The sequence below is a fragment of the Bacillus rossius genome, chromosome 18 (assembly GCF_032445375.1).
Source record: "Bacillus rossius redtenbacheri isolate Brsri chromosome 18, Brsri_v3, whole genome shotgun sequence".
In the NCBI taxonomy this organism is placed as follows: Eukaryota; Metazoa; Arthropoda; class Insecta; order Phasmatodea; family Bacillidae; genus Bacillus; species Bacillus rossius.
Window position 1 is genome coordinate 27,422,470 of NC_086345.1, and position 144,179 is coordinate 27,566,648.

General features: G+C 38.3%; 6 protein-coding genes and 2 long non-coding RNA genes across 9 annotated transcripts in view; 3 read left to right on the forward strand and 5 right to left on the reverse strand.

Moving 5' to 3' along the window:
• Positions 1-665: 665 nt before the first annotated feature.
• LOC134541293 (protein yellow-like) lies at positions 666-16,970 on the forward strand. The gene is made up of 3 exons (XM_063384614.1): positions 666-944; positions 14,174-14,654; positions 15,971-16,970. The coding sequence occupies exons 1-3, from the start codon at positions 926-928 to the stop codon at positions 16,770-16,772; spliced, it is 1,302 nt and encodes a 433-aa protein (XP_063240684.1). The 5' UTR covers positions 666-925; the 3' UTR covers positions 16,773-16,970.
• A 1,501-nt stretch (positions 16,971-18,471) lies between these two features.
• Positions 18,472-24,981, reverse strand: LOC134541191 (zinc finger protein OZF-like). Its single transcript, XM_063384435.1, has 4 exons — positions 24,687-24,981; positions 23,263-23,364; positions 21,658-21,733; positions 18,472-20,806 (listed from the first exon to the last, which is right to left on the reverse strand). Exons 1-4 carry the CDS (start codon positions 24,705-24,707, stop codon positions 19,533-19,535), a joined length of 1,473 nt encoding a protein of 490 aa, XP_063240505.1. The 5' UTR covers positions 24,708-24,981; the 3' UTR covers positions 18,472-19,532.
• Positions 24,982-28,239: 3,258 nt separating this feature from the next.
• Positions 28,240-40,820, forward strand: LOC134541104 (esterase FE4-like). The gene is made up of 12 exons (XM_063384270.1): positions 28,240-28,362; positions 30,580-30,694; positions 31,117-31,257; positions 31,829-31,948; positions 32,763-32,925; positions 33,640-33,825; positions 33,983-34,182; positions 35,383-35,554; positions 36,546-36,721; positions 37,416-37,554; positions 38,965-39,094; positions 39,903-40,820. Exons 2-12 carry the CDS (start codon positions 30,632-30,634, stop codon positions 40,063-40,065), a joined length of 1,653 nt encoding a protein of 550 aa, XP_063240340.1. The 5' UTR covers positions 28,240-28,362; positions 30,580-30,631; the 3' UTR covers positions 40,066-40,820.
• Positions 40,821-42,518: 1,698 nt separating this feature from the next.
• LOC134541068 (uncharacterized) lies at positions 42,519-59,988 on the forward strand. Of its 2 annotated transcripts, XM_063384212.1 has the most exons (5): positions 42,519-42,700; positions 45,263-46,432; positions 50,121-50,190; positions 53,457-53,522; positions 59,189-59,988. In XM_063384212.1, exon 2 carries the CDS (start codon positions 45,303-45,305, stop codon positions 46,317-46,319), a length of 1,017 nt encoding a protein of 338 aa, XP_063240282.1. In that variant the 5' UTR covers positions 42,519-42,700; positions 45,263-45,302; the 3' UTR covers positions 46,320-46,432; positions 50,121-50,190; positions 53,457-53,522; positions 59,189-59,988. The 2 variants fall into 2 exon arrangements, with proteins under 2 accessions (XP_063240282.1, XP_063240280.1); XM_063384210.1 differs by lacking the exon at positions 59,189-59,988 and having other exon boundaries at positions 53,457-56,485.
• LOC134541069 (uncharacterized) lies at positions 58,604-68,270 on the reverse strand. Its single transcript, XR_010076545.1, has 5 exons — positions 68,187-68,270; positions 65,646-65,804; positions 63,902-63,981; positions 60,398-60,466; positions 58,604-59,241 (listed from the first exon to the last, which is right to left on the reverse strand). It is a non-coding gene; the product is annotated as an uncharacterized LOC134541069 (long non-coding RNA).
• Positions 68,271-75,420: 7,150 nt separating this feature from the next.
• LOC134541086 (eukaryotic translation initiation factor 3 subunit B) lies at positions 75,421-109,592 on the reverse strand. Its single transcript, XM_063384241.1, has 13 exons — positions 109,353-109,592; positions 104,394-104,589; positions 103,764-103,883; positions 102,188-102,374; positions 96,907-97,064; positions 94,585-94,786; positions 92,424-92,566; positions 90,611-90,752; positions 89,758-89,953; positions 83,870-84,087; positions 78,764-78,967; positions 77,586-77,694; positions 75,421-75,917 (listed from the first exon to the last, which is right to left on the reverse strand). Exons 1-13 carry the CDS (start codon positions 109,486-109,488, stop codon positions 75,823-75,825), a joined length of 2,106 nt encoding a protein of 701 aa, XP_063240311.1. The 5' UTR covers positions 109,489-109,592; the 3' UTR covers positions 75,421-75,822.
• Positions 84,632-89,749, reverse strand: LOC134541087 (zinc finger BED domain-containing protein 4-like). The gene is made up of 2 exons (XM_063384242.1): positions 86,803-89,749; positions 84,632-86,669 (listed from the first exon to the last, which is right to left on the reverse strand). Exons 1-2 carry the CDS (start codon positions 87,787-87,789, stop codon positions 86,316-86,318), a joined length of 1,341 nt encoding a protein of 446 aa, XP_063240312.1. The 5' UTR covers positions 87,790-89,749; the 3' UTR covers positions 84,632-86,315.
• Positions 109,593-143,597: 34,005 nt separating the features above from the next.
• The window catches only part of LOC134541070 (uncharacterized), a 99,976-nt gene continuing 99,394 nt past the window's right edge, over positions 143,598-144,179 (reverse strand). Inside the window, exon 3 of the long non-coding RNA XR_010076546.1 lies at positions 143,598-144,179. This exon is cut by the window's right edge and continues 63 nt beyond it. This is a non-coding gene — a long non-coding RNA (uncharacterized LOC134541070).

Sequence of the window (144,179 nt, forward strand, 5' to 3'; positions counted from 1 at the left end):
GAGTGTGGCGGCTACGAACTCACAGCCGCTTTATATATATATATATATATATATATATATATATATATATACACATACACATACATACATATATACATACATATAAAAGTAAAAATAAAATTTCGCAAAAAATCGTTTTTTTTTCTCGGTTAAGTTTGTTACATTAAAAAAAAACTCTAAAATCACGAAACTGTATTATTACTCGCGAAATAGTGTTCTCTTTTCATTCCAACAATTTTTTTTCCTAACTGAAATTAAAACTAAGTGTATTTGGGAGGGGTCTGGGTAGGGAAGACTCTAAGTGCGTCTCAGGCCGAAGCCTACACGCTCTAAGCATGCAGGTTATGAACCATGCAGGAGAGGAAGCATGCATCATGTGCTAGGAGGGGGATTGGCCAGCCATGGCAACATTTTAGCCATGACTAACTCCCCTCACTGACTATTCTAAGTTAAAACTAGATAAATAAGTTGGGCCCAGGTAAAACCTGCATAGACACAGGGAAAACCCTGGGCACTGACATGCGGGATACAAAATTTCACGCATTAATTACATGCGGGTTGGCTACGGGAATAGAAGGATGGCTCAGGAAGAAGAGTTGGAAGAGTGGGAAATATCTACTAAGCAAGGGCGGGCACTTTTTATCCGCATTGGGGGGTTTTGGGCATGACTGGTTGTTGGGGGGCGACTATCGTCGTTTCCCGCCAGGCTGCCAGCAGGCCAATTCATTCCGGCCGTGAAGTGGCTGGCTGATCGGGGGTCAGTGAGCGCTGAGCGGCGATGCTGCCAACCCATGAAACTCGCCGGGAGAGGTCGGAGTTGCTCAATAGACCGCGGACAGCGGTCCAGCGAGGTTGTAGTGTTGGAGGCAGCTGCGCGCGTGACGTGACGTGACGTGACGTGTGTCCTCGCTGCTGCGTCAACTCCATGGCTCTCTCCAGGACAGGTGAGTCGCGCTTACACTTTCTCTCGCGGACAGCACAGCGAGATCAGTTCAAGGGAAAGTCAGGCATTTCACATACGTATATAAATAAACACGTTCAAAATCTTTGAAATATTGAAACAACGTTGCAATCGAATACACGCGTATTTAAACATATCTACGTCACACCTGTAACAGGTTAAAATATATACATATAAATGAATGATATATGAATAAATGAATGAGAGGGATATATACAGATACATAGAGATAGAGCGAGGGATATAGGGAGATATAGATAAATAGATACGTGCATTGTAAATGAGTACGTAGTTGAGTTTTCGTTATTCATTCTCGTTTTGAAAGTTGTGGGAGTTCGATAACGTTTGTTTATCCTGCAAAGCAAATAGTAAATCCTAGCAAACGAACGTCTGAGCACATTGTTAAAAAAAACTCAGTGTACATTCCTATAAAATTTCAGGATTTCCCTCGATTTCCATGCGATCCACGCATCAGATCATGACTTGGTGACAATGGGACCACCTCGAGAGTATACTCTTTCAAACAAAAAAAAAATTGTGAAAATCGATCCACTATTGACGGAGAAATCGACGAACATACATAAAAAAAGGAGGGGGGGGGGGGGAGTTGTCTGTAAAATCTGTTTACGGACGATAATTTTATGTGATAACTTATTATCAAATATTTTTTTAATTGCTGCTTTTAAAAATCCCGCCTTAACCTGTTTGATATTATAGAAGATTTTCTCGCACGGTTGGTTGGCCGGTTCTTGCACGCTCGCCTCAGGCGAAACGTGACAATGAGTCATGCTTTTTTTCGTGCGTGCAGCCGGCGTTCATCGATTTATAAGACGTTATTCACGTCAAAATAAAAAACATACAGTCGAACGTAGAACTTCCTCATCCTTTTTTGAAGTCGGTTAGAAATGAGTTCGTGTGTTCGACCGCAAACTCTTTCCCCGTTGGCGCCCAGGACATGACACGCAACAATGTCGCCCGTTGCGGCTTTGAGCACCACGTGTGACCACATGCGCGCTGCGCCGAGACGTCCTGTCCCTCTTAGAGCCCGTCTACAATAGTCCGAACCTGTGCGTGGTCCGTGTCCTTATCCGAATGTGAGTGACGTCACATTGTCTCACCGAAAACTGCCCTGTCCACAATAATTGCGATGTCCGATGTACGAATGTATTGATTTATAAAGTTGTCACCAGAGCGCAGTAAATGTGCCAAACCAAATGTTTTTGTTTAATTGTTTTGATGCTTTGTAGTTTGAGATTGAACTTATGAATGTTATGTAAGTTATAAGTGACTTACAACACCTTCCATTTCCTTCAATAACAAAAACAAACACCACGTTTTTAAACGGGAACCGGAAATTCAAATATCGTGAGTGTTCTGTTCTTTTCCTGTGTCCGAAGCGCACACCTTTGAATATATATACTGTATAGAAGTCGCCAGCCCAGGTTAAAATTTCTAATATGGTTTTGAGGTAGTTGGTTAATTCACCGCCGCAATCGCCACCATCTCTAGGGCATCGACTTGTGGTGGTCCCTAGCGGACAAGTGTCGAACTCTTCAAACACCCCTTCCCCCTCCCGTTGAACGACGTTGAGCTGCAGTGAATGATGGATGAGGGGTGCGGGGAATGACAGCGGGCGACAGCGCTGCGCTCTAACGTGTAAATAACAACTAAGACGATACAGGGCGCTACGGCAGCGCACTGCAGCGGTGAAGTTCCCAAGCTGCTCTGCATACGCTTCTGAAAAACGTAGAGTAAATCCTATCCACTCGCGACTTCTATACAGTATATATATATATATATATATATATATATATATATATATATATATATATATATATATATATATATTCAAAGATTATAGTCACAACATATTTGGCGACGAGGATGGCCTTTTTCTTCGTCCTGGATTGTAGACCTCGGCCGGGCTTGCGGTTCTCCTGGAGATTCCAGGAGCGGTCGGAAACTCTCTGGACTCGCGGTTGATGGGTCACGGTGTTAGGTGTCCGCCCGCCTGCGGGCTGATTACGAACACTATCGACGACTAGCGTTATTCTTCACGCGGTAACGAAACACGTATCGCATTTGGTGATTACGACCCACCTTGCGATATGCGTTTCGTTATTTTCCACGGTAACGCTGACCTGCGATACGAATCCATGACGTCAGAGGACAAGCAACAATTGAACAATTAATATGTTCGTCGAACAGACTATTTTGTAAGTGAATCATGAATACTTAGTGTTACTGGGAACAAAATATTCTTTTTTAACGCACTAATTTCTTAAATAAAGTCTTTAAAGCTTTTTTTGCTGCCTTTTTCGTAGAAGTTTAAATCAAAAATGCAGTTAAAGATTTCGCGTCGTCATTGTGGCTAACTGCGTCTTGCCATGTAAACATAAACATCGAACGAGAAGCATGTTTAAACTTCAATAGAATGAAAATGAGGCCACTCTACAGGTTACAAAATTAAAGGAACAACTAATTACCACGAACCCGTGTCTGTTTTTATTTTACCTATTATTGATATGATATGAAGAGTGGAATTAAAAAAAATATTTAGTCAAGTTTTGTGTGCTTGTGTAAAAACATAACCTTATACTTCAAAGTTATACATATATGTGGTTGATGATATATTTAAGTGGTTATTAGCATACCTAATAAAAACTACACTTTTTAACATATTTCCAGCGGTGAGCTTTCTAGTTTATGTAATCTAATCAGTTAAAATTTTATAAATATATTTTAATACTCATGTGCTTTCGTATATTTTATATACAAGTGTTTTGAAACAATGTTTCCAAGATATTAGTACCATTCGTAAATAAAAATAATTTTGCTAATATTTATATTATAGGTCACTCAAACATTTTTTACTCCCTTCGTACACTTGGTAAAGTTTAATTACAGTAAATTATTTAAATTTGTGGTTTTCTTGACTAGAGTGCACATGCCGCTATTAAAGAGGACACTGTGTTGAATATTTGTGTTCTCAGTTAAAATAAGCCTTAGAGTGGCACTGGTAAAGTTACTGCTGCCCAACAGAAATCATGGTGTGGTTTATTAAGAGCCACAGAGAGTTTGCAGCCAATTTTTCTTCAAATAATGAATGTGAAGCTTGCATGTATCTGTGGATTTAACTGACAAAGAGGCTTAACAAACGTTTAGGGACATTAAAAACCATTGACCATTGGCAAAATATTAGTTTTCTTTTTTTTTTCTTTAGTGAATATAGCATTACAATTTTTATGTAAGCAGCAGCCTTCAATTACAATGGAGAAGATATGGGCTACTTTTTGTATTTTCATTTTTTGAAGTCTGTTTTAAACTCAGTGTATTGGGTTGCATATTCTAAGGATAAAATTAGGCCCATAATGTTTCAATTTAAAAAGATTGACATTTTAAACAGTTATTATGGAACAGTTCTTGAAAATTTTCAGTGTAAGAACAGTTTATTTTTATAATCTGAGGATATGAAAGTTCATTGCTATGTTTTTTTTAATTGCTGTTTAATTTAATCTCACCAATGACTTAAACAAGTGAAACTAAGTACTGAGTAATTAGAGTAAGTACTGAGTAAACAACTTTGTTTTCAAGATGGCATTCAAGTTGGTTAATGATCCAACATGTATGTAAATTATTAATATGCTGCAATTATTTTAAAAACTGTCTAGAAATATTCAATAATTTTAATTCTCCCCTCCCCCTTTTTTTTCCATTAAGATAAATTAATAGATTACTTTTTCTCAGCAAGTTTAGAAATTGATGGTTTAATATGTAAAATAATATTCAGTTTGAACAATTTCTCATGTACATGCATTCCAATTATTTAATCCATTTTTTTTAATTTCAGTAATGGATCAACATGATATATGCTGCAATAAAAAGAGCAGCTTAAGCAATAGCTGCTAAGATAACAGCTGGCAATATTATCCAAGTTATATTTCTGAGCAGCCTTGACCAGTGAATTATCCAAATCTTCGGTACAGCATCATTGGGAATGATGTAGATTCTAGAAGGTGGTTTTGTCCCTCAACCTCTGGTAGACATTATATTGTGTTAGTCATGCATTTTGTTTATCCTATACTTTTCCAAATATTTATTTGAAAATTAAATATATATTTTTTTCAATACTGGTATGCTTCCAATTTTGTTTTTTGAGATTGGTGTAGTGGGTTTAAAATAAGAGTGGTGAAAATTAAGTAGTTAAGATACCTGAAAGTTGACAGAGAGAAATTGGAGGTGTGCTACATTTAAAATGAAACACAAAAAAATGACTTGCATAAACATGGAAGTGTTAATAGTTCATATTAAAAAAAATTAAAATTAAAGTTGTTCTACTCAGAAGTGTATGCAGAATTTTGTTATGAGGGAGGAAGGGGGATGGGGAGGAGGAAAGTGGTATAGAAGCACTTAGCCTGTTGGCTTTATTTTTTTTGGGTTGGGGGGGGGGGGGGGGGGAATATAGATTTTTCTTTTAGGATTTTGGGGGAGGCATATATTCCTCTTGCCCCTGCATATACCCCTGGTAGGTTCATTATTAAAACAAGACCTCTTACAATCCTTGTGTTTTCATAAGATAGCCAAGAAACCTAAGAGTTTTTTATGCATATTTGTTATAATGGCCATCAGTCACAATCAGTTACATATTAATTTACTGTATTAGTCTTTTATTTAAGTTAAATTTTACTTAATATAGTTAAATAAGCTGTTCAAATGCTTCATCACATATTTTAAGAAACATATGATTTGATCTCTAAATACTAGCTCAAAAATTGCTTATTTTAATGTTCACACACATCTAAGCACAGATTTAATGGTTATTGGTTATTCTGATGATAAATAGAAAGATAAGAACAGTGAGTGATGATAAAAATTCATAAGATGCAGAGTGTTGACTGGGGAGGTGCAAGGAATGGAGCTGTACCAAACTTTATCGCAAGATGAATCATACTAAGTAAGTCAATATTTGTTCCTGAATTATCTAGCTAAATGCAATGTGTGTCATTTAATTTGTTTGTACTTGTCTCAGTCTCAATAAACATACCTACATTGATTCTAAACTTACAATAATAAAAATTAGTTCAAAATATTTTTTTTTATATTCGTCCACATGAAACAATGTCTATACTGTATACAAATGGGCTCACTGGCAACAACAAGCAGTTGTACCTGCTGGAACTTGCATTGATAGTCAGCTAGTCTAATGAAATTCTTCCATGTTATATCTTGTTTACACAAAAAAAAAAGTAAAGAATGGTTATATACAAGCATTGTGAAATCTTTGACTGGAAAAACCTTGATAATTCTTTTAGTCAGCTTACTTTATAGAATCTGTACTTTGTTATTAGCACCTCCTTTATTATAACTCTGCATCTATGATACCTAGTGTAACCTATACAATTCATACTGATAATGATCAATAGTACAATTTAAAAATAATAAAAAAAGATCAGTTGAGCAGCATTCAAGAAAGATAGCTGGCAGCTGATAAACAACATTCAAGAAAGACAGCTGGCAGCTGATGAGAAGCATTGGGAATATGTGCTTCTGAAATGGCAACCAGCAATTTGATTAAAAAGGCATCAAAGAACTTAAAGAAAAGTTAAAAGGCATGCTGGAGGCATGTGCTAAAATTGCCAATTATGAGAAAATATTGTGTTAAGAAATAATTTTTTGTATACAAACATGGAAATGAGTGAACACTTATTTTCACAATTTCTTTAATAAATGCAACAAACTTGATAACAAAGTATTTATTAAATTGCATAGCTCGTTTCTTCATGTTTCTTCATTTTCTAAGGTTTTCCAACTGCTATGAGGGTGCAATCTGGCAATTCGAAGGGATTTTGATGGTTTCTTAACAATCTTCTCTGCCTTCTCCTCCAGTTCGATATTTAGCAGAAAGGCAGCAAAGGCCATTGTGTAGAACCTGAAATATTTTCAAACATTAACTAAATTAGTGTAATATAGTTTGGTAGGCTACTAATTGTTAACAAGAGGGCCTGATTAATAAAAATAATTTTTAAGATGATATTATTGATCTAATATTCCTCGATGTAACGCATAACTGCATTCATTTTTCTTTAATTTCTAAAAACAATTTTAACTTTTCGACTTCTTTTCCAACAATTCTCCATGAGTGTGTTGTAATTCTTCAAGCAGTTAAACTAGAAATATGCCATTTTAATAGCTTGTTAGGTTAGGTAAATCAAAAAATTTAGACATGAGAATGATTGGTTGGCTTAAGTAAGCTACATTAAAAATACTTACTGTGTGATTTTGTGAACTGTTTCTTAAGTTATGTTACCAACAAAAATAATAGGTATAAACTGTAGTGTGGTTGGTTAGGTTAGAGTTAGCTGTGTTACAATATATAATTCTTAAAAACTGTTAAAATGAGTTCACAGTATATTTAATATAACTACCATAACCTAATAAACTGTCTACACTACTTTCAAGTATTTATAATTAACCTAATCAAACCAGCCATTCCCACCATTAAGTTTGTTAGATGAATTAAAAATAACAAATAAATAGTGTGGATCTGTGTGAATGGTAAGTTAAGTTAGGTTAGTTACATTAATTGTACTACAAAATATGTGTGGATGGTTGGTTAGGTGAGGTAAGCTTAATTTTCTATTAGTAAAACAATGTTACAGTATTGATAGCCTATGTTAATTATTGGAATTAATGTCTGAAAACTAATAAATAATTTTAAAAAAACATATGGACAAGTAGCTTTTCACCATATTTACCTCATTATACAATATTTAAAATGTAGCTAACCTAACCAACTGTAGACATGAATAGGTTTGCAGTATTTGAAGTGTAGCTAACCACACATAACCAACAATTTAAACAGTAAACAACTTGAAATATCTCAACAGAAATAAGTATCAAGGTTAATAATAGGAACTCAAAATTACCGTCTTCATAAACTTATTTTTATAATAAAGCCTCGCCTCCCCTACATAAAAGCTCGAAATGTTATTTAATAGAATCATCCTGTTTAAGGAGGGGAATTCATAAATAAATTATTCATCAAGTTATTTGTTTTATGATCAGCCCCACTTGTTAACAATTACCAATGTTAACACATTTAGGTGATAGAGCCAATATGTAAATGAATGAGCACAAATGAAAAATGTATTGCACAATTGAACACACAAGGAGGCCGGAAATAGCCTTCTGAAACTAAATAAAGAAATATACAATTTACTGTCTGAAGTCTACAAGCGCACAGATTAAACAAAAATGCATGTTGAGCAAATACCCGAACACTAAATATACATAAGTAGCCTATTTGAACTATTTATAGCTATGTTGAGTTCATAATGTGCGTGTAAATAATATCGCTCTTTAGGTTAGGATTAATTTGATAAGCTATGACACAGCATTTATTAATATTATTCTTACCTACTTTGATCGTATTTAAACCACTTCATAATTATTCCACACAAACTATGCATTGAAAACAATGATTTCATGGTACAATTAATAAACAGAAATAGCACTTTAAAAATAATGTTCGCGTTTTAAATATACACACGCTAACCTAAAACAATTGTTTTCGTTTAACTTCATCGCTTTACATCGTACTCGACTATATTTAAAACAATAATGTGCGATTATAATGCCGTTTTTAGGACGGGAGGACATTATTTTTAAGAGTAATTATATCACTTACCTCACAATCGCTTCGTATCACCACTTGAAATGCCCGTGATATATAACGTAGCTCCGGTGCGATAAATATCACTTGAAAAGTGTGCTCGTAATCAAAGTTTGCGATATATACCGCCACAACGTCATCAATATTCGAAGTTTAACGAAACACGATGTGTTCGTAATCACGTTGCTGGTTCCTGCGATATTCTTCGCAAACCTTCGTTATTTATCGCAACTTATAACGCAAAGTGTGTGCTCGTAATCAGCCCGCTGGAGGTCACCGGACCCGACTGTACCCGGGACAATGACCGCGTGGTCGCTGGTGCGTGTCCGTGTCTGCGGCCGGACACTGGACAGTTCCGCCTCGCAGGAAGCCGTGCCCCAGTTACCCCCAGTTACCCCCACTCCCCCCTTCCCCTTCCCCCCCCCGGCTCCCGCACGCTCGTGACAGACACTTCCGCAATGCACCGGCACCACAGGGTGTCTACAAGGAAAAAAAATATTTCGTACCAACTTAGGCGAGAATAAAATTACTAGATTAAAAAAAAAAAACAAGGAACTAAATTATAATTTGTTATGGTTTTAACAATTATTTAGGAAGTTATTATGACATTACAACGCTCTAACTTAAAAATCACACACACACATTCCATAGTTTTTTAAAAAAATAATTACTCTTAATAATAAAACGTATTGGAGTTACTGTAATATTATTATGTTAAAGAAAAAAAAGTACTAGATCTGAGCGTAAATGTACTAGACCACTAAAAAACTTATAAAAGTACTATATCTAGTACGGAAGTACTAACTGTGGACACCCAGACCGGCACATGAAGGCAACTGCCTCCTTCCGTCATACGTACTTCGTGTCACGTGTTCTCCAGCCTGTTGGACGGCCCGGGAAAATCTCTCACCCCCCGTCCATCAAAAATTACGCCTTTTAGGCCATTTCAACTCTTCTACAAAAAAAAAACACAGTTTTAAAAACTTAATCCGAAATCAAAAGTACTTTTCGGCCCTTCAGCGAATTTTTGAAATTGGCTTTTCGTAAGCACTCAAGGGCCTGTACCGGTTGTTTTACGCAAAAAAAAAAAAAAAATAATAATAATAATAACTCGGAAAACACGCCTTAAAAGCCGCAGTTTAAAAACTTAATCCATAATCGAAAATCCTTTTTTTGTCCTCCGCGAATTCTGAAATGCTTTTCGTAGACAGACCCCACTCGGGTATGTTTTGAGTATTCAAGAGTTTTTATTTACATAAAGTACCCTTTACAGTATGTTATACAATCTTTGTTGACGTGCCAGCACTCTGTGCCCTTTTGCCAAAATTTACTCGGGTGTGTTGAGTAGTGTTTGAAATCGTGTTGTTTTCTCCTGAAGCTCTGCGCACCGTGTTGTGTTATCGCGTGGGCGGGTGGCGGGGGGGGGGGGGGGGCAGGGGGGGAGGGGGGCCTTAAGGTGGGTTTACGATTGAAAATTAAAAATTAAGACTTAGACTTAGTCGTGTACTTACCATATGACTCTATGTAAACTAGTGGAATGGTTTATGATTGTCGTTTGTGAATTTTGACGGGTCGTGTACGAACCATATGATGACTTAAGACTTAACAGAAATGGTTATATTTTATATTTTTCATTAAGACTTAAGGGAAGCGACCAATCACAACAAACCGGAACCTTTCAACCGGAAGTTTGTCTTATTATTTGACCGAGCGAGGCAGTATTTTGGGTTAGAATTCGTATATTTGTCATTTGTAATCATCATCCATTTCGAAAAATTATATATCCCATTTGTCAATAACCTATTTCAAACCTGCTTCTCCGTTTCGAACAATGGCCGACCATGTGTTTTGTGCTGTGATTGGTTGGAATTAACGACTTCTATGTCAATCATAAACTGGAAAATGTATTTTTGACATGATCGTGTGCTCGATGTTAAGTTGTAATTCTTAAGGAAATCAATCGTAAACCCAGCTTTAAAGAGGCGTCAGAGATCCGACTGCGACGTGTGGTTTGTTACACCGTCACCGCCTCGCGTCGCCACGGCCTGGGGCGTCTCCTCTGGCGTCGGAGGTCGTGGCCTTGGCGGCGGTGAAAGCACGCGCCTTCAGGGCAACACTCACCCAGCGGTAGAGCTGTAGCAAACCGTATGTATTCGTTACTGAGTAACGGCTGCGCCATCTAGTAACGAGTAACGAAACGTTACACACGGCTGCATTTCGTTACTCGCATTTTTCGTATGTTTTTTACGCATGCGCGCGCTTATTCGTTACAAAGAACGATGTTTGTTTATCGAGTAAAGTATAATTTGGAAATTCGTCGTATCGGTACTGTGTGTGTAGACAAAGTTTGAGATTGGAACAGAAACAACGTAAGAAAGTATTTTTTACATATTATAAATATGTAGGTATGTTTTTGTTTTTTTATTATCTCGTATTTTCACGTTTTTTTGTTCTTATCTTAAAAGAGATATTATAATAAAGCCGCTCTAATGAGATTTAATTGTTTCTTGTTTAACAAAAGCTGTTTATTATCAAATATTATTAATAGTTTATATTCGATTTATTATTATTTACGCGACGGCATACTGTACACGTACGCAATACGACACGCTTCGTTGCTTTAACATAGGATGTTATGCGGTATCAGAAGTAACGAGTAACGTAACGATACGAAAGTAACGAGTACTAATTGTTATAGTAACGAATACATACGGGTACGCTTTTTTTCTTTACTTTTACACCTCTACTCAGCGTTATCCTTCCCAGTGAATAATCACATAGCCCCCACAAGGGCGGGGCTGGGTGGACCCCTGGGTCTCAGCGCCCTCAGAGTCGCGACCACGTAGAGGCGCGCGGTCCATAGACTACTGATGACGTAGACCTAGCTCATGGCCCCCACAAGGGTGGGGCTGGGTGGACCCCTGGGTCTCAGCGCCCTCAGAGTCGCGACCACGTAGAGGCGCGCGGTCCATAGACTACTGATGACGTAGACCTAGCTCATGGCCCCCACAAGGGCGGGGCTGGGTGGACCCCTGGGTCTCAGCGCCCTCAGAGTCGCGACCACGTAGAGGCGCGCGGTCAATAGACTACTGATGACGTAGACCTAGCTCATGGCCCCCACAAGGGCGGGGCTGGGTGGACCCCTGGGTCTCAGCGCCCTCAGAGTCGCGACCACGTAGAGGCGCGCGGTCCATAGACTACTGATGACGTAGACCTAGCTCATGGCCCCCACATGGGCGGGGCTGGGTGGACCCCTGGGTCTTAGCGCCCTCAGAGTCGCGATCACGTAGAGGCGCGCGGTCCATAGACTACTGATGACGTAGACCTAGCTCATGGCCCCCACAAGGGCGGGGCTGGGTGGACCCCTGGGTCTCAGCGCCCTCAGAGTAGCGACCACGTAGAGGCGCGCGGTCCATAGACTACTGATGACGTAGACCTAGCTCATGCCCCCACAAGGGTGGGGCTGGGTGGACCCCTGGGTCTCAGCGCCCTCAGAGTCGTGACCATGTAGAGGCGCGCGGTCCATAGACTACTGATGACGTAGACCTAGCTCATGGCCCCCACAAGGGTGCGGCTGGGTGGACCCCTGGGTCTCAGCGCCCTCAGAGTCGCGACCACGTAGAGGCGCGCGGTCCATAGACTACTGATGACGTAGACCTAGCTCATGGCCCCCACAAGGGCGGGGCTGGGTGGACCCCTGGGTCTCAGCGCCCTCAGAGTCGCAACCACGTAGAGGCGCGCGGTCCATAGACTACTGATGACGTAGACCTAGCTCATGGCCCCCACAAGGGTGTGGCTGGGTGGACCCCTGGGTCTCAGCGCCCTCAGAGTCGCGACCACGTAGAGGCGCGCGGTCCATAGACTACTGATGACGTAGACCTAGCTCATGCCCCCACAAGGGCGGGGCTGGGTGGACCCCTGGGTTTCAGCGCCCTCAGAGTCGTGACCACGTAGAGGTGCGCGGTCCATAGACTACTGATGACGTAGACCTAGCTCATGGCCCCCACAAGGGTGCGGCTGGGTGGACCCCTGGGTCTCAGCGCTCTCAGAGTCGCGACCACGTAGAGCGCGCGGTCCATAGACTACTGATGACGTAGACCTAGCTCATGGCCCCCACAAGGGCGGGGCTGGGTTGACCCCTGGGTCTCAGCGCCCTCAGAGTCGCGACCACGTAGAGGCGCGCGGTCCATAGACTACTGATGACGTAGACCTAGCTCATGGCCCCCACAAGGGTGACTCTGGGTGGAGCCCTGGGTCCAGGACCTGGGCCTGTTAATTTTTAAAAGTTTAACTATTATAATTTTTTCAAACTAAATTTTTTTCTTCCAATGAAATTTTAGAAGATTTTTACACATCTACAGCTTATTTCATTTTTCTGTAACTTTTTTCATTTTAATGTTAGTGTGTGAAATAAATGCAAATGCTTGCTGCGGTTATTTTAAAGTAGGTAAACTAATTTCATAAACAAAGCTTAGTTTTGGACTTATAAAATAGTAACCATAATTATACCCTGTACTTTCAGGTTAAAAACATTCTAAAAATAGTGTAGGTAAGAAATAACCTTAAAGTTATAATGTAGCACGTGACTGTAAAATTTTGGAGGGGGGAGACGGGGGGGGGGGGGGGGGGGGGGGGTCGTCTCCGATTCTGGGACCAGGGCCCGCAATCGAATGTGGGGGCCATGAATAAGCCAAGTGTGCATAGTCGACACAATTTCTAAACTACTCAAGACATCCGAGTGGGGTATGCTTACGAAAAGAATTTAAGAGTTCGCTGAGGGCCGAAAAAGTACTTTTGATTTTGGATTAAGTTTTTAAAATGTATTTTTAGAAGAGATAAAACGCGTGTTTTCAGAGCTATTTTTTTAGGCGTAAAACAACCAGTACAGATTCTTGAAAGCACTCAAGGGACTTGCATTACACCTTTATCTTCATTTCTCCGCCATGTAATGTTATGGTCGCCGCTCATACGCACGACGAGAAGACTGCGCGCCAGTCCAGAGGAGACACCGCGCTAGAAGCACCAGCGAGCGTCGCGCTTATCATCCCGCCTCGCCGACACACATACACCCCTGACGAGGCGGGCCGCCCTTAAGATTAAACAGCAAAACAATCATTGAAATTTACGCTAGATTGTGGGTTAAAAGTGTAGTTTTGGACAGTTCATTGTTCCAAGTCTTCCAGGGGGAAAATTGCGGAGCCCGTGGCAAAGTAACCTCCAGGGCCGCCATAGTAGTGACAGGCCCCCCACATCATTCTGTGGGCCCCGTTGCTAGAAGTCATGATGGGCCCCCATAAATTTATATATATTTTTTTTTTTTTTTTTTTTTTTTTTAATCTTTATCACAATTGTTTTTAAACACATATTAAAACTAATTTTTAGTCGGTGTTTTGATTGTCAACGTAAATTTTGTTTTAATTAATGGCAAATTTAGATACATTCATTGAAGAGTCAATGTGAATTTTTTGGTGTAGGAGAAACTGATGGCACGCGGTGTTGTTGGCAGGCGTGGCGGGTGACGGTGTGCGGTGTGTTGGCAGGCCTGGCGGCGGCCTGCTGGCTGCTGGTCGCGTGGCTGGCGCCCGGCCAGCCGGCGCTGCGCGAGCTGTACCGCTGGAAGCAGGTGGACCTGCTGTACCCCAGCCGGGCGGCGCGCGCCGCCGCCGAGGCCTCGGGCGAGCTGGTGCCCGGGAACAACCTGCCCCTGGGGCTGGAGGTGTGGCGGGACCGCGTGTTCGTGACGCTGCCCCGGTGGAAGCCCGGGGTGCCAGCCACGCTGGCCTACGTGCCCCGCTCCGGGGAGGGCCCCTCGCCCTTGCTGCGCGCCTGGCCCGACTGGGACAGCCAGAACTCCAGCGACTGCCGCGGGCTCACCTCCGTGTTCCGCGTGGCCGCCGACCCGTGCGGGCGCCTCTGGGTGCTGGACTCAGGGCTCGTGGACATAGCCACGGGCAGCCCGGAGCAGCGCTGCCCCCCGCAGCTCCTCGTCTTCGACCTGGACGACGACTCCCTCGTGCACAGGTACCGGCTACAGCAGTCCTCCTCGCTCCCTGGGACCTCTACTGCAGTCCTCCCTCATTCTCACACCATGGCCTAGCCCATTGTTGGCCTGCACTCACGTGTTTCTGTTGATGCAACTATTGTAAGCTAGTGTGAAATGATAAAGCACTTATTTTACTTTAACATCAGCCTTTATTCATTGCCATGTTACATATCACCTACTGCCAACTTCGCACGTGTAGCAGTACCAACCTAGCACTCCTCACAACAGTCATAACCTTTACATAGGTACTTTTTTACAGCTTACAGTCATATGACATCCTCTGAGAGATTTTATCTTGCTGCTAATTTTAATTGGTCATAGCTCACAATGGTCACAGATATTTAAAGATTTTGTATTACATAAATAAATTATTTAAATTTTGTTTACTCAAAATCGTCTGTTCAACGTAAATGGAAAATAGCATTAAAATCATCTATATGATTTGAAACGATATTTTTAAAAGCCAAACTGTCTCACATCTTAAAAGTTTCACGCACTGAACTCTAGTTTTTATCGCATTTTCTGATGGGTACCCTAGTACTGCCCTTGTTGGTAACGTTGGGATATGCAACTGGCTGATCAAAATTTTGTTTTCGAAATGAATCAGATCCATGAAAAGAAACCTATGCCACGGGGTAAATTAGCCTTTATAAAGTGAGTATTTTATGGCAAAGTGTTTATACCGATGGGCATTATACTGGATGATTCTAAATATACTACAAATTGCACACTGAGTTGCAGCTATATTTCTGCAACATTACGAAAATGCGAAGTAGCTTGGCTTCTGGGGTTGTAGCCGTGTCCTTGGCAAATAATTCACCTACGTTCCGGTCGACTTTGCAGTCGGCATCATCAGGGCTACTGCAGGTAGGTCAACTGCTCCCTGATGACGGCGACTGCAACGTCGGCCGAAAACGTCTGTGTCAATTATCAGCCGAGGACGCGGATACAACCCCAGAAGCCAAGCTACTTCAGACAATGGCCGTGAAGGCCTGCAAACATTATTATTGATAATTTGATAATAATTATTTTTATTATTATAGCTGCAATTGGGTACAGAAGTGCCGGGTGGCAAGCATTCTCCTTACTTCCCCTGCACTCTTCTTCTGAACTGATCCACACTCCCAGCCGACACACACTCCTCCTCCAGCCTGTTCCATTCCCCTACCGTCCTCACGACCATCGCGTTCTTTTTTCCCCCTTTCTGTCCTCCTCCTCTGTTTGAAAATGCGACTGTGTGTTCTGTGCTGTGTGGGAGTCGAGCTGTGACGGTGTCGCGGTGCGTGACTCGCAGGTACGAGCTCCCCGCGGACCAGGTCCTCGACGGCTCGCTGTTCGCCACGCTGGCCGTCGACGTGCGAGGCGGTCGCTGCGACGACGCCCATGCGTACCTCGCCGACGTGGCGCGCTACGGGCTGGTGGTGTACCGCCTGCGCGACGACACCTCGTGGCGCGTCAGCCACCCCTTCTTCTACCCCGACCCGGCGTCCTGCCGCTTCGAGCTGCACGGCGTCGTCTTCCGCTGGACGGACGGCGTGTTCGGGCTGAGCCTGTCCCCCGAGAAGGCCCCGGACGGCGACCGGACGCTCTACTTCCACCCCATGTCCGGCGACAAGGAGTACGCCGTGCCGACGTCCGTGCTGAGGAATCGGACGGCGGCGGAGGACGACGCCGGCGCCGACGCCTTCGTGCGGCTCGGGGAGCCGAGGTATCCGAGCAGGGCCCAGGCCTCCGCCTCGGCCATGGACCGGCGCGGGGTCATGTTCTACAACCTGGTGACCCGGGACGCCGTGGGCTGCTGGAACTCGGGCCAGCCCCGGGGCCACGTCCCGGACCTGCAGGGCGTGGCGGCGGCCGACGCAGAGACGCTGCGGTTCCCTAACGACCTCAAGGTGGACCAGGAGGAGCGGCAGTCCGTGTGGGTGCTGAGCGACCGCCTGCCCGGCTACCTGTACGGGCGCCTCGACCCGGGCGACTTCAACTTCCGCGTGCTGACGGGCTTCGCGGACGAGCTGACCCGGGGCACCGTCTGCGACCCGGACCACGTGGACGCGGGGCCGCCCGACGTGGGCAACCGCCTGGGCTGCCCTGCGTGAGGGCTCGGCCCCCCCCGCGCCGCTGCTTTACAACTTCAATAATTGTGTACATAAATGTATTTTGTTTCATTTTTGGAAACTTGTCGCATTTTAAAGTGGGCTTAATTGATTTTTCAATATTAAGATAATAAAAAGTACCTTATACATGTATTTAACTAATATTATGAATATAATAATATTAATAATTATTAACCTCAACTCCAACTTTTTTATATCTAGCAATCAATATATTTTTTTTAATTACATGTTAGTTACCACTACTGACTTGAAATTTAAAATTTGTCTATAAATTAATTTGCATCAAAATAGCTCAAAAAAAAAAGTTGAAATCCACAAATCAAGAAATTCAGCCCCACATATTATGTAATAAATTAAACAAACTATTATTTATTATTTGAAACCCCAAAACAGCAAAAATGAGCACATGAGCATTTAAACTTATTTACTATATGTTTTTTTTAAAAGATTTTCAGTTTAAAAACAAAACAAACCTTATTGGGACAATACATAACTTAACTTCAATCGTATATTATTTATAATATGTACATACATAATTGTGGCAATTAACAATCAGTTAAGGTCACATTGTGCATAAAATAAAAATTTGAAGAAAAAAAAAATTTCTATGTTGTTTGAACTAAAAAAATAAAAAATATTTAAAAATAAGTCATTGTTCAAAAGCGAAAGAATGTACAACAACTCTGCATAAGGTAATTTTTTTTAATAAGCTTAAAACTATGAATCAATAAAAAAAAGCAATTAATTTTAATGAAAAAAAAAAATTGTCTCTTTTTCCATTGCCTTAATGACTATCCTAATGAATAGACATTATTGTCAGAAAATTTAAGATAACTGATAACTAGCACCCCACGCGTCCGGAACGAAAATAGAAAATCTCTCTGATCGGAGAGACCTTTAAAACGTGAATCTCTTTGCATTAACATAAGGGATGGTTGGAATGTGATTTGCTAAGATTTCTTTTTGTTTATTAGCTTTAAATGCGTCAATCATTAAAAAAAAAACCATCTCGCTGCAATACAAAGCTAATTTTGAAGCAAATGTTTCAAATTGCACAAATTTTATAGAACACAATAATTGAAAATAATGTCACAGGCATTTTACAAAAGTTTTCTACCCACAATACGGAAAAATATACAACACCTCATGGCGTTGACATCCTTACATTATCAATACGTCACAACAGGCAACGATAATCATACCGATACTCAGAAATCGTTAATTTGAGAAAATTAATCGCTTAACATCTTTAGGGGTCTATAACAATTAATAAATAAAAATTACTTAAATATTCAACAACAGTTAGCAAAAAGAGCCATCAAAACATGTAAAAAAAAAATACCAATAAATTGTTTTAGGTAATTCCATTATAAAAGTGAACAGATGCATTCTGAAATTAGAGTTGAAAAAATATAGTATAATACCATTACCCAATGGTGGATACGTACTGTTTTCAGCTCAATACCCATGTAATTATATATATATATATATATATATATATATATATATATATATATATATATATATATATATATATATATATATATTTTAATTCGTTATGTATCAAAAATTACCAACTTATGTACCTGATGTATCACTTAGGTAACCAAAATTTTATACATAATTATGTACAGAATATTTTCACGAATACTTTATGTACTTTAAAAAAAAAGCAATGCTATAAGTTTCACAAAGTTTACCAATTTTTACTAAGGAAAAAAAACAACTCCGGACTATTCCAGGATTGAGTCTTCTTGTCATCAAACTGAGAAACAGACGCAAAAGTAGCTGGCGGAACTTTCAGGGAACATCGGGCAAGGAATCAAGGGTACAAACAAGTTTTGAAAGCTTTTGTTGTTGCTTGGTAAAAATTGATTTGTAACGACACTGCAATGTAGTAAAATATATCTCTGTAAACATTTAGTTATCATCTAACACAGCCTATAAAACTTGTACAAGGCAAGAAATCACTAAAATGTTGATGACTGGATCCAGATCTCAAAATCATTTTTTTTTAAATAAATATAAATAATTTTTAGTAATTTAAAAAATTAATTTTGATGTCTTGATCAAATTATCGACATTTTAGTGATTTCATGCTTGTAAAAATATTACAGGCTATGTTACATGATAACTAAATACATAGGTGTGTCTGTGCGTGTGCGCGTGTGTGTATGTGTGTGTGTGTGTGTGTGTGTGTCTGTCTATATGCCCTAAACTTGTTCGGATTAGCCGGATTTTCGGACTAGTAGGACTCCAATGTATTTGCAAGGTATTAAATGATCAATGTATCTGCAAGGTATCTCTAATGTATTTGCAAGGTATTAAATGATCAATGTTTCTGCAAGGTATTAAAGGATCAATGTATCTGCAAGGTATCTGTAAGGTATTAAATGATCAATGTTTCTGCAAGGTATTTGCAAGGTATTAAATGATCAATGTATCTGCAAGGTATTAAATGATCAATGTATCTGCAAGGTATTTTCAAGGTATTAAATGATCAATGTATCTGCAAGGTATTTTCAAGGTATTAAATGATCAATGTATCTGCAAGGTATTTGTAAGGTATTAAATGATCAATGTATCTGCAAGGTATTTGTAAGGTATTAAATGATCAATGTATTGGCAAGGTATTTGTAAGGTATTAAATGATCAATGTATCTGCAAGGTATCTCTAATGTATTTGCAAGGTATTAAATGATCAATGTATCTGCAAGGTATCTGTAAGGTATTTGCAAGGTATTAAATGATGTGGGACCTGATGTGTCGCTTGATGTTCTCCGCGCTGAACGTGGCCGTGGGGCACAGCGGGCAGGAGAAGGTGGACTTGGGCGCGTGCCTGCGCCGCACGTGCCGGTTCAGGCCGCTCCGGGCCATGAAGACGCCGGGGCAGGACGGGCAGCGGTACGGCTTCTCGCCCGTGTGCGACCGCACGTGCAAGGTGAGCGAGGACTTCTGCGCGAAGGCGGCGGGGCACAGCGAGCAGGCGTGCGGCCGCTCGCCCGAGTGCAGCAGCAGGTGCTTGGCCAGGCACTGCTTCTGGGAGAACGCTGAGCCGCACGCCGCGCACTCGAAGGGCCTCCGGCCGTCGTGGGCGCGGCGGTGGGCGTCCAGGTACCCGCGCCGGGCGAACCTCGCGGGGCACCGCTCGCACAGGAAGGGCTTCTGGTCGCTGTGGCGCCTGGCGTGCGCCAGCAGGTTGTTGCGGTGCGGGAACGCGGCCCCGCACTCCGAGCACAGGAACGGCTTCTCCCCCGTGTGCGTGCGCGCGTGCGTGTCCAGGAAGCTCTTGCGGTGGAACCGGGCGGGGCACGCCGTGCACGCGTGCTTCTTCTCGCCGTGCGCCCGCACGTGCGTCCTGAGCGCACCGGCCTGCGTGAACCTCGCGCCGCACAGCGGGCACTGGTAGGGCCTCTCCCCCGTGTGCCGCCTCATGTGCACCATCAGCGACGACTTCAGGGTGAACGTCTCGGGGCACAGCGTGCAGGCGAACGCCTTGGTGCGCCCGTGGCTCGGCGTGTGGGCCCACAGCTGCTCCCGGGTCGAGAACTCGGCCGGGCAGAGGCGGCACGTCAGGGAGAACTGCTTGCCGTGCGCGTCGAGGCCGCTCTGCTTCTCGAGCCTGGCCTGGCGGCTCGCGGCGGAGTGCTTGTTCATGTGGCCGCCGAGCGCCTGGCTGCTTGCGAACTCCGCAGCGCACAGCGGACACGCGAACTTCTCTCGGGCCGAGCCGTTCTCCGCGAGGCCGTCCGGGCTGTGCCCGTTGCCCACGTTCAAGGGCCACAAGATCCCGCCGCTTATCTGGTTTGTCACGCCGCCTATGTCGTTCTCGATCATGAAGGAGAGCAGTTGGTTGTCTATCAACAGCTCTGCCGGCTGGTCTCGTCTCGCCGGCCGGGGAGTCGGCCTCTTCGGGGATGTCGTCGGGCCAGAGCCACCGGACGGCATGTTTCCCACGCTCCCGGGCACTCTGCCCGCGTTTCCGCCCGCAGGCCCGCCACTCTCGCTCGAAGCCACTACAAAGGAATCGAAGTGAATCAACATTTAAACAATTTAACACAGACATTCATCAACTAAAAAAAAACCAACCATTAAGCGTAATCAAGCATCATTGAAAACAAATATTTTTTTTTTGCACAATTATTTATCAGATAGTAGAAGTTCAACTCAAAATATTCCTGAATAATTTTTTTTTCAAGTAAAAATTAACTCTTTACGTTCAATACAATAATACCTTACAGAATAAGATTCTTATACCATACAAATTAATGCCTCGCCCATGTTGAGTTAAAAGCGAAAAACAATAATTCATAAACAAAACTGGTACAGTAGTTGGTTTGTTACAAGCACTGAGCACAAGGTAAAGACGTTGGGCACATGTTTTGTTTTCGTAAAAAAAAAAAAAAGTGCACTCGTCCGAGCATGCAGAGGACTCTTGACGTCGACCTGCAACTTTAGTTAATTTCACTGGGAAACAAGTGAGGCTACCACTGCAAAGAATTAGAAAGTACACACAAGAAACAAACCAACACCGCATGTCTGTATCGAAAGAGCCTCAGCGGCCAGCCCACTTTGGTCGGCTAAACCTAACGTAACATGGGCCATTTCTCAAACACTTAAAAATTTGCCGATGATTAAAACTAGATTATTTTGTTTGAAAAAGTATTCAGAAATGTTTTAGTTTCATAGTTTTGTTGAATAATACCGCATTTTTATGAATAAAAAAAATAACACCAAAATCTCCTGTTTCAAAACTGAAATTGACCCAGAAATGAAACGAAGTGTTGTCCCTAGCAGTGACTCAACAAGGGAAGCGTAACAGTCCGGACGAGAGCGGAGGTGAGTGGCCACGCCTCGACGCACGCACCTGGGGACACCCCTCGGGCCTCGCCGCGCCCCGGGTCGGCCCCCGTGGCCGCAGTCTCAGGAGCGCTGCCCGCCCGCTGCAACGCGACCAATCACCATCCAGTCTGATGCACGGCAACTCACAGAACACTTCTGAAGACAGAGAGGTAATGATTTGCAAGCAGTGGAAAATTACAAAAAAAAAACTCACTGATAAAACTTCTGATAAAACTGCAGAAAATTTGGGGGGGGGGGGGGGGGGGGGGGAACTGAATACAAAAAAATAAAGAATTATAATTATGTAATATTACTGGATACAACAACTAAGAAGTTGTACTAAAAATAAAAAGTATCATACATAACTAAAGTGTAAAGTTGGTAAGGTTTAAATCAGCTACAATTAAAATACTGTAAAATTGTAAAATAATGTATTTTTTTTAAATGTTTAATGTATTCTGGAAACCTCTGTAATTTTTTTGGGCTTTGAAGTTGAGGATAGTAGTATGATTTAATGATCTCAAAAAAAGGTGAACATCGGTGATAAATTATTAAAACTACTGTAATTAAATTCTTACCATTTTTTTTTTATAATGATACCTACTTCACAATTTTCCTGGACAGCCTTGCTCACATTACTTTTGAGTTTTTCATTAGTTAAAAATTTTGTTTTGCGAGATAACCAAGCAATAAAAGTTATATCGAAAAAAAGAAAAAACATTTTTTTAATTTTAGAAAAGCCTCTACTTTACTTTCAACTGTTACCCAAGTATATCTTGATGGGAAAAATATTATAATCACAGCTATTAAATTCACAAAGATAATCAAATAGATTTCAGACATAATTTCTAGCTTTTAATAAATTTCACCCTAAATTTCCCAGAACCGAATTGTTCAATAATCCAAAGGGAATTGAAAAATGTGGTTATGCGGGATGATTGAGCAATATAAGTAGGTAGTCCTGGATAAGAGAACCTTGTTAGATATAAGATGAATTAAGAAACAAAACACTATTTTCAGCTTCTATTAATATACAACTTTGTTATCCTCCTTACAAGTAGTTTTTATACAATTATATTATCTACTTCACTGATGTTTTTGTACCACATCTGCCATATTAAAATTTGTATATTAATTTATGCTCGATTCTGAAAAAAAAAATCTAGTAGTTGTGGACTTTAAAATAAAGAAAATGGCAGGATTTCAAGTGTTAAATCATGCAAGTAGTACTAATTAAAAAATAAACCATTGATATTACAGATATAAATATAAATAAGGATGTATGTGCATATGTGAGAGTGCGTGCGAATTTAAGCCCACACATTCCTTGCACTTAATCGCCCTATCAAGTTTCTTAAAAACCAGTGGAAAATGAGAATTTTTGTTTCATGGGATGACCATGAAAAATTGTCAGTACTCATAAAAACCAGATTAAAAATTATATATATATATTTTTTTTTACCTTATGCTGTTGTGGTCAGCGAATGTAGAGCTTATGCTTGTTGATTATGTACGATTCATATACTTAAAGCACGGCAGTTCTGTGCAAGTGCTTGTGCACGTCAGGTACCGTGATGAAGACTGCTACTGTGCGTGGCCTACCAATCAGAATGCTCTCGACTAAACTTACCAAAAATCCATTCCCGGGCCCGTCTCCGACCACCACGAACACCACTTCGCTCGGCTTGCTGCTCGCAGGAACTTGTATCACACGATACGCTCCATCCGCCACCTGCACAAGATAGCACGAACTGTTTTCAGAGCACAGGAATGATCAACTGTGGAGTCACGGCACGGCCTAATGTTCTGGGCGCTGTTGTGTCGAGGAACTGATACCCGGACATTGGTGCCGAGATCTCGACTGAGCCACGGGAATTTTAAATTCTTTTCCATGGCGATAGTGAGACAATTCGCATACACTGGCTAGGAGTAAGGTGTAATTTTTATAATAAAATTGTTAGTACTCAATTTTAAGGTGTATTTTATTATAATTGCTCTAAGAAAATAACATTCACAGCTGGCTGATACTAGGAAAGTTTTGTAAAAGCATTTCTATGAAGCTACCATCATCAATGGGTGATTATTAACTTGACTTTAACACTTGACACTTGACTGAAAAAAAAAAAATTTAACTTCCAAATTGCTTTTTCATTATTCGTAACATGTTTTCAAATCACTCTCGAAGAGGGTGTTGTGATATTGTAAAAAGTATCAATTTCAAAAAATGAAGTACCGCTATCGAAAACCAAACTAGACCGGGTAGAAGAAAAACACTGAGGATGCAGTACTCTGACAAAAACCCTATTTTTCTCCTGCTCATCCTTTAAGAATGCTTGCTGTTTTAGTTCAGTACGGTGGAAGATCATGCACATAAAAGAAATCTTGACGTACCAAATTAAAACAGCAAGCATCAGGTACCACAGGATCAAGCCCACAGGATCATGCTATAAGGATCAAGCCTTCAGGATCCAGGGATAAACTTAAAGATAATTAAGAACTTCAATATATGAATTAGTGTATTTTTAATTCTCCATAGTTGGCTACAATTGTGGGGTAAACAAAGACTGGTGGCAACAGTGTGAAAATACAGGTATTGTAATGTAAGTTTTTTCACGAACCAGTAGGAATTAAGAAACCATGTTTTCAGGATAAACTTAGGGACGTCTCCTAGTACTTGGAAAACATTTTTTTCCGTTTTTATTTACTTTTCATTCCACGAAGCAGCGACGGTCGATGCTGGTATAGTAATGTCAGCAATAAACTATTATTTTTCACAAACTATTAAGAGTTAAGAAACCATCCCTTCAAGGTAAATTTAGGGACGTTTGTGTGAAAACAATGTTTTCTGATTTTTTTTTCTTTTCGTCCTAAAAAGCCGCGACGTCCAATAATTACTTGTAACAAACTTAACGTAACCAAATGCCCTAATTTTTTCATATTTTTTATTTAGCTAACCTTACCTAATCAACCCTCTGCTTATCTTAAGATTAATAATTTTTTTCTCGAAAAAATCGCGACTCTAGAAAATTATCAACGAAAATCTCCTGTACGTACCGTCAACTGATGTCCAGACATTTTCTGACTATTTAGGTTATGTTAGGACTAACTTTGTCAAGAATCAAAGTAGCTGATGTATACACGGTGTTAGTTATTACGCAAATGGACTGCATAAATGTATTATTTATCCTAGTTGTTTCACTTCTTTATACCCATTTCATTTATTCATAGCTAAAGGCCCTATTGATAACCACAAATGTGGTTATTTTTATTTGTGTCTCTGATAGTGACGTCATTCCTGCTTACTGCGCAATCATTGGCTGTCTGTGTTACGTCTGCCAACCTCACACAATTGCATATATCACACCACAGAATGTTCACCAACCATACAACTTTATATATACCACACATGGCTACCGATACATATCCATCAGCCAGAATCAATTTATCTGCAGCACTCTTTTGGAGACCGTAGTACATTAATATAACGTGACTGCATTCTGCCCATTTTAATGGCCACTGAGTAAATAATTAAATGGAAAGTCACAGTATTACTTTTTTATGTCCTCATCAGCGGTAATGTTAGTTCTAAAAATTCTTAAGTTTATCAATTACAAACACACATTTGAGAAGACCCTTTTATTTTTAAATATATATTACTAACATAGATTTTTATTTTAATTTGTAATAAATTAATTATTCTGAACTTAGTTTCTTAGCAATACTCTAGTACTTCCTTGGCGCGAAATGCGAGATGAGCTTGGACAGTTACTATGAACAAAATTATTTGAGAATTTTAATTAAATGTTATGGTCTATCGCATAATTAAAAACATAACGAGAAGCTAAATAAAAACACCAGTTTGATGTAGAAATGAATGTACTGCCCATTTTTCGAGTTTCAGCATTAAAATCGCTTTGATCAAAATTCCTAGGATTAATGTTCTATTTCGGAAGGGTAGGTCAATGTATATCGATATATAGTAAATATCGATATTGAATGTATAAAATATCGAAATTATGATATCGATGTTTTAATGTCAATAATTTTATATCGAATTTTTTGTTCGAATGTTATCGAATTTAAAAAAACAATATTTTTCGACTCATCTGTAAATATATTTGGGAGAAAAATTGTAAAAGAATAAAAGTTTAGATAACTGAAAAATAAATACTATTATTCATTATTCTCTTTTATTTATTTTTTTTTTTTTGCTTTTTTTCGCTGAATATCATCAGAAGTAAATAAACATAACAATTCATATAAATTATATAAATATTTTTAAAAAAATAAATGTCTGGAGGGAGTAGAACGAGCGAAGTCGATGATGTAACAAATCTTCACAAACTATTAAAAAAAATTTGTTTTAAATAAATTATGTTATCCTTTTTATAATGTATATTATTGTTTGCACAGTTTGAATTCTCTCTCTCTCTCTCTCTCTCTCTCTCTCTCTCCCTTTTTTTTATCTTAAAAAAGAAAGAATTAAGTTGAATTCCAAGAAAAAAATACCCACTGAAGAAAAAGAAAATTTCAAAGTGCTGAAATAAGTAAATATTAATGTTATTATTATTGTTATTATTATTATTATTCCATTTCCAGTTTAATTGTTACAGCCTTTGATTATAACGATTAATTAAACTTCATGACTTGAAGGTGCAAAAATATTGTTATATTTACTTAATTGTGTTATTAAAACAACAATTGAAAATAATTCAGTATATGGTATTTGTTTATTGGTTGCTTGATAAGTTAAAAATTTTATTCTCAGTCATTTTACAATAGATTTTCATGTAGTTTTTTTTTCTTTATTTTTGTCAAAGCAAACTATATTTTCCATAGGTAACTATTTTTATATTGTCATTGCGTGATTATATCAATACTGTGCAAATTGAGTGTTGAGAAGTGTAATTTTCATGATATGGAAATTGGAATGGACATTAAAATTTACTACGCTCGTTTAAGATCCTGGTTGTGATTAGACTTTTCAAAATGGACATGGGAGGAGAACTTACCTTTTGATGTGTAACATCTTAGCTCTCGGTTTACGGTATTTGGTGGGAGTGATGTGAATGCGATAGAAGTCAAGGAACATAAATGTGTAGCAACCACTGTGTGGCCATCTGTAGCAGATGCCAGAACCAAAGTTTAAACAGTCAAAGAGAAAACTTTGCAGTAATAATAACTTTTTAATGATTTTTATCGAGATGGGAAGTATTTCAATAAAATTCCTTATCGAAAATCAAGTCCAAAGCAGAGGTTTCGTATTTTTTTCAAGTCATTTTCCCTTTCATTAGAGCTGTTTCATTATATAGTTTAACGTTTCGCTATGTAAATCGAATGATTTGATAGACGACGTGGCTATTCCGGCAGCGAATTCTAGCGGCAGGTGTGGAAACTACGTGTGATTCGCGTCCAGAAATGCAGTTTAAAACACAATTTGCGTATATTTATCACGCTCGGCATTATTTTTAAGAATTCTACGTTAAATTTCTAGACGGAGTTTCGTATTATAAGGGTCTTTGCAACATGAGATCTCTATCTTTGCTCGTTATCGAGGTTATATGTTACATATCTCTCGTGAGTAGCTACTGAAAGACTAGCTCACATTTTTTTTTCTTCTCAGATATGATAATTATCAGTTTTGCCTAAGATACTTGGTTAAATTCGAGAAATGTAACTTTTCAGAACACATTTAGATCCAAAACATTTTTAATGAAAGTTCACAAATCATCGAATGAAAGTGCTTGCGATATCGCATAACTAGCAAGGGTAAGAGAATCAAATTCGAAGTTAATGATAACAGTATTAAAGGAAGGGAAATTTGTTTCCCCTTGGGTCGGTTAACGTATTATTTGATTTAAACAATGGCCGTGGCACAATGAATAAGTAGGGGGTAGCCCCTTAAGTAAACGTAAGGGTTAAAATATGTCTTCCCCCTACTCTATCAATGCTTACATTTATATGTATGTTAAATATCTAAATAAAAACACCCTTTTACCATTAAAAAAAGACATTGTACGATATTTTTTTGATAAAAAATAATTTCGCTTTTGATCATGATTAATTGTTAAAATTCTTTTTACATCATTGCAAATCTTTGCTGTAGCAGAGTTCATGAGATATAATTCAAAATCTAACCCTGCTGTAAACATTCTTCAAGAATATTTTCTTAGAAAGGCACTCTCCCCCTCCCTCCTCTTTCTAAAAACTCCTTAAACTTTGACGGGATAGTTTGCGTGTTTCCGGTTCAAGAGAGAGGGAGGGAAAAAAAATTCTAGCACAGTTTTAGTACGTTTTGTATTGTAATATTTAGTACGTTTTATTTTGTCCTATTATCTTATAGCACTGCAGTAAAATAATATCTTTGGTAAGTTTGGTGAACTGTGATTAGGGATTAGGAGAAAATACGAAACTTATGCAGGGTTAAATGGGGGCGCCATGCCACCAAGGACTCCCCCATTTGTTTGTTTCCAGCAGTGTCTGCTTTTGTTGCTTCTCGTCTTCACGGAAACAACCAGCACAGGCTGAGAGACAGAGACAGAGAGAGAGTGAGTGTGTGTGTGTGTGTGTGTGAAATGACCTGGTAGAGGTGAAGGACAGAGAGAGAGAGAGAGAGAGAGAGAGCGAGCGAGAGGCAAGGAACACCGTGTTGGCTTCGTAATGTTCTCGGCGGTGGACGGCGGTCCTGTGTTCGTCAAGAACTTTCGCGTGATTATTTCCGAATACTGCAGTGAGTACTTTTATCTTTTTTATTTTATTTTAATCTTCTTTAAATAAACCCTCGATTATGTCGGGAAACTCACTAGCCGCGTGTGGGCAAGTTGCCTAGCAGAGCTGCAGGTTTTTGACGCGCCGTTTACAAACCGCAAAGGATTTATCAAAATTTTCCGACGCCGAATAACAAATAGCATTTGAAGAGTCGCTGCACTTGTCTGCACAGGTTTCGTTCCGTGGTCGCTTCCATGACGTGTGTTTGCTGGACAGTGGAAGAAGCTTTTAAAAAAAGGGGGGGGGGGGGGGGTGTTCCAATACCCGCGCAAAGTCCCACACAGGCGCGTAACCCTGTACGCCGTTAGAGGCGAAGAGATGTGTGATGCGCGAGCCATTAGCGCCCTTAGCGACCACCGCGCTCATAGCCAGGCTTGTTTTGCTATTGGTCACTGAACAACGAAGTCTGAAAAAAACTGTGAAGAAAGAAATCGAGGCTTGCGGAAGTGAGGGAAGGTGAAATATATTACCCCCCTTCCCATTCATTTTTAGTTTATTTCACGATTTTGATTGGCAGATAGTATCCAACGTCCACTATATTTTAGAACCCGTTCTGCATGCAAGATATTTGGTGGTAACTCATGTGATCCATTTTGTCACACAAACAAGGGTATCTATGCGCTAGTGACCTTTTTCGGTGACGTCTGAACCGGCCAACTTTATTTGGCAGAACATATTGGAAGGTGTTGGAAACGGAAATTAGACAGAGTGGCAGGGCCTTTAGTTTCCAACTGCCTCGTCGGTTGGCGGCCCTGAATGACGTGCGTCGCTTTCAAGGTCAGTAGGACTCTCGCTAGCTGCCCGTTCAGGAAGCCGAAGATTCATTGACCCCCGAACAGTCCCGTACATATCCGAAGTTTGTGCGCGCTCGTGCGACTTAGCGGGTTGAATTAAAAAAATAACAATAATAATTGCGGAAAATCACACCTTCTCCAATTTAAGAGTATTTTAAATTACGCTGGCTTCACCAATTTAACATTACATTTTAGTTACAATCACCCAGATGTGCGGAAACATAAACTACCAGAAGAAGAAAAAAAATCAAACTTTTAAAACTACGCGATTTCGAAACCATTCAAGATATCCGAGTGAGGTCTGTTTACGAAAAGCATTTAAGAATTCGCTGAGGGCCGAAAAGTACTGTTGATTTCGGATTAAGTTTTTAAACTGAATTTTTAGAACAGTAAAAATGGCAAAGAGTAATTATTACGTGTGAAAAAAAACGGTACAGATTCTTGGGGGCACTAAAGGGACTTGCATTACACCTTCACCATCATTTCTCCGCCTTATATATAATGTTATGGTCACCGCTCAGATCTATCAGTTTCCCATGCACGACGAGAAGACTGCGCGCCAGTCCAGAGCCTTGCGCTTAGAGGCGACATCGCTTTAGAAATACCAGCGAACGTCGCTCTTATCATCCCGCCTCACAAACAAAGATACACCCCGACCAGACGGCTCCCTTAAGCCATGTCAGAATTCGCCTGAAATAGCTTCTTGTCTCTGGAAACGACATGACAATGACTCAGAAATAGAAGCGAAGTTTGCAAGTAACGCGAGTAAACGAATCTGTGTAGGTACTTCTCGTGTATGTACTTCGAGTTAAAGCTACATCGCCATCTTGAAAAAAAAATAATTTGTAGGTTATATAAGCTTTAAAATTTAAGTAGATAATATAAGAATTGTATTATCATGTTATTTCTAGTCTATGTGTGATTGTTATTATTAAATGTCACTAAAATTTCATATTTCAACAAGTTTATAGGGAAGTTTCAACAAATGGTAAGGAAAACATTTATGCTGTCCCATGGTACTTCCTTTCAAACCATGATTACAAAACACCAGAAACATGAATGAAATCTCGCTTTTATCAACCCATCAAAAATGAGCAATAAACACTCCAATAAATCAGCACTGCACACACTCTCTCTATCTCTCTCTCTCTCTCTCTCTCTCTCTCTCTCTCTATCTCTCTCTCTCTCTCTCTCGCAACGTCGAAGAGAGAGTTGACAGGAGTGATACAGATAAGATGTGTTTATCGACCACTTCAAGGTACCGGGTGGTAAGTTTTGGTTAACCTTGAGTTTCAGCATATGACTAAATTTTCATTGTTATCATTTAGGTTCGTGATAACGGGAGTAAAGTTCAATGATTTTGTTGCATTATAAATGTTCTGTAGGGTTTCAGGTGGTCATGTATTCCTGAGCAGTCACTCTGCTGTTCGAGACGCCATGTTCAGATTCGGAGTTGCAGTGTTTGTGCACCTGCTGGCCTTCGCGTTCCTGCAAGAACAGGTAAAGAAAAAGAGCAATAAATGCGAGCGAGTCTTTTAGTTCTCGCCAAAGATCTATAACATCTAACCTCGGTAACGTGCTCATTCATGTGGTCTCGTGTAACACTAAACTCCGACCCGAAATTTAACGTAGAATTCTTTGAAATAATGCCGACATAATTCAATTTGGTGGCTTATCCGCAGGCACGCCATAAACCCTGTCTTCGGACCTACCAAACTACACTACTGACACTGACTCCTTTATCAGTCGTTTCAGAGTGCTAGGCAGTTATAACTGCCATAACTTTAAACTCGTAAAACCGACACATAATAGAATCACCGTATCTTATAAAAACACAACATAAATGACATAACTTAACAATTTCAACTTTTTTTAAAGTTATGACAGCGCCCCATGAGAAGTGATATGTTTTAATGTTTCAGCCACGGGACACAGCTACAGTCAAGATTGCTCAAGGCACTCTGAAGGGAAAGATTGAAATTTCAACAGTCACCGGACAAAAGCAGTACAGCTTCCTGGGCGTTCCATTCGCCAAACCTCCGTTGGGATCGCTTCGTTTCAAGGTAACTATTCGAGCTCAGCTATTTGGCTCTCTGCAAACTTGTGCATCTTCTTTAACTTGTACAGTTTAGATTTAGCTCTTTGCAGGAACAGCAAATACAATGCACATTCAAATTCAGATAAGTCTGGAAGTATGCTGGAATAACAAAAACAATGTACATTCAACTTCAGGTAAGTCTGTTTAGTTTCATCGTTGGGTCCATCTGTTCGACATCAGCTGATTCAAGCTGTAGGTTCATGTTTTTCTTCTTATTTTACATTCTTGAATTTTTTTTCATTACAAAATGTGCAAAAGTGCAGTGCGTACGTATCAAGAATTGTTTTAAATATACACAGTGTTCTAATATGGAGCAGGTGTAGGCATATATATTTATAAAGTGTATTTTTAAACAAATCTACAGTTTTACTCCGTACTGGCCAGCAGTCCCGACCAATCACAGAAACCCATGTTCTATTGGCGAACTAAAATCAGCCAACCAGGAAGAAAGAAGCCTCTGATTGGCCCACAGTAGCAACCAATCCATGCTCCGCGCCTTATAGAGTGACGGCCCTGGCTATGGTTTTTCCTTGCAGGGACCTCGCGCTCCCGAGTCGTGGAATGGCGTCCGAGACGCGACGAAAGAAGGACCCATGTGTCTCCAGAACGGAGCAGGGGCCGAGGACTGTTTGTACCTGAACGTCATCACTCCCGAGGTAATCCAATTACAACAAATAATTTTTAATTTGTGACAACTTAGCTCTCGGTATACAGCTTTTGGTAAGACAAATTTTGAGAAATGGAACAGAATATTGGTTATGTTATGTAATCGAAATTTAAAATATTTTAAAGTGGTTAAAGTGTATGGTTTTTTTTTAAATTCCTGCCGCAAAGCGAGCGACGAACTTCAGATAATGATTGAGGACTTATTGTGGGACAGTGAACTGTAGGTTTGCCCTCTCTGGTTATGAAAAATGTGAGTCTTTCAGCACTCACCAGTGATGTGTAATATAGAATGTCGGTAATGAGCAAATTCACGTGTTTTCATGTTGCAAATACACTTATAATGCTTACAACTACATTTATTGACGAGAATCACAAGTAGTTTCCGCACCCGCCGCGAGGAATTCGTTGCCGGAACAGCTACGTCGACTTTTGCAGATAGAAATGTTCAACCATATAACGAAACAGCACTGATAAAATCGAAAAAAGACCTGAAAAAAAAAAAAACAACCATTAAACACCTAGCTGTGGACCTGAAGTTATACAAGGAATTATGTTAAAATACAGCCCGCCTTGTTGACATTCACTTTAACTTTGTGAACTTTGGTGCCCGATATCCGCCACAGATGTTGTGACACATTTATGTTCCATGCGACTTACACTCCATTAACGAAATTACCCCTAAGAAATGCCGTAAACCGAGAGTAAAAATGTTACACGTAATATATATATATATTGGTTTCGTTGGTCCATGAGGTTAGTAGAGCCGCAACTAACACCTGTGCCTATCTGCCCCCGCCCCGCCAGTTGCCCGGGGACCCGAGCAACGCCACCCTGCGGCCGGTGCTGGTGTGGGTACACGGAGGAGCCTACCAGACCGGCACCAGCTCGCTGAGCTACAGCAGACCCGACTACTTCCTGCAGAGGGGCCTGGTGTTCGTCAGCATCAGCTACCGGCTCGGGGTGCTGGGTGAGCGGCGGAGGCCACGGGACGCTGGACCACACGTTAGGAGAGGACACATATGGGGCATTAGCCTCCACGCGTGAAGCCGTTTTCCCCTCGTTTTATTTTCTGGCGGACCCTTGTTCATTTGTGTATCAGCTGTCGAACCTTTGTTAATACATGTTTCAGCTGGTGGACTTTTGTTGAGGTGTGTATCAGCTGGCAGACCTTTATATGTGTATCAACTGGCGGACCTTTGTTTAAATGTGTACCAGATTTTTAGCCTGCTTTTATTAACGACTGTAGAAGACCGTTCTGAAGAAAAGTAGATATTAAAAGTCCAAAACGAATCCTCATAAACGAATGTAATGATATGACATTTTTCTCCAATTTAACCTCCAATACAGGTAGGTACAGCTGATACAGTTGTAAACAAACGGTCCTCGTCTTGAATCGGATCTTATGTTCCAAATGTATATTTCCCTGATGTCATAACACAGAAACACACACAACTTAGAAAGTCATAACTTAGAACTGTGAGAACTTAGAATTCTTGAAAACAACACATAACTTAGAACTGTCATGAGTTAGAACTGTCATAACCTAGAAACACATAACTTAGAACTGTCATAACTAGAAACACATAACCTAGAGACACACAACTTATAACTGTGACGACTCTATGTGGTGTGTTTGTAAGTGACGACAGTGCCCAGAGGAAGCCGAGGTTGTGATTCGCAGGGTTCCTGAGCCTGGAGGGGACCGACGCGCCGGGCAACGCCGGGCTGAAGGACCAGGTGGCGGCCCTGCGCTGGGTGAAGGCCAACATCGCCCGCTTCGGCGGTGACCCCGACGTGGTGACTCTGTTCGGAGAGAGTGCCGGCGGGTCGTCGGTGCACCACCACATGCTGTCCCCGCTGTCCGATGGTGAGTGTGCTTGTCGCGGCCTGCTGCCATCAGTGTTTCCACAACTCCTGGTGTTGTATGCCGAGGAGGGTGAGGGGTTTTCCATTCCCCTTCCCCCTCCCCGCATAAACAGGCTTGCACGAGTGAGCGCGGACGGTCTCTCGTCCTGCGGCCGCAGGGTTGTTCCAGCGAGCCATCTCGGACAGCGGTGCTGCCATGAACCCCACAGCCTTCTTCAACTCCACCAGGCAGCGCGCCCTGCGCCTGGGCAAGATCCTCGGCCTGGAGACCGCCGACGGACAGCGGCTCGTCGACTTCCTCAGGAACTGCACCGCGGAGCTGCTGGTGGCGTCGCAGGACGAGACACTATCTCAGGAGGTGTGCCATCAAATCCATGATTGAGTGCGTTCAGTGCGCAGAAGATCGATAGCTTTATTTATTTTATGGAAGGTAATCTACTAAGGTTTTTTCCGGTTTCGTGCTTCACTCAGTTAGACCCACAAGGAGACCTAAGATACGAACATAATAGTCAACCATTACTGGTGTGTACAAATTTCATTTTAAATGGAAAACTATTCTGCATATTTGTTTCCAATTATTATGTTAATTGTTGTTTCAATACAATCATATTTTTGTTATAAATTTTAGTTCGAACACAGTGGATTTCTTAAAAGTAATCGCACTGCTGTTAAAAATTGTAATATATTTACGTGCTAAGCGAATCCATGCCAGGAGGAGCCAATTACCATCTTGGATTGTTTCAACATGGTGGCCATATTTGAGGAGCTTGACCTATGACAATGGCCTCAGTCGCCATTTTGTTTTCAACCATATTGGATTCTAGAATTTTCTGTCATTTTAAAAATTATGTCATCATTGCACTTTTTGTTTCTGGTCACCATCTTGGATTCTAGAAATGTTGCACTTTTCGTCATGGCTGCCATCTTGAAAATCCGCAATTTTCTCGCTAGAAAATCGGGAAAAAATTTAAAATTAAAAAAAAAATCAAATTTTTTAAATAAAACATCATGGAGTCCTCGGTTCGAACTCGGCGAGGTCATTTCATTTAAATTGGCAATGAATCCTTCCTCCATGGAAACCACCTGAAGACTGAACTCCCACCACTAATTCCAAGAAAAATTTTATGTCAGCCAGTATGACATCATGGCGGTCATCTTGTTTTAATCTGCTGGAGGCCTTTAGTTTCTTAAAATAATTGTAATTTATTTACATGCTAACCTTATTCATGATAGTATTCGTAAACTACACAGGAGCGCACTGAAGGATTAACAGATGGTGTGAGCTCGCAAGCGCACCTGGCCGATGCCGGGAGTCCCCGCTGAGGTTCCCCCTTCCACGCCCGGGTCGCACTGTGATGGCTCGCACCGGCATTTGGGCGCGAAATTCAAACTTACACTCTGCTCTTCGTGCTTGTATCCTTGCATGGGTGCTTTTATGAATATATGTTCACCGAAAAAAATTGATTTTTTTTTTTAACTTTCCCTGCAACCTTTCAAAACCCTCTATTCGGATAAATTTAGGTGTTAAAGAGAGCTATGACTTGTTTCCTTTACGCAGGAATTGAAGAGAACAATGACAAAAGCATTCATACCCACCATCGAGTACCCTGTGAAGGGCGAGGAGATTTTCCTGGCGGCCTCGCCGTGGGAGATGACGAAGAAGGGGCAGTTCAAGAGGATTCCTTACATCACCGGCACCAACAAGGACGAAGGCATTTTAGCCTACCTAGGTACTGAATACATTTCCACTGATTACTCCAGTAGTACTAGCAGTGCCCTGACTGTGCATTTCCTAGTTCAATGTGGATTTATCAACAGAGGCATACACCATCCTCACCTATATTATTTTTGTTATGAGTCGAAACTACATGACTCAGTACAATTTCTTGCACATACACCATTGCAGATTTGCACTGTTTGTAATGGGAGAAAATTAATAAATGCAAAATATGAAATAAAAAAACACACTCACATAAAACAAGTATAAATAAGATGATGTTAAACAGATGGACAAAACTGTTTTTGAAAGGAAACCTAAAGTGTTCGTCGGTGTTATCGTTGTCGTGAGTTGCCCATAATATCTATTCATCTTCATTGTAGCTTTCGTATTTTTTAGCATTGTCCAGGTTTGTTATCTGTCTGCAATAAATTGTTCTTTTTGAAACTGTTTCCTTGTTAGCCCACTGGGTTAGTCTGTGGTGTTATAATTTTTTCATGACTAAATTCCTTCCACGGAATTATTGTGCTGTTTGATATTCACATTTGTCTCACGATTTGGCATTTCAGGTAGGGGGATACGGCGATAAAATCGAAAGGAGTCAAGCTTGGTGAGAAAAAAAATTGCCATTTTCCCGATTTCGTAACAATGGATGAACCCTCACTTTTCTTCGATTGAGTTTGCTCTTTTTTTTTTTTGCTTCTCTTCTCGCAGGAGAGCAAAGCACAAGAAGTGCTTCTGCTACCTAGAGTTCTAACATCGCACTGGCCTCCCGTCGGGAAGAGAAGTTTATTCCACAAATTGCCTGGTGTGACACCAGCCCCCCCCCCCCCCCCCCCAACCCAAAAGAGTTTTGACACGGCAGTCAATTATTCGAGAGTCGACCAGGCAACTTGCTTGTATCAGCCAAACCGCCTCATCTGATCAGAGCTGTATGGTATTTTCTTAGTTGACTCTGAACAAGAGAACGGCTAACGCGTCAACATTGTTCCCGATGTTTGCAGTGTGCCACGATCCGACGTGCCTGGCCGAGGTTGACAAAGACTTCGAGAGGGTTCTTCCCCTGAACATGGGACTGAAGAGAGGCAGCGAGCAGTCCAAGAAGATAGCGGCGCAACTGCGCCAGTTCTACTTCCAGAACAGGAACGTATCTACGGAGACCGCGCATAATTATATAGACGTAAGGCGTCCCCGACTTTGTCGTCGCCATGATTGTGATTTTACTCTAAACTTGCATTCAACACAGTGCACCATATTCCAGGGCCCTATTCCACAAATGTACGAGTCTTGTAACTAAAACTGTAAACACTTGAAATCACAAATTGTTACGAACAGGCATTTTCCAGTAAGGACCCTTTCCAAAATGTTACTAAACAAAAGAGGCTAGGACCACCACTGCCAATTGGTCAGCCTGGTCGTCTAAACCTCTATGTGTGACTGTGTGATGTCGACATAATTTTAAGATCGTTCATTCATTCATTTTTTACAAACAAATAATTCTGTGTCGTAAACGACTGTTTGATTCTGTGGTCAGAATTTTTGGCTGGTTTGTCAGAGGTACCGGGTTTGATTCCCAGCTGCGTTGGGGTATATTTTGTTTTCGATTTGCACCGACAGCTAACCAGCTAATGTTGCCTAGCCACTTTGAAGGACATGGAAATATTGACTTGGATAGAAAATTGTAATCATGTTTCATCAATATTTCTAAACATTAGATTAACATTTCTAATTTTGAGTAAAATTTTGGCACAACGTTGTGACAAGGTTTTTGTATTGGATTGTTCTCCACCATGTCAATATGAATCTTGATTTGGCACTGCTGCTTTGGCAGGCCAGGTTGCGGGTACCAATGAGGGTGCTATGTTGTTCCGCAGCTGCAGACAGACGCCATGTACGCTTACGGCTGTCATTATGTGGTGAACCACTCGGTGGCGCACAGAGTAGCCAATGTCTTCAACTACCAGTTCGTGTATGACGGCAAGAACGCGGCTGGACGCCACCCAACTGTGCAAGGTAGCAACCTCACATCCTGTTCAAGGCGGCTCGAGGATTTATTTTTGGGTAGACCCGAACTGTACCACAGGGGCGTATGCATGGTTTTGGGAGTCCGGGCTGTACCAAAGAGTCTGGCCCCCACAGCAGGGGTCCGGAGAATTTTTTAAATTCAAATGCTGAATGGATAGTTTTGTGGCTTTCTGTGGGTTTGTTTTATTTCTCTCCAAAGTTCAATATTTATAATAAATTTATCATTACAAATATTAAAAAAAACTAATAAATGACATGTCAACAAAATACACTTTAATACCTATAAAGTTCACAAAATTAATTGTTATGATTAAACTTGTGTTAATAGAAGATTAATGTTACTATAAATATCAAATATCGTACATTAATGTCAAAAGTTACAAATCTGCAGGCGAATATAATAGTTTAATTTCATTGAAAACTACCCTTCTCAGAAGGGTAGACGATTTACTTTTCTTATAGTTTTCAAAATAAACCTAATGTTAAAATGAATAGTGTATTTTCATTAAATGTCTTGTTTCCAATTTTCAGTTTTGAAAATGTGGCGTAGGCCTGGGCCTACCGCTGGAGCAGTCTCTGCAGCTAACATTTACACATTTTTTTAAAAGCATTATATCTTGAAGTAGTTAGATAAACAAACATATGTTTATTTAGTTTCAGACAATCAGTCTTACGTCAATATTTTTGTTAATGGGGGGTTATAGGGGAAATGGGCCCAAGGGCATATCCAGGGTCTGGCTGAAGCCGAGGGTAGCTGCCTTCCTTCCCTTTACTAAATTGAAGAAAAAATAAATCAATGAGGAAGAGCTGTGGTGTAACTGGGAAGTTGATCTCATCTTTCTTTCTCTTCCTGCAGTGTCTGGTCCGTTCGACACCAGTGAGTGACAGTTTTTTTTTTTTTTTTGGAATCATCACAACCTGTCACTTCTTATCGTCGTTTATTGCGATTCCGATTTTATGAATTCGCCATAGGTGCGACATTTTTATTTTTGCCCGTACTCTCTTCCTTGTAATTTCGTCTCAATGTTGTTATATTTGTTGCAAAAATTTTGAAAACCTTTCAAAAGTGGTTTAAATAATCCACATTGCTCTGCATAAAATATTTTTTATTTGATTCTAATTCGTTAACATGTGGATCCACCATCTGCTCTCAGAATAGATGAGTCACCCGGAAGCGAACGTTCGACAAACGTGCATATCGCTCGCATTGACCTTTACACGGTTTATAAACCTTTACCCTACCTATTTATGTACGCAACTCGAATATACTAAGCCCGGATTATACTTCGTCGCTTTTCAAAATCTGCCCTATTTTCGTTTCACACGCTCCAATTTCAAACAGGCACTCAGACTTTTAAGATGTGTTTGTTTTAAAAAAAAAAATTCTCTGTGTTCCAGGAGTAGCTCATGGTGACGAACTGTTTTACCTGTTCTACCGACCAGAACACAGCAGCCTGCAAGCCAACTCTACGGACTTGGCAGTTATAAACACGATGGTCACAATGTATGCGAACTTCGCCAAAACGGGGTGAGCATATCAGCAAACATTTAAAAAATTTATCAGAAGTCCAGCGTTGATTTGTAACAGTGAGGATGACTGTGAGGTTGGTGTACATTATTTTACAAAACCTTCATGATTCACTAAAGTGAACCTTTTGTTCTTTATGTTACGACTCTAAAAATTGATGCATGGAAGTGTGGATCCAAAATTTTCAAGTTTTACGTCAAATCATTGCTCTCAAAATGTTGAAAGCTCTAATGTTTGCAGTTTAAAAATAACTCTAATGTTGTTAGAATTTATACAACTCTAGAGGAATATTTTGAAGCTTACAAAATATGATAAATTTGTAGCAGTAAACCATGACATATTCTGAATGAGTTTTCTGTTTTAGTTTTCACTATGTTCTGCCTCCGTATACATGAGTTAATCAGACCTAATTGTTTGTGTTGGTAGACTATTGAAATGATGAGAAATATATCAGAATGACAGTATACATATCTATTACTGTGTTAGAAGCCGCATCACTTATGGCTTATAGGTACTGCTATGCTAGTGTGTTTGTGTCAATTGTGTCAATAATAATGTAAGTTTTTTTTTAAAATGTATGTTCAAAATATAGCTCTTTCCTATTTCTTTCTTCAAAATCCCTTTTCTCCCAGAAAAATAATTCCTGTATCTGCCACTGTTCATTATCACAACAACATAGGTACCTTACCAGGTGGGTCCCGTAGCAAGGCCGAAAATTGCACACATCGACTCCTTTAAGTATTCGTCCATCCGTGGTTTGGCCGTCTTTCAAATATTAGGTACTTCTTTTTTTTTTTTATCTTTGCAGTAATCCGAGCATCGACAACGAAGTGACTTGGAAATATTCAACTCCAGAGCACCGATACTACCTCAGTATAAATGACACACCATCTCTCGAAGAAGATTTCAGCAAAGAAAGAATGGCACTTTGGGATGGCATCTACACATACCTGGGCTTCGAGAGCACGTAGTACCGCTTCCTTTCAGATGGTTGGGGAGGGGGTCGGTGTAGCTTCTGCAGAGGTTGGGATTGTAAGGCCTGGTTCACAATTTAAAAAATAATAATAAGCAAGTGCATAACGGACCATTCACACATCTATACACACCACCTGTATAAAATCAGTTCACATTTTAAATCTGTTTATTTAAACCAATGAAATTTTGCGATGTATCTGACACCGATAGATAGTGTTGGTAAATAACTATTTTAACTACATAATGATTGCCTCTTGGCATCTATCTGTCCAGTAGTTACACAGTATTTCAACATATATTTTATTTGGGTTATGTAATATGGTTAGCTAATACTTCTTGGCACAAAATCTTTTTTAAATTATTCTTTTCTTTACATTTACAGCTAGTGACCTCTTTTTAAGTCCCTAATTGTAGTAATTTAATTTCAATAGTCGAAAATGTTTTCCTACCACAGTATGATTGATCAAGTTAAACATTTCTCAAGTTATGTTTAAAAAAAAAAAAATGTCAAAATGCATCTAACTCTCGAATCATTTGCTGTTGCGCAATATATTAATTTCCCTCCTATGCACACAGCCTCTCTCCCAAGAACACTACCAACATACCATTACTGTTATTTTTTTTTAAATTGTGAATCCAGTTCTCTGAGAAAATGACTTCCCATTCACCTCATGTGCTCACGATGTGTTAGGTGTTTGCAAAGTGTAAAAATAAGAAAATAAAAAAAATTAATAAAATCAATACAAATAAAGAATCCCGAAGTGTTTGTCTGTAATCCCAGAATAATTTCCTATTTTTTCCTGTTATAGATACCTAAACTAAATCTATTGTAAAAGTTTCCTTTTATCTGTTTGTACGAAATTATTTAACTAAAAAACTATTGATGCTATTTACTTGAAAGTGAAAAAGTGGTTGATATATAGTAACCCCAGGATTAATTAATTCTTTACTTTATTTTCAAACTTCAACTGTTCCAATAATGTGATAACTATACACATTTAATCAAGAAAATGACAAGGTAAGTTAAAAAAAAACATCCATACTGAAACCATAATGGAGAAGAAATCGACCCCTACTGGCGAGTATTTCGAAGGGGTAAAGTCAGTCGAGTCTAAAAGTTCACTGGGGGTAGACGGATGATGTTCAGCGGATCCCATCACCATTATCTCGCAGCAACCATCACAACAATAGTAATTCCTTGTAAAACTGCTTCTTTCTCTGCACATCTGCTAGCCCCTCGGTGGTGTTCAGATGACTTCCACTTAACCTATTATTCGTAATTGCGACAGTTTTGTCACCCAACTATGTATCATCCTTCGTCCTGACTTCGGAGATTTGCCAGAGCTCAAGTTTACTGGTTTCCCGCCTTAGAGCTCTTTCACTGCATATCCCTCACGAGGTTGTCGTCACAGTGCACCCCTGTGCTGAACTTTAACCGAAATGTGAGGTCTTTAGACTCCAGCCTTGGTGTTGGACAATTTTATTGCACCATGGCAGGAGCAGCATCACACAGGTCGCTCAGACAGGACAGTAGGTTAACATAATAGCGTCATTCGTGGCAATGTTCAGGTTTCATTCACCAGCACAACAGGAAAAATATCACGACGAGCCCCGGTTCCATGGAGGTAGACCAGATCCATTTAAGAAAAGTGTAGTTTATTAAATAAATTAACTCTAACATAAACATCTCTTATTTTTAAATAGGTAGTTTACTTTTTTTGGGGGGTTGGGGCGGGGGAATTAACATCCCGAGGTATGTTTGTCTGACCCCATGTATTATTTCTTTTACTACTATGTGTTTACTTTATGACCCTGCAATCGCCAAGAGACCCAGCACTCTGTGAGTTTATGCATGAACCAATAGCACATCATCTGGCGCCTGGAATTTCCCACCCAAAATTTACCATCAGACAATATTTATTAGATCTCCTTATGTATAATTTCTGCCTTCACTAAGATAAGTTTTTCCTTATCAAACGATAAAAAAAAAAAAATTGTTTCACCCAAAACTCTATTGAAACCAATATGGTGTTTATCATTTTTGTTTTTTTCAAAAACTTTTTTTGCCATTTTCCTGAAAAAAAGTTATACTTCTCACAATTTATTCTGTGTTATCCCGCCTAGAAAATATAACAGAACTTGAGAATCGGTGTTAAGGTTGTTCTTTAAGAGAAATAAAATTCCTTTAATAATTCTGTCTCAGATCAAATATATTGAGTACAATGTTTGTCACTTTTCTTAAATACTGAAAAATCTTTAAATATTTTAATATGAATATGATATATTTTTAAAATGTGTCTGCTACGTAATTCGTTGAATGAAATGCCAATAATATTGTAAAAAACCATCCTAACATTGATATAAGTAAATGTTTAGTTGTTAAAGTTACTTAACATGTTTAATCAACTACGTGCCCCTTTCCTTTTCCGACTGTAATGCAGCAGCAAGTTCGTACTTTATTTACTCTATGCGTTCCGGTTCACGAGGTTTCCAAGATGGCCAAAAAGAAAGATGCCGAAAAGGCATCCCACGGTACTGAAAATAACAAGTCGACGAAGAATGAAGGCAACGAAGATGATGAGCCATACTTCAGCGATCCAGAATGATATACGGACCCAATTTCATATGAAGGCGAGTTTGTATTTCTAATTTATTGTCTCACTTGTGCATATGTGGAGTACATTTTAACGAAAAACTCTAATTTTTGTGATAATACAGTATTTTCTATACATGTAATTTTTTGATTGAGTGGTCTTTGAAGCGTTTATACAGTTCGCTTGTAGTTAATGTTAAGTGTTTTTGCTTTAAAATTTTTGGACGATGTAATAGACATATTGTACAAAGTGACGTTTGATGCAAAACGATTTGGAACTGCGTGTTTGTCAACTCGTGCAGTTTTTCCCTGAATACACAGTAGTTTACGATGTGAGCTTTGCTTTTACCGTGGAATTAGTGCACGTAGCTAAAATTGGGGGTAAATATGTAGTTGAGCGGTATTTGCGAAAAAAAAAATGTTAAAAATCCGAAAATACCTTTATTATATGCTCTTCAACTTCCTCTTTTCATTATAAGTGGCGGCGATAAGAAATTCCCAATACTTTAGGAGATATCGACGTTCTTATTTCGCTATACAAGACCGGTGTAATCATTCGACCGGTACAATTTTTTTTATTGCCTTGTGTTTGTGAATGCCTAATTAATGAAAATGGTTGATTAGGTCAGGTCAGTTACATTATAAATATTTGAAACTAAGCGTACATTAAAAATAATATGAATTAATTTCAATGGTTTTTTAGTTTTAAAGTATTTATAATGTAACTGACCTGACCTAATTAACCGGCACAAAGGATGAACAGTAACAACTCACGTAAAAAATTTTTGTTACTTATTACTTACGCAACAATATTGAAATAACAAATAAGACTTTAAAATTAGGAACATTAAAAACTCACCTAAGTTGGAGGCAGTAATTAAACACAGTTTTAAACAATAAATGATCTAAATAATCATGTATTGGTTCATTTGAATTCTGGCCACGTGACATCATTATCCAATAAAAAAAATAGATACTCATAAACAAGAAACAATTGTGAATGCCACATGAATGCACTTGTATTGTGATGAAATTTAAAAATTCGATATCTCCTAATGTATTTGGAATTTCTCTTATCTCCGCCGCTTTTAATGAAAAGAGGAAGTTCAAGAGCATATAATAATGGTATTTTCGGATTTTTAACATTTTTTTTTCGCAAATACTGATGAACAACATATGATGAAATTTAAAAATTCAATATCTCCTAAAGTATTAAGAATTTCTTACCTCCGCTTCTTTTAATGAAAAGAGGAAGTTTAAGAGCATACAATAAAGGTATTTTCGAATTTTTAACATTTTTTTTTTTTGCAAATACATACCGCTCAACTACATATCTACCGTCGGTGCTTCGCACCTCCATACTGATAAAAATTAAATCTGTCAAGGGTTGATGCTTGGGTTTGGATGAACAGTAGGAACTCACTTTTTTTTTTTTTTTAATTTATTTACCTTTTGCTGCCGCATAATATCAAAATACAAAATATGCACATTCTTAATTGTGGAAAACCACATGATCAGCAACATAAAGTAAAACATAGTGGCGGTCATGTACAAGGTACTGTAATGTAAACTATAAACTGAAATTTCTTGAAACCAATAGGAATTTATAAATTACGGAACATCTAGTGTTTGAAAAAAAAAAAGTATTTTCTTATATATTATTGTTACTTCAAGGTAAAGCCACACTAAGAATATTACGTATTTCCATTAATGTTGCTTGATTATCCTGCCAAGATGCTTTTTAAATTTTTATTTCTTTTGGTGCAAACATCTATGAAGACCAGAGAATTTGCTTAACAAAACATTATTGAAAACTTATACAAATTGAAATAACTTATGGTAATGGAGAAAAAAAACTGAAAATGTTAACATATCATCTGCATTGTTAATGGTGATGTAGGTAGGCAGTTTTAGTCCCCATTATTGTTCGCGTGTGCTCTGGAGGCACCTTTCTGAGAGAATATATACATCCTTAAAGTTACTTTTATTTGTTTTTTCTCTTAAGAGGTCTACCTAGTCTGGGGGTGTATTTGTATCGGTGAAGCGGGATGATAGAGCGACTTTCGCTAATGCTTCTGTCACTGTATACCATTTGTGAGTGGAGACTATAATACTAGGTATGTATATGGCTAAGAAATAAAAATAAAGGTGTGATGGAGGTCCCTTGAGTAGATTCAAGCATTTGTACCGAGGGTTTCCATTTCTATAAATGATTCTGAAAATGCTTGTTTTAGTCATTTATCTTGTAAAAATACATTGTGAAAACAAAATGTGGAACAGATTTGTTAACCTATCTGTGCCACTTGGGTAGACCGTACGCTGCCCCCCTCAGGGACGTAGGCAGGGGGAAGTCCTCCAAGTAAGGAAGATGAGGAGTGGCAACTCAATACCTAAACTAACACATATATTTTCTTTGGAAATCTGAGAACTGTGTGGGATTGAGGGGCAGCCTGATAATCTGTACGTCATTAATTTTTCAAAACAAATGTTGGCAATCTTGAATATTTTTTTTTGTGGTCATCCGTTGCAGGGAATATTAACCGCCAATACGGTAACAACCAGAACACTATATACTAAAACGCTTTTATGTTTTGTTTCAGATATAAAAAACTGCATAGCCGCACCGGTGACTATTGCAAAATGCAGCAGCATCTTGGGCGTGCTGCAGCTGCATCTTGGGCGAGATGCACCGGCGACCTGGGCGAGATGCACCGGCGACCTGGGCGAGATGCACCGGCAACCTGGGCGAGATGCACCGACTACCTGGGCGAGATGCGCCGGCGACCTGGGCGAGATGCGCCGGCGACCTGGGCGAGATGCACCGGCGACCTGGGTGAGATGCGTCGGCGACCTGGGCGAGATGCGTCGGCGACCTGGGCGAGATGCACCGGCGACCTGGGCGAGATGCACCGGCGACCTGGGCGAGATGCACCGGCGACCTGGGCGAGATGCGCCCACGACCTGGGCGAGATGCACCGGCGACCTGGGCGAGATGCACCGGCGACCTGGGCGAGATGCACCGGCGACCTGGGCGAGATGCACCGGCAACCTGGGCGAGATGCGCCGACTACCTGGGCGAGATGCGCCGGCGACCTGGGCGAGATGCACCGGCGACCTGGGCGAGATGCACCGGCAACCTGGGCGAGATGCACCGGCGACCTGGGCGAGATGCACCGGCGACCTGGGCGAGATGCACCGGCGACCTGGGCGAGATGCACCGGCAACCTGGGCGAGATGCGCCGACTACCTGGGCGAGATGCGCCGGCGACCTGGGCGAGATGCGCCGGCGACCTGGGCGAGATGCGCCGGCGACCTGGGCGAGATGCACCGACGACCTGGGCGAGATGCGCCGGCGACCTGGGCGAGATGCACCGGCGACCTGGGCGAGATGCACCGGCGACCTGGGCGAGATGCACCGGCGACCTGGGCGAGATGCACCGGCGACCTGGGCGAGATGCGCCGGCGACCTGGGCGAGATGCGCCGACTACCTGGGCGAGGTGCGCCGGCGACCTGGGCGAGATGCGCCGGCGACCTGGCCGAGATGCGCCCGCGACCTGGGCGAGATGCACCGGCATCTTGGGCGAGATGCACCGGCGACCTGGGAGAGCTGCAGCAGCAGTGGCATCTTGGGTGAGCTGCAGCTGCATCTCGGGTGAGCTGGACCGGTGACTCATGCGAGCTGCTGCGGCTTGGGGCCAACTGCAAGACCTAGAAACTACACGATCCCATTCTGCTCTGCTCGCATTCACTTGCCCTCGGTCACAATAAGGTAACTAAATTTAGTATGTCTCAGTTAAGAAAAAAAACTAAAATCAAATCATTTACTAGGAAATATTTCCTTAAGGGGCCCGCCTCGTCAGGGGTGTATGTATGATAGTGAGGCGGGATGATAAGTGCGACGCTCGCTGGTGCTTCTAGCGCGGTGTCTCCTCTGGACTGGCGCGCAGTCTTCTCGTCGTCACAGGATAACTGTGGAATCTGAGCGGTGACCGTAACATTACATGGCGGAGAAATGAAGATAAAGGTGTTATGCAAGCCCCTTAAGTGCTTTCAAGAATCTGTACTGATTGTTTTATGCCTAAAAATTCCTCTGAAAACACGCGTTTTAGGCATTTTAACGCTTCTAAAAATACAGTTTAAAAGCTTAATCCGAAATTAAAAGTACTTTTCGGTCCTCAGCGAACTCTTAAATGCTATTCGTAAATAGGCCCCACTCGGATATCTTGAGTAGTTTTGAAATCGCGTTGTTTTTCCTGAAGCTCTGCACACCGTATGTGTGCCCAGGTAGGCGGGCCTCTTAATATTTATAACCAAAAACTAGAAGATCTTGTTTTCTTTAATAACCATTATAGCTCTAAAAACAACTGTAAATTAATTATTGATAACACAGTATTAGTGCCATAGTTTCAGTCCTTCAAAAATTACCTTGTGCACACTTCGCAAATATAATGATTTTGTCTTAAGATTGATTCCTGATTTTTTACGAACTGATTCATCTAACCTTACAGTACTAGATTTATAGCATTTTTGGTAAATATTTACTTGGGCGGTATTTCCGAAAAAAAATGATAAAAATCCGAAAATACCTTTATTTTATGCTCTTCAACTTCCTCTTTTCATTAAAATCGGCGGAGATTAGAATTTCCAAATACTTTAGGAGATATCGAATTTTTAAATTTCTTCATATGTAGTTGAGCGGTATTTGCGAAAAAAATGTTAAAAATCCGAAAATACCTTTATTATATGCTCTTCAAATTCCTCTTTTCATTAAAAGCGGCAGAGATTAGAAATTCCAAATACTTTAGGAGATATCGAATTTTTAAATTTCAGCACAAAACCAGCGCATTCCTGTGGCGTGCGTGCACCATTGTTTCTTGTTTACGTACGAGTATCTATTTTTTTATTGGATAATGATTTCACGTGATTGTTCGTGATAGGCCAGAATTCAAATGAACTAATACGTGATTATTTAGTTCAATTATTGTTTAAAACGGTGTTTAATTACCGCCTCCAACTTAGGTGAGTTTTTAACGTTTCTAATTTTAAAGTCTTATTTGTTATTTTGATATTGTTGCGCAAGTAATAAGTAACAAAAAAATTTACGTGAGTTGTTCATCCTTTGTTACGGGTTTGTTAGGTAAGGTCAGTTACATTATAAATAATTTAAAACTAAAGAATTATTAAAATTAATTCACATTATTTTTAATATCACCTTAGTTTGAAAGTATTTATAATGTAACTGATCTGACCTAATCGACCATTTTAGTTTACTGTTCACCGTCTGTCCGGGTTTGTTTGGTCAGGTCAGTTACATTATAAATATTTTAAAACTAAACAGCCATTAAAATTAATTCACAAAATAATTTTTAATGTCGGCTTAGTTTGAAAGTATTAATAATGTAACTGACCTGACCTAATCAACCATTTTATTAATTACGCATTCACGATTCACGTATTCACGAACACACGGCAAAATAACAAAAATGGCGCCGCTCGAATGTTTCCACAGGTCTTGTATTGCAAAATTAAAAAATTCTATATCTCCTAAAGTATTTGGAATTTCTTATCTCCGCCGCTTTTAATGAAAAGAGGAAGTTGAAGAGCATATGATAAAGGTATTTTCGGATTTTTAACATTTATTTTCGAAAATACCGCTCAACTACATATGATGAAATTTAAAAATTCGATATCTCCTAAAGTATTTGGAATTTCTTACCTCCGCCAATTTTAATGAAAAGAGGAAGTTGAAGAGCATAAAATAAAGGTATTTTTGGATTTTTAACATTTTTTTTCGGAAATACCGCCCAAGTAAATATTTACCGCATTTTTTTTAACTTGGTATTTATTTTGCTTTATTAATAATCATGTGTATATACTCTTATTTTTTTCAATAGTTTTTATTTCCTTTGATTGGCATTAATATTATAGATATAACTGTTTTTATGTATAATTTTAATTTTATCATTGTAGTATTGATCTCGTAGTTGTGCTTTCTTTGTTTCTCCTTCGTCCTGTGTTGTTTATTGTTAGTATATGGTGTTCGTTTATTGTGCTTACCAAATAAGGTTTTCTTCATCTGTGATTGGCATGTTACAATTTAATTAATAAATAAATAAAATAGAAGTACTGTTCTTGAAAGTCATGAAACTTGAATTTCTGCCAGCCTTTTACTTACTTGCATTTTGTTTTTTGACGCCTCACAATATTTTGTAGTCATTATTTAGTTATAAATAGTTTTTGAGACATTCCACTTTAAATCATGCGGAAATAATTTTCGAAAAATGTTTTAGCTTTCTAACTTAAAAATTGCCACATTCCTGCCTAAAATTTGATTTTTTTTTTATGTTTAGTTTTGCTAATATACATAAATATATACCCTTTATTATAAAGAATTTGTATGAAAGTTTTATAAAGGTTCTGAAAGAATCCTGAAATTCATCCACCAGGTGTATTTAGATATTATCATGTGCAGTCTCTCATGAAGGTTCCACCCAACTTGTAGCTGTGGTGTTTTACTGTGGTAATATTTTAAACTTCGCTTGAATTTTCTTTAGAAATTAAACCTCCTTATTACAAACTGCCAAAACTTTGGTCCGTTTAGGCTTGTATAAATGAGGTTGTGACTGGACATAAAAAACATGGAAGACCATGTCACTCAACGCTGGCTGGTTTAGTGGTAGTCTAAACCTAAACCCCCGTCTACAGTTGCGATGTCCCAAATTGCATCAGACGTCCGATGGACGCTGATCGCTGATTGGTCCTCGTGACCCTCTGAATAGCATGGAATGATGTGGACAGTGAACGTAAAAAAAAACTAATTTGGTATATTTACTGCACTTTGGTGATTACTTTAGAAATGAATAGATTCGGACATCGGTAATTGTAGACAGAGCAGTTATGTGACATCATTCACATTAGGATAAGAGCACGAACCGCCCACATGTTAGGACTGTTGCAAACAGGCTGTGTTACATTGTGGTACATTCTTATTTTAATTTTACTCCCTCATTGATAGTTTTAATAGTTGCATTCAGTTTTTGTACTCTATGGTCTTACAGGGTCTTAACATTGCAGGGTGAATGAGCAGTGAGTTGGCCAACATGACTGAAATATTAAATGAAATATCTAAATATGTGTATTAACACCATTCTCATACAAATAATTAATCCTCAAAATTTGAAGAAAAAAAATTAAGATATATTTATTAATGAATATTGTTTCAATAATTAACAGATTTAAATAAAAAGTGTCACTATTATTTTATATTTTTTAAGTTTTTAATTTGTAATCAGATTATGGCTCATTACATTGGCTATTACACTGTTACAGAAGATTTCGGGGGAAACTGTCAGTGTTAGAATCCTTTAAAATTGTGCATACCGTCAGCCTGTCTGCCATAATATGTAGTCTCGTGTCCTAGTGATGTTGCAAATAAAATTCTATGTTTATTCCCACAGATATTAAGCAGAGACTGTATAGCTGGGCTACTGGTAGATGAATCCTTTCAAGATGTCGAGAATGTTGAAGGTGAGTATAGTCTGTAATTGCAACACTTTTTCATTTTCCAGCATTTCTGTTGACTAAACTGATTTAATAATGGTTGACTAAATAGTGCTTTGGTTCTTTTAACTAAATTTTGTCAGTTTTTAAGTTGCCAGAGATATTACGCTTGTGTGGTAAGGGTCAATTTTTTTTTTATTGTGCTGATTTAAATTTAAATTTTTTCATGATAACTGATGCTTGTTGAGTACGTATAAACAGATGGTGTCTTCAACTTGTTTTTTCACTGTGTTCAGGTCTGGGTGTGTTTAAAATTGCAATGAAAGACACGAAACTAATTAAATTCATTTTTAAAAAAAGTCTCATTCATGGTATAAGTTACTGTAGAGGGTTTATTTTGATTGAACTGGTTGGAAGTTCAAACTCCCAATCCTTTTTTGCTTGCGAGTACGTCAGCCCTCTGACCACATGCATTAACTTTGGTGATATCAACAGCAGTGCGATAACATTGGATAGTTGCCTGTTGAAAGAGTGAAGTGTGGTATACCTATATGCCGCAATTTTTAATTTTGATAGTTATTGGAAACTAACTAATATCAGTAGTTAGGGAAAAATTTTTTTTTCAAAATCTGGGAGAGTCAGAATTTTTTTTAACAGGTTTGCTAGCCACTCTGTATTACCCCCTTCTCTTTTCTTATAACCTATTGTAGGGAAGAAATTAGGGATGGGAAAACCGATTCCCAATTTCATAGATACCTACCGATTCTACTTAAATAATCGATAATCGATAATCGATGATAAAAGTCGATTCCCGCATGTAGAAAAAAAACCATTTCACAACATTGCAAATCTGTCAGATACAATTATTTAACGACTCTTTGAGTGGGGTTATGACTGACTAGACGCATATATAACAGTCATATTTCCACAAATAAACAATATCTAAAACTTGGGTCGATGTTATACACAAGTCAAAGTACAAAAATTATTTATAAAAAAATTATCACTGCGTATTAGAAGGGGACTGTTCTTTTCGCGATCGCGATTAAACGACGATAAACGCAAAATCACCATAAAATACAGTTTTTACCCGAAATCGCCACAACACTGCGTTTCTCCACGAAATTTAGTATTAAAATGCGAAATCGCAATGTTTTTACGGGAAATTTAAATACTGGCTAAAAGATTTGTCTCTTCACTGGTAAACAAACACCGCAACATGGCCGCCACTGAACATTAATCATAAATGCACTAAAGCAAACAAAAGCTTACACACGCTCACGTTATAATGTTAAACCCAAAAATATACTGTAAAAATACGCAAAACTACGGCGTTTATTTTCCTTTCCGGCATAATGTTTGGATAGATAAGACAAACAGGCGAAGTTTTAAAGTCCACGCACACCACTCGGGGCACTGGCGTCAGCTTGGAACAGCGACACCAAATAAATACAAAAGCAAGCAGATGATTGGGCGAACGGTGTTTGGAACAGCCTTACGTGAGTGGCCATATCACGTCAGCCGGGGGCGCTGGCATATAGTTGGAACAGCGTCGTAGTATCAAGCAGATTATCGGGCGAACCAGGCTACTTCGTCACCCAGCCGTACGGGGCAGCACAAGCATTTTAAATCGCGCCAAAAAGCGGAAAAATGTAAACAAACATTCATTTTCGAATGGTGTGACGATGATGATTAGTTGGTCAGTGTTTTATAGATTTTGTTGGGTTGTTACCACAACGCCGAAGTAACAACGAATGAATTTGTGTTTCTTAAATGTAAATTAACGCCGAAATACCACAATCAAGTACAACACTTTCATTTGCTAGTTCTCTAGTTGTTGCTTAATTTTGTTACTGTTTCATTTTACAAATTTTTTAGTTAATTTGTACCCTTCTCTAAGTTAGGCAAGTTGTATGAACGAAAATAATTTATACTGCTCAAGGTAAGCTTAAATTTTTTTTTTTTTATAGTTTATTCCGTATTACAAAACAAATTTTAGATTAGTTTGACCCCTTTGACATATGAGCCATTAACTTCTAATGATGTAAACATTTATATGAGTTAATGTTAGTACCTTAGTTGTGTACTCAAATTTGATAAATATGAATTTATGATGTATGCTACATCATATATGTATTGAAAGCTGAAAAAAAAAAAATGTTGCTAATAGAATTTGAATTATTTAATATTGAGTTAACTAGGTGAGTATCGAGAATCGAAGGATTTTTTAATGAATCGATAATCGGGTATCGGAATCGAAAATTTTGGAATCGTCCCATCCCTAGAAGAAATTAATAATTACTAGTGGCTCAAAAAAAATATTATTGGATATATATATTTCTGAAATAGGTGTTCCCATTGGGCCATTGGTATATAATGCACAAGATAAGAATCAACTGGAAAAAGAGTTCCTTTGCCAAACTTGATTGTACATGTGTGCATTTTGAGAGGTCTAGCCGAGATAATTAGTGTGTGTCTACATGCTTTAATAGATGTTGCTTTGATAATATGCTTTGTAGGATGTGCGAATCCTTGATTTTCAGTTCGGTTTGAATCCGATTCGAATCCCTGGAAATATTTGAGATATGAATCCGATTCCGAATATTAAGCACAGAATAATTAATAATAACTGATTAATTTAAAAATTATTTGTGTTCTTTTTTTCTAACTGTAACTACTGGCAATTATTTATTACACTGAGATTGAAATGTTTATAATTATTAAAAATCAATCAATAATAATCACTTTAAAATATTAAAACCAAAACATATTCGATTCTCCAACTCAAACGTAATAAACTGGACGCCACAGGGAAATCTCAGTTTTATAAACGTTTCAGCAAATGAAACCATTTTTTCTCCAATAATTAGCCAAGACGTTTTTTTCTTGTAGGTATGTAATTGTTTTTAGTTTATAGTTTACTATATGACGAAATTCGTAATTATAGCTTAAGCTCTCGAAATTCTTTGAATGTCACTGTGTTAATTATTTAATTTACATATCTTTCTTTGATACATCATATTATTAATACATACTTACGTAATAGTAGCCTAATTTTATTTTTCACTGCTAGTATTTTTGAGCAGTATTAAAATAATTTATAACTTTTGTGAATATTCGTAATACTGTTTGAATCCATGTACGTACAATGATTCCGGGTTCGGGTAATTGTGTATTCGAACCGTACCCGAAAATATCGGGTACTCGCACATCCCTAATGATTTGGGTTAATTATTTTAATGCTGTGTTACTATGATAAATAATAAAATCCCCTTTTTACCTGTGTTTTCCAGATGCTGAGAGAACACCATGCGGGATCAGACCCTCGGAACAGTCTCGAAGAGGAAAGAAAATAAATTGTATGTTATAAATAATGAGGTTTTTATGGAAAATACGCTTGTTGGATTTACAAATTATGTCTCACGTATCAGAAGCACCAAGTATTGTGTTACTGATTGTAAAAACTTTTTATTTTATTTTAACTTTCAGAAAAATTTCAAATATCCAGAATGTATAATGTGTGTAATGTCCTCTATTTTACTTTCACTGAAGGTCATCTTAAAGCATGTACATTAGGCCTGTGCAAATTATAGTTTTTTTTAGTTTGAATCGCATATGAATACAAAAATTATTTGTGAATATGAATGAAAATTAGAATCCCACATCTTGTTGCAATTCATGAAAAATTAGACAAATAATACCAAAGTATAAGATTGGTTAAAATAAGTCAGCTACAGTAATTTTAAGGAAAATTTTTAAATTATGAAATAACAGTTTTTTTTAATTTTGCAGCTAACCTAACCAACCTTTAATTTCAGTTTCTATTGGCCTTATTTTCCACAACTTGAACTCTACATATTGATCCAGAAAATTTTAGCTTACCATAAAATACTTTGGAATCCATCGCAATCAATTTTACGAAAAATGTGAACCTTTTTTCAAAATGCTGTATTCACAAATGAAGTGATTGAATGAGCTTATAGTAACATATTTATACCGTAGTTATTCACGAGTGTTTGTTGTTAAAGAGTGCCAGATAAATTATATTTTATTTCAGCAATATATTAAAAATCAGCATTTGCTGATTTCATCTGGAATCTTAAACCATTATAATTTATTTATATATATTTTTGATTCACAATGTCTGTTTCATCATAGGTACATATAGTAAGCTTCTACTGTATCATATGGTGTTGGATCATTTGTGACTATCAGTTTGTACGTCATTGAAACTATGAGAGTTAATTAATTCTTGTAACACCCGTCTGAATGGAGTGTGTGTGTTTTGTGGTGGTGCAGTCCATGGTGTGAATGTTTATTTTTTCCCACTTCTGGTGCACGTGACAAAAGAAATAAAAATATTATTTTGTTTTCAAAATTGAAATGATAAATTTGCAGTGTTTGGAATTGTTTATGCAATTTTTTCTGTTAATGTTTAGCAAGGCGGTAGCAAAAAAAAAAAAAAAACTTTGAATACTTGTTGTATATTTAAAACGTCACTTATTGATCATGTCTTTGATTATGGAGTCCCATTAAACATAAAAAAAAGGGTATTATCATCACATAAATGACTTAATCTCAGCAGTGAATTTTGGTGTGTGACAATTCATGAGATATGCTAAATTAAGTATTCATAAGCAAACGAATCTTTAGTATTTCGAAGTTTTAGAAATAGAGGTTGAATCAAATCATTTAATTGTATTAAAAAATTCAAAATTCCGTATTGTATCGCATAAAAAAAATATATTTCTTTGTTAGGTAAAGTTATTCATAAAAACAAAACCCATTTATGGAAAGTATGTTTATTTAAAAAGCACGCCGAACAATTTAAATTAATAAGTCATGCAACAAAAACCTTTCATCAACTTCAAATATAAAAACAAAATGTGAATGCGAGCCTGAACTATGCATAACTATTGTCGTCGTACGCCACGAAAGAGTGCAGGCCAACAAATGTAGTTAACTCAGAACTCCACAGAGAGCGTGCGTTGCATGCAATCGGTGAGAGATCAGCATCAATATTCGACTGTGTGCGCACTCTATACGAGAAGCAACATGAGTGATGCCAACTAGCGCTGGCTACCTTTTTTTTATAAGCGGTACACAGCAGCGACGTAAAGGTTGTAACGTTTAAAAACGTCTTTAAAAGATAATTTACTTTACACATCAGACAACTTCACATTTCCGTTAATTAAATAAGTAAGTGGTAATGTCCAAATAAATATTATATTTCTACTTTAAAACAAACTGTTTTATATAGAAAAGATACCTACACAAAGTGCCCGGAATCTAATAGCAGGACCAAAAACATCATACAACGTTTACGCGATGTTTTTTTAATCAAAATTTTGATGCCCTAAAATATAGTTGTGGCAATTATGCGATAAAACAGGGTATTACTCTGAAATAACAAATATTTGACACTGCATACCTCATGAATTTGTCATATACCAACGTTCGCTGTTAAGGTTAAGTCATTGTGCGACTTTAAGATGTTTTAATGGGACTCGTAACAAAAAATATGAACAATAATAAGTGGTTTTTTAAACATGCAACAAGTATTCAATTTTTTTCCCACTACTGTCTCACTAAACATTAACAATTCAAAACACGACATACTTGTCATTTCAAACTTAAAAGTAAAATATTATTTGCTAATATCAACACATGCACAAGAAGTTTGAAAAAATAAATAAATGTCGACAACCATGGACTACAAGACCAGAAAAAACGCACTCCATTGCGATGGCCAGTGAAAGAAGTAAATTCCATACATAGTTACAATGGCATATAAATTGATAGTCACAATTGATCCAATACCCTGCGACACAGTAGAATTGTTATTCTTGTATGTACCTATGACAAAACAGACAATTCGACTCCAAAAATATATTTGAAATAAGTAATGCTTTTGTATTCCATGTAAAATTAGCAGAAACTGTGATTAACATACCGCCAATTTAAAATATAACGAATCTGACTGCAGTTAACTAAGATTTAAATACAAACTCATTTAATCACCAATTTAGGAATACTGTTTTGAAAAAAAAAAATAATAATCCAGTTTGTTGATAAATAAATTGTATGGTACCTATTTTGTTTTCTTGATCAAAATGTAAGAGTATCAGGTTCTGGTAAATAGGAATTAAATAATTGTAGCCCACGTTACACATTTAACTAGTATATCTTGGAAGAAACAGCATTTGTACTTTTTTTCTAGTTGGATACTAAACTATAAAACTTAATTGCACAAGCCTATCCATCAATGATGTATTCTTATTCTGTGAAAAAATAAATAAATTTTTATTGAACCTTACCAAAATTTTGTGTTATTCTACTTATTTTCACATATTTTTTTTTAAACTAAAACTAGGAACCAATTTTTTTGATGTTGGACTTAGGGCAATAATTTTAGCGAAATTTAGAGGTAATTTTCAATATTTCTGACTTCCAAACTCAATTTAGCAAATATATTTACAAATAGTTGATGAAATTATGCATTAAATAACTAACAATGGCTAAACTTAGTTTAGAAAGTACCAAAAAATATTGAAATTTATGACAATTTCCTCTAAATTTTGCAAATATTATTACCCTGTCATAAATTTCAATATTTTTTGGTACTTTCTAAACTAAGTTTAGCCATTGTTAGTTATTTAATGCATAATTTCATCAACTATTTGTAAATATATTTGCTAAATTGAGTTTGGAAGTCAGAAATATTGAAAATTACCTCTAAATTTCGCTAAAATTATTGTTCTAAGTCCAACACAAAAAAATTTCATTTCTCGTTTAATAATGAAAAAGATTGTTAGTCAGGTGAGCAATAAGAGAAAATGAGTTTTCTGTCCCAACACATTTTATTTTTGATTCTGGTACACATAGCATTTTACAATAATTACAGTACCAATGGTTCCATTAAAAAATTTTGTCTTTACATAAAATTAACATTTAATTGAACCTTATTTACATATTATAGTTTGCACCTACAATACATTTGTTATCACAGATATTTGGTCGAGACATGTTGCCATCTGCGACTTGCTGTCCAATGATTCTAGGGATAGCAGATCTAGACTCAAGGTGTTAGAACAGAAAATATAAGATGGTTAACTTGCCCATTATTTTTGAAAGTTTGATTATTATTTACTAGTTACATAATGGACTTGACAAGTTATAAATTTTACATTTTTATACTTTTGAGTCTGGGTCTCCTATCTAGAATCATCGGAGAGCGAAACTGCGCATAGGGCCGAAAACAGCAAGTTAAAGATGGCAGGCTACCTGTGTTTATCTCCTGCAAGAATCACATACATCTGCTTTTCCTGTTCATTTTTTAAATGGCAGTGCAATGGTCATTATTATCAGCAGTCATGGCTGTAGTTGTATGGTCATTTATTTTTATGGTTTTCCTTCCTGTGTTTTAAGCCCAACCACAATGCACTACAGTAAATACTGCTATGGTTGAATAAACATTTTCCAAACATTCCTGCTTAGCATCATTACATACATGCCAACAACATATATGTATTTAAATAGAATTACATTAAAAAAATTTCAGGTAATGCAATACCAGACACAGAACAGTTTTGGTACACTTCATTCAGGTGTCTGCAATTTTACAAAATTTATTAAATTTAATAGTTAAATATTCAACTAGACGAATCTAATAATTTTTCACATTATCTGTTGCATATTAATACAGCAAATGCGAACACAAAAAATCTAAATGACAAATTTGTAGCATGTATTTAAGATATTCTGAAATGGGGATGTGATTTCTGCCAGCATAATATATACAAACACACTTTTTATATGTAATAATTATTTTTAAATTTAACAGGTTTTTTGCAAAAAAAAATTTCTTGGACTCGGTGGAGACATAGTTACATTGTACATTTTGATTAGAAAAATTTTTCATATTTGATATTGTAAATTTCTATTTGTGAATTTAAAAAAAATCGTTTATGAATCAATGTAAACATGTGTTACTAGGCTGTCAGAAATTCTAACCAAACTGCTTACTGAAATTTAAACGATATTCAATTTCCATTGACAACATTTAAATATACATGTCAAGCGAATGAACCAGTCCAGTTACTGACCTGTTAATTAGTCATTAGAAGACTGGTATGTTATCATCTACCATTTTGTGATACTTTTTCAATGCAAATTTATTGATAAAAAGTTGGCACACCAAACACTATACACAAGTTATGTTAGCAAATGGTGGGGGGACCCGGGAGTGTCCGTGACCGTGGGAGAATCCATCACAGGCAGTGCAAGGGCTTAGCTTCAAGTTTATACCAGCTTATCACTAGATTTCACAACTCTGCTATTAAACAAAACTTCAAGCATTTTAACATAACAAAACACAATTTCATGTTTAAATAATAATATACTTTTAAAATTGTGCCAACATAAATGTCCCCCCCCCCCCCCCCCCCTCACTAATGACTGCAATTTTGAATACACTGTCAGGCACTTTCATGGAAAACACAATTGGCTGTATCAATCATTAAGTTTAACAATATGTCATAGTAATAACTCAAAGTAAGATTAGCAAGGTTTCCCTATACATCATACATAAATCTACTTCACACACACATATATGTAATTCTCTGAATTTGTGTACATACTGTTTATCAAAGTTTTCACAACTATGCAGCATGTGTCTTAAAAAGTTAGTAACTCTGTTGTTTAGAAGTCACAAAATGTGACGAATTTAACACATGGTTGACACAAAAATCCCATAAATAACATCTTGCAAAAATAATTTTAACAGATCCATTTTCAACTGCATTGCTTCACCACAAATTTTAAAAAAAAAATATCATACTGTAATTTACAACTAAAAAAAACTAATCTAAAGGCGGAAGAGAAAATTAATTTGTTTAGGAAACATTTCCAAGAATAAAGAGGAAAATAAAAAAAAAAACCTTCCTGGAACGAAGAGTGACTGCCTTACTCCTCGTCTCTGGGAGACTGCGAACGTGCTTCACATCAACTTGTTTTTATTTTCCAGGAGCTCGTGGCAATAGTACGCGTCCTCCGCTTGCTCCGACGACCAACTCTCATCTGAGAACACCAACGCGCCATGCAATGCATACTGTGTCTACCCGCATATGGATATATGGAGATTTTTTTGTTTAGTAACATTTACTGCAATTTAATGCAAAAATTTTCACTGTGGGTAAAAAAAAAAAAAAAAATTAACATTGCATTGAATTATGAGCATAAATAACTAGCCTGTGCTGGTTATTAATAAATATGTTACAATAATGTATAAATTGTTTAATTAAAATAGCTCGGCCAAACATCATGCACTCTGCCGTCTGCAGGGCGGCTACGGTGACACGACTAGCTGTGAGAGGGGGGAGCAAGTGTGTTGGCCAATCAGCATGCGAACTGGCACCGTACATAATCATCACGTCTATTCCGACTGGTTTCTGTGATGCAACTGTATCAAAACATTATTTTTGACACGAGATTTATTACACTTTCTAATGCAACATTCTATGACAAAACTGCTGGCAAATGTGTTCTTTTTTATAGAAAAAAAAAACCCTCGTGGCAGAACGGACAAACCTGCAACTCCGGTCCCTACAGTTTGGCTGGGTCAGTTGCGATAAGCCGAAATCAGGCTGTGTTAAGTAATTCTGTGTGTACCGTATTTATTTGTGTATGGGGTCACACATTTTATGCCGACTTTTAGTTTAAAAAAATGTAATGCGAATCTGTCAAATAATTGACAAAAGAACAAAGTATTAAAAACAATTAAATAAAAATCAGTTTTCATTTCTTCACGCGAAACACTACTTATATTTCTACTTGTAAAGGTTGAAGATCTAAAAGCATATACAATTTCCCTGAGATTTGATTTAACTGTGACAATCAATTATCTTTTAAAATTAAATTATAAAGAAAACTAGTTAAATAGAATTCGGACATTCAAATTAATTGTTTGTTTTCGAATTAAAACCAGTAATAATATTAATAATAGAATTAAGAAAATACAAATATGATTTGAAATAATAAATGCTAACTTTGTAAAATATAATTGCATAACATAAGAAAAATAATTTTTTGGTAAAAATCAGAGATTTTTTTTTTTGCAATTTTTACGAAAAAAATATTATCGCACAACAAATTTGTTTTATCACGTTAGTAAAATAACTCCTACGCATTGCGTAGTAATTGTAATGTAAGTATTAAAAAGGACCGGAGCCCTCACCTCGCCGGGGCTCGGGCGGAGCTGCACCCATCGCCACCACCAGGGTCCGCTGCAACCCGGCCCCTTTTCCTGTAAAAACAAAACCCCACTCATTCTGGTGTTCTCAATGAAACAATTTTTTTTGAAGTGAAAACTTCTATCGGAAGGTTTGGATAGGGAGTAAATTCATGTAAGTCGTCATCGACATGGTCATGTGACGTGTTAACGATAACACTATATCTGTTCCTATTAGTATAACTTATTGCGCTTTAAATCTTGAGAATACGACTACTGTACAGTAAATATGCGAGTATAAATATATATATATATATATATAAATATATATATATATATAAATATATATATATATATATATATATATATATATATATATATATACACACAGTGAAATTCCGTTACAACGTACTTCAGAATAACGTATCTTTCAGTTCAACGTATGATTTTAAATTCCCGCTCAAAACACCAATGTAAACAATGTAAAAATATTTCACTTTAACGTTAAAAACGTATCCTACCTTTCAATACAACGACCATTCTTTTCCAGTTATCAGGAAAATTTTAAATAATAGTTACTGATTTTGCGCAGGGGTTCTTTAATATAAATGTACATTACGATTAATTTTTATCACTTTCAAGAATCGTTAACAAGTATAAAACGTAAACAAACATTGTATCAACGATTCATAGAATCATAGTACAGTATAACGCGCCATTCGTCCTCCATGGATCACACACTTTAGTGCACGAGACGATCTAAACAATCGATTGCTGTCTCGCCACTCTTCAAGACTTGTTTTTAGCTGCGCCAGCTTTTGGTTATTTGTAGAGCACGCTTTAAAAGTTTTTATTAACGCAGATACAAACGTTAAATAAAAATTGTACAGTAAACTCTCGATTATCCGTGTTAATTGGGACCTTCCGATGCCCGGATAATTGAATGCCCATTAAAAAACCCGGATAATCCATTTCACCACTTAAAAATGGTGTATTTACTGGAAAAAGAGTGTCTCTTCAGTAGAATTCTATGAGTACAAGCAAAGGCTTTGTATACCGTGTCCCAGCTTATTGGACGGTAAACAATACTGGCACTGTGTTGCCACCATCCTTCTCCTGTCCCCTTTATTGCTACCGGAGGGAGAGCGGCGGCAGTCCCAACTCAGCATCTCCCTCCACCCTTCTAACGTCCTATTATCCGGGGTCACTACAAAATAAGTGTCTGAACCACAGCACAATATTATACACCTTTTTTTCCCCTTCCAGCTATTGCATTTTATTTATCTACCTCACGCGGCAAGATATTGTTTCTTGTTAATTCCGCCTATTAAAATTAGGATGCACTTTACAGTCATAACTACGAGTATGGGATACTACGAGAACCTTCTAAGTTACGAGAGTTTTGAAATGCACCGTCAGTTTTGACTACGTAAATAGTAATCCTAAACTAATCTGGTTATTACGAGTGCTTCCTTGTTGGATCTTTCGTAAGAAAGAGTGATTTAAATGGCATCTTTCAAACAAGTAGAAAAATACCATTAGTTGGATGGAAAAAAAAGGTTCACGACCAGTAAACAAAGGCTGCAAAGCGAGAGAGGGCCGTGGCTATGCTGGCGCCAGGTCCTGTGGACAAAGAATGAAGGCTTTTGTTGGGGTGGGGGTGTGGGGGGAGGAAGGGGTGTCTGGTGGCGAACAACATGCTCCCTTTCTCTCTCTCGCTCGGCGGTTTCAAGAAGCCCTCCCCCCTCCCCATTGAGTTACTGGCTGCTTTATTATGTCTTGCACGGTTTGGATTCCAATTTCATATTCCTGTGCTAATTTCGCGGCAATTTCTCCTTTTTTAACCTGTCCACAACTTCTAACTCTCAGCACTTTACGTTTCCTTTTACCAGACATGATTACAAAAAACAAAATGTGCTTGGGAGAACTGATGTAAATAACTGCGTGGAAAAATGCCTCTTCCAGCTGTCAGGAGTGTGGGAAGGTAAAAGAGGTGTGGCGAGGTGCTGTGTAAAAAAAAACGCTTTAAAAGAAAATGGAAAAGGGAGTGGGGGGGTGGGGGGGGGGGGGGGGGGGGGGGGGGGGAGTTGAGCCGGAAGCAGCAGTCAAGGCATTATTTTTGGTTTAAAGTGTGACAAACTGACGGGTGAAGGTGGCGGGGAACGAGATCTGAAGGGTCATGTAAATAGCTTTCTGACACAGTAGTAAAAAAAAAAAACCCCAGCGCAGTCACGGCGTTGCTACAACCCCCGTCAATTTTTTTTACAACTTCATAAAAAAAATCAAGCACGGATAACCTGAAAACCGGATAATCCAGTCCCCGGATAATGGAGAGTTTACCGTATTTCAACTTATATACCTAATAGAAAATCCAATGTTAATTGATGAAGGTTAAGTTTCAACTGTTTTGTGTCACAACATGGCCGACACGCTTTAATTGTGTTGCCAAGAAGATTTGGAATGTTTGCCTGGCACAGCCATGCTCGCAACGTGCGCTACTAGTGCGGCGCTATGGTTATCTATGGATGCGAGGTTTGTTTACGTTTGACGTGGCGCGAGGCTAACAATATTGTTGATTGAATATTTTAATCAGGATGGATGGCCATAAAGATAAAAAGAAAAACAAGCAGTTTACTTTAAAAGGAAAATGTGGAAATTTTAAAAGAAGTTTACAAAGGCAGGAAAAATGCAGATGTGGCACGGTCATTTGGTTTGGTGCCCACTGCACTGTCAACAATAATAAAAGATCACGAAAAATTATTAAACTGTATGAACAGTCATCTTTGGTCTGCTGGTCGCAAGAGACTTCGCCTAGGAGATGACGAGGGAATTCTATCCCAATAAATGTACATATCTGCAAAATAGTTTAAACGATTTTGTCATTTTGTGTTCGACAGATATAAATTTTGTATATGTAGGCCTAGAATTTAGGCTACTATATTACGTTCAGTAATTTTTTTTAAAACTCTTGTTGTTTTTACAAAAATTTGCTTTCAAGCTATTGTAACATTTGATCCCCTACTACTTTATTTTTAAAAATCAAAAATACTACGTTTTAAAGGTAACTTTCAGAATAAAGTACTTTCATTACTAAGTAATAAAAGTTGAGGCTTTATTGATGTACTTTATAAGGAGATTCTACTGTATTCTCATATAGATAATATAGTTTGAATAACAAAGAAAACTGAGTCTTTGTAGAAATATACTTAACTTAAAAATTATTATTTTTTTAATACTTACATTACAATTACTACTCAATGCGTATTTTATAGCATTCACGGGTTCCTTACAAGATGTCCTATCACAAAAAAAAAAAAAAAATTCAAGGCTAGTTCAAGGTTTCCTGATGTCCCCCGTCGGTTGGCCAACCTGATCAATCTTTCATAACTTTTGGTGGATGTTAACAACACACTGAAAATCTATTGAGCTTGAAAAATATAAAACTTTATAATTTTTAATTACCAGAAAATTAGCGAATTCATACTGCTAAAGTACAATAAAACTACCCACGTTATATTTGCATCCTTCAGACTTGATTGTGCTCAGGACCACGGACAAGTGCAGTGCCAGCTCTCCGCTGTCGCGACAGTCTGCAACATCAACATTCCTTCTTTACTGGACCCAATGCCAAAACTTAACTGACACAAAATAATAATGAAAATTGAGAAAATAATCTAAAGGCTATGAGAAAAAAAAGGTGGAAACAACACACAAAATCCAACAAGAAAACACAAAAACTGTAAATATGTAGTTGAGCGGTATTTGCGAAAAAAAAATGTTAAAAATCCGAAAATACCTTTATTATATGCTATTCAACTTCCTCCTTTCATTAAAAGCGGCGGAGATAAGAAATTCCAAATACTTTAGGAGATATTGAATTTTTAAATTTCATCACAATACCAGTGCATTCATGTGGCTTTCACCATTATTTCTTGTTTACGAGTATCTATTTTTTTATTGGATAATGATGTCACGTGATTGTTCGTGATAGGCCAGAATTCAAATGAACCAATACGTGATTATTTAGTTCATTTATTGTTTAAAACAGTGTTTAATTACCGCCTCCAACTTAGGTGAGTTTTTAACGTTTCTAATTTTAAAGTCTTATTTGTTATTTCGATATTGTTGCGCAAGTAATAAATAACAAAAAAACTTTACGTGAGTTCCTACTGTTCATCCTTTGTCCCTGTTTGTTAGGTCAGGTCAGTTACATTATAAATACTTTAAAACTAAAGAACCATTGAAATTAATTCATATTATTTTTTAATCTACGCTTAGTTTCGAAGTATTTATAATGTAACTGACCTCACCTAATCGACCATTTTCATTAATTAGGCATTCACAAACACATGGCAATAAACAAATGGCAGCGGTCGAATGATTACACAGGTCTTGTATAGCAAAATAAGAACGGCGATATCTCCTAAAGTATTTGGAATTTATCTCTGCCGCTTTTAATGAAAATAGGAAGTTGAAGAGCATACAATAAAAATATTTTCACATTTTTAAATTTTTTTTCCGCTAATATCGCTCAACTACATATTTACCACAAAAACATTTCAAGAATCTCATCAGTAGGGACAAGACTATATGATGAATTGCGATACAACCGAGATAATAGCGAAATTCAACAAGTTATATCATGTAATTAGGTAGCATTTAATCAAAACTTGATTACAAATCTTAAAATAAAATTATCTTTTTAATGTTTGAAATTCAAGGAAATTTGTTTTCCAGGCAAAAAAAATTATACCAAAATGCATGGACCAGAAAAATTAATTTAAAATGTTTAGTTGAGCATCTCCTATTGAATCAATTTTAAACCACAAATGCTCGCTAATTTATTTTTATTGTTCCGAATGTATTTGTTTTAGAACAATTTATTACTAATTATTTTATTGTAAAATTGCAGCATATATATTTTACCACTATTTTGGTGGAGAAAGTACAACAATCGAACTTTATAATAATAACAAACCCTGAGTACTAACGCAACATTATTTGCCACAAGTCCCGTAAAAGTAAATATAATATTGCGATAGTCTTGCAGTGCCTAGATAATGATATTTTCCTGCTTATGGTAAAAAAATATCTCATAAACTCAATTTTTTGAGTTACGATAGTCTTGTACTCAGGGTGCGATAAAAACAATAACGCCAGTATTTGGATTTTTGAAAATTTAAACTGGACTATAGAATAGAACGGTGAACTCTCGTCCTCGCCCGTCAGGTATCCGCTTGCAGAGATGACCCACCGCAGAGCAGCAGCCACAGGGCGTCCCCGCCAGCTGCTCCGGTCCCGGGGCCTTGCCCCCCGCCGGCCTGGCACGAGCCGTCACGGTGATGTCACGTCGCATGATGGCGGGCACAAACACACTAGATGGCCACACACGGCACGCAGGGGCGGGCACCGCCTGCGAGAAGAGCAATCCATGCAGGCAGGCACCACGTGACAACGCGAAACAGACAGATGCAAATACAATAATACCAGTGGCGTAGCCAGGATTTGTGTATGGGGGGGTGTTAAGAAGCATAATCCCCCCCCCCCCGTATTAAAGTGGGGGCCGGGGGCCCTCCCCCGGGAAAATTTGGATTTTAAGGTGTAAAATAGTGCTATTTTAGCAGTTTTCGGTACTTCAATTTAAATATTGTAATTGTAATTTTTTTTTATTAATTTTAATATGAAATTTGTTTGAGTGATGAATATGAAATTAATTAAAGATTTGGTGCTGGGGGGGGGGGGTGTTTGAACCCCTAACTCCCCCCCCCCCCTGGCTCCGCCCCTGAAAAATACAATAAGCGAACACCAATATGTCACACGAGATAAACAACCAGCCGTAACCGTTACTGTATGGAATAATTAACAAAAGATTAAATGAAATGAGAAATAAAAAATATTATATATATACAAAAAAATTATATAAAAACTAGGCATGTGCGAAGGTCTCTTTTTGAATGTGAGGCGAAGTCGAAGCGAAGCTTATATTGTGCGAAGGAATGTCGAAGGAAAATCTAAGTCGAAGGATTTGAAACAACATAATTGTTAAACTGCGGCCGGCAGTTTGTAGCCGACAGACGTGTGTGCGCACGCTAATCATACATCGTAGGTTATCTTAATCTATTTTTGTATACCATCGTCTGTTGGTGTATCAAATACTAATTCTTCTGTCTTAGATCAATCTGATTCCCGGGGTTTTCTGCCCCATAATGAACCTCTCTCTTTAAAGTCAGTGCAGGTCGTCCGCACGGAAATGTTTCGATCGCCGACCAAGAAATCAGGATCCAGTACTAGTGCGACTCATGAACAGCCCACGTTTGAGATTACCAAGATGGAAATTACGAAGCCTGATGCTCATAAACTTGAAGTTTTAATTAAAAAGGTTGAACTGCTTTGCAACAATGTTGATGATCTTCAAGATGAAAACGTGCTACTCTTGTTGTTTGCTTAGCGACTCGCGTTCTGGAACGGCCGAGATAAAACAAGAACTCGTTTTAATCAGAGAAAGTTTGAAAGTCAATAATAAAAGTGAGCTATCTTATAGCCATGCATTAAAGAAGTCTTCGAGCGGGAAAAAAAAAAAAAAACTGAATGCGCAGCAACACAGAGCGTCTCTGGTAACGGGAGTCCGTCCAGTGGCCTACGTCTGACGCAGCGTGAAAAAAGTTATGTCACCACCAATAACTAACAATGTGTCGACAGCGACGGTTTCATCACAGTGCAACACGGGCGCAAGTTTCAAATCAAAGATTCCCGTGAAACCAAACGTGAAAATGATAAAAAGAAAACTCCCATGAAAGTGGGAATACGTAATGTATCCAGAGCTGGGCAAAATACTTTGAAAATGTATTTGAAATACAAATTACAAAATACCTGAGTACATTTATTAAAAATACAGTTACAAAATACTCAAAATAAAATGTAGTTTAGATACAAAATACAAAATAGTATTTTAAAATACAGATGAAATTACAAAATACATGCAACATTTTTGTGAGCAATGAAGGACGAATTCCCTTTAAGACAAACCAGTCTCTCAAACATTGTCACTCAAGCTGTGGCGTTTATGGTTGTGTAATATACCTGCAAATGAAAACAACCTTTCAACAGGACCACTAGAGGTTAAACTTGTATTATATCGTAAGAAAAGCTTTCGCACCACTGGATAACCATCTAGCATACTCGAGTGGGTAGCCTTATCGTGTAAGTATTGTAATAACTAAAGTTCAATTTTGTTTGTTTGTGCAACACTTGATTCATTATTTGTATTGACATTGAATGCAAACCAATCATTTTCTGCTGGTGTGTACCCTTTTCTGATTCACAATCGCTTGCCATGTTTATTTACATTTTCAATCATATTCCATAAATATGTATGAACATACGTGATAAGACAGCAATTTGTAAAATCTGTGATACCGTTTCTGTTCAAATAATATGTACCTGTACAATGATATCACTCACTAGTGCCAGATTGCTAATAAATAGCCAATCCTAATTTCCAAAATTAAAATATCCAGAAAATAAATTAGATATTTTATAAATACAATTACGCAATGTATTTTATAAAATACAAAATACAGTAAATACACTTCAAATGTATTTTCAATACAAAATATAAAATACTGAGACATTTCTTTCTACTGATACAAATTACCCAAAAGTATTGAAAATACGTATCTCAAATACTTGTATTTTCGATACTGCCCAGCTCTGAATTTATCCACTCCCAAAATGCTACCGAAACCTATGTTTAAAAGAACAAAAGCTCTCTTCGTAACTAGAACTATCTTCATACGATCATAATTGGTGTCTTCCACTAGTACTTCATTTGACGACGTCCGTTACCACTCGCTCTCGCAGTCAAAACCGAACTCCCCATAGAGCAAATCAACGAGGAGCAAATAACCCCATGAAGAAGGCAGAGAGAGCAAATTGCTGGGAATTTAGAGGTGACCAAAGAGTCACCACTGTATAGAACAGTGCAAAACAAAGGTTCTGTTCCAATATACCTATGGCATAATGCCTTACAAATACATTAAATAATAACTTTTGATATTTCGTTACAATATTGAAAAATCAGAAATACATCACAAATTTCATATATATGATAAAGCAAAATATTACAAACAATCCACCATAATTATATTTTATTTTTTTGTTATATTATTTTGTCTACAGTAACAAATATATTAGCAAATATTAATGATAAAAAAATTAAGCAACTCTTCAGTTTGCCTTAAAAAAATATATATATGATATTGAGCATATACTCAGCAAATGCTGAATAGTGGCACAGTACCTAATGAATATTCAACCACCCTGCTTACTATTTAACTTCCCTGCACAATCATTGCACCATGGCAGGCGCAGCATCACACAGTTCGCTCAGGCAGGACAGTAAACATAACAGCTTGATTCGTGGCAATGTATTCGTCAGGCTTTATTCATCAGCACAACAGGAAAAATATCCAACGAGTCCCGGTTCCATGTAGAGGTAGACCAGATCCATGTAAGAGAAGTGTAGTTTATTAAATAAATTTAACTCTTACCTAAAAATGTCTTATTTTTAAATAGGTAGCTTCCTTTGTCCGTCACCGAGATGAACAGACAGATCTATGAATCTAGCCCCTTTGTTAGTCACCAGTTCAATAGGCGCAGACCTACAAATTAACTACAATTATTACCTGCAGTTGATACACCGAATCTATGGAAACCAATATCTAGAGATGAAGATATCCAAGTATACGTGTACCTACTTTAGTTTATTTCACTCTTTTAAGGGCTGAATCCACGAATAAGATCTTTTTGCAAAACAATATCATCTCTTTAACATTATTCATTAATCAGTCAAGTAGAGTAGTGCATAATATCTGTAAGCTATTAAATGGTCATGAATATTAGTGTAACAGAGACAGGTACCGAAAATGAAAGGTGTTGACGACAGTCGTCGTGCCTCCCGGGTTCAGAGGCCGTACCTGGCCACCGACGTGGGCCTGAGGTAGCGTGTTTCCCCTGTGAAGTGCGATGGCCAGGGACGCACCCGCGTGCGCCCTAGCATGCCAGTGAGGGTTTTCTCTGTGTGACTTTATCACTATATGTCTGTGTGTATATATTTGCAAACGATCAAGGGTCTTAAAAGTATGTAAATAACTTAATTTATTTATTAATTCTTGTGTAAATTCGCTGTTTAATTAATGTCTCGTTTAAGTCTTTATAAATAATTCTGTAACATTTCTGAAGGGTTTCGCCGTGTTAATATGTAACCACAGCCTGGCGTGCCGCGGGACGGGACCTCTCCCACGCCGGCCGATTTCCCCTCCCCTCCCCGCAACCCACGGGCTAGCGGGGAGAGTCAGTCGTGTCCTGGTCTCGAGCGGAGACAGACGTGTTCGCCGCTCCGCGAGCCGCGTACCTTGCGCTCGTGGCTAGTCGTTCGTTCAGTTCACAGATTGCCGCGGCAGCTGAGCTGCCACCGCGAACCAGCAACGTGCTTAATTTACGAGTTTTCGAGAGACGGGTCCAGCTGAGAGTTTCTGGAACGCGAACGTGTTGTTACAGGTTTCTGAACATTCGCCGCCTTAAGGGACATTACGTAACGGGCCGCGTACGCACAGCGCATTGTCACCGAGTCATCTCTAACGGAGTCAGTTTTGCATTGAGAACCTTACGATTCGTGTTGAAACGTATTCGCGAACAGTACGGTCTTCAGGGAGTCCGGGTCGCCGCGGTAGGACACTTGTTCCGCGACGGTTCCGCCAGGCTGCGGCAGGTCTTTAAACGTTAATAAAACTAGGCTCGTGAATTCGTTAATGCCGTGTTATTCTTGCGACAGCCTACCAACATTCCTCATCACTTCACTCTCCCTCCAGGTCCCGCATTTCCCGGTCCCGGCCACGTTGGCCTGGACCCACACCTCTCCGACGAGAGCAGTACGGGCAAAGCAGGACAATTACATCAACGGGAAAACGGGGACCTGAAGCCGAGGGACGTCAGTGTATTGAAAATTTGAATTTTTACTACCAACGTAATTAATTGTGACGCTGGTGACAGTACACATTTACACAGCCATGCTCATTTACACTGCATATGAAAATAATGAAAACATGACACGTGATTATCATTCACAAATATTCCAGATCAATATAGCTCATCATTATTTCATTGATGATCAGGGGCGTAGCCAGGGGGGGGTTTTAGGGGTTCAAACCCCCCCCCCCCCCTAGCCCCTAATATTTAATTAAATTTCTTATTCATCACTCAAACAAATTTCATATTAAAAATTAGTAAAAATTTTACCATTACAATATTTAAATTTAAGTACCGAAAACAGCTAAAATACCACTATTTTACACCTTAAAATCCAAATTTTCCCGGGGGAGGACCCCCCGACCCCCCGCTTTAATACGGGGTGGGGGCACGCTTCTTAACACCCCCCATACACAAATCCTGGCTACGCCACTGTTGATGATATTTGTAGTATTTAAGTTTGGTAGTTTGTTTATGTTAGATTTCAAACCAACGATGATTATAACTTCCTTTAATTATTTGGTAATCAACCAACTAAAAGCATAAGTTGCTCTTGAAATGCATCATTTTCCTTCAATAACAAAAAAAAAAAACTTTAAACTTTCAGTACTCAGTCGAAGAGCAAGAGTTATAGGAACCACTGGTCTTAGAACTGATAGTAGCATCTTTGAATATATATACTGTATAGAAGTCGCGAGCCCAGGTTAAAATTTCTAATACGGATTTGAGGTAGTTGGTTAATTCACCGCCGCAATCGCCACCATCTCTAGGGCATCGACTTGTGGTGGTCCCTAGCGGACAAGTGTCGAACTCTTCAAACACCCCTTCCCTCTCCTCTTTAACGACCTTGAGCTGCAGTGAATGATTGATGGGGGGTGCGGGGAATGACAACGGGCGACAGCGCTGCGCTCTAACGTGTAAATAACAACTAAGACGATACAGGGAAATACGGCAGCGCACTGCAGCGGTGAAGTTCCCAAGCTGCTCATCATACGCTTCTGAAAAATGTAGAGTAAATCCTATCCACTCGCGACTTCTATACAGTACATATATTCAAAGGTAGCATACAAACTCAGTTTACAATTGGAGTGTGTCCATTTATATTATTACATTTATGAATAGAATTTGACGTCCCTCGGCTTCAGGTCCCCGTTTTCCCGTTGAAATGAATGTCCTGTTATGCCCGTACTGCCCTCGTCGGAGAGGTGTGGGTCCAGGCCAACGTGGCCAGGACCGGGAAAGGCGGGACCTGGAGGGAGAGTGAAGTGATTGCGAGGAATGTTGGTAGGTTGTCGCAAGCAGAACACGGCATTAACGAATTTCACGAGCCGTCTTTTATTAACGCTTATAAAGTCCTGCCGCAGCCTGGCGGAACCGTCGCGGAACAAGTGCCCTACCACGGCGACACGGACTCCCTGATGACGGGGCGGTTCTCAAATACGTTTCGGCGCGAATCGTAAAGTTTATTAATGCTAGGCTGACCCAGTGAGAGAGGGCCCGAAGACGGAGCGCTGTACATACGCGGCCCGTTACGTAATGTTCCGTGGACGGCGAAAAGTTCAGAGACTCGTAGCACCACGTTCGCGTTGTAGAAACTGCCCGCTAGACACGTCTCCCGATGACTCGTAAGTTAACAATGCTAAGCTGACTCGCGGTGGCAGCTCAGCTGCCGTGACCGACTGCGGACTGAGCGAACGTTCAATCCCGAGCGCAACGTGCGCGGCTCGCGGAGCAACGAACACGTCTGTCTCCGCTCGAGACCAGGACGCGACTGCCTCTCCCCGCTCGCCCGCGGGCCGGCGCCCGCGGGTGGCGGGGAGGGAGGGGAAAATCGGCCGGCGTGGGAGAGAGCTCCGTCCCGCGGCGCGCCAGGCTGCAATTACATACTACTGCGAAACACTTCAGAAAAAGTTATTGAATTATTTACAAAGACATACACGAGACATTAATTACACAGCGAACTTGCACAATGAATAATAAATAAAATAAGTTAATTACACACATTCAAATCCCTTAATCGTTTACAAATATATACACACTGAAATAAAAGATAAAGTCACATAGAAAAAACACTCGTTGGCATGCTAGGGCGCACGCGGGTGCGTCCCTGGCCGTCGCACACACTGGGGTTCACTGGGGGGGAAAACAGGCCCCCTCAGGCCCGCGTCGGTGGCCAGGTACGGCCTCTGTATCTGGGAGGGTACGACTGTCGTCAAATTATTGGATTGAACTTATGACATTTCAAATCTGTGAGATAACACTTAACTCACCATTGTTTCTTTTGAACAAATTTGACTCTAATTATTTGTGGGTCAAAATATGTAATAAAACAATTATAAATCTTGTGACTGTTCAGTATCAAGGGGTTAACACGAACTTTACGCAGTTTGGGGTACCTTTGGGTGGGGAAACAAACCTCGTCGAACCGCTACACGATTTGGACTGCTCTAGAAAACCTTTCAAACTCCGTGGCTTCCTTCCTGTGCTGCTGGCTCTGCAGCTGCCGAAGTCGAATGTTAGGTTACTCCTCCGGTCCTCCCCCTCTGAACCTGACGTTGTTAAAATTGGAGTCGCCGTAGTGGATGCTGCCTCGGATCCCGACGTCCGCGATGTCTCCTCTAGTAGATCGACATCCTTCCTTCGCGGCGTGGGTCGGCATCTCTTCTTTCTTGCTTCACTGACATATTTGATTCCCTGGTATCGAGCTAATTAACGTTGCCTGTACCAATCGACGGTCTTGATGTCATGCTCCATAATCGGTCACTACCTCTTCTAATACTTAGTAGTACCGGTTTTCTTGAAATATATCAATGTTATTCCTGGTTTTCGTCGTTCATTAATTACTACTAAAACTTTACACGTTGATTCTTTGATTCTATAATCTCAAATTACATGGAACTTATTAACGATGTACCTAACTCCCTTTGCCGTCGAACGAACAATCCAAACTAAGCTTCCAAATTAAAAAAAAAAAAAGTTTCCTTGTTCCGAGCTCGATGTATCGCTCGAAATCGCAAATATAGTTTAAACGGAATATTAATCGTGCCCTAGCCTCTAATCAATAATAATCTCTTAAGTGTATACTTAAATATAGTAACACCAAATTTCATTAAACAATATCAAATAAAGCATTAATAATTATTTTAATCAAGAAACATACTTATAGAAAGTAATAAAATTAACGTTTAAGCTAGAGTGAAATATTCATAGAGCACAAAAATTGCAAATAACTTTCAATATAAGGAAAAGATAAAATTACACAGAGAATAAAATTAAAGACATTTAAAAACAAATGTTATACTTCTATGAGTGCTTCACCAAGTACCGTACCTCTACAGTTTTAACGCTAAAATTAACTTTTATCTCCTGGAAACCACTGGGTTAAAAATACCACAATTTAATTCTCACTTATACCAAACATTTTGTACTCTACATAACTTTAATGACATCATATACCGATTAATTAGGAATCACAATAATAATCAATTGTCTAAACTTAGAAATTTATCCTCTTAACTTGTCCTCTAGTCACATGCTATATTTTATATTATCCATTTTTCTGTATATTTTGTGTATAGTAAATGTATTCACTGAGGTTATATAATTATGTAATTAATAGTTAGCTAAGTAATGCACCATGTTATCTTGTCCTTTAGATATATTAATGTCTTCTGTTTTCATGATTTGTGAATATCCTGTGCTGTCTATTTATAGTGATAGTGTTTGTTTTGTGTTGTGCCCACCTCTAAAGTCTCAAGACTGTCGGTGTGCATGTAACAAATTTAAATAAATAAAAGTCTTATAAATCAATGAATGCTGGCTGCACGCACGAAAAAGCATGACTCATTGTCACGTTCCGCTTGAGCCGAACATGCAAGAACCGGCCAACCACCGTGCGAGAAAATCTAGAATGTCAAACAGGTTAAGAAGGCAGACTTTTTAAAAAATTTCAAATGACGTTATCCTGTAAAATTATTGTCCGTAAACAGACTTTACAGACGCCCCCCCCCCCCCCCCCCCTTTTTTTTTAAAATAATTTAATGGTAAACAGCTTCTTCACATTATTGATGTTTGTTGAGAAACACATTTGCAAGGTTGGAGTGATTTTATTTTCTCTTGGTTTCAGTGTCAAAACTAATTATGTTAGTAAAAAAAAAAATATTCATCCTATTGCTTTACAATTCTTAACAAGTAAAATGAACTTCAGATAATGAATGCTGGTATCTCTTAATCGAAGCAAAAATCTGTAGGATTCCCATAATATTTATCATTCCCATTTCAAAGTTATGGTTTCGCAGGCGCTTTAATTGAGGGTCTTTACGATTTCATGGGAGGTCCAGCCCTACCCCACCCCCCTAAACATCCATGCCTCTAATGTGTACTTGTTTATTAACTTACCAATAAAAAGGCAAGACTTTTCTAATTGTTCTTGCAATTGCAACAGCTCCCTAGTAAGTACTTAGCTACCATTGTTTGTAATAATCTTTGTTGAATAGATATAAAGGGTCATTTTAATACTGATAAAGTATTGACAAATTATTTCCACAATTAGTTTACATTACAGTGATTGCAACAAGTAAATACAGTAATAAATCTATAATAGTTCTGGTTAGTTGTAAAATTATGGTACCCAAATTTATATTTTCACCTATTCTATGAGACACACATACTTTTTGCCAATTTGAGAATCAGAAATTATTAGTAGAATCAGTAGTCTGGAGTTTGTAATTTTTTTTTTCTTTTATGAATTTTAGTGATACTTTTCTCGAAAATCAAACCTTTCCAAAAGTATATATTACTGAAGTGTTCAAGGTGTTTCATCGAACAAAACAAAACTGAAAAATTATGAAGGTCAATCAACCCTAAAGTTTTGGCAGGCACCACAAGAAATTATTTTTCCAACGCTAAAGGAGAGAAAAGGTAAAGTAGATATTCTCACCTGTGTTAACACAGTGTATCGGAGAAAGCACGGTACGTACTAGAGGAAAACATGGGAAAACCAATGCAGGAAATAAAGTTTTATTGATTTTTGTACATATTCTATACGGCACATGATAGAACTTTCCCAGATAAAAGGTGAAGCGTGTTCTACCGTTGGGAACGGCACAGCAGGTAAAGGCAGAAAGCAAGTGTAAAAACCAAGCACGAACTGCAACACTCTCTCTCGACAAATCAAAAATCATTTTCCACCACGGGAACCCGCTCTAGAGAGCAGGCTGGTTAGTTAACTATTTAAAGAAAGCAATTAGCAGTCAGTCATCCATACAAAGATACAGGACACTCCACCGATAATAGTGATAATTACAATGTCAATGCACCAGTCCACGTTCGTCGCGTTACAAGAGGTTTCCAAGAATGGCAAGTCGTTCTCTCTTTTGCAACAATCACAAGTATCGATTCACAAATTACTCGAGAACGGTTATCTCTTCCTTGATGAAAAACTCTACCACCTCCTCTTCGACGTTCTTCGTGTCTGAGTCAAGTTCGTCGGTGTCGATGTCTACAACAGAAAAAAAACTTAGGATTAGGAATTGATACTAACATCAAAACATGCTGGGTTAGTGCATATGATTATAGTACAGTAGTGTCTCAACTAACAGATGATCTATATTATCCTAGCAGACCTAAAGTGCCATTCGCGGCCAAAAACTGTCGAAACATTTGCTTGAGGACCCACACTGAAGAAAGCCTGAAAAATGACGCTACTGGTCAACTGAAAAAAACAAGATGATTTTGAAATGTTATCCCCGTTATCAAAGATTTTGCTTAATCGTGGGGTGAGCGGTCCACACTAACTTCGTAAATCAAAACACTATAGTTTATACTTTCACATTTATAATTTGAAAATGATTCAGAATATCTAGTTGAATTTTTCAGAGAAGTACCTTACAAGATAAATAACTGGTTCAGCACTACAAACTAAATTAACAATAAAAGCATTTATTGACACAGACACAGCTCATGAACTTAGCTTGTGAACAGTGTTGCAGTGTGTTTGAAATGCACGTTTTTTGCGGAAAACTACAGAATATTTTGGAAATCCGTTTTTGTGGGAAAAGAACACACAATTCAAAATGAATTGCAAACAAATACCCTACGGAAGTTTAGTTTTTATTAGCTGTCACAACTGTCCATAACATCACATCATAAATCCTGGCCTTTTGAGTAGTAAAAAGTATAGTAGAACCACATTTTTACGCACCCGGGATTTACAAATTCCCGTGATTAACTTATTTTTATCTTGCACCGTCATTTTCCCTATGATATTAATGCATCAATTCACGTATGGAACAAGTTGAAAACTTTTTTGAAGTTTATTTATCACGTATGTTACTGTGTTTGGCATAAATTCGTCTTGGACTCCTGAGAAGAGTAAAAAGAAATTTAACAGAATTTTTGAATTCAATTTGAAAATAATTTGTTATATGTGAACAACATGACATTTGATTTTGGGGGGAGGGGGAGGGGGAGGGGGGGAGAGTATTCACAGTAGCCTAATGGTTAAGTTAGGAAAAAATATAACAACGCAATACTGTAAAACGGGTTGGTTGATATAGGTTTGCGACATTTAAAATACTGAAAAATCCTTAGGAATAACCAATTTAAAATGTCGCTAACAATCTCAGCACCAAACAAGTGCTATTAAGAAGCATTTTAATATTCGTTAAAAATTTTATTTCTTGTACATCATTTCATTCTTTTGAGATTCAGATTCGAGAAAAATGGGATTCTACCCATCACTAATATATATATATAAAAAAGAATGAATACTGTCGATGAAAAACTAAGAAGAGGGACAAAAACAAGATTGATAACAAACAAACCTGGAATAAAGGAAAAGTTAGATATTTTGATGGCACACGGCATCATTTTACATTATTACTACGATTTTCATTCAAACTTAGAATCATCACGACTACATATATGTTAAAGACAGAGGGGCGCAACAGGGGGGGGGGGGGGCAAGGGGTGATCGATGATTCTTTATAAAACGGTATACTGATCCCCCCCCCCCCCCCCCCCCGGAAATTAAGTTGTTGCGCTCCTGCAAAGACAGTTTCCAATGGCGTAGCCGGAACCAGGGAGATAGAGGAAACTGCCGCGCGAGCCGGCAGGAACAAGACTTATCACCGCCCGCTCCGTCGACGCGGGGAACGACGGGACTCACTGTTCCTGAGCTCGAGCCGCCGGCCCTTCTGGGACTTCCACTGCTCCACCCGCTTGGCCTTGTACTCCACGAAGTCCTCCAGCAGCTTGGCTCGCTTCTCAATCAGCTCCTGCACAGGAGAGACACACCCGCACCATTCGGCCGCGTCCACTCCCGCACACGCACCTACCGCCCCGACTCTCTTCCGTTACCAACTTCCCGACAAGTTTCCCGAAAGAAACGCTACAGGTTCGCGACAGGCTCGGAATTCTGATGCCCAAACCTTTCCCCCACGTTTTCCCGGGCCTGGACCGACGACAAGAGAAAAATGAAAACATGATATTTGGTCGCAGGTGACAACCAACCTACGAAGCAACGAATAACGTGACTGAATCAAGAGTGTGTGTTTCATCACTTCTTACAACTGCCACAAGTCCGAAAAAAATAAATAGCTAAATGAACATACCCCCATGAATATTTAATTTTTACTTCTCATGCTGGTGTGGTTTTTTTTACGCTTCAAATTTTCTTAGTGGCAGTTTCATAAAAGGGTTATACTGTATTAAGGTAGCAAGCAAACCCTGACAAAGCAATTCCATAACCAGACGTCTTAATCAGTGCTAATTTTGGTTCCACAACCAACCGCATGTCTAAATCAGTGATAATTTTGGTTTCACAACCAGACGTCTAAACCAGTGATAATTTTGGTTCCACAACCAGACGTCTAAACCAGTGATAATTTTGGTTCCACAACCAGACGTCTAAACCAGTGATAATTTTGGTTCCACAACCAGACGTCTAAACCAGTGATAATTTGGTTCCACAACCAGACGTCTAAACTAGTGATAATTTTGGTTCCACAACCAGACGTCTGAACCAGTGATAATTTTGGTTCCACAACCAGACGTCTAAACCAGTGATAATTTTGGTTCCACAACCAGACGTCTAAACCAGTGATAATTTTGGTTCCACAACCAGACGTCTAAACCAGTGATAATTTTGGTTCCACGAGACGTCTAAACCAGTGATAATTTTGGTTTCACAAACAGACGTCTAAACCAGTGATAATTTTGGTTCCACAACCGGATGTCTGAATCACTGATAATTTTGGTTCCACAACCGGACCTCTAAACCAACGATAATTTTGGTTCCACAACCGGACGTCGGATCGGCAGTCAGCAGGGGGGCAGAGCACCGACCTTGGAGGCCTTGGACATCCGGAGGCGGTCCTTGCTCTCGAACTGGGCGCTGTACTTCTTCAGGTTCTTCTTGATCTCGCCGACCTGCTTGGCCGGGAGCAGCGACTTGGGGCGCGGCCGCCACAGCAGCTTGCAGAACGTCTCCACGCTCGCGCGCTTCAGGATCTTGCCTTGGAACGACCAGATCCAGTAGCCCGTGTCCACCTGCCGGGGGGCAAGGCACGTCCTCCGGTCAGCACGCCACACACGGCCGGGGACACCATTCTCTCACTCACACACACAGGGGCGTAGCCAGGGGGAAGGTTTTAGGGGCTCAAAGCCCCCCCCCCCCCCCCCCCCTTTAGCGCCAAATCTTTAATTAAATTTCTTATTCATCACTGAAAACAAATTTCATATTAAAAATTAATAAAATTTTTACCATTACAGTATTTAAATTCAAGTACCGAAAACTGCTAAAATAGCACTATTTTACACCTTAAAAGTCCAAATTTCCCCGGGGGAGGACCCCCGGACCTCCCGCTTTAATTCAGGTGGGGGGGGGGCATGATTCTTGACACCCCCAGTACACAAATCCTCGCTACGCCACTGCACACACTCACTCACTCTCTCGTGTTTTATTCTCAGGCCAATTTCTGCGGGTCTACACAAAAAAAAAAAAAAAAGGAAAGGGTTGTCTGTGAAGTCAGTTTACGGACGATAATTTCATGTGATAACGTCATAAGAAAACATCGATGAAAAATTGCTTTCTTTTTTTAACTGTCAAATATTATTAACATTTTTTTTTTTTTTGCAAATTCAACATTTTGTTTAAAATATTAATCACGAACAATTGGTCAAAAAAAAAAAGCCAGCCTTAACCCGTTTGATATCATGGAAGATTTTCTCACACAGTGGTTGGGCCGATTCTCGCACGCTCGGCTCAGGCGGAACGTGACGATGAGTCATGCCTTTTTCGTGCGTGCAGCCGGCGTTCATCGATTCATAAGACGTTATCACGTCAAAAGTATCCTACATAACTGAATAATCTGATTTTCTTTTTAAAAATTCTAAATAAAAATAATTTTTGTTTTGAATATTCATTGCCAATAGATATAGCAAGTGGGACTCATTCACAAAAAAAATTTTAATGAAAAAAAAAAAAAAATGATAAAATGATAAACCCAAGTAGATTCATTGAGAAATTTTGATTTGTTTTCAACAAATAGTACATAAATACTTTTTTGTATTGCACAAATCTGTAATTTTGATTAAATATTTTTAAAAAAAATACTGCTATTTTTATGTACACAATCAGTTTGATCAAAAACTATTTTTAAAACAAAATTACCCTGGTTTGAGAAAATGCATTGGCCCGCAGTTATTTGTTTCGACACACCCCTCTAAAACCATTAGCCAGTGAAGCCCAACTTGGAGAAAAAAAAAAGTTAATGACAACTTAAAAACAGCAAAGAGTTTCTCGCTAAGAAATCAGACATTAAAAAAAAAATTGGTAGAGAAAACATAAGGCTTCGAATTTTGGGCATTATGCCAGAAGAATTCATAGAATTCATAAATATTCCCAGTCTGCATAGACTTTGCCAGGCTCCCACTCTCTCACTTCAGACAATTTTCCCGAGTTTCCCAGTCCAACAAAGCATTTATTCCATGTCTCAACCACATCATCGTGCGAGATCAAAATACATTACAGAAAAGCTACTGCACCAAATGTAAAATGTCAAGATTTCCTAAAAAAACATTAATAAAAATTTTTTTTATCAACTTATTCACAAATATATTAATATTTTTTGAGTACTCCCAAACCCCTAATTAGAAACACACTTGTATTAAAAGTTTACTTGACTATTTTTATTCATCTGCCATTTACCGTATTTACTCGCATAATGTCCGCAGCAATTTGGCTACATTTTTGACAAAAAAAAATGGGGTGCGGACATTATGAGGTGAAGTCCGAAAAAAAAAAAAATTTTCCCCCAAAATTTTACGTTTTCTGTAGAGTAAAAAATTGTTCTCTCATACAGTCAAACCTCTCTGAAACGACCCCTCACGGTTCCCAGGAATAGGGTCGGAATAGAGGGGGGGTCGTAATAGATGTTTTCCGAAATTTTCAGTTGATTTCAACCCCCCCCCCCAACCCCTTTTCCCAAACCGCTACTCGCTAAGAAACCAGCCATACAATGGCAGGATGCTGTCACTCACAATGCTAGACGGCTGTGCTTTAAACCTTCATGACAAGTCCGTCGCCCTACAGGCCACCTCTAAAGAAAATATGTCAATAGACAGTTTATGTTTACTGGTTAGATTACATGTACGATTTCTTGCTTGCCGTAGTTAAATACACTAGAACCCCGATGTCACGAACCCCGGATTTAACGAAGCAGTGATTTTACGAATACATTCTCGAGAACCGTCAAAAAATTGGACATTTTGACCAAAATGTGAAAATCAGAAGAAAAAAAATTTAAAACAAAACAAAATGAAAGATTATTAAAATCTGTTAACTTTAACACACAGCGTATTTTTTGTGTCGGCTTTAATATTTCCAATAATGTTCATGTGAGAATAACAAAAAAATAATGGGACATTTCCTTTAAAAATACGGCAGCAGTAGCTTGTGCAACGTAAGTGGGAGCGCGGGAATATCGTCTAGACAGGCTGGCGGCAGCACAGGCGGCGGATGCATGACGTCATACGGCTTACCTCTCCTTCCCTTGTCTAGACTTCAAGGTTCATCCCTCCCAGGCATACAAACCATCGTGTCTCTCTCCCCCTCCTACTTCAACGTCCTTTGGCATGTGAAACTGTCAACATCCTTCCTCACCTTCACCAAACTGTGTGCGACTAAAGCCAGGTTTGTATAGTCCAGTTCTGGTAAAATGAAAAATTTTTAAGGGCCCCCGCGACAGCCATTTACCGTTAATTGTTTTGATACAAATTGTTTGTTAGTTACACAACATTATTTCTGAAGGAAAATCACTGAAACTTCAAAATTTATTTAATGGAAAAATTTAGCAGGGCCGTAAAAGTATTCATTTTTGCCGCAAATGAACTATACTCGCCCTTCCTGCCGGACAACATTCTCGGCGCGTGACGCATGGCAACTACAGTCGTGTGCCGCGCACAGCCACGAAAAACCTACGCAATTTCCAAACTATACTATATATCCGACTGGAGTCTGTTTACGAAAAGCATTTAAGAATTTGTTAATGGTTCTTTTGAGATAAAATGGCTAAAAGACATGTTTTCGAAGTTTTAGGTGTAAAAAACCCGTTACAAATTTCTTGAAAGTATCATAGGGAAATGCATTACACCTTTATCTTTATTTTTCCGCCATATAATGTTATGGTCACCGCTCAAATTTCACTGTTATCTGACGGGAACGAGATGACTGCGCGCCAGTTCAGAAGCCTTGCACTTAGAGGTTTTACCGCGCTAGAACTACCATTGAGCGTCGATCTTATCATCCCGCTTCACTAACACACACGCTGACCAGACAGCGCCCTAAAGCTGATTAGAGGAAGCATGTAGAAATGCAAGGCAGGAAATTTTTCCAGCTTATCAACCAGGACCCGGGCAAGTCTTGACTATTAAGCTTTTCACATTAAAATATAAGAGACTTGTATTGTGTAATTTCGGTGTTATTTAGCGGTTTTTCTTAAAAATCGCTTTTTTCGCATTTTCCATATAAATTCGCGGAAAATTTCGCGATTTCGCGATTCACCATATAATCGTGGCCCTAGTTATTGCTCGCGCGAGAGGAGAACGTGGAATGTTAGAAGAAAGATAAATGCGGGGTAGACAGACGGCAGCCAGTGTGTTTCCTGCGCGGGGAATAAGTGGCGTAGCCTTTTTTTTTATGCTGGGTGAAGCGACCTTTTTCTATCAACCCACGGGAAAAATTAATTGCTTGAGCTGTCAAAATAAACATCGCTGCGGCAGTTAAAACAAGTCGAGGCGGGCGTGCATCCAGTCGGTCGCTGTGTATTGTCAACCGATAGTAATCAAAATCAAGAGAAATCCAGCAGGTAGCTTTGCCTTAACTGCGTACCACACTAGACACTCGCAATAAGCTAAACGTAAACACGTTGCCACAAAAACCTTTATCTGCACCCTGCCGACAAAGGGACGTGGAATGGGGGTTGTTAAGCGCTGACAGCGGTCGACAGGAAGCACTCGGCAAGAGAAACGCAGCAACACGTTACTCACCACAAGAAACTTATTTTCTGTCTGTTTATCTTCGGATTTTCGGCAATTTTTTCACGGTTCCTCGAAATCGGGTTGTAATAGAGAGGTGGTCGCAATAAATGGGGTCGCAACAAAAAGGTTTTACTGTACTTAGTTTACTAGCAGAGCGCTGGCGACTGGCGACCCTCCGCAGCGGACGTGAGAAATGTGACAGGTGTCGAGATAATTGGGTGCCGGCGAATAGTGGAAGACGCCACTCTTTTTTTTTTCTTCTCTCACTCGCGTGTGCGCTCTTACGTTCAGAAGCCGCAGCCAGCCTACACAAAATAAACGCTTTGCGTGAAAAGATATTTTTTTAATCTTTCATAGAGACGGCCACTGATGTCTAATGTCTGCATTAGCCGGCGCCGGCGAACCTCCCTCCTTGTCCCTTGCCCACTGTGTGTATAAGAAATCCGTGCGCATGTACCCCCACCACTTCTCCGCTACCTCCCCTACTTTGTGACGTAGTGTGAGTTGACGTGTACTGGCTTGTGCTATATATAGCCCATCCCCTTGCAACTCGCGTGACGTCGCAGGCAGCTGAGCAGTGGAGTGCGAGTTCCTGAGTCCGGATTATTTCACCACGCTACAAAACCCTCTCAGCGACCGCTCCGGAGAAATGAACAACTCAAGGTCAAAGCATTGTTGACAGCGTCGGTAATTTTCCATCCCGTTACTGTGCCTTTCAGGGGTGGCCAAGGTTGCTTTGTCTGGTGCGGACTTTATGCGGATTTTAAAAAATTCCATTTCAAGTATTTAAAAAGAAATGTGCGGACATTATGCGATGGTGGACATTATGCGATTTAATACGGTAGTCAGTTTCCCAGTTCTCCATGTGTCGGATCGCCCGAGTGTTCCCCCGGTATCCCAGGGGGCGCTCGCCTTGGTCTTCCAGTAGGACACGGCGGTGACGACGTAGCGGCCCGTGGGGTCCCACTCCACGTCGGAGGCCGCGAAGTGCTCCGTGCTGTGCATCACCACGAAGTCGTTGGTGTCGACGAACTCCAGCGTGCCGCCCAGGTTGCGCAGGCCCGCCAGCACGATGAACTGGCCCGCCGGCGACCAGAACAGCGAGTTGCACGCCTTCTTCTCGAACCTCTCTGCCAGGCGGGCACGGGCAGACAGAAACAACTCGATACAACACAAATACACTGATCTGTACAGGGGCGCAACATACCTTTTTATAAATAATCATATATATGGTGTTAAAATTATATATATAATCAAAAGAATATATGTCGGCCTATACGCTACTTCTTAGTGTTCTAACATGATTATAACATACATAAAATTGCGTATTTTATATTTCGTACAGAAAAGATTACCTGTTGCGTACACGCGGGGGCGCAACAACTAAATTTCCAAGGGGGTGGGGTGGGGGTAGGGGGCGCGCAATATATCCCTTTTTATAAAGAATCATCGATCCCCCCCATATTGAAGCGGGGGGATCCAGGGGCTCATGAGTTCTCCTGTAAAATTGACTGAAATGGAGTAACGAGGTTTTGGAATTAAGCCGACGAAACGTCTGCGGACAAGTTGTCCTCGGCGTACCTCGCCGGCTGTAGGGAGGTTGCGCTGTCTGTGACTGCGAGCAGTGGCGTAGCCAGGATTTGTGTAAGGGGGGTGTTAAGAAGCATGCCCCCCCCCCCCCCCCCCCCACTACGGGAAAATTTGTATTTCAAGGTGGAAAATGGTGCTATTTGAGCAGTTTTATCATCTAAAAAATTGATTACACAGCACTTTCCTTTGCCCCCGTTTGCCCCCACTTCAAGGTTTCAGAAGGGGGGGGGGGAAATACCCTTCCCCCCCCCCGCTGTTGTTGCACCCCTGATTTGTACCCAAATGTAATTAAACAAATAATATGAAGTAAAAATTACACGAAAAAGCATCAAAAGGAACCAATTGGTCATGAAATAAAAAAGTACTTCAATAGAATTGAATTTCAATGATTAAATACTTGAATTGTAACTTAAATGAATCGAAGGAATAACTGAAATGTGTGAAAACGTTTCCTTACTGTACATATTAATGCGAAATAACCAAAATAATCTGAAACGAAACAACCGGGGCCGGGCAAAACCCTCAAGCATCGTCGCTTACGAAACTACGCCACTCGGTTACTGTATGTGCCATGCTCAGACTGAATTGTAGCTGCGACAGAAAAAAAAAAAGACCATATTACCGCACTCTGTTGGATTTTCGGTGAATTCACTTTGATAGAAGACCCTAAACATTTAAGTTTTCGTGGCAAAACGAAAAAAACTAAATTTCAAAAACAAAATGTCAGTTGGGCGGTGTTGTTTCTTAAGCGGAGAATGTTCCCTAAAATCAGTAGCAACTACATTGGCCCCCACGCCAAACAATTTCAATTTTTATTTATTTTTGTTTGCCTGGTGTTCTATTAAAAATACGGACTTTAACGTGAAACGGTAATTACATCTGCATCATCTTGTAACGTAATCTGCTCGTCAATACCTATTTCGATTCGTGATTTTGTATTAGGGGGATAAAATGTTTCAATGTATAATGCATAAAGATTGATCATACTGGAAAATTGAAATTCTTTAAGCATTTTATAAAACTGACACAATGATAATTTATTAGGGATGGGAAATTTTCAAAATTTTCGATTCGATACCGATTATCGAGTCTTGTTGCGATCATCGATTCTTATCGATTATCGATTCCAATCAATTAGGTTAAGTTATAGATTCTCATTTTCGGGATTGAAGTATAAGTTACAATGGAATCAGTAAACATACTTATTGAATACACTAAAAAAGCATTTTTCAAAATAATAAATAAATACTATTAAATTTAACACATAAAACAAAACTTTACATTACTTGAAATAAAGAAATTGAAATTACTATTCTGTAATGTGTAATGTGTAGGGCAAGCATTATTTTTTATGTGGATTATGTTTAATCCAGTTGAATATGTAATTTTGAAAAGAGAATACGTAATTTAGTAATAGGTCAGTAGTACTAATAAAAAGTGAATTGTCGTAAAGTCATCAAAATACTAACAATTTCATTGGAATACAATTTAATAAATAGTATATTAATTACTAAATGTACAATCATTAACATTTATCAATCAAACTTTAAATAGCCACAAAAAGTTGTGATTATTAAAAATATTGTAAAAAACCAGAAACTACCAAATTCAATCTTTATACCTTTGAAATAAATGACAACATAGTGAAATATCATAAAAACAACACTTTTGACAAAATAAAATTGAAAGTTCTTAAAATAATAAATGAAAACTGGCAAAGCATCTTATTAGATCACAAAGTCTTATTAGATCCTAAATTCTTATTAGATCACAAATTCTTATTTAAAAAAACCAACATTTTGACTCGTTCAGGATCTAAACGGTTCCGTTTCTGATCAACAATCAGTCCTGCAGTGCTGAATAATCGCTCGGAATGTACAGTTGAAGGTGGAATGCAAAGAAATTTCTTTGACAGTTTTTTTAAACATGGGTACTTGGTATTTTCTTTCCAATACTGGAAAACGTTGGTACTTGAATTTTGAATAGGTTCTTCCAAGTAAACATTAATCTCATCTTCAACTGATGCGATGTGGCTTACACTTGGGGCAGTCTTCATTATGTTTGAGTAAAATGTCCACATACCATGGCTTTCCATTGCTTGGCTGGATGTTTGCGGCACAGACTGAGAGAAAAGCAACAAAATTTTCAAAATTAAAAATTAAAAATGAACAAACAAATGTGTCAACATAAAACAGCAGAAGTAGACAAATAAGAATACACTTAATGAATTACAAGGAAATTAGCACCTAACTTACCTCAGTTTCAGGTTGTTTCAAACAGATAGTTTTTCTTGCTTCTTCAATCAAAAAAACTTTCGCTTTTGTGACATTACCGTCCTGCACAAAAACATGGTGTTTAAATCGTGGGTCCAGTAATGTTGCAACTGCGTACAACATATTCTCTTCAACATCAGAATACTTCAAAGTTATGGCAGCAAGCATATCATTTTTGATGCCCTGTACACCTGATCCAGTAGGTGCTGGTTTCCTTAGCTCTTCAGTAGAACTGTTGATTATAGGTATGACTTCTGAGGCTGTCACACACTGAGTACTTACAGCCAATGTTGCATGGTTGAAAATACTTAAAAGGTTTACTACATTTGTCATCAGGTTCCATTCTGCTGATGAAAAAGTCACAGGTAACTGCAGAGTTGCTGATGCTAAAGAAACAGACTGTTTTTGCTCAAGTAAGCGCTGTAGCATATGGAGAGATGAATTCCAACGCGTTGGTTCATCCTGGATAAGTTTATGTTTTTTCATTTTCAGCGTGGCTTGAGCCTTCTTTAACTCTTTTGTCGCCTTACAAGAATGTTTGAAATGGCCAACTATGCGACGACCGTTGGCAATCAGATTATTTACATTCTTGTTGTTCAGTAGCCCTTCCTTTACAACAAGCTGCAGGGTATGTGCTAGGCATGGCAGATGTTCATATTCGGATGATTCTAGGCCAGCAGTTATGTTCCTGGCATTGTCTCTTACAATGGCAACAACTTTAGATTGCAGCTTCCATTCTTCAAGTGTTTCTGTGATAAAATTGCACAAATTGTTCCCTGTGTGAGATAATTCAGGAAAGGGAATAACCCCAATGTTGAGGTGTTGCAAGACAAAATTGGAATCAACAAAATGCACAGTTAGACCAAGATAATCGTCATTGGCTGTTGAAGTCCACATATCTGTTGTAAGACTCACATGTTCAGCTTCGTCCAACTTTTTGTTCACATTTTCCCTACATTCTTGGTACATGTGTGGTACAACAGTATTTGAAAAATGTTTTCTGCTGGGCAAAACATACCTAGGCTCAAGGAATTTGACAAATTCTGTGAATCCTCTGTCTTAAACCATGCTAAAAGGACGATTGTCTAAGCACATCATTCTACCTATGTGCTGAGTTATTGATTTTGCACGAGGATCAGTGGACTTGAATTGTGCAGTTTTATCAATAAATGATTGTAATGTAGGCTGGTATTGACTTTTAGGAGTTAGCCTATACTGGTTTGGTGTTCTTGATGAAATATTCGTTTGGCCAACTTTCTCAGCATGCCTCGGGGACACTGAACCGCTGCCTCTCGATGAATCAGTAGCAGTAGGCCTAACATCTGAATTTGATGACAATGGCAAGGTTGTCTCTGAAGAACAATTTTGTGCTGAACTATCATCTATTTCATTTTCTTCAATCTCGCTCAATTCCGATGAATGTAGCCTTTGTTTCTTCGTCTCATGAACATAACTCCCATGCTTGTTTTCGAGATGTTTTTTCATGTTTGTTGTAGTTTTAGATTTACCGCCACGTGAGATTGTACATTTACAGATTTGACATATTGCGTAGCCAGAATTTTGTCGGTCGATGACAAAGTATTTCCACACTTCACTAGACATCACGTAAATAAAAATGTTATTTTACTATTCGTATTGCGCTAACATTACCCAACATTCAAACAAAGAAGCATCACTGGAAACAAAAGCATGTAAGAAAATTTCTACAGTTGCCGTACTGGTAACTTACTGGAATGAAAACGTGTTTCAAAAACGTCCATTGAAATTTTATGTTTAAGTTGCGTAATTAACTGGTGATTTAATGTTTACTGTTATTAAATAAATTACGGAAAATACGTAACTCGTAAAATGTTACGGGCTATGGCCACATTATTCTTGCATTTTATCGTTAAGTAATTGAGAATAAGATCTGTACCGGAAGTTGGCAAACCTGTGAAAGTTCATGTATAGACAAATGCTGGTTAACAAAAAAACTCATTGACGAAAATAAATATGCAACAACGCAAGTGAATAAATATACTAGAAACGTAGAAAACGTGGCACACTTCTCAGTAGAATCTTGAAATTTTGTGCACATGGCTACCAATGTGGGTGTATTCAGCAAGTAAAAGTTGGGCTACAATTTCTTTATACGATAACACTGCGTTAATAAATAAATAACCCTAAATGCACAGTACGAAATCGCCAACCTCCGTTCCCGCTTACGGGATTGTGGCAACTGAGCTGTGGTAAGCTATGTTATATTTCATTTATTATTTATTATATCGTTTATGGTTATTTATTTAGTTGTAAAACTGACTAAAATTACTGCAACGACAGCGATGAACCGCTGCTAGGCAGCACTTTACGTCTACATCCTGCAGAATTTTAATAATCGGTGATTTTTGCCGATCCTCGATTATCGATTATGTATCAAAAAATCGGGGTATCGAAGAATCGACGGATCGACTTTCCCATCCCTATAATTTATCAATAAAGCATATATTACGGGTTGGGTTAAAAAAATGTTTGAAAGAATAAATTTTTCAAATTTTCCGGGGGAGAAAAAAAAACAATAAAATAAATCATACAGCTACATCACTTTTTACCTTCAAATTACTATCACTGGGGAATTTCAAACACCTTTCCAGGATATTATCTTTGAAAGATTTGTGAAATGTGAGTGCATGACTTGACGTAGGCTTTTGGACATACGCCATTGCTTAGCACTTTTTTTTTTAGGTTAGTGCTAAGCAATGGCGTATGTCCAAAAGCCTACATCAAGTCACCTTTCCAGGATTCAAGATAAATTCCCTGAGCAATTTCAACTCCCCCCAAACTTCCAGAACACACGACACACTGTTGTGATTGAAGTCGGGATTCGGCCGGACTAAGAGTTCAGCAGACAGCTAAAGGGGGAGCGACCTCTACGGGGCCGGACCCCGGGGGGACACCCACTGAGCAGGGACGGGGTGTGGCCCGTCTTGACGCCGTAGAAGCTGACGCTGATGTTGGGGCCGTCGCCGTGGATGATGGCGAACTTGGAGCCGACGGGCTCCCAGGCGAAGGCGTGGATCGGCTCCTTGATCTCAACGCTGTCCACCGGGATCTGCTTCTCCCGCATGTGGAAGATCTCGAAGTTGTAGTACATGCCCTGGCGACACACCACCACCCCCCGCCCGGCGAGTCAACCGCAGCTCTTCTCGACATTCAGTCTGACTTCCCCGTGAAAATTCGCTATCCGTCCGAGGTTGCGATACAAAGATTACCTCAAGAAAATATTTTGTCAGCTTACTTCTAAAACCTAAGTCCAGATTTTCCCAGTTTTATACTCCGGATGTGTTTGGTGTATTTTTTTCATTTTTTCATAGTGCATGTGCTGATAAAACCTCGTAAGTCAACTACTTAGTCTTTTGTTATATATATGTTACCACTAAGTTCACTTTTACAAATGCTCAACATTAACGTTTTGCAATGCTATTTTACAATTTTTTATTGAATGATGTTACATCTTTAAGCCCCAATTGGTCAATCACTTAAATAGTTTAAACATTACAAAAATGTTAAAACTAATTATTATTTTTTTCCAACAATCTAGCATTTTTTTTGTAATGAATGACTGTACTACAACTTCATCCAGAACAGTATTCACAGTTCGATTCGACGTTGCGAGAATTTTAAACATCCGATTTGATATTACAGCAATTTCATTTTCATTCCACAGTCTGCTACACAACACAGCTGATAATCCGTGTTTGTTACACGGTCAAGCACTGGGTAACGAGAGAAAACGACAAACGAGCATACTCACGGAGTATTTCAGTTCGTTCTTCTCCTTCCTGATTATCTTGCTGTACCGGTTGACGTTCACACAGAGGTAGTCCCCGGACTTCTGCCAGTGCATCTTGCAGTCCGCGACGTTGAACAGGTTCTTCGCCCGGGTCTCATTCCGACTGGGAAAAAAAGTTCGTTCATTTGCTTCAAGCGCCGTTGTAAAGTTTTAAAATTTAAAACAATAAAAAAAAAAAAAAAAAAAACCCTCTCTCTTCCTATATACTAATATATTTCCCTCTACAAATCTCTCTACTTGTATATACATGGATGCTACAGAAATAGAATCTAAGAATTCCCTGGCTTTTCCTGGTTTTCCAGAAATTGAAGAGAAAAATTCCCTGACTTTCTTATGAAGTACGTACCATAAATATTAACGTGCATATGATTAAATGTAATATAAAAATTTCAACATTAGGTAAAATAAGGTTTTTTTATTGTGTTATTTTGACGGCAGAATTGCGAATGTGTTTTTTTTCCCTTCGACATGGCTGGTGAGAGCTCTTCGGCCTATATTGCTGAGTTGAATACTTTTGTAGCACGAAGTGCAGTACGCAGAATTTATGTTTTAAGCAGAGGGTTTGATAAGCTGAAACTGTGACTCCTTGAGCCAATTCTCCTTAAAAGTAGTTTTCTTCAACATCTCTAAGCTAAAAAAAAAAAAGTACACATTAATATTTTCAGGTTAGGTTAAAAAAATGTTTATGAATTCTTAAAAAAATATTACAACACAAATACAAAAACTATTACAAATTCACACCTAGCAATATAACGGGCCTACTTAGAGAATTACAATAGCAGCATCACAACATGCAATACTCTTACATTCTTACAATGTTAACTAATGACTCTGGGGAAAAACATGTTCAGTTATGCATATTTTTTTATACACCATGTAAGTGTCATGCAACAGAACTCACGGATTATAACGGTTGAAAAAAAAAGTAATTAAAAAAATAGTTAGAAAAAATGCAAAAACATAACCGCACACAAAAGCCACGTGTTTTCGTATCAGCTTGGTAATTTTCAAAATGAGAAATGGTATTGCTTCTTTTATTAAAATGCACTTTATTTTCTTATGATCACATCAAAAACTAACTTCACTTGAACGCCTTTAAATTCACGTAATAAGCTTTGTACTCATCTTATTCCACGTGAAAATAGCCTTCAAAAGATAAATGACGCCATGCCCGTTCTGTAGTTCTCTACATGGAACGGAACAAAACACAAAGTCTCAAGGGCAAATTAAAAAGGATCAAAACACGAACAAATGAAGGAAGGGTTCGCTAGTGAACAAACGACTGCCTGGATTGGCCAGAAGTTATGGTGGGTGGTTGTAACAGCCTATTGCAACGGACAATCGTAGACCAAGTAAAAAAAAGTTGCAGTTGCCGTGTGCCTTAAGCAGCAGCCTTTTAGCGAAGTCGTTCGGTAGCGGTACGAGCGCATCAAAACAAAGCTTTGTTTGAATTATAAGCAACTTTAAAATTTCCAGAATTCATAGAGTTTTCCCTGACATTTCCCGGTTTTCCAGTCCTGTAGCAACCATGATATATTTCTTGTTCTGTATCTGAATCTCTTTTATGTCTACATCTTTATCCGTACAAAACAAAACACGAACACACGAACACATATATTTACGTATCTTTCCACATGTCATAGGTGCGACACAGGTGTACAAAACCACACGCGCAGTCGAGTGCAACTTTTGTGTCAAAATTTCAAAGCAGTCAGTGAAGAACTTTCAGAGATTTTTTCAAGATTTCGAAGGAACGGACGTTTCCCCCACTCACGAGGGTATCTCCAGCAGGGTGACCCGGGCCGGCACGTCCTTGTCCTCCGCCACCCAGTAGGCCAGCACGTTGTCCGTGGGCGACCACGAGAAGTCCCTGATGCCGGGGATCTTGATGCTCTTCTTGTCCAGCAGCCCGAACGACTGCCGCGCGACACAACCACACACACGCGTCAACACTCCGCCACGCCCTCGCAGTCGGGGGCGTAGCCAGGAGGGGGTTTCAGGGGTTCAAACAACCCCCCCCCCATCCCTTAGCGCCAAATCTTTAATTAATTTCTTATTCATCACAATTTAAGTACCGAAAACTGCTATAACAGCACTATTTTACACTTTAAAATCCAAATTTTCCCGGGGGAGAACCCCCGGACCCCTCGCTTAAATACCGGGGGGGGGGGGGGGGGGGGGGGGGGGGAGGAGGAGGAGGAGGAGGAGGAGGAGGAGGAGAAGGGGCACGCCCCCAAATGCTTCTTAACACCTCCCATACACAAATCCTGGCTACGCCACTGCTCGCGGTCACAGACAGCGCAAACCCTCTGCAGCCGGCGAGGTAAGCCGAGGATGACTTGTACGCAGACAGCTTTATGGACGTTAGTTATGCAAAAAAGGAACCAACCCACATGAAACCTATTCCGAGTATTTTTAAAGTTAAAGTTAATCATAAATTGTAATTCTCCTATTGATAATATAACGTGGGTATAATTTCAATGGTCTAGTATAAAAACCGATATAATAAGCAACGACGGTATGATCAAACTTGCACTGTTTTAATTTATTTTCAAATAAAATATAACAAAATTGTGGGTTGGTTCCTTTTTGCATAACTATGTCCATTTATAGTTATTGAAGTAGCTTGGCTTCTGGGTTGTAGCAGCGTCCTTGGCGATATATAATTCACAGATGTTTCGGTCCACATTGCAGTCGCCATCATCAGGGAGCCTACCTGATGACGGCGACTGCAATGTGGACCGAAACGTCTGTGAATTATATATCACCAAGGACGCGGCTACAACACCAGAAGCCAAGCTACTTCAGGAAATGGCTGTGAAAGCCTGCAGAACATTATTTATAGTTATTGTTTTTAATTTCATACAACGGCTTCATTCTTAAAAATAGTGTATTATTCAACGGATAGAAAACTAAAATATTTCTCAATACTTATTTCGCCATAATTATCTCAGGTTTACTAGCTCATGATGGACTTACACAATAAAATCAAAAGTAATATAAAAAAGCATAAGCTTGTGTAGAACAGCATTAATCAAAGGAATTTATTTATTTTTTTTTTTTTAAAAAAGATATGTTATCAATGTTATTAATGTAAAGTGTTACTAATAAGTACGGCTATGCCGTTCGGGTTTTCATCGGTCGGTCTTATTACATCACGAATCTCGGTTTTAAATATGAATGAGGTTAAAGTTGTTAATAATTTTTTTATCAAAAAAGTTATAAAAAGAAGAAACACAGAAAAGATGCAAACTCTATTTGAACTAGCCTAGGTACCTTAACACTTACTTTACCCATCTAAAAATTGTATAAGGGGTCGTCCATTAATCACATGTTTTTTTTTATTTTTTTTTAGCAAATTTTTAACCCCCGCTCCCCCCTAGTGATTTGTGGTGAGGTTTCAGACTAACCCCCCCCCCCCAATAAATCACGTGTATTTTTTTGGTACAAAATATTTTTAAAAATTTCAGATTATTATCTTTAAACATAGGTATAATCTAATTTAATTCAGGAAAATTAAGGAAAGCGATAAAAATGTCCAGACACACAATAAGGTTGCAGGCTTATTCTCACTGGCATAAAAATAATAATGAAGGAAAGGCTTACATGTGATTCACGCATGTATTCGGCGCCAAAATCACAGTCTCGCTGGCGACTGGCAAGCCGAGCCGGGCGGTTCATGTTGCGGCGGGCGGGGATATTGTTGCCTGGCTACTGCGAGTCAAGGTCCACGCGTCGCTTTTCGGTTTGGTAGAAATTGCGCGAAAAAAAATAAATACACGTGATATCTCTCTACACCCCCCTCCCCCCTTGTGATATTTCGTGATTTTTCCCGACACCCCCCCTCCCCCTTTCGATCCTCACGTGATTAATGGACGATCCCTAACGTAGAACCCAAAGAAAGATTGTCAGGTGATCAGGGACGTGACACTCACGGGCGTCCCGTACACGCTCAGCATGTCTGTGCCGATGCGAGCGAAGTACTGGTCGTCGTGCGACCAGCGGAAGATGGGCCACACGTTCAGGCCGTCCGCCACGAAGGTCCTCTTCTCCAGCCCCGTGCGGATGTCCCAGATGATGAGCTTCTTCTGGTCGCCGGGCAGGTCGTCTGCCTGTGGCGAGAACGTGACCAGGTACCTGCGGCAACGCCAGCCTGCCCCTCGGTGCCTGCCCCCTGATAAACCTGCCTTCACAAGGCCGCTGTTCCCCAGGTGGAGAAGCACGCCGCCCGGCGTGAGCACAGACAACTAAAGAACCCGCAAAACATCCTACAAACAACAAGATTTTAATGAACACACTATTACTTCGGACATATCCTACCGTGTAATGGTTAGAGACAAGATTATACGGCGAATTGTAATAAAAACTTTAACGCATGTTCAAAACACCGCTATTAACCAAAACTTTAGTGACACGGATGCAAAAATTTAATTTCAGTCTTATATGTCTTCCTTTCAAACTTTAATGTATTATGCATGAAATGAGTTTTAAATGCAGCTTTTTACAAAATTAAATACAGTAGAATCTCATTTTCATGTACCCGGGATATACGAATTATCGTGATTTAACAGTAATTTTCCTTATACTACTACTAATGCCCACCTTATGCGAAAGCATTTCCTGTAATTTACGTTGCAACAGCGCTGAATTTACTGGCAAACCATCAGAAAATGTTTATAGACTGAACAATAACAGTTTTAGCATACAGTGTTAAGCTTGTTTATTGTTAAGTTACTGCGTGTACTTGTGGTCACGACCGCTTCGTATGTCGTTGTAAACAACTTTCATTTTTAGTGCCCTTTGCCATGGTGAACCAAACAGCCATGGAACAAAAACTTTGGCTAAGTTAACATGAAAAATAAGTTCATATTTAACAGAACCTCGCATACAATATTTTAATAGTGTGTAAGACCATGCAAAAAAAAAAAAAAAAAAAAAAAAAAAAATGCTTTACAGTCTGGGCAATGACAGACTTGAGAATGACATTTTCTCCTCCTCGAATTACCATCAAAAATAATTCACATGACTTTCCCAGGATTTTGAGTAGGTAAGTTTCCCGACTTCCCCTTACCAATTAATACCTCCCCTACTTTCCAGAACGTTGACATCCTGTGTTTGTTATACAGGATGTCCGTGAAAGACGGCAATTTTTTTTTTTGGACCAGATAGAGAATAAATTTTCTGAGACAGGAAGTCTTTGCCGATTTTTTGATCCGACCCATAGGTAATGAGTATTTAATTAAAATAGTTAACCAATGGTAAGCACGCACGCACGCACACACACACACACACACACACATGCTTGCTTACTGCTGCTTGCCCCCTTATACTCTTGGCGCGCCGTGAGACAGTAAGCAGTAGTACCTTGCGCTTCTCTCTCTCTCCCCTCTGTAAGCACAGTCCCCCCCACTCTTCTTCTTTCTCTTAGAGCACGCTCATCATTGGTTAACTATTATAATTAATTACTAATTACCTATGGACAGATAAAATAATCGGCAAAGACTTCCTGTCTCAGAAATTTATTCTCTATCTGATAAAAAAAAAAAAAACCCTCTTTCATGGACATCCTATATAATACAATTATATTTGTGAAAAAACCTGTATGAAAAAAATATCACGGAAATCTCCATTATGGTCCCCACTCCTTTTATCTAAAAAAAATTCAAGCACTTTTCAAGCACATTCAAGGACTTTTTCAAAAATTTCAAGGACCCAAATATTATGAAATAATTTTAGTACGTATATTTTGAACACGTGCATATTTTTTTTTTTTTTCTGTCTATTACTTACAAACAGAAAGATAAAAGCTTATCGGAGGAACAGTACATTGCAAACTGGCTGAGTTTAACATTATACCGAACTTTTATCAGAACAAAAATATTGATGACACCACAACTGCCGATAAAAATAGTACATAGAAGATATCTCATCGTATGCCGTCGAAAAACGGGGCATTAATCCACGTAAAATTTATTCGAACATACCATAAATATAGTAAAATTAAATTGCTGTGCCCCACTTTTAGCTTGTTCTAAAAAAAAAATACAACGTAATTATAACTCTCACAAACAGCGTAAATTTTATCAAGCACTTTTAAGCACCTAAATGTTTTTTCAAGCACTTTTAAGGGCCCTTGATTACTTCAAACCATTTCAAGCACTTTTCAAGGACTTTCAAGGAGCGTGGGAACCCTTGTCCACGTGTAAGAATCTCATCCGCGAGCCACACAGGCCGAGGGCGGGGCGGACACAACTCACTTCTCGCAGGGGGAGAAGTCTATGAACTGCACCCCGTTGTGGCTGAAGCGCATGATCTGGCCGAAGCCCGGGCCGCCCCACAGCGCCACGCCCTTCTTGTGGAACGTGGCGAGGTACGAGCCGAGCGGAGACCAGCTCACGTACGTCTCCGACCAGCGCTGCCAACCACACACACAAAGACACTCGCAACCGTCACGTCGATTGCACCGGTCCACTGAACATCGCATCCTTACAGCAAATGTCCTGTTATTCCGTGCAATAACCAGGCCCCCGCGCGAAACTTCAACCAGGCGAATCAATCCAGGCTCTTTTTTTAAACATTCAACTTGACTTCGCCAGGAAATTTGCTATCGGTTTTACTCGATGCTTCAGTTGTGGTGCAAAGCTTCGTGTTTGTTGCAAAGCTTTAAAACATCGGAAGCCTAAGATTCGCTCACTAAAAACATTTAGTTTTATATTTTTGTCGCGTGTGTTCAACTTGAATGAAGTTGGTTAGTTAAAAAATAAAAAAAAATGGCACTGTTCGCTTTGATTGATGCTCAATATTAATATTTCGCACTGATATTTTATAATTTTTTGTTGAATGATATTATACATAAGAGCACAACTGGTGGATCACTTAATCAGTTCAAACATTACAAACGTTAAAAGTAATCAGAATAAGGATTTCCAAAAAACGGTCACAAAAAAATCCTTAATACTTGTCAGCACTGCTTTGGGTAGCTTTCTTAGAAAACATTTTGGAGACATGTCAAAAAGTTAACAAAAAAAAATATGTATATATTTTTTTTAGATGCTTTTCAGAATTAACATTTAGAAAATTACATGTTTGAAATAATTTCAAACGAGAAAAACATTGTTAAGGTTACTATCAATATTTTCTCATTATTTAATTCACTAAACCACACTATTTTCCCTGACTTCAAAATCTTTCACATCTACCAAGTTTTCCAAAATCCAGTGGGGATAAAATACTCAATTTTAAAAGAAATCATAATTAGGTTTAAATTAGTTTATTTTACTTATTCTTTCGACACAAACGACAAACTCATTTAAGACATTGACACAGAAATTAGCATACTCGTCGATCTCTATATAATTTAGCCCAGTAGCACTCAGAAAAGATTAAGCCAATAATATTACCATCACTGGCATATCAGGGAAAAGTCTACTCATCATTGTACTAATAGGGCAAGAGAAGTAAATTGTACAAAACACATTAATAAATAAAAGTTTCCAATTCTTTGGTGACAAATATTGTTTAAATGTTAAGTCACACATTACAATAAATCCTCGGTATAACAAACTTGAAGGAACTGATTTTGGGTGTGTTTGTTTTAGTTAAGTTTCTTTATTACGAAGTAAATTAAAAACTACCAAGTGATATGTACTACAAAAATAAATAGCTGTATAGTTAATAAGAGTTGAATTCAGGATGCTAAGGGCCACAAATCTAAGAAAAAAATTTTCAGGTCAATAAAATGGAGAAATACTTTACTTTGCCTCAAGTCATAACTGTGCAAACCAGCCTAAATCTTTTGTAGGTCAACCTTTTTGCCTCCCTGATCAACAGCATACAGAATTTTCAGTTTTGTGGTAAGAGATACTTGTTACTTTATGTTTTTTTTATTCATTAACTGAAAATGAAAAATACATCACCGAAAGCTAAGTCTCGTCATAAACCATCATACATGGTTTGTCCAACCATAACCTAATTTGTAAGCAAAAAAAATTAATCCATCAAAACTTACATCCAAATAATAAAACATGTCAAGTAACATTTATTTTACCACAATTTGAAAACAACTCTTAAATTCCTGCAAGGTTGCTACGTGGGATATGCGAGAAATTTAAAGACAATGTTTGCAACATTGATAAATCAAGTGCATTTTATTTTGTTAGCTAATGTTGGAACTGTACAGTGTGTTTAACCTCACTAGCTTTAAGGTGTGTTTCAGTATATCAATACTTCTGTGGTCAATCAATTGTAAGATGGCGACAGAATTGGTTTATTTGCTGAAACGTAATATGTATATTTAAGCAAATAATAAAAAAAAGACAATTATACAGAAACATTTTCAAGATTTTTGATTTTCCTTTGCTTTAACGGATGTTTTTGGTGGAATTGTGAAAAAATACTTTTGTTATTTAGAGGTACAAATGCATAAGGTTATACAGCATTTTTGAAGGACCCAACAGCTGTTTTGTTATAACAAGGAGTTAGTTGTGCCTTAGGTAGAACTAAAATTTAACCCAATAGCACTCAGAAAAGATTAAGCCAATAATATTACCATCACTGGTATATCAGGGAAAAGTCTACTCATCATTGTACTAATAGGGCAAGATAAATAAATTGTAGAAAACTTATTAAAAATAATAATTTGCCATATATCTGTAATTAACCTTTTCTAAATGTTATGTCACATATTATTAATTCTTATTACTCGCAGCAACTTAAGTAGAACTCAAAATTTACCCCGGTAGCACTCAGAAAAGATTAAGCCAATAATATTACCATCACTGGTATATCAGGGAAAAGTCTACTCATCATTGTACTAATAGGGCAAGATAAATAAATTGTAGAAAACTCATTAAAAATAATAATTTGCCATATATCTGTAATTAACCTTTTCTAAATGTTATGTCACATATTATTAATTCTTATTACTCACAGCAACTTAAGTAGAATTCAAAATTTACCCCGGTAGCACTCAGAAAAGATTAAGCCAATAATATTACAATCACTTTCAAATCAGGATAAGTAAATTTATTCAGCAAGAGTAATAAATTGTACAACGCACATTTTAAATAAAAAGTTTGCCATAATTGTGTGAAAAAAGCTTGTCTAAATCTTTGCATAAACTTAGGTACAACTAATACTTAGCCCAACAGCACTCAGAAAAGATTAAGCCAATCAGTATTACTGTCATGGTCATATCACAATAAAGTCTACTCATCATTGCACTAATAGGGCTAGAGTAATACATTGTACAAAACCCATCAAAAATAAAAACTTGCCATATTTTAGAGACTAATCTTTTCTAAATGTCAGACAGTAACTATATTAATACAGACATCAAAGAAGTATGTTTAAAAAGATAAAACTCGGAATAAAAATTATGCCTACAACAAAGTAGATGCAAGCAATTGAAGCAACAAACCATGTTATTATTTTACACTACGTTAATCTATTAATTTTATATCATATTTTGCTGGTGCCCATTTTCTTTTTCAACGTGCAGACGAATGAGTATGGAGTGTGGAAGTATGTTGTCATCTCTCACTTATCGCCACTCTGCCTTACCCTCATAGACATGACATTCCAGCGAACACCCAACACTATACTATAAACAAACGCAGTGCCTTTGTAATAGGAAAATTAATCAAAATTTGAAGTTCCCATTGAGTACACTACCGTGTTTTATCGCATAATGGTCGCACGCTCGTAATCGTCGCAACCATATTTTAGGCTGTCAAAATAGTGATAAAAAAACTTCTCGCCTAAACGCAGCATGATGTTTTTGGGCCTGCTAATAGATGCCAAGCGCTTTGTGTAGGTATCTTTTCCGTATAAAACGATGCATTTTAAAGTAGAAATCTAATATTTATTCAGTCATTACCACTTAATAAATTAACGGAAAAATACGAAGTTGTTTGACGTGTTAATTTTCTTATAAAGAGGTTTTTAAACGTTATTTCCTTTATCTGATCGTCTGCATTGCTGCGGTGTAGGTATAATCTAAAATTTAATTTAGGTCATTACCACTTATTTATTTAATTAACGGAAATACAAAGTTGTCTGACGTGTAAATTTTCTTTTAAAAGACGTTTTTTAACTGTATTTCCTTTATCTGATTGTCTGCGTTACCGCGGCGTACCGCTTATAAAAATGTAGCCAGCGCATCATTCATGCTTGGTTATGTTGCTTCCCGTATAAAACGTGCGCACGTAGTCCAATATCGATATCTCACCGAGTGCATAAACGCTCTCTCTCTGTCAAGTACTGAGTTAACTACATTTGATAGCCTGCATTCTTTCGTGGCAAGTGTGTACTACGACGTTAGATCACGTCAGATTCAAGTGGCTTGCGTTCGCGTTAGAGTTTTGGTTTTTCTAATTAAAGTTGAAGAAATATTTTTGTTTAAGGAATTATTAACATAGATTGTTTGGCGTGCTATTGTATACACCATCTTTTTTTAAATAAACGAACTTTCCATGAACTGGTTTTGTTTTTATGAATAACCTTACCTACCAAAATTTTTTTTCCCCGTATAATCGTCGCACCCTTACTTTTCAAACTTGATTTTAGAATAAAATGTACATTATACGAGAAAACACGGTATGTTCTTATTAAAACAAAATTATGATTTGTGTACCATGCCAGTCTACACAAATCTTTTAAAATGGAAAAAAAAAAAGTCATTTTCGGCACTCTAAAGCAAATATTAATTGATATTCCCAATGTTTTGTAATGAAATAATTAAACCTATGCAAATATCAGTTTTTTTAGTTTGAATCACATGTGAATACCATATCAATCTGATTAGTAAAAGTGAAAACAAAAATCTAACTAAATTTTTTTTTTCCCATCATGTAACAAATACACATAGAGAAAGAAAAAATTCTAAATTAGTATTTACTTTATTCCTTTTGTTTCTGAGTTACTTTTTTTCTCATACTTGCATAGAGCAAGTTAGCGACATGTTGCATGGCGTTAGATCAAGGTTACCTATCAATTTATACGCCGTTAAAAATATGGCATTCACTTCTTTAAACGGCCATCGCAATTACGTGTGTGTGTGTTTTGTGATCTAGTCCACGAAAGTGTATATTTATTTATTTTTCCACAGCACTAGTACCTGTGATAAAGTTAATACAAGTAGCAGTTTGTTTTCAAGTTTAAAATCTCACAAATATGCTTTGTTTCGAATTGTTCACACAATTTTTCCGCTACTGTTAGCGGGACGGCAGTGTAAAAAAATTTGAATATACTTATTGCATGTTTTGAAACAATTACACAGTTTATGATCATAAAATCCCTCCGAAACGACAAAAAATGAGTATTTCCATCGCACAACTGTGAGGTCAAAGCATACCTCGCGAGGCATGCCACCTCAAATATTCGTTAACAAACGGACGTTCGTCGTTCGAAATTCCCGCAGGCCTATAAATATTTCCTACGGCACGATTGTACAGTTTGATGGCAGTCCACCACGTGCTCCTGTCTCTGAACTACTTGAATGCTGGAACAAGTGCTATTCGCCGTCTCTGAACTGCCCACCTGGCGCTCCTCCACGATGGTGGGCTCCGGGGCGGAGTTGAGCCAGATCTGCACGGTGCTGTTGGCGGCGTTGATGATGCAGAACTGGTCGTAGGCGTCGGGGTCCAGCAGGTAGTAGTGCAGGTTGCCCAGCTCCTTGTAGGGCTGCGGCTGGGGCGGCTCCCAGTCCCCCGGGATGTCCTCGTACCTGCGGCCGGCCCCCTTACACTCACTCCCCCTCTCCCTCTCACATCTCCATCCGTCCCTCTCCAACACATTTCTAGACATCTGCGAATTGTGATTTTTCAGTTCGAATCGAATTTCAAAGCGCGCGTGCATGCAGTCTGCGAGATATCGATATCGATCTCCGACTACGTGAGAGCGCTCTGTAAAGGAATACAGGAACCAACACAACCAAACTGGCACTTGGCGCTGATTACGTTTTTATAAGCGGTATAAAGAGACTCACGAGATGTTAAAGATGAAGTGTTTAACTTTTAAAAACGTCTTTAAAACGTGATTTACACATCAGATTACTTTGTAATAGGATTAATTAAGTTAGTAAGCAGTTTTATCAGAACGAACGGCGTAAACTACGTAAAGCAATAGGCGCGTTGTAAACAACGGGAATTCATTGCATTAATCAAATGAGGTTAAAACGGGACATAAATAAAATGATTAAAATAACGTGAAAACGTTAATAATTGTAACGTAAATAAGGGGTTTCTATGTATAATTTTTTGTATGTGGAAGATGTAATCGTCCATTTACATTTCTTTTAAAAATGGGGGAGGGGGATGTCTTATATTAGTGTATCCGGGACAGATTTTGCAAGTCGAATTATTGTAAAATGAATTCGATTTGAATTTACGAATCGAATATCAAAAAATTCGAACTCGAATTCGGAAATTTCGAATATTCGCAGAACCCTACACATTTCCCCCCCTCTCACTCACATTCTCCCACCTTCTCTCTTTCTCTCACATTCTCCCCCCCTCTCTCACACATTCTCCCCCCCTCTCTCACACATTAACCCACCTCTCTCACACATTAACCCCCCTCTCTCTCTCACATTCTCTCTATCTCTCTCTCACATTCTATCTATCTCTCTCTCACATTCATCCTGTCTCTCCCTCACATTGTCTCCGTCTCTCTCTCTCTCTCTCTCTCTCTCTCTCTCTCTCTCTCTCTCTCTCTCTCTCTCTCTCTCTCTCTCTCTCTCTCTCTCTCTCTCGCCCCCGGGCCAATAATCAGGTCCTCGCGTTTCATTATACATCAGAGTGGTTTCCACGTGGACCCGGCGTGATCCATTTTCAAACTTACACTATCTAGTTTGAAAACATACAAGGACTGATTTGAAAAATTTTATGAGGCAGCTAAATAATTTGAACTGCTTTTGGAAAAAAAAAAAAAAAAAAAAAAAAAATTAAACGTGACCCCTGTTGTATCGGATATCAAAGATGAAAGCAGTAAAAAAAATTCTTAAAAATGATTAACACTTACATCACCCTAATCTTAATCAAGAGAGCTGCAATCTCTATCTCACACACACACATGCACGCACGCACGCACGGAGACGCTGCGAGCACACACTCACTTCTTGAAGTCGGTGAACAGGTTGACGACGAAGGTGTGCTGCTTGTCGATCTTGTAGTTGTTGGCCAGCTTGACCGCCTCCAGGGCGTGCTGGGGCTTGCCGTACTCCAGGAATATGTACCTGCCAACAACGCCCATTCAAACGCACACTGCAAACTGAGAATAAGACGCACTATAGGAGAAAAGCGACATGATCGCTGCCGCTTAAGTGTCCAGGCCAGGTTCATAAACCATGCAAAAGCGCGACGACACAATACGCACGAAATTCACTTTAAAAAGCAAGAGACTCCCGAGAAATCACCACCCCTACAACTCTGAACTGCACTACGGAAAAAAACTACATTAATCTGGATTTTTCCGATAAAACATTTTTCACGAAAATGTATTTAATTCCTAATAAGTCTGATTTTAGGACATCATTTGCTTTCACTGCAAGATATTTTAATATGATAAAACATGATATAGGTGATAAAAGGTAAATTTTAGTAATCCACGTACAATTCACTTAAAAAATACAGGGTTTTTCATACTTTATAAACTGTATTTGAAAAAGGTTTTTCCCCCCTCCGGCAGTTATCCGCACGGTTCACAAACCCGGCCTGGGAAACGAGTCGAGCCCGCCGGTCGTTACCCCTTGGTGTGCCCGTTCTCGTTCTTCGGGTAGTACTCGCTGACGATGGGGCCGAACTTGGAGAATATCTTGTTGATGACGACGGACAGCTTCTCGAGGCGGTCGGGCCCCACCTGGGGCACGCCGTCCACCACGATGACCGACTCCACGCCATCCGTCTCGTGGGGCTTCTGCTTCAGGAGGTCCCCCAGCAGCTCTGCGCACACACCGGCGGTCTCAAGCCCGGCCCACCTCGCCAGTCTTTCCTCACTGACAACAACATTTTGGTAAGTATGTAGTTGGGCGATATGTGTTAAAAAAAATTTTAAAAATCCAAAAATACTTTCATTCTACACTCTTCAACTTCCTCTTTTCATTAAACCCGGCGGAGATAAGAAATTCTAAATACTTTAGGAGATATAAAATTTTTTAATTTTCATCACAATACCTGTGCATTCATGCGGCATTGACCATTGTTTCTTGTTTACGGTATGAAATTTTTTTTTCCGCAACGTAGGTGAACGACTACATCATTTTCGACTAATGGCAAAGGAACTGTACCAGCATCTAACTTAGGTGAGTTTTTAATGTTTCAAATTTTAATGTTTTATTTGTTATTTGGATGTTGTTGGGCAAGTAATAAGTAAAAAAAAAAAAAATTACGCGAGTTCCTACTGTTCATCCTTTGTCCCGGTTTGTTTGGTCAGGTCAGTTACATTATAAATACTTTAAAACTAAACAACCATTAAAATTAATTCACATTATTTTTAATTTCCGCTTAGTTTTAAAGTATTTATAATGTAACTAACCTGACATAATAGACCATTTTAATTAATTAGGCACTCACGAACACACGGAAAAATAAAAAATTGAGGCGGTCGAATTATTGCACAGGTCTTTATTGCGTAATAAGAACGGCGATACCTCCTAAAGTATTTGGAATTTCTTATCTCCGCCGGGTTTAATGAAAAGAGGAAGTTAAAAGCATAGAATAAAGGTATTTGCGAATTTTTAATTTTCTTTTTAACAAATATCACCCAAATACTTTATTTACCAACATTTTACTTCTATAATAACTATAATCAGGGTTGAAAAAAATTAAGATATTCTATTTTAAAAATACATCATTTAAAAAGCCCACTTTGTTTAACCCGTATTTTAAACCAGCCATAATTGCTTCTACTAGGAGTGTACACAGGATTTCATTTGGAGGTGGGGATTTAAAACCACTTTTCCTGCTGTTTTCTTGGATATTTTTTCCAGTTGTTGGCTTCTATCATTTTTCATTGTTCGCAATACATTTCCAAGTAGGTATTTAATATAGTCTAAGATCCCGATATAAAACGACCTTCACCGAGATGTTTATTTCATGAAACGTATTTTATATTTAATTTAATATGTCAATAAATATATTGCATATGGGTTGCCTAACAAATTTTAGTCCAGGGTATTTTTAATTAATAATTAAAAATTTTTTTTTGAAACATTCCACCGGTGTGATTATTAGATAAACTCTATACCAATCGAAAGTATGAAGCCCACAGAATATGCAAACGTTAGGTTGCCTATTTTTTTCCGGTCACAACTATCGGGTAGCCAGGTATAAACAGGTAAATCTATACTAGCATTTTGCAACGGTCTGCTTATTGAATTGAACTTAAATAAAATTAAAGATTATTTAATTATGAACACGGTGGTACAGGGTTGCCTGCGAAAAATCAGTCCCTAATTCCGGTTGTTGAATTTTAAAATGTAAAATATCGCTGCGAGTGAATGTGTGCGACTGAGAGGTCCCAACCAACCATCCCATGCGATAGAAGAGGACACAGCATAGCAGCTGTTTAAGGTCCGCCCATTTAAGGTGCGCATGCTATTTGTGCTTGAAAATGAAAAGGTTAGCGATAGACGCGTATATGCTGTGCATCATTTTGGAGTAGATTGTTGCTATAGATACAAGTGAAAAAATGTGCTACTATTTATTGTTGGAAAACATCGCCAAAAAGTGTTTTTTTGTGTGATTCGGATGACGAAATAATTGATTTTAATGATGAAACTTTTAAAAACTGTATATTAAAGTTAGCGGTCACTTTTTTGTAGCACGTGGTATGATAACCTACAAATTGGAGTGATGCACTGGATAGCTCAACAAAGTTGTATTTAAAGTTTTTTTTTTTTTTTGAAAAGCTAACTTTAATATAGTTTTTAAAAGTTTCATCATTAAAATCAATTATTTCGTCATCCGAATCACACAAAAAAACACTTTTTGGCGATGTTTTCCAACAATAAATAGTAGCACATTTTTTCACTTGTATCTATAGCAACAATCTACTCCAAAATGATGCACAGCATATACGCGTCTATCGCTAACCTTTTCATTTTCAAGCACAAATAGCATGCGCACCTTAAATGGGCGGACCTTAAACAGCTGCTATGCTGTGTCCTCTTCTATCGCATGGGATGGTTGGTTGGGACCTCTCAGTCGCACACATTCACTCGCAGCGATATTTTACATTTTAAAATTCAACAACCGGAATTAGGGACTGATTTTTCGCAGGCAACCCTGTACCACCGTGTTCATAATTAAATAATCTTTAATTTTATTTAAGTTCAATTCAATAAGCAGACCGTTGCAAAATGCTAGTATAGATTTACCTGTTTATACCTGGCTACCCGATAGTTGTGACCGGAAAAAAATAGGCAACCTAACGTTTGCTAATTCTATGGGCTTCATGCTTTCGATTGGTATAGAGTTTATCTAATAATCACACCGGTGGAATCGAATGTTCCAAAAAAAATTTTTTTTAAAATTATTAATTAAAAATACCCTGGACTAAAATTTGTTAGGCAACCCATATGCAATATATTTATTGACATATTAAATTAAATATGAAATACGTTTCATGAAATAAACATCTCGGTGAAGGTAGTTTTATATTGGGATCCTATACTAATATATTTTGGTAGTTTGCTAAAGAGGAAACTGGCGCAATAAAAAAAAAGCCAACACATGTTCATTTTAGAAGTTTTTCTAATTACGTCATTAAACATCCCGTAAATAGAGATTCACATTATTAGAATTGTTTCATTACTGGACAAAGAATTCTTAATGACACAGATAGGTTAACAAATCTGTTCCACATTTTGTTTTCACAATGCAATTTTACAAGTGAAAATGAATAAAACAAGCATTTTCAGAATCATTTTTAGAAAAGGAAACCCTCGGTACAGATTCTTGAATCTACTCAAAGGGACTTCCATTACACCTTTATTTTTATTTCTTAGCCATATAGTGTTATAGTCTCCACTCACAAATGGTATACAGCAATAGAAGCACTAGCGAAAGTCGCTCTATCATCCCGCTTCACCGATACAAATAAACCCCCAGACTAGGTGGGCCACTTAAAGAGAAAAAATAAATAAAAGTAACTTTAAGGATGTATATATTCTCTCAGAAAGGTGCCTCCAGAGCACACGCGAACAATAATGGGGACTAAAACTGCCTACCTACATCACCATTAACAATGCAATTGATATGTTAACATTTTCAGTTTTTTTTTTCCACTATCATAAGTTATTTAATTATGTATAAGTTTTCAATAACGTGATTTTTAGCAACTTCTCTGGTCTTCATAGATGTTTGCACCAACAGAAATGAAATTTAAAAAGCATCTTAGCAGGATAATCAAGCAACATTAATGGTAATTATCTAGGTCGCACCCAGAAAAAAAGGAAATAGGTAATATTCTTACAATATGGCTTCACCATGAAGTAACAACAAAATATAAGAAAATACTTTTTTTTCAAACACTAGATGTTCCTGTAATTTATAAATTCATAATGGTTTCAAGAAATTTCAATTTATAGCTTACATTACAATACCGTGTACATGACTGCCACTATGTTTTACTTTATGTTGCTGATCATGTGGTTTTCCACAATAAAGAATGTGTATATTTTGTAATTAGATATTATGCGGCAATGGAAGGTAAATAAATTTAAAAAAAAAGTGAGTCCCTACTGTGCATACAAACACAAGCATCAACCCTTGACGGATTTATTTTTTATCAGTATGGAGGCGCGAAGCACAGACTTTTTACATGCCATAGCATAAAACCTGACTTACAAAAAGGAATTATGACTGATACAATTAATAAATCCTTTCACGTGTTAGTAAAATCAACTTCTTTTTTTTCTCTCAATACTATTTTGATGTTTGCAAGATTTAAGTAATTAGCATATTTAACAATTTTTGATCTGTATTAATATTTTAGCTTAATGTGTATATTTGGAGTTTTTTTTACCGTAACATCTGTAGCCGTGTTAATATTTATCTGTATACATTTGTATTTATTTTTTGTAATAAATGGTTATGATAGTAACTGTATTACTGTAAAAAATCATGATTTACTAATTTTTGTAGTTTAAACACTTAGTTCTAGTGATACAAAAACATTTAAGGATATAAAAATTAATTTTTTTAATACTGAAAATGGGCTTTCCATCGGAACCCTTATCTATCCACGAGTAAATGTTTACGTCAATTGCACCCCAGCCTATATTGTAGCATATTCCCACCCTATTCCAGAAATTGGCTGCGAGCCATATCACCGACACTTCAAGATGATTACGCAGTTCCCAATTTTAGCTACGTGCAGTAATTCCACGGTAAAAGCAACGCTCACATCGTAACATCCTGTGTATTCAGGGAAAAAAGTGCACGAGTTGACAAACACGCAGTTCCAAGTTGTTTTGCATCAAACGTCACTTTGTACAATATGTCTATTAGATCGTCCAAAAATTTTAAAGCAAAAACACTTAACATTAACTACAAGCGAACTGTATACACGCTTCAAAGACCACTTAGTCAAAAAATTACATGTCTAGAAAATACTGTATTATCACAAAAATTTGTGTGTTTCGTTAAAATGTACTCCCCATATGCACAACTGAGACAAGAAAAGATTAGAAATACAAACTCGCCTTCATCAGAAATTGGGTCCGTATATCCTTCTGGATCGCTGAAGTTTGGCTCGTCATCTTCGTTGCCTTCATTCTTCGCCGACTTGTTATTTTCATTACCGTGTGATGCCTTTTCGGCATCTTTCTTTTTGGCCATCTTGGAAACCTCGTGGAACGAACTGGCTGCTGCATTACGGGCGGAACAGGAAAGGAGCACGTAGTAGATTAAACATGTTAAGTAACATTAACAACTAAACAATTACTTATAAAAATGTTAGGATGTTTTTTTTACAATATTATAGGCATTTCATTCAACGAATTACGTAGCAGACACATTTTAAAAATATATCATATTCATATTAAAATATTTAAAGATTTTTCAGTATTTAAGAAAATTGACTACCTTTGTACTTAATATATTTGATCTGACACAGAATTATTAAAGGAATTTTATTTTGAAGTATAACCTTTTATAAGGAAAAATGGGCAAATAGGGAAAACGAAAAAAACAAAAATGAATAACACCATATTGGTTTCAATAGTGTTTAGGGTGAAGCAATTTTTTTTTTAATCGTTTGATAAGGAAAACTTATCTTCGTTAGGGCAGAAATTATACATAAGGAGATCTAACAAATATTGTCTGATGGTGTAATTTTGGGTGGGAAATTCCAGGTGCCAGTTGATGTTCTATTGGTTCATGCATAAACTCCCAGTGCTGGGTCTCTTGGCGATTTCAGGGTCATAAAGTAGACACATAGCGGTCAGACAAACATACCTCGGGATGTTAATTCCCCCCCTAAAAAACAACAAGGAAGCTACCTATTTAAAAATAAGACATATTTAGGAAAGAGTTTAATTTATTTAATAAACTACACTTCTCTTACATGGATCTGGTCTACCTCTACATGGAACCGGGACTCGTCGGATATTTTTCCTGTTGTGCTGGTGAATAAAGCCTGACGAATAAGTACATTGCCACGAATCAAGCTGTTATGTTTACTGTCCTGCCTGAGCGACCTGTGTGATGCTGCTCCTGCCATGGTGCAATGATTGTGCAGGGATGTTAAATAGTAAGCAGGGTGGTTGAATATTTGTTAGGTACTGTGCCACTATTCAGCATTTGCTGGGTATATGCTCCATATAATATATATTTTTTTAAGACAAACTGAAGAGCTGCTTAATTTTTTTTATCATTAATAGGCGGAACGTGACAATGAGTAATGCTTCATGCGTGCAGCCGGCGTTCATCGATTTATAAGACTTTTATTTTATTTATTTAAATTTGTTACATGCCCACTGACAGTCTTGAGACTTTAGAGGTGGGCACGACACTAAACAAACACTATCACAATAAATAGACAGCACAGGATATTCACAAATCATGAAAACAGAAAATACATAAATACCTATAAAGGACAAGATAACATGACACATTTCTTAGCTAAATATTAATTACATAATTATATAACCTCAGTGAATTTATTTACTATACACAAAATATACAGAAAAATGGATAATACAAAATATAAAATATAACATGTGACTAGAGGACAAATTAAGAGGATAAATTTCTAAGTTTAGACAATTGATTATTATTGTGATTCCTAATTAATCGGTGTATGATGTAATTAAAGTTATGTAGAGTACAATATGTTTGGTATAAGCGAGAATTAAATTGTGGTATTTTTAACCCAGTGGTTTCCAGGAGATAAGTACAGTTAATTTTAACATTAAAACAATTTTCAACAAACAGAGAATCTAAATATATTCTACGTGCACCAAGAGGAGTTAATGCGATGTAGGATGGTTTTTTAAGTTTATTAAATTAATTAATTTGTTTTGTATACTTTCTAGTTTATTTGCATCGGCCGACTTGATGTCATTCCAGATTACTGAACAATATTCTAATTTGGACCTTATTAAGGCAAAACACAGGGAGAGAATTGAGTCGAATTAGTAGCATAAAAAGTAATATATTTGAAAATTGCAAGGTTTTGCAGGAAGAAATGTATAAAGAGTTTACATGATTATGGAAAAATAATTTAGAATATAGTATAACACCAAGTTCCTTAATTGTTGAATATTTCGTGATTACAGAGTTTTCTAAAATATAATCAAAATTAAGTGGTTGATATTTCCTTGTAAAGGATATAACAAATGTTTTGTGTTTATTTAGTGTAACCAGATTAAATTTACACCAATTGTTTATTTGGGAAATGTCATTTTGTAATAAAATCCAGTCATTCGGAGTTAGGCTACACGAAGAGAGCTTGTGGAAACTTTCCTGGATTGATGAACGCCGAGAGCATTTTGAAGCCGGTCCTGACCATCCTGAAGCACTCGGGTGGAGCACCATACGCGTTCATGTCGACAACGGGCGAAAGAAGAAAGACGCATGTCGCGGCCACACTCTTCACATTATGCATGTGCGTGGCGATCTCAGCTGTAGGGATCAACGGCAAGCTATTGCCTCACGACGGAACGAAAGACATCGCAAGTTTCGCGGCTGTCTTACTGACGTGCAGCCCATTCGTCTCGACTGCAGTATTCTTTCTCTTGAGCGTCCTGAAGGCGAGACGTCTGCGAGGGGTTTTGGAACGCGTGTACCGCGCGGACGGGTTGATACGTCCCGACTCGAAGGAGTACAAGCGAATCTGCTTCATGATTCTGGCTCATGTCGGCTCTTACGTGTTGGTCTACTGCGCGCAGTTTCCTGTGGCTCTAGTGGCCCTGGAGAGATTCTCGACTGCAAATTTTATCGCTTCTTATTTCTCTTGTATGGTCACGCTCCTGCAGAACGCCTTGTTCGTTGGGATGGTGCGGATCCTGGCAGCAGAGGCGTAGCCAGGGGGGGGAGGTTAGAGGTTAAAACCCCCCCTTAGCACCAAATCTTAAATTAATTTCTTATTCATCACTCAAACAAATTTCATATTAAAATTAATAAAAAATTTACCATTACAATATTTAAATTTAAGTACTACCAAAAACTGCTAAAATAGCACTATTTTACACCTTAAAATCCAAATTTTATCGTGGGAGGACCCCCGGACCCCCCGCTTTAATAAGGGGGGGGGGGGATATGCTTCTTAACACCCCCCATACACAAATCCTGGCTACGCCACTGCCTGGCAGAGCTGTTCCGCACCGTCAACGCCCGGCTCGAGAGCTGCCCGCGGCATTGAATATATATATACTGTATAGAAGTCGCCAGCCCAGGTTAAAATTTCTAATACAGTTTTGAGGTAGTTGGTTAATTCACCGCCGCAATCGCCACCATCTCTAGGGCATCGACTTGTGGTGGTGTCCCTGGCGGACAAGTGTCGAACTCTTCAAACACCCCTTCCCCCTCCCGTTGAACGACCTTGAGCTGCAGTGAATTATGGGTTGGGGGGGGGGGGGTGCGGGGGAACGACAGCGGGCGACAGTGCTGCGCTCTAGCGTGCAAATAACAACCTGAGACGATACAGGGCGTTACGGCAGCGCACTGCAGCGGTGAAGTTCCCAAGCTGCTCATCATACGCTTCTGAAAAACGTAGAGTAAATCCTATCCGCTCGCGACTTCTATACAGTATATATATTCAAAGGTACGGCCCGCACACCGTCCTCTGGGTGCTGGCGTACTTCACGGGCGCGACGGGCGGCATCCACCACGCCTTCAACCTGCATCTGGTCCGGCGACGCTTCTCGCCGTTCTACCTCGTCATCGCCTCCCGGGAGATCGCCGACGTTTCCCGCCTGGTCCTCACCGTCCGCGTGTGCCACGACGCAGCTCAGCTGGTGAGTTGACCTTTAAAGTTTTTTATGGAGCATTGTTGCGAACTTGGGAACAGGTTTTTGCAAAGAAGGCTCTTGCCAGCACGCTGCCCTGTTGCTCGTAGCTCAATGTCGCTGACCAAGAGGCTCACTCTAGAATAAAAAAACACAAAATCCTATTACACCTGCCAAGGGTTCCCCCCCCCCCTCCTCCATTGAAAAATCTCACAGCCCTCTGAAGTTCCGGAGCCGACGCTCGGAAGATGCGCGAAAAGCGACGTCCAAGTGACGCCACTTCACGTGCTAGTGCGCCTGATGACCTGCAGTCATCTAGACAGTGAGGAGCTATCAGGGTAACCGGCAGGTCGATTACGGTCGTAACTATGAGGAGTCTTAGTCGAGTCATACAGCGAAATGCGATTACCAATCTCTTATGATGTTCCATCATAACTTGAGATGCTCAAATTCGGCCATCATAAGTTTCACATCATGTTATACGATGCAAACAAGGTTATTATACTAGTTATTTTTAAAATTTTAACTTATTTTCTGCGGAAATTTTTTTAGACGCAGTTAGGTAATTTTCTTGATTTTTGGAAATCTATTTTTTTTTCAAAACCAATTTTATCTATTCTAAACAGATAATATTCTAATATGGTGTTTTATGATTTATATATAAAATGGTATTTAATGATATTTAAGAATAATCTCAGTTTTTCATTTTTAGCATCATAGATTTTTAATTGGGTCTAGAAATTACTTTTATAAATGTAGGATATTTTTTATTTAGTAATTACAGTATAACATTACTCCGATTGTTTTGTTTACAGTAAACATAAACATACTTGTGTGATTGATTCGTGTTACAACACACCTTCAAAATAATCGCCCCATCAATGTGTTTTGATTTCGTTTTGATAATATTAGTGATCACCGAAAGAGGTGTTGTCACTCATAACTATGATGAAATGTCTTCTAAATTAAATACATATGTAAATTTATTTATGAAAGCCCTACTTGGGACACCAATCTGTACAGTTACTACTTTTTACTAAGGATGAATGAGTGTAATTTTTGCCCCGTGGCCTGGGTGCTAATCTGTAATATAACTAGTGTATGGTATAATCTAATATTTAATTGCCACACACTCACTTATTAATTTGTGGAATGTAAACAATATAAAGGAATACTCAATATTAGCATTGTTAGGGCCAGTGGCGTAGCTAGGATTTGTGTATGGGGGGTGTTAAGAAGCATGCGGCCTCCCCGTATTAAAGCGGGGGGTCCGGGGGTCTTCCCCCGGGAAAATTTGGATTTTAAGGTGTAAAATAGTGGTATTTTAGCTGTTTTCGGTACTTAAATTTAAATATTGTAATGGTAAATTTTTTATTAACTTTTAATATGAAATTTGTTTGAGTGATGAATAAGAAATTTAATTAAATATTTGGGGCTAAGGGGAGGGTTTGAACCCCTAAAACCCCCCCCTGGCTACGCCCCTGGTTAGGGCCCAGTATGAAGTTATATGCAGAAAGAAAAAGAAAACAGACAGAATTTTATTTAAATACTCTACACCATACAGAAGTGACACATTTACGTTGGAAACTACTCCATTAAAGTCCTTGAAACCAAACATGTTTATTAGGGCTAGATAGAATTGCCAATACGACGAGGACATGAAATATCAATAGTCTTTTATCTTCAGAAATAAAATCAAACGAACATAAAATTGTGGCAAATTCAATTAGATTGTTTCTCGGGGTAAAAATAAATAAATTGTCAACAAACTCAGTTCAATAGAACGTTTAATATGTCTTAGGACTTATGGCATTGGGTGTTCTTCTCTGTTAACTTGCAATGTCATGTTTTTAAGTAATGGAGACTGATATTTCACACAAAATATTGTTCAAATATTAACTCAAGGCTTTAAGCATAATTTTGAAACACTTTTTTAAGCCACGGGCTATGCAACAAAATAATTTATTCACAGTAGTGTTTCTAAGAAACGTAGTAACGGTTTCTCAAAATGGTGTACCTGGACTCACCTTATATCACTCGTAATTAGTCCGTAGTGAGTGATGGTCCCACTTGTCTCATATCGTTTTCGAATTTTTGTGGCCCTCTGTCCCTGTTGAGGTAATTTATACCCAAATGCACCACCACCCTTTTCACACCTTGCAGATTGCGCTCCTTCGCCCTTTCCTGTACGTCCACAATTGTCTCTCCACTTCTGACTGCCTTGTAGCCCCTGTGAACCTTCACGTACCGAAGCATCGTGTCTGCAAACAGTGCTACCATCTTCCTGCCAGTTCTTTCCCATCCCCTTTGTTGGTCTCTTCTTGTACCCGGTCATTTTCTTTCTGCCTGTCTACACTCCCCTTGCCAGCCATGTCAGCTCAACTTTCCTCGTTTCCCTCCACTTTATCGCAGACTCTACTCCGTATTTCCGTCTCTTCTGCCCTTCCTTCCTGACTAATGCTGTTTTTTTTTTTCGCGGCCCCTAACCCCCTTCCCCCAAAACCACTATGCTTTTATACCTTCACTTCCTCCTTCAAAGTGCCGTTTAGTCTCTTCAATCTGCTGTTCTCTTTCTCTACCCCTCTCATCACGTCAGAATGCTCCTCAGCCTAGCATTTTCTCTTATTTCACTCACCTTCAACGCTCCTCTTAACCGGTTTACTTGGTCCCACCATATTCCCATCTATTTCCTTTCCTCTGTATACCTACCCTCCGTTTCAGCTAGGGCCCTTTTAAGGTTCGAGACTTTCCTCCACTAGTGTATTAATGCATGAAATTTTTGCATCCCGCATGTCAGAGCCCAGGGTTTTCCCTGTGTCTATGCAGGTTTTACCTTGGCCCAACTTATCTCATTTTAGTCTAGTATAGTCAGTGAGGGGAGTTAGTCATGGCTTAAACGTTGCCATGGCTGGCCAATCCCCTCCTAGTACATGATGCATGCTACCTCTCCTGCATGTTTAGAGCGTATAGGCTTCAGCCTGAGACGCACTCAGTCTTCCCTACCCAGACCTCTCCCGAACACTCATAGCTTTAAGTTAGTTTAGGGAAAAATATATTAAAAAAAAATCAATGTTTAACGAAAACATTGCATTAAAATTTGGCCCTTGAAATTTTACTCCCATCGAGCCCAGAGAAATTTCACTTCAGTAAATAATAAATATATGTGTGCACAATTAATAGTAATATTATTATATATTGTTATACACATAGTTGGTATATATAATTGTTTTTATACATGTAATATCTTTTCTAAAACCAAAACCTTCATAAATATTAAATTCTATTATTTATGAGCACAAGCAAGGTCTAAAAATAACCGGACTGTTTCACACGACTATCGAGCCATCATTGGGCAAGTGTGTGTGATGGTTGCTATGGATTTACACTACGTGCTGAGTCAACGATAGCTACTAATTCATTAGCTGTTAGAAAGTTAGAGAGAGTGCAATCTCATTAAAGTGAAAGGGTGGCGATTTGCGTGGAGGTATTGATTTTAATATTTAAAGTGGGGGTGCAATAATGTGATCAGAGTGCCAGGTAATTAATCAGCGATGACTTTCATGTCGATGCAGACTCACTCACAAAGAAATGGGGTATCGTGCACGTATGAAAGCTTCCAGAAACCCACCTCCTTGGGGTGGTGAGCGACCAGGATGTTTTCGGGGCCGATACAGACACTTCTGAAGTACGTGGGCAGCACCATTCTTGTACTTGTCGCCAGCAGATCGCAGGACTAACAGTAAAGCCTAGTCTACAATTGCAATGTCCTAACCTGTGGCACAGAAGGACATCGTCGGTGATTGGTCCACGTGACCCTCTGACGCCAAGCGTCATGTGGGCGAAGGTCCGAACCTACTTTGTCTGAAGACATTCGTCAATTTGAACTTTTTGTCCCAACCTGTGTCCTTTGGTAGCATTGAACAGCAACAGAACACTAACGATATTCGAGTTTCCGGTTCCGTTTGCAAAACATGCACGAAAACAATAAAAAAAAAATTGAAAGACATTTACTGCGCTCTGGTGACAACTTTAGAAATCAATAGTTTCGGACATAGGACACTACAATTGTAGACAAAGCTGTTTTCCGTGCGTCAGTGTGACGTCATTCACAATCGGATAAGGACGCGGACCACGCACAGGTTAGGACAATAATTGTAGTGACGTAACATTGTCTCACCGAAAACTGCCCTGTTCACAATTGCGATGTCCGATGTCCGAATGTATTGATTTCTAAAGTTGCTACCAGAGCGCAGTAAATGTGCTAAACAAAATGTTTTTTTTTTTTTTTTTTATTGTTTTGATGCTTTGTAGTTTGAGATTGAACTTTTGAAAGTTGCGGGAGTTCAATTTTATATATTTATTCAGTAAGGCAAAGTGGCAAATGTAAATGCTAAAAAATGAGCTCATATCACAGCAATCGAACAGCATTAATTTAAATGTCGTCTTGCTCTTCTTGAATTACAACACCTTCCATTTCCTTCAATAACAAAAACGAACACCACGTTTTCAAACGGGAACCGGAAATTCAAATATCGTGAGTGTTATGCTCTTTTTTCTGTGTCCGAAGTACGTACACAGGTTGGGACAAAAAGTTCAAAATTGACGGAATGTCCTCGGACCAGGTAGGTTCGGACCTTCGCCCACTTGACGCGTGACGTCAGAGGGTCACGTGGACCAATCGGCGACGAGTGTCCTTCGGACACAGTTCAGGACATTGCTATTGTAGACGGGCCTTAACGGGCGCACTGCCGCGGTATGTTGGGGCCGGTGATTCCAGGCGAACACATGAGCACCATCATCACCCGGCTGCTCACCCGGTCGGACCATAGAACATACAGGGTATAGAAGTGACTCTTCCTAGCCTGAACTGAACGCGTATTACAGCGCTGCGGTGTCAGTTTTCCGAACTAAATTTTTTTAGCGGGAATTTCGAATGTAATGTTTTGGTTTATATTATTGTTAACTATAACACAGTAAATAGTGTGCATAATTTAAATTCCTCGGAATTAACAATCCTGAAATTAAATTAAGCACACTAATAAATTATGATTGTGTTTATATTTAAAGAGTAAATTAAATGTACTATTTTGTTTGAAAAAAAATTCACTTTTGCTCATCATTTTGATATCACTTGTTCCTTCTCAATACAAGCTTATTTTGACCAGTATTTTTTACCTTGTTTGTTTTATATTTATAACTGTTAGGCGGACGACTGCACCCTCTGCAGGCAGGCGCGTGTACCTGGTGGGGACGTTAGCTGCGGGGCTCCGTGTACACTCCGCACACCCTGGCCCGGGCAAGCCTTCCCTCCACAGACGAGAGAGCCACACCCGCAGTTCCCCCGAGTTCATGCTCGCTTTTATTCTTCCCCCCGTTCTATCTCATTGGTTAAACCGGTGTGCAGAGCTGGTCAGTATCGAAAATACAAGTATTTTAAACAGGGGTGCCCACAAGGGGGGGGGGGGGGGGGGGTAACGACGCAGACTGCGTCATTAAAATTTCAGGGGGGGGGGGGGGTCGGTGGTTAAAAGACGAGAAAAATTTATATATTATTTACATAATTATAGCTTCTGATGTGAAAATACGTTTCTGGTGCTTTGATAATTGAAAGGGATCTTGTAAATCAAATTGGCAACCCCGCACTTTCCTCAACAAAAGCAGTTTGGCATCTGTCGGTTCAGGATGGAAATATTATGTACCTGATATGACCAAAATTATTATTAGAAAATCAGTTTTAATTAATGCAAAATGTGATAAAATATAATACTAAAAAAGTATAATATTATAAAATAATTGAGTAAATCATTGAGAAAAGGGCATAAAAAATTTCGGGGGGGGGGGGGGATCATTAGGTTAGGTGGGGTGAGTCATAGTGTTTGGGGGGGGGGGGGGGGACCTCTGTTTTAAATACATATTTTCGTTACTTTTGGGTATTTTGTATTTTGTATCAGTAGAAAGTTATGTCTCAGTATTTTATATTTTGTATCAAAAATACTTTTGAAGTGTATTTACTGTATTTTGTATTTTATAAAATACAAAATGCATTGCGTACTTGCATTTATAAAATATCTCAATTTATTTGCTGGGTATTTTAATTTTGGAAATTAGGATTGGCTATTTATTTGCAATCTGGCACTAGTGAGTGATATCATTGTAAAGGTACATATTACTGGAACAGAAACGGTATCACAGATTTTACAAATTGCTGTCTTATCACGTATGTTCATACATATCAATGGAATATGATTGAAAATTGAAATAAACATGGCAAGCGATTGTGAATCAGAAAATGTTACACACCAGCACAAGATGATTGGTTTGCATTCGATGTTAATACAAATAATGAATCAAGTGTTGCACAAACAAACAAAATTGAACTTGAGTTATTACAATACTTACAAGATAAGGCTACCCACTCGAGTATGCTAGATGGTTATCCAGTGGTGCGAAAGCTTTTCTTACGATATAATACAAGTTTAACCTCTAGTGGTCCTGTTGAAAGGTTGTTTTCATTTGCAGGTATAATACACAACCATAAACGCCACAGCTTGAGTGACACTATGTTTGAGAGACTGGTTTGTCTTAAAGGGAATTCGTCCTTCGTTGCTCACAAAAATGTTGCATGTATTTTGTAATTTCATCTGTATTTTAAAATACTCTTTTTTATTTTGTATCTAAACTAAATTTTATTTTGAGTATTTTGTAACTGTATTTTTAATAAATGTACACAGGTATTTTGTAATTTGTATTTCAAATACATTTTCAAAGTATTCTGCCCAGCTCTGCATGTGTGGCATTAAATTTTGCGGTCGATTAGGATAGGTTAGCTACATTATAAGTACTTTAAACCATCGTGGATGGTTGGTTATATTAGGTAAGTATAGCTACATTAAAAAAGATACTGTAAAATCATTTCATGGGTTGCTTACAAAATAACCTTTTTTAATATGTAGCTATCCAGGGCTAGGAAACCGTTTACATGATTTCACAGTATCTTTAATGTAAGAGCTGTCCCAACCAAATCAACCGTCCACAATGTTTTAAAGTATTTATAATGTAGATAACCTAACCTTTTACAATGAACAAAACAAAAAAAAACCGAAGATGCATGATTGGGTCTTTTGGCTTTCTCGTCTGTGAAAAGCAGGCTTCCCCATCCTGCCGCCTCCTGCCGGGACGAACATTGTTCATGGACCTTGCAAGTTGGTCCACTAGTCCACTAGTCCACTAGTCCACTAGTCCACAGGCAGAGCGCGGGTGTTGCCTCCAGGGCGCCACGTCGCCACGTGGTCGGCAGACTTCACCCGTATCTCAATCCTAGCAATATAGCTTGTTGTTAGACAAATCTATCACGTGCCCCACGTTGGGCAGACAACCTTTCGGGTTACCTCCATCAAAACATTTATCAATTAGCATAAATTGGTCTGACTTCAAATAACTCAAATACTTAGACCCATTCTAGTGACTTTATAAAAAAAAATGAAAAAAAAAATGACTCATTTAAAGTGATCATCACAAGGTGATGACAGACATGGAGAGGAAGGGGAGGGGTTTGTTGCTGTCATAACTTAGAAACACACAAGATAGAACTTTATAAGTGTTATGACGTGTCTAAATTGTGTGTATGTCGGCATTGTGTTTCTGAGTTAGGTACGTGTGTTTCTGTCATGGCAGTTCTAAGTTGTGTGTTTCTAAGTTGTGATAGTTCTTAAGTTATGATTTTGTAAGATGTAGCGTTTCTAAATTACATGTTTCGGGGTTGTGTTTTCTAAGTTATGGCAGTTCTAAGTTGTGACTTTCTAAGTTAATGTGCGGTTTCCAACTGTTACAGCCACCAGGGGCGCTTTGCTAAATGACTGTCTGCTTCACTACGGAATTAACCTCTCTCCACTTCTAGTACTTTCATAATAGATCCAGCACTTTTTATATATTTTTAAATTCAAAATTCTGTAGGGGGAAAATGTTTCCACTTTTAACAACTTTTTTTTAAAAGCAATTACTTTCATCAGTAGAAATTAAATATGATGTTCAGCTTGGACATTATTCAAAAGTAAATTAAGAAATAAGCTACTAAACTCCTTTAGTTTAATGAGTCACTTTAAAAAGAAAAAAAATATCGGTCAGCTACAGATTTTATCAAGATGTGCTGAAAAAAAAAAGATGAAATACTTTTTTCCTCGTGAGTTAGAACCCTATAAAAGTGTAATAAAATATATAGTCTAATAATTGGCAGTTTAATGTGTAATCATTTTAATTTTTATAAAAAATATTGTAATATACACTAAAAATTATATTTTAAATAAATAAACCTATCAAGTGTAAGAATAAACAATTCTAACAATGGTGCCTTCGAGACTGCAAGCGAAGACCAAAAAATGATAAACTTTTACAACTAGAAATTTTGGCTTTTGTTTTTTTAACATTTCGTCGCCTGAGAATTAGAGTGTTCTATGTCCATTGAAGTCGGAACTGAGATATAAGCATTTGAAAGTTCAAACAGCTATGAATAGCATGACATAGAGCAAAATAATATTGGTCTTAAACTAAGAACAAACATTTTTATGTGCGTAGACGTGTGTGGATATAGTACAAATGAATACTAATATTAATTTCGTGTCCATAGCATAAAAAACCTAAAAAGTGGACATAGAACACTCCAATACTCAGGCGGCGATTTTTCGTTAGCTCAGTGTCTTTTGAGTTAATTAAAAAAAAAAGAGCATATACATATACAAAATTGTCCTAATGGTGTGAAATAATAGAAAAATAAACAATCTAGTACTTTATCTTCCGGTCTAGTACCATATTTTCTTTCCTGCCGAGGTTGGTACAAAATATTTTTGCACGTGCTCGTCGGCGTACAGGTCGAGTTATAATTCTTAAGTTTTTTTTTTTTTCAATCGTGAACCCACCTTAACGCTGTAATCAACACAACAGCCAGTTGTTTATCGCCGGAATAATTCCCGCGAAACACACGCAGCTTATTCAAAAGACCTTCAGGTTTTTAGTAGAACAAATTGGTTTTTGCAGGGCTTAGTATTTTTTTTTCCCCAGACATATCAAAGTCGGTCTGCGACCGCGTTCTCGTTGTACGGCTCGATTGTGGGAAGAGCCATGCTTACCGGTCGTTAAAAAAATGACGTCACTGGCGACAGTTGTGCTGTCTCGGGTGATGAGTAGAGTCCCGGAAATTTCGCGTATTCCTCTGGCCTCAGGATAGAATTCAAAGTTATAGGTGTGCTCGACCCATGTTTACTTTCCCATTGGTTGATTTCTTAGCGAGAACATTCTTATCCTTGTTATTTGGCACTACCTGATTCGCTTACTTCTCTCCCAGCTGGACATCATTGGCTCACGGTCGTAGAGGGGCGTGTCCAGATAACTGCGGTCCAATCATGAACACAGTGCGACAGTGTGGAGGTTTGCATTCCAGCTTGCGACTAAATGAATCCGCGAAATTTCCGTGGCTCTAGTGATGAGTAGAGACCTGAAAAATTCACGGGTTCTTGACGTGCTATGCTAAAAGTTAAATAATTATACATTAGTGCTGCTTCTGCCATTGGTCCACTGTTAATGATGGAGGACTGAGGGCCAATTAGAGACCCCTCACTCGTAGAAGTGTCGAATCACAGGCCACCCAGTCGTGATGACTCACAAGTCAGCAGCCAATGAACAGTTGGCATTCGCCCGAGTGTGTGGAGGATATCGAAGTTTATCCTGGAGGTCATTGAACCCGCGAAATTTTTTCCGGTCTCTAGTGATGAGCCGAGCCATCCCGGCTTTAGTTACTCGTGTGCGTGTGTGACGGTTGCAGTGATGGCATGGGCGTCGCAACCGGGGGGGACGGAGGGGGGGACACGTCCCCCCCAATAATAAAAGTCTTCAATTTCGTCCCCTCCAATAATATATTTAGTTTCGTAGTTATATTAAAAATATGATTTCTGTGATACAACCCATATGTTTCGCATGGTGCATTTGGTCCAATCGTGGTAATCTGAGCACTGTGTTTTTACAAATGATTTTACAGTATTTTCAATGTAGCTATACTTAACTTATATAACCGACCATCCACAATGTTTTAAAGTATTTGTAATGTAGCTAACCTATCCTAATCGACCGCAAAATTTAATGCCACACCGGTTTATACAATGAGATATAACCGGGGGGGGGGGGGGGGGGCGGAAGCGAGCATGAACTTCGGGGAACTTCGGGTGTGGCTCTCTCGTCTGTGATTGAAGGCTTCCCTTAGGGTGGTATTCCAAGACGTTTCAGTAAGGTAGCGAATATGCACTGCCTTGTTGGGCAACTGCTGTACCCTACCTCTCGGGTCATATTCCAAAACGTGTCCTAACTGAACCCCTGTAAGGTGTCAGATTGACAGCCGTTTTAATAAACGAGGACAGTTGTACTTCGTGGAATACATCGTAATTTTAGCTTATTTTTTTAAAACTACGGAATTATAATGTGAAATAAAATATTTAATTTTGGTTGTACAAGAAAAAACGATGAATTTTTGGCCGTATTTATGTTTGCTGTTTTTTAAGATATTAGGGGGGGATTGTAATCGTAAAAGTTACGCTAAAATTCATTAAAAAGGAATATATATTATATAAATATATATATATATACACACACACAGTTATGGATCAAATCCGCAACAGATAGGACACCAAAAATCAGTGCCCTAAAAATAAGGGACTGGCCGTGTCCTATCGTGCACTTGGAATATGGTTAGGGTACAGGTATCGCATATTCAACACCTAAACCCTTATTTTAGTGTCTTGGAATATGGCCCTTAGATCTTGTTCCGAGTCACATCTCCTCCCCTCTCCCCCCCCCCCCCCCATATTTCCACACACGTGGGCAGATGGAACACCGTCGCTGTCAGGATCCAGTGGAGGAGAAGGCCACAGTTTAACCATCACGTCGTCATTTTGATGTCCAGATATATATATTTTTTCATATCCGAGAAATAAAAGGATATCGTTAGCCACACTTGAAACCTCCGGGAATGTGTAGTAAGACTCTCAGAAGTTCAACGTTTAATTGTCGTGGTAGGCACCCCCTGTGTCACACCACCACAAGTCAGACACCCGTCTGGGAACAGCCTTAAACACTCCACGTTTCAAATTATTATTTTGCGCGCTGCTCCAATAAACGAGTGCCCCAAAATTCTTAAGTAAATTATTCAAAGACCTTTTGGAAAAGGAAGAGAACAGAGTAATAGTATTCAAAACGAAAAACACGTAATTACTTGCAATGCCAACAACTTTAATGGGACTACTTGCGCATGAACATGGCAGGCAATTTAATTGAAAACAAAATCTCAAAAAGATTACAATAATGCCTATAACCTTTTGCCCTATAGTGCTACAGAGGCTTTTAATAGAGCCACGTTTTAGTATATACCAATAAATTATTACTGTAATAAAATCTAACATTGATGACAAGCAGCTCCAAAAATATATATATGTATATAAATAATGAATTACAATTCTTTTTAAATAAAAGTTAATAAAAATAAATGTCACTCTAAAATGTCTTAATTACACCCGGGTGATTTTTAATTTACGACGCTTCGCGGCAAGCATGATACAAGGTTCGTTAAAAAAGGGTACCACGATGGAACATACACTCAAAGTTGTGATCAGGGTCTTTTGGCAGAAGTTATTTTTCGGATTATTCACTCTTAATTTGGCCAAGTCTAAATCAACGCCCCGGGGTTACAGGGGCAAGGGTTCGGAGCCGGAATCACTTACTTGGATGAACGATGTACGTCGAATCACACCCCGGACCTCCTGGCCCGGAGTTTAGCGGGCTGTAATTTAGCAGAGGTGCTAAATGCTTCATATTAACTCGGCTTTCAACGGAAAATGTAGCGTGAACTCTTCTTCTTCTTGGCAGCACCCGTGACAACGTAAGTATTTCCCAATGCTCAATACACGTCAGCTGATTTTATTTTAAAACTATTCGCGAGCTTGGCCCGGCCCAATACCACGAGCCATCATCGCGCCCGAAGCGCACACGCGTCACCCGGCGATCAGCTGACGACTCACGCACAGCTCATTCTGTCCCCCCTTGACGTATTTCCCCCACCACCTTATAGCCTCGGAACAGTCCATTTGCATGCTCACAGCGGGGAAGCGTCTCACACAATATCTTGATTAAAAGTCCAAAACGTTATTATTAAATATTAAGAAACTAAACCATTAACGTAAAAAATAACATAATATAAAAACATATTTAAAAATAAGATTTACAAAACTTATAACAAACCAATACTTTCTTTTAAAAAAAGGAAAGGGGCAAATACTAAAACTAAAATTACGTAACAGCCATAATTCAAAATTACTTAAAATAAATATAAAATCAAGTGGCCATGCCGCCTATGGCCACATAATCATAGAAATTTTAAGTAATGATTTTGTTTTGAGAGAAATAACACTAAACAATTTATATTTTGGTTTTTTATTCTATCTCTTTTTTTACCTTGTTCGAGAAAAAAAAGGTCATGCGTATAAATATATTAATGTTATTAAATAAATTAAACACAAGTGTCAAATTTTGGAGTACACTCCACTTGCCCTAGTCATTCGACCTAAAATGAATTTCGGCTGAATGTCTGTTAGGTCGAATGACTTTTAGGGCAACTGACTTTTAGGCCAAGTGACTTTTAGGCCACGTGACGTTTAGGAGATATGACTTTTAGGGCAAATGCCTTTTAGGTAAAATGACTTTTAGGTCAAGTAACGTTTAGGAGATATGAATTTTAGGGCAACTGACTTTTAGGTCAAGTGACGTTTAGGAGATATGACTTTCAGGGCAACTGACGTTTAGGCCAAGTGACTTTTAGGCCAAGTGACGTTTAGGAGATATGACTTTTAGGGCAAATTACTTTTAGGTCAAATGACTTTTAGGTAAAATGACTGAAGGATTATTTTAAATTTTAGGTCAAGTGACGTTTAGGAGATATGACTTTTAGGTCAAATGACGCGCACCCAAATTTTATACGAACATGATGCTTGCAGAGTTCCTACCGCCTCTGTGACCGAGGCGTGTCGCGTTGTAACGGGAGGACAGGCATTATTGAAGCCCATTAAGCTTCTAAAATGTACTCTAAAAATTTATGAAGCTAAATTGCTACAATTTTCTTATTTTGTCTTCGCTTTCGGGTGTTTTTATTTGTGTCACACCCTGGAAGGAACCTCCTTCCCAGGCTACGTGTTCGATGGGAATCACAAGACATTATCTTGGTTTCGACATTTTTCGAACCGTAGTGATCAAATGTATTTGGTTATTAAAATTTAACACATTTTGGCCAGTGTTTCCAAATTATATCAAATTTTCAGAAGAAAACCATCATATGGGTGACACAAACATATACTCATCTGTGTTAAAAGTTCGGGTTTCAGGGCGAATTCACTACAGCCAGGTTGAAACTTAGCTTTGTTTAAAGTTACCCCATGTTTCTCGTATGCCGCTAAACTCGTGTAGTTTACACATAACTTGAAGTTCGTTAGAAACACAAGTACAAGGGAGTGGATATAGGTACTTTTTTTTGTTCATTTTCAGATCATATCAAGTTATATCTGTAAACAAATAGAAATAACTTAATTTCTTAAACTTACCTTACATTATTCTAAATATTTATGTTCGTACATACTTAGGTAAGTTTCACACATATATTATTTTTTTTCTTTTCAATTTTTAACAAATGAGATGAGAAGCTTTAGCGAATACGTTCATGTATCTAAATAAATGTTGGTGTATTATTTATTAATTTTTCAAAATAGAAAATGCAATTCCGTTATATTTTGTTGTAACAAAATTCAGTTAGCTTAATTTCAATTCTTTGGAATATCTTTTAATTTTTGAAACAAAATATTTTTAAGTACATATTTTTTTAGGTTAGGTTAGTTGTGTTATACAAAATCGTAGATCCAGCTGTAAGAAAATTATGAACATGTCTTCTACGATGTGTTTGTATGTGCTTGTTAAATTTAGATGCAATTGATACAGTGAGTGATATGTGAAATATAATAAATTCTACCCATTTACTTGACTTCAAGCTTTCTTGCTTACACTAGATTTCAATTAAATATGTAGTATCTCTTTATTCGTAGTAATAAAATATGTCAGAAATTTACGAAATACACCATTGTATTAATATTTGTGGAATAAATAAAAAGGGTCCTGTAATACTGATAAATTATTAATAAATCAGAACCCTGCGTATTTTACTTATCAAATATATCATGGTTGTATGTATATAACTTTTATAACAACCGAAAATTGAATTTTAACATTGTTAAGAGTAGGGGGGAGGCGGGAAGGGGTGATAAAGATAGCCCAATTAATTTCATACAGTTTTATTTGCCACTAATATTTACATTACTAATTAAGTCACCACACTTAATGTATGTCCACACATCACTAAGTGTCTGTCAAGTTACACAGTTCGCACTCCTCGCTGGAGCCGGGCTCAAAGGGCTTAACTCGCGCCTGTCCACAAACACACTCTCTCGCCACTCGCCTGTCGGAGGCCGGCGTCACTGCTTTTATACCCATTGACGTCTTTCTGGAACCAACTGGAATTTTTTGTGACGTGTCATATATTCAAAATTTGGCTCACAATTTAATGACATAATTGAAGTTAATAGTGCTACGAATAGTTTAAGTTTTTGGTATTTAATATTTAATTCATTTTCGGTAATTATTGCAACTGTAGTAATGCTGTTAAAAAAATTGATTGATTACAATGTTATGGTTCTCGTGATTCTCGTAGTGTGCGATCTATACACTTTAACGAAGACAAATATTCAATACTAGGTAATGCTTGGCATGCGTTTCAATGCCTCGATCAATTATTTTTTTTTTGTAATTTATTGAAGTAGGTCACATACACAAATCATCTCTCTCTCTCTCTCTCTCTCTCTCTCTCTCTCTCTAATTCTCTATATCTCCATCCATCTGTCTATGTACCTATAACTGTATATCTCTAGGATCTCTATAAATACCTCTTTTTATCTCTATATTCTTTATATATGTATATATCTCCTATATTACTCTCTCTCGCCTATATATACCTATATCTAACATATATCTCTATATATGAAATGAAAATATTAAATTCTATGTTTTACATGACTATATTATTAACTATTTATATCTATCATTTTACCTCTCACAATTGTGTGACATAGGTATATAGAATCGCGCGCATATTCGAATGCAACGCTTGGTTAAAAATTTCAAAGTTACCTGTGGGGAACTCAGGTAAATTTAATATTTTGAAAGAAAGAATATTCACATATTTATATATACATTATCAATGATAAACGTTGTAATGACAAAATAACTTTTGAAACCAATGATGGCATATTTCGTATCCTATCGTCCTATTTGACGTGTGTATGTGTTTCAGATAACGGGAGCCATTACTACCTACACCATTATCCTCGTGCAGTTCAAACTGGCCAATTTCCAGCAGGGACTGGTCGTACCGAGATTGTCGGCGGTGAAACCATCACCATTCCAGCACACACAGCTGTTGTTGCTGTCATTTTAACATTATCTACTTAATGGGGTGCCTCCCATTTCAGATCATGATTTTATATTTATATTAATCACTGATCAACTTTTAGACTTTTTCAATTGTTTAACTTTCACGAAATGAAAAAAATTACATACAGCGCATAGTTTTTGCATAATTAGCTGCCAAAGTTACATTTTTAATGTTTTTGGGTTTTACAAATAAGGGGAATTTAATTTATTGAAAAATTTAAACATTTTAGGTTTAGTAGCAATGCCACTGGCTACTTCAAGAACTGGTGTGAATTTCTTTCAGAAAATATTAATTAATTTTACCTGGCATTTCAATATTCTCAAATTTGTTACGATTTTGACAGCCAAGAAACATGAAATGAGTTGTTGTGATAGAAATCCAAACCATATCATGAAGTAGCCAGTGGCATTTCAGTTAAACCTAAAAAGTTTCAGTCCTGCAATAAATTAAATTCTCCTTATTTTGTACAACCCAAAACGTTAAAAATGTAACTTTGGCAGCTAATTATGCAAAAAGTATGCACTGCATGTATTTTTCATTTCATGAAAGTAAAACAATTGAAGAAGTCTAAAATTTGATCAGTGATTAATATAAATATAAAATCTTGACCTGAAATGGGAGGCTCCCCCTTAACTTTATATAATGGTTCAAACTGTCTGTTAAAAACTACCAAGCATGTTATTGTTGTTTACTCTCACTGCTGAACAAATTAATAAAAATATCTTCTCAGTGTTTATTATTGTTTACACTTGCTTTTGTATAATTACTTCTATGTGAAGCTGAGTTCCGTAAACAATCATCAGGCCTTCTTCCAGTTGCATTCCTATGTCACATCCTAGATCTGCAAATCTGGAACCTCACATTAAAGATGTTACATCCTAGATCTGAAAATCTGAAAGCTCACATTAAAGATGTTACATCCTAGATCTGAAAATCTGGAACCTCACATTATAGATGTTACATCCTAGATATGCAAATCTGGAACCTCACATTAAAGATGTTACATCCTAGATCTGCAAATCTGAAACCTCACATTAAAGATGTTACATCCTAGATCTGCAAATCTGGAACCTCACATTAAAGATGTTACATCCTAGATCTGAAAATCTGAAACCTCACATTAAAGATGTTACATCCTAGATCTGAAAATCTGGAACCTCACATTATAGATGTTACATCCTAGATCTGCAAATCTGAAACCTCACATTAAAGATGTTACATCCTAGATCTGCAAATCTGGAACCTCACATTATAGATGTTACATCCTAGATCTGCAAATCTGGAACCTCACATTAAAGATGTCACATCCCAGATCTGCAAATCTGGAACCTCACATTAAAGATACAAATGGCCCCAAGTCCACTATTAAGGACTTTACAATTTTTACCCTATTTTCTGTACACTTTTATGTTATGTCAGGAGCATAGGAAATGTGTTTCACCATTTATTATTTTTAAATTTTATCATCAAGCCTTCAAAGTTTTTGCAGATTTCTCTTTGATGATTTTTTTTACAGGGCTTCATTACAAGTCTTTGTTATTATGTGTACGGAAAAAGAACATTTGCGAAATAAATTAGTTGTTTTGGAAATAAAAGTTAAAAACAAATTGAACATATATTGTAGTTGGAAGATTTTGAAGTGTCACAATACAAAAAAAAAAAACATAAACAAAACATAGAGTTATGTCATTTTAAAGGACATGACTCTTGGGTTTTGCAACAGCAAATGAATAAAGACCGGAAAATTTTGCGGTTTCAATGGCATTCAGGATAGACTGCACATTCCCCTGTACACTCGGGCAAATAACGCAAGTTCATTGGCTGCCAACTTGTAAGTCGTCTACAGCTGGTTTGTCTGTGATTCGATACCTTCTTCGGTTGAGGGTTTATTATTGGTTGAGATCCGTCTAAATGAACACTTAAGCCAATAGCAAAATCATCTAAAAGATATATGTATGTGACTCAGGCCCCCCACATCATTCTGTGGGCCCCGTTGCTAGAAGTCTAACAGAGATAAAAAAAGTTTTTTTTTCTATATGTATATGGTTTTAGTTATATATATATTTTTAAACTTTTCACAATTATTTTTAAAACACGTTAAAACTAGTTTTAAGTCAGTGTATCGATTGTCAACGTAAATTTATTTTGAATAATGGCAAATAAATGAGTGCAAGTGTTCTGCACTGTCAACATGGTGTCACGTCAATTGGTGGGTGGTTTTGTTACTCACAGTTGCAGATTCAGACACGTTCTGTACGCACAGCATATTCCGAATAATAATACTCTGGTGTGATATTTCATCGGCAACTAAATTTAGGCCTTACTGTTTAATTGTGTTCTATGATTTATTTAAAAATTTGTCTACTTATTTGTTTTAAGTTTTTTTTTCTTCTTTCCTTCGCAGGCCCACCTAGACCCATGGGCCCCGTTGCCATAGCAACGGTAGCACCGGCCATGTGGGGGCCCTGATGTGACTTCTAGCCTATCGCCGAATGAATCCGCGAATTTTTCCGGTCTCTACAAATGAAGAATCTGCGAAATTCCCGTGTCCCTGCCGACAGATCTCCGGCAGGGACCGGAAAGTTACTTTTAAAAAGTAACTCAGTTACAGTTACAAATACTCCATTGGAAATGTAACCCTGTTACAACTACAAGTTACACAACTGAAAATAAACCAGTTACAGTTACAGTTATGAGAAAAGTAACTGTAAGTTACTTAACAGTATATTTGTGAAAAAACTAAAAATGTGATATGTAATATTGTTTTAATTAAAAGCTAATAAAACATATTGTGTTTAGTAAAGATATATGTTTATTTAAACTGAAAAATTTTAAATTAGGTCTTAAATTACATTGAGTAATTAGTTCACACTACAAAATAATGAAATGTTCGTTCGTTCGGATCATCTTATTGTTCGCAGCACCACACAACAAGCACTTCACAATAAGGTTATTTTTATCACTCGACCGAACTTCGAAATGATTAGAATATGAAGGCCACGGCAACGAAAGTTCTGGACTGCTTTCTCGGCTTCTCGCTTCATTAGATTCTGTAATTGCTTTCGCGCATGTGCACAGGTAGGTTAATTAATTAAACAGAACAGCAGTGAAACCCGCATGTCGCAGATATCAAATAAATGACCATCAAAATACGAGCGCAGGCTAGCCAACAGTAGTTTTACAAGTACAAGAAATACCATCGCATATAATATGCTTGTCGGGTTTTCGTTCTGGGATTGAAAAAAAAAAATCAACAAATCGTTGTTCGTTCAATAAGAAATACATTTAAAAAAATGTAACGCAAGAAGTAACGACAATTATCGTTACTTTAAGGCGGAAAAAATGTAATTCAGTTACAGTTACAGTTACTGAAAACTTAATATATTGCGTTACCACGATCGTTACCATAAAAAGTAACTGTTACAAATAACTAGAGCTGTAGCAAACCGTATGTATTCGTTACTGAGTAACGGGTGCGCCGTCTATATACGAGTAACGAAACGTTACACACGGCTGCATTTCGTTACTCGCATGTTTCGTATGTTTCACGCATGCGCGCGCGTATTCGATGAATTTACGTTACAAAGAACGATGTTTGTTTATTAAGTAAAGTATAATTTAGAAATTCGTCGTCCGAGTTTTGTTACTGTTTATTAAAGGTATTGTGTGTGTAGACAAAGTTTGAGATTGGAACAGAAACAACGTAAGAAAGTATTTTTTACAAATTAGAAATATGTATGTTTTTGTTTTTTATTATCGCGAATTTTCACGTTTTTTTTATTATCTTAAAAGAGTTAATATAATAAAGCCACTCTAATGAAATTTAATTGTTTCTTGGTTAACAAAAACTGGTAAATATTTACTTGGGCGGTATTTCCGAAAAAAAATGTTAAAAATCCGAAAATACCTTTATTTTATGCTCTTCAACTTCCTCTTTTCATTAAAAGTGGCGGAGGTAAGAAATTCCAAATACTTTAGGAGATATCGAATTTTTAAATTTCATCATATGTAGTTGAGCGGTATTTGCGAAAATAAATGTTAAAAATCCGAAAATACCTTTATCATATGCTCTTCAACTTCCTCTTTTCATTAAAAGCGGCGGAGATAAGAAATTCCAAATACTTTAGGAGATATAGAATTTTTTAATTTTGCAATACAAGACCTGTGGAACCATTCGAGCGGCGCCATTTTTGTTATTTTGCCGTGTGTTCGTGAATACGTGAATCGTGAATGCGTAATTAATAAAATGGTCGATTAGGTCAGGTCAGTTACATTATTAATACTTTCAAACTAAGCCGACATTAAAAATTATTTTGTGAATTAATTTTAATGGCTGTTTAGTTTTAAAATATTTATAATGTAACTGACCTGACCAAACAAACCCGGACAGACGGTGAACAGTAAACTAAAATGGTCGATTAGGTCAGGTCAGTTACATTATAAATACTTTCAAACTAAGGTGATATTAAAAATAATGTGAATTAATTTTAATTATTCTTTAGTTTTAAATTATTTATAATGTAACTGACCTTACCTAACAAACCCGTAACAAAGGATGTACAGTAACAACTCACGTAAATTTTTTTGTTACTTATTACTTGCGCAACAATATCAAAATAACAAATAAGGCTTTAAAATTAGAAACGTTAAAAACTCACCTAAGTTGGAGGCGGTAATTAAACACCGTTTTAAACAATAATTGAACTAAATAATCACGTATTAGTTCATTTGAATTCTGGCCTATCACGAACAATCACGTGAAATCATTATCCAATAAAAAAATAGATACTCGTACGTAAACAAGAAACAATGGTACACGCACGCCATAGGAATGCGCTGGTTTTGTGCTGAAATTTAAAAATTCGATATCTCCTAAAGTATTTTGAATTTATAATCTCCGCCGCTTTTAATGAAAAGAGGAATTTGAAGAGCATATAATAAAGGTATTTTCGGATTTTTAACATTTTTTTTCGCAAATACCGCCCAAGTAAATATTTACCCAAAAACTGTTAATTATCAAATATTGTTAATTGTATATATTCTAATTATTATTATTTACGTGACGTCATACTGTACGCGTACGCAATACGACTCGATTCGTTGCATGTTATGCGGTATCAGAAGTAACGAGTAACGATACGATAGTAACGAGTACTGATTGTTATAGTAACGAATACATACGGGTACGTTTTTTTTCCGTTACTTTTACACAGAGGTGACCCCCCCCCCCCCCCCCCCCGAAATTTTTTTTGCCATTTTCTCAATGATTTACTCAATTATTTTATAATATTATACTTTTTTAGTATTATATTTTATCACATTTTGCATGAATTAAAACTGATTTTCTAATAATAATTTTGGTCATAGCAGGTAATATTTCCATCCTGAACCGACAGATGCCAAACTGCTTTTGTTGAGGAAAGTGCGGGGTTGCCAATTTGATTTACAAGATCCCTTTCAATTATCAAAGCACCAGAAACGTATTTTCACATCAGAAGCTATAATTATGTAAATAATATATACATTTTTCTCGTCTATTAATCACCCCCCCCCCCCCTGAAATTTTAATGACGCAGTCTGCGTCGTTACCCCCCCCCCCCCTTGTGGGCACCCCTGTTTTACACCTCTACAAATGACGTCGCTACTAGTAGCGCGTTGCTTCCAGTCCCTGTAGTCTGCGGTGCCGATGTCCTCCGACGAACCGTAGCCGGGGCACGCCGCGGGGCCGCCCAGTCGACAGTGTTGAGCATTTTTGGGATTTCCAAGGGCATTGCAAGTTCAGAGAAAGCGTCAAGGCAAATGCCGCTTACAAACCCCAACACTGCTACAACGACCAACGCCCCATCGGCGTTCATTTCCTGTTATATCTCTTCCTTTTCTCCAGCGGGGGTCCTCCCCGCGTGCTCTCTGAATCAACAGAAGAAGAAGGAAAAAAAAATCAAATAAAACACATGCATATAATTTTTTTATAACTATACTGTAAATGGAACATAAATAACTGTGTAAATTTTCAGATAGTTGTAAACTTGTACATTTACATGAAAGCAACTTTATCGCTTCAAAAAAAACGATCGCAGTAATGAAAACTTGGTCTTGGAATTTTTTTTTCCCTCCCCGGGCATTTATGCTTTGTGTCGTTCCAGTGCCTATGTTTTTTAAAGCTGTTTGTAAACAGCTTCTCTTTAATTGCGTACATTAATAAACATAATGAAAATTTAAAAGAAAAGTACAAAATTGTTGAATTATCCAATAATTTTTTCCGTGGTACAAAAATTAATGCTTTTATAAAACAACAACAAAAAAAAAACAATTCTTGTTAGGACGACAAGAAAAATTCAGTATTGTTTCCAAAAAAAACGTATTTCGTACATGCAAAATTAGTCATAATCATGAGCGTAGAATTTTTGCGGATTGGGGGAGGGGGGGGGGGGGTTTGCCTCACTGAGGTGGCCCGCTTATGCTTGTAAAATTGTGACTGTGGGGTAGATTAACATAAACGTCATAACTATGTTTTATGGAAAACATTCCGTATTTTATTTTTAAAGTTTCCTGCTTATTGCATGCATATGGTCTAAACTCTTGAGCTGTGTACGACACACGGACACCGTATCCAGGGGTTTAATATATTTAATTAAATTTTTTTTCTCTTCGTTTTTATCGGACACTTTTATTTAGGTACATAGTTTAAACTTTCGTTTTGCAAATCGAATGATTCGACGGCTGAACGGTAGCTGCTCGCTTCGGTAGCGGATTCTAGCGGGCGAAATCGGAACTACGTGCAAGTCGCGTCCAGAAATTCAGTGATTTTGGATTTTTCTCCCGAGGCCTCCTGGCCATAGTAATGTGTTGTATACGTGTGCAATGATTTTCTTACAGAATTAATAACGATTTCAAGGAAACCGGTTTCCAGAGGAATCTTTTGCAGAATCACGAAATATAAAAATGAAAATTACGTGTAGTGAATAATTTTTTTTCCCTGTGGTGTCGGCGGACGTGTGCGAGCTGGACGGCGCCCCGCGGCGAGAAAAAGGCGCTGGCCAATCACAGCCCGCCGAGACACCACCCCCGCTACTCCCACACGGGTAGCCCCCAGGCGGAGCCGCATACTCCTGCGATTACCGGCCGTAAAAATTAATAGTCGAGCTTCAACCCAGGGCCGGCGCGTCCGCACAGGCGAACTAGGCGACCGCCTAGGGCGCCAAGTAGCTGGGGGCGGCGCAGCACGACACATAACAGCTGATATAACATGTTCAACGATTATTGAAACTAGATGAAAATGGATTTTTGTAACAGTTTGGAATGTTTATATATCGATATGAGTAATTATTTAAAGTCCACGGTGACCTGTTTATGATTTGTAATAAGTAAAAAAAAGTAAAAAAAAAAAAAAAACACAAGCCTGCTTACATTTGATTGTTGACAAAATCTTAGGCTTACGTGATGTATTTTGAGGCAAGGAAAATTTTTTTTTTTTGGTGTCTCCGGCAAGGGGGGGGGGGGGGGGGAAGGGGGAGGAAGCATCAAGTTTTTTTCGCCTAGGGCGCCAATTCACCTTGCACCGGCCCTGTGTCAACCCGCCGAAGAAGAAGGCGGAGCGGAGAAGACACGAAGAAGCGCCGCCGCCATGCTGAAAATATCCGCGTGTTCCACGGCTCGGGCGACACCCTGCTCCACAGCTGCACTGACTCCTCGCCTTATCTAGGGGCGTGCACCCTTCGCGAAATAATCTGGTCGCTCGTTAGACTGCAACAAGGTATGCCATTGCTCCCTCGTGATTGGCGGCCGTCTGCGAGAGAAGACATCGCCCTGTCTGGCCGGGCCATTCAGCACTGGATGGCTGTGATTGGTGCGCCGACAGTAGACATGCACCTGGAATAAACCCAGCCAACCACGAGACACAGACAATGCTAACAGAGTTTTGACACACGGCTGGTCTGGAAAATCTTTTTCGCGAATATTACATGGCCCTGATGATTAACGAGATAGGACCATGTAATTTTCGCGAAAAAAGATTTTCCAGACCAGCCGTGTGTCGAAACTCTGTTAGCATTGTCTGTGCCTCGTGGTTGGCTGGGTTTATTCCAGGCGCATGTCACTGTCGGCGCACCAATCACAGCCATCCAGTGCTGAATGGCCCGGCCAGACAGGGCGATGTCTTCTCTCGCAGACGGCCGCCAATCACAAGGGAATAATGGCATACCTTGTTGCGGTCTAACGAGCGAGCAGATTATTTCGCGAAAAATGCATGCCGCTATCAATCACGTGACCTGCGGCCAATCAGATGGCCCGGAAAATTCCACACGTCCGTGCGTCAAAACCTTGCCAAGCTTCAACTCTCGACAGACTGACGGAGACGTATGGAATAACCTCCAAAATGTTTTTTAACAATTGAAAATATTTTAATAAATATCAGGATTAAAAAATTATTTAATTGATTATATTAAGTGATTAAACTTTCGTATTCAATATAAAATGTCTATCCAAGATAAATTTTCACCAGTATTTCAGATTTTTGTCTGTTGGCAGCATTGAAATGAAAAAAAAAAAAAAGTATTTGAGGGACGGGCGGATGCGTCGGGTCATTGAGTCCAGCTTTATGTGAAGAGATAATAAATGCAGTCTTTACGTGAAGAGATTTAACTGCTGAATAATAAATGCAGTAATTTCTATAAAAGAGGAAATCGTCCACACATCATCGTTTCTCGACTGGAACAGTTTCAGATCCATATCATAAGAGCGGATTTAATTGTTTTAATAGTTAGTAAACCAAAAATTTTCAAGAGATTTTAAAAAAGTCTGGCGTTCAAGATACGAAAAACATGAAAAACGCATGGTAGCTCTTACTATGGCGAAATGAAACTTGGTTACACAACCAAATAGACAAGTTCATTCCTAGTTTCTTATCTACTGCCAGATAGATTTGTGGAAATGATTTTTCACTTAATTAAACTAAAACCACCCCGCTTACACCCCTCAGGGGTGTTATTTTATAAAATAGTAAAACGAAGTTGGTAATTATTTTATATTTGTAACCAAAAACCTAAATTTAGCTTGAAGATGCTTCGGCGCAAATATTAATTACTGTAAATAACACATTTCCCTTTTTTTTCTTCGTAATTATAGGGGTAGAATTTAGTAAGTAAATACATAGGCCCCCCCTAACGTCTTCTGTTTAAGATACCGAAAGTTATTACTAACAAAGTTTCTTTGAATTCCTGTCACGCCAAAAAACAAAACAAATTATCCGACAAGTTTTTTAATCTTAATATTTAATTTATTTATGAAAACACAACTAACGAAAACTTCTGTTTTCCTCTTCTTTTTTATACAGTACACAAAATTGCCACCTCCTGGAATGTTATAATCTCCTGATACCACACTGGCTTAAAACTAATATTGAGACCATTCTCGGTAAAATAACATCACCAAAGCGTTCCGGAATCACTTAAAAAACCCCAATATAGTAGTTTGCTTTTTATTGTCCGTTGACGATTCTTCATTATGTTCAGTCAGTGCTGAAAAACAATATGGGAACCTACTGCTTGAGCGAGCCGTGTCATATGATACTACCAGGGTGTTAGAATCCGAGAGGAGGTGTATAAGATACGCAATGCCGCCTCCAATCACACAGGCACAAACGGCAATATTTGGACCTATTCTCAGGCTTCACTGGCCAGTTTAGTTATTAATATATAACACCGATAAGCGTTTCAGAAATGTCTGATAAAATGAAACTGAATAGCTTACCTTTTTATCGTTCCGTTGATTGATCAACCAATTTTCTCCGTGCTTATAAATAACGGAACTTGCTCAGTGTAAATACGTTTTATTGATAGAGCCGTTCGTTATCAGATGGCAGTATGTTACTATTAAGGACTAGAGAGGAAGTATTAGAATTAGTGAATTTGTCAGTCCAATACTGCAAGTGTCCATAAACATGCCTCCACTTCTGAAAGGGTAAGTAGGTATCATAAATAATTTTGCTTCTAATATTTCGTGCGTATTTTTCCCACATGGTTCTAAATATATTCTTTATATAACCACATTTAATTCTCTATAAAAAAAATTGGTTGTCTGTAAAGTCGGTGTACGGACGATAGTTTAACGTGACAACGTCATAACTAGAGACCGGAAAAATTCGCGGTTTCAATTACGTCTAGGATAGACTCCACGATCCTCTATGTACTGGGATAAATTGCACCTGCTCATTGGATACTGACTCGTGACACGCGTTACTTGGGATGCTTGTGATTTGATACTTCTTTTGTTGAAAGTTTTTCATTGGCTTAGAGACCTTCGCAGATAAACGGTGGTCCAATCACTGACTCAGCATAAAGGTGTACGAGTTTGGAGTCTAGCCTACCGCAAAATGAATCCGCGAATTTTTCCGGTCTCTAGTTATAACAAAACATTGATAAAATGATTGCATACTTTTATGAATAAAATTGAATCATTTTTATTGAATTATCACTATTTTGTATGGATACAAAGAAGGAGTGAAATGAAATCTACAATTTAATTGATAAATTTACTTTTATTTGCACTCATTAATTCAAATATGTTTATTACTTTAACGAACAGATTATTTTAACTACTTATAACTTTTATACATGTTTGCTATTTAACTTCTTCCAATCTGTGTTATTATGTTAAGGATAGGACGATGATAGGAAAAGTAGGAAACGAATGGGAGTGTTTCAAGGATGATGTGAAGGAAAATGGCTTACCCAAAACCAAGATGCAGTCAAAAATAATATATTTGCGCCACGGACTCTGCAGCAATGCTAGAAGGAACGGGTTAGCAAAGAGCGATGAAAATGTTACATTGAAATGCATGAAAACAGAATTACGCCACGGACTCGGTCGCAATGCTAGGAGGCTCAGGTTAGCAAAGAGCAATATAAAATGAGCGTAACGGGACACAGCGAAACGGGACAATGTGCGTAACGGGACACTTTTTCGTGCGTGCAGCCGGTGTTCATCGATTTATAAAACGTTGTCACGTGAAAACCTCGTCTGACTGGTAGTTGTTCATCACCATCCGCCGACTTACCTCACGTGCTGGATAGAGTTAGCGAGCCGCCTGGTCTACTTCTCGACCACTGACATTTTGTAAAATTAATTGTAAGTTATGACAATAAACAAGAACGTGATAAATAAACTTGCAGAAAAACAATAAAAAAATTTAATGAACAAACCATTTACTAGCAAGTAAAGAAACATGATTCGTGTATATTAAACTACACGTTACTGATATCACAATCGATACATGTTTTTAATAGTAAACACAGTAAAATATATTTAAGAAAAAAATAAAAAAATAAAAATCATGCAAAATACACTGCAAACTAAAAACTATCTATCGTTAAAATTAATTTTTTTTTTAAACATATAACAAGCAATTTAAATAACCACACACCTACACACACACGCTTATACAAAGCTCATAAAATTGAGGATTATTCCACTTTTGCAATATTTTATTATTTGTTGAGATATTTTATAACAGACTTCTCTAAATAACGACAGACTTTTCTAAAGTTAAAATACAAATAAGAGATTTTTTTTCTACAGTTGAGGCATGCCTTTTCCTACTGTTTGCTTTCAAATTCTTTCCGTTTGCAGGTGTGTGTGTGTGTGTGTATATATATATATATATATATATATATATATATATATATATATATATATATATATATAATATATAATATATGGACTGGAAAAATTAGCGGTTTCAATAACCTCTAGGACAGACTCCAAAAAAACCCCTACATAATCGGGTAAATGGCACCTGCTCATTGGCTACTGACTTGTGAGACCCTACTGGGATGCTTGAGATTCGATGCTATTTTGGCTGAATGTTTGACGTTGGATCGAAGTCCTACAGACAAACTGTGAGCCAATAACAGATCAAATATAAAGGTACGTGTGTTTAATATTCTAGCATAACGCGAAATGAATCCGCGAATTTTTCCGGTCTCTACATATCACTACATAGTATAAAACAAAGTCGCTTCCCGCTGTCTGTCTGTCCCTATCTATGTATGCTTAGATCTTTAAAACTACACAACGGATTTTGATGCGGTTTTTTTAATAGATAGAGTGATTCAAGATTAAGGTTTATATGTATAATACATACATAATATAGTAGAGAAACACTGATAATTTTAGATATTTCTAATGTTATGTAAATAAACACTTTTTTTTGCGATTACATTGCAAACGCTGGCTGAACCCTACGAGACATATCATTATAATGTCCTACAGTATTGTACACCTTAAAAAAGGTCTAAAAAAAACGGCGATGGTATTTGTCTATCTCTTAGGGATAACCCACAATAACCATTTTTTATCCTTTACTTTTTACGAGAAATAATGGCTTATTTACGAAGCGATTGACATTTGCATTTAAGTTATTGAAAACCATTTAAAGGGTACTTGCTCAGTAGTAATAAAACTTTTAGAAATAATTAAATATGGCTATATTATAAATTTATTTTAAATAATGTGCAAAAAAAACATGAAATATTAAAGCAAAATAATTTATTTAGGTTGCTTTACTATCTTCTCGTTGGTCTGATTATGTGTACAATATACGAAAACTACTGAGCCTGTTTGACCTAAACATTTTGTCAGAGATAATTTTGGCTAACACTAGTTTTATACACACTTACACATAATTATAGTCCACTCTTAAGGTAGTGAAAAGGGGGTAAATATGGTTTTATGAAAAAAAATTATGTACCGAAGTTAATTAAGTGAAATTTAGTATATTGAATATGAATAGTAACGAAACGAAAACCTCCAACTGCCTTCTTTGAATGATTAACGTGACGAGGAAGAATGATTTAGAACGAAATTGAGAGCAGAAAATTATTATTATATCAATATTATATAGACATTCTGTAGTACATATATAGAGACAGGAAAAATTCGCGGGTTCAATGACCTTTAGGATAGACTTCAATATCCTCTACACACTCGGGCAAATGCCAACTGTTCATTGGCTGCTGACTTGTGAGTCATCACGACTGGGTGGTCCTGTGATTCGACACTTCTACGAGTGAGGGTCTCTAATTGGCCCTCAGTCCTCCAGATTAACACTGGACCAATGGCAGAAGCAGCACTGAGGTATAATTATTTGAATTTTAGCATTACACGAAATGAACCCGCGCAATTTTTCAGGTCTCTATACATATATTTAGAATCAGCATTGCACCCGTGCGAAGCCGGGGCGGATCGCTAGGCGGGGGGACAGGGTTGGGGGGGAAGATGCGTGCCCCCCCCCCCCCCCCCGGCCAGTGGTCACCTTCACCTCCTGTGAAGCGGCGGCCCCCGGGGTTGTCGAGCGCCCCGCTCTCTCGCCGCAGAAGACACCGCTCCCAGCGGCTTGGGACTTAGCAGGCCAGTAGGTGCCGCTGCAGTCAGCGAGGATTGTCTCACCACTGAACCGTTAAGGCCCGAGCCGCCGGGAGCTACTCGGTGCTCTCTCTCTCTCTGGCGCCTGTCGTGGGGTCTCCGCCCCTCTTCCTCCTGCTGCTGCGACCCCTGGCACGATCTCCCCCCCCAGGGAACACCTGCAACTGAGACACACGCGCCTCTGTCTGACCTGGAGGACTCTGGGCCGGCGAGAGAACAGCATTATCTGCCCGAGTGTAGTCCACCACGAAGGTCGTCCAAACCACCAATGTTTTTTTGTTTTTTTGTTCCAGCCCCTACTAATAATATTTCACTGACCTTTCGCTGACCAGAATTTTAAATTTCCCTGACTTAACATGACCAGAATTTTAAAATTTCCCTTACTTTACCTGACCAGAATTTTAAATTTCCCAGACTTTACATGACCAGAATTTTAAAATTTCCCTTACTTTACATGACCAGAATTTTTTAATCTCTCTGACTTTGCATGGCCAGAATTTTAAATTTCCCTGACTTAACATGACCAGAATTTTAAATTTCCCTGACTTAACATGACCAGAATTTTAAATTTCCCTGACTTAACATGACCAGAATTTTAAATTTCCCTGACTTAACATGACCAGAATTTTAAATTTCCCTGACTTTACATGACCAGAATTTTAAATTTCCCTGACTTTACATGACCAGAATTTTTAATTTCCCTGACTTTACATGACCATAATTTTAAATTTCTCTGACTTTACATGACCAGATTTTTTAATTTCCCTGACTTTACATACATGGCCAGAATTTTAAAATTTCCCTGACTGTTTCTTGTAACACTTTATAATTTTTCACTATTCTGAAAGAAAACAAGGATAATCCAGCCTATATACACCCTCCCTAAAGCTGCACTAGCTCAAACAGAACATTGCATATCAGGATTTAAAGTAAGTTCCCTTACGTTTTCCCTGAATTTTGCTGACTTTCCAGAATGTGGACATCCCTGACAACACTTGAGCAGCAGAATGACGCGCAAACAACCGTGTAGTGGAAAGTTTGTGGAAAGTCAGAGGGGAAATCTGAGAAAAGTAGAAAAGTCAGGGAAGTTGAATTTGGTCAGTGAACGTCAGGGAATTCGCTTTGAAGTACTTAAACGTCAAGTCCCCAGTGACAGTAACTGTCACGCCCCAGTATGCCACCATCCAGATGTTGTTCTGGTTGAATAGTCATGGCCATGCAAAGTTGTGTCTGAACCGGTACAGCTGTGGGAATAGTGGGCCCTGGATTTTCTTTACTTTTTTTTTTCCTTCAGACGAGTGCAAAATAGGTAAATAATTTGAAGAAATAATGAAGGGAAACGTTCAGATTTGATCAGGGGAAAGTCAGGGAAAAAAATTGTAACACAGATTTATGTGGACATTATGTGATTATATTTTATTGATATTAATTTGGTTGTATGTGCCAAAATTTGGTACTCGTACAGCCATAATATTTCGCTGTGTGCTGGGAAGTAAAATAAATATTCCATGGACGATCATAACAACAGTAGTTGAATAAGAATTGAACTTGCTGAGAAAATCTTTTTGCAAACGCTAACTGAATATTTCATAATAGTACAATAATTTGCAAATTCATAAATTCTTTTTGTGCGTTTTTTTTGTAGTCTAAGCGATTGTATCGTAAACTCCTTATTTTAAAAATAAATTTAAAAAACCTGCGTCAACTTATTTTAAAAATAGCAAACAAATGTTTAGCTCTGAGGGTTTGTCAGTTAACAATAAATGCAACTCCACTCATCAAGAGAGTTGATTCAAAGAATTTTCCATGCGGAGATTTTTTCCGAATATTTTGAGGATTCCGGTTACTATTTTTTTTAATATCATTCCGTATTAAAAGTATAATAGTTTTTTGAAATGAAAAAAAAAAACATTACGAAAACCCTTTTGTACTCGGAACTATTCAACATGAAAAACAAACGTACAGGATTTTTTCCCCCCTGATTGTGATTAGTTAAAAAAAAAGTATTCTTATTTGTATTTAGGACATACCAGGGAAGATCCGTGAATACATTTGTTGGAATGCTTGTGTGCCGATTCTTGCCAGTCGCGTGTCGG

Bases quoted from the DNA above. Each gene is read 5' to 3' on its own strand.
- LOC134541087 (XM_063384242.1), bottom strand. From the start codon at position 87,789: ATGTACCAAGAATGTAGGGAAAATGTGAACAAAAAGTTGGACGAAGCT. The intron at 86,670-86,802 runs GTAAGTTAGGTG...CTTTTCTCTCAG, and splicing joins TGAAACAACCTGAAACTGAG to TCTGTGCCGCAAACATCCAG.
- LOC134541191 (XM_063384435.1), bottom strand. From the start codon at position 24,707: ATGTCTGGACATCAGTTGACG. The intron at 23,365-24,686 runs GTACGTACAGGA...TATCTTGTGCAG, and splicing joins TGTCTGGACATCAGTTGACG to GTGGCGGATGGAGCGTATCG. The intron at 20,807-21,657 runs GTGCGTGCGTCG...ATTCCTTTGTAG, and splicing joins GGCCCGAGGGGTGTCCCCAG to TGGCTTCGAGCGAGAGTGGC.
- LOC134541104 (XM_063384270.1), top strand. From the start codon at position 30,632: ATGTTCAGATTCGGAGTTGCAGTGTTTGTGCACCTGCTGGCCTTCGCG. The intron at 31,258-31,828 runs GTAACTATTCGA...TTTTCCTTGCAG, and splicing joins TGGGATCGCTTCGTTTCAAG to GGACCTCGCGCTCCCGAGTC. The intron at 39,095-39,902 runs GTGAGCATATCA...TTATCTTTGCAG, and splicing joins GCGAACTTCGCCAAAACGGG to TAATCCGAGCATCGACAACG.
- LOC134541086 (XM_063384241.1), bottom strand. From the start codon at position 109,488: ATGGCCAAAAAGAAAGATGCCGAAAAGGCATCACACGGTAATGAAAAT. The intron at 84,088-89,757 runs GTGGGTGTCCCC...CCCGCCTGGCAG, and splicing joins CCACACCCCGTCCCTGCTCA to AGAGGTTCGAGAAGAAGGCG. The intron at 75,918-77,585 runs GTGAGTCCCGTC...TTTCTGTTGTAG, and splicing joins GCGGCTCGAGCTCAGGAACA to ACATCGACACCGACGAACTT.
- LOC134541293 (XM_063384614.1), top strand. The intron at 14,655-15,970 runs GTACCGGCTACA...CGTGACTCGCAG, and splicing joins GACGACTCCCTCGTGCACAG to GTACGAGCTCCCCGCGGACC.
- LOC134541068 (XM_063384212.1), top strand. From the start codon at position 45,303: ATGCAGCAGCATCTTGGGCGTGCTGCAGCTGCATCTTGGGCGAGATGC.